We start from the raw sequence: 144,179 nt of genomic DNA, 5'->3' as shown, positions 1-144,179 counted from the left end.
TTTCTACCTGAAGAAGAGCACCAGAAAAGGCCATCCGTTTCACTTTACCTGAACATTTCCATTATATATTACGAAGAACATGCTCGAGTAATTATATTGAAAGGCAGGCATACCGTCGTCTAGGATAATACAATTTGGATTACTTATGCCGGACGGTTACTAACAGTACTTTAAGTACGCCACAAATTCCCCTTCATTTTTGATGCGTGACTTAATCAATTAACCGTTCATGGGTCGCTTCTTTTGGCCTTGCGGAGTCGAATAGTTTGTGTATATTTTTAAATGTGTTATACTAATTGTGATGTAGGTCTCCATGGATCGATTGGAACACTATTTGTATTGTTTCAATCTGGGAGTCATATTAGAATTTATGTTAATCAGAGAAAACATCCTGGTATTTTTTTAGCTGAAACTATGATAAGTTTTTCTGGAGTTAGTATAATCTTCCAAACACTGATAGCATAAGTGTCAAAAATTCGTACTCTCACTCTTCGTCTTCAGTTTCAAAAAAAGTCAAAGTTATATGGTAAACACCACTAATTTAAATTTAGTAGAATCGAAATTCGGTATACAGTTCTGCTTCTATGGCAAATTCGAAGTTTTTACGATGTCGCAATAATTAGAAAAATTGCAGCAAAAAACACCTGCCAGTCATACCAACATTGTTTCCCTAGAGAGATAACGAAGCCTTACTGTGTTCCACTATCAGTTTGGTAACTAGAAATTTGGAAAAATCACACTCGCGAGGCAGAAACTTATCTCGCACCTTTTAGATTGAAAATGTCGGCAGGCAGTAATAATAAAAGCAAGTCGATGAGACAGCATAAAAATGCCGGTACGGCCGTTGTTTGTCTTTAGTGAACGTTGTTTGGGAGGCGCTCTGTGTATTGGTATGGGCACGGTTCTGCTGCAGTACCACTCGGGGCGGGGTGCTTCTTGGTAGAAGTGCTAGTAGTCCGTTCCCAATGTCTGTCTGTCTGTACGCTAGGCTAAATTGCTCATCACCCATTAGACCGCAATCAGGCATGATGAAATCCTATCAGCGGAGTCGTCTCGTGTCAAGATTGGTCAAAATCCGAGACTGCAATTTATGATTTAATATTTAATTTCTACGTTACGATTCATTAGTGAAACTTTGTTAGTTTCCGAAACTAGCGTAGTATAAACACCCCACATACTCGCGCTTCTCAACTCCCCCTTTTATGGCTACCGATCTGCTTAATCTCATCCAGCGCCGGTGTTTATATTTACGTACAGTACAAATCGAAAACAACGACCTCAATTGAGTTTTACAACTTGAAACCAATCGGAAATGTCTCACTGCTGCACCTTGTTGCATGAGGAAACGCTGTGGAGTCTCTATTCGGTGCTGGAATTGGGGAGGGAATAAGGTCACGCCGATTCAAGCATGGTTGATTTTCATTCCCTGCTATGAAGCAATCTACGGGTTAGTTTGCACCGTAACCAGCAGCGAAATCTTAATACTCCCTCTGGTGAAAAAGACTACGACTGTGAGTTAAATTTCAAAACAAAATGTCAATGACAATGATTCATTCAGCAATCGCAATCTGATTTCCTACACATTTTCGAGTAGGTACTCAACCAAGAAACTAGTTTTGCGCCACACATTTCGCTAGGACTACTTGTCTCAATCCTACACAAAATATTTCTGAAACAACTTGCATAAATCTATGAGCTTAGACAATGTTTCCGTTTATTACTTCAGAGTTGTGCCCACTAGAGAATATTATCTACTCCTCTTATATAATCGTTGCATTGGTACTTTTATTTACCTAAAAATCATGCTTGTGATCGTAAGAGGAAGGCTTACCTCTTCCCTGCAATACCGCACTCAGGCTCAAACCATCATCAAAGAAACGCAAACCAGCAACACTTAATGTAAGAATTGGCAGCGAATACAAAAAAACAATTTTTATCACTTTTTTATACTTTCGTTATCGTATTCGTGGCAAAGCAAAAAAAAAACAGTTTTTATTGTGTGATGAACGGTATCAAAAAAACTCGAATAGTCCGACTGAAATGACTCTTTGTTTGTGTGCCAGAAGTACGGCGAAAAAGTGACACGGATGCATTTTTGCTTTCGATACGACTCACCTTTGAAGCGAATGCTTTAATTTATTTACTTAGCAATAATGCAAATGACTATATATCCTTCAAATATAAAGACTCTTTTCTAGTGGGTGTTTTTTTTTCACTATCCCGCAACATTTTATACGTTTGCGTCTCACAATTTTAGATTTTTTCGACGGGTAGTGTTCATGGATTTAAAAATTCTAAATATTTTTGTCGTTTATTGCCTCGAAAAACATGAGTTAATTCTTTTGTGTTGTTCAGAGATTTCCTGCTCAAGAAAACCTCAATTCATAATGGTACAATCGTAGAATTAAGGCGAAAAAAATGGGGGCAAAAAACATTTAAAAGTCGCTTTTTGGGGTGGACTAAATTCTTTCTTTGTTTTCCTGAAAAATTCGGTACAAAACTTAAACAAAAACGGTGATAAACGGTCGGTTTTCTGGGTATTACTCAAAACAAATTCAATGTGAGTATTTTATTCATTTATTTAATTGGCATTCCGTCATGATGACATAGACTGATTAAAAAAGTTTCTCCGAGTCACTCGGTGCTTGGCTGCCGCTCTCCAATCCCTGAGACACCGTATACTACCCATCTTGCCCGCTGTGCCCCTGGTCGTCTTCTTTCTACCAAATTCGAGGCAAACACGATCTTCGCAAAGTAGTTGTTCGGCATTCTTGCAACACCCTGCCCAGTGTATCCGTCCAGCTTTAGCCACCTTTTGAATGCTGGGTTCACTATAGAGTTGCACGAATCGGGCATTGTCCACGTTTCATGCCCGAAATCCGCACACAGCACTGCGTCCCATCCTCCACAGCCTTTATCAGTCTAATCAGCTTGCCCGGAAAGCCTTTTTCGTCCATGACCTTCTATAGCTTTTTTCGGTCGATAATGTCAAATACGGCTTCGAAGTTAATGATTAGCTGGTGCGTGGGGGTTCTGTATTCACAGCATTTCTAGAGGATCTGCCGTATGGTAACGATTTCGTCCGTCGTAGACCGTCCTTCCACGTAGCCGGCCTGATAACTTCCCAGAAATTGGTTGGGTAGACTCTCACGTCAGGGGAAAATGATTTGAGAAAGCACTTTGTAGGCGGCATTCAGGACGGTGATCGCACGATAGTTTCCACACTCCAATTGGTCGTCTTTTTTATAGATAGGGCACATAACCCCGTCTTTCCACTCCTCCGGTAGTTTTTCAGTATCCCAAATGCTTGCAATTAGCCGGTGCAAACAGGTGGCTACCTTTTAGGGATCGCTTTTTTCGCCGACATTGTCTTCTGCCTGGGCGCCATTCATATATTCGTCGAGTTACTGCCTCCGCCTTTCGGTTACCATATGATCGTCCGTCAATTGCAATTGAGGATTGCAACGATTTTTGTCAAAAATTGTTAATAATTTTATTTGACATAGCTTCTAATGGTTCAACACCAGTAAGTCTATGTAATTCGAGTGTACCAAACCAAGGAGGACGCTTAAAAATCATTTTCAGAATTTTATTCTGAATCCTTTGGAGCGTTTTCTTCTTTGTTGAACAGCAACTTGACCAGATCGGTACAGCATAATGCATTGCTGGTCTAAAAATTTGTTTGTAAATCAAAAGTTTGTTCTTTAAACAAAGTTTAGAATTCCTGTTAATGAGAGGATATAAACATCTCGTATATTTGATGCACTTGGCTTGTAAACTCTCAATGTGCTCTTTGAAAATAAGTTTTTTATCATAAATTAGTCCCAAGTACTTAACCTTGTCAGACCAACTTAAAATAACCCCATTCATCTTGACAACGTGATTATTGTTTGGCTTGATGAAAGAAGCCTTAGGCTTATGCGGAAAAATTATCATTTGAGTTTTAGAAGCAATGGGAGAGATTTTCCACTTTTGCAAGTAGGAAGAAAAAATATCTAAACTTTTCTGCAATCGACTGCATATGACACGAAGACTTTCTTTTAGCGGAAATGCTTGTGTCATCGCAGAACAATGACTTTGTGCATCCTGGAGGCAAATCAGGAAGATAGCAGATGTCTTTTAGTTTGATCTGATTATTGATCTAATGTTAGTCTGATGTATGAAGAACTGTTGTGTTTTGTTAGATCTTATATGGAAGCTTTTTGCCTTCTTAAAAACCGTTAGAGTTGGTCTTATGAATTGAGGTACAAATGTTTGCACGTAGTTTGGGTTCATAAGATTTATATGAATCATTAGAGTTTTAAGTATAACTTTTATTGTTTCCAACGGTTTCCAATGATCTGCTTTTTCACCATGCTTAAGATAAACCGACACGCCTCTCCGACTGCGAGTGCAGCAATCGTTGTAAAAAATGAAAAAAAGTACTAGTTTTACTTGTATTCGAGACTAGAGAGACGTTTGTTCCGCACATTTTTTTGAATAATAATCTCCGTTTTGACCGACTTATTTTCGTGGCTGACGAAATTAAAATCAATCAAACCAGATTTTGATCTGACGTAGCAGGTCAGTTTCGAAACCGCGTCGTTGAAGTGAAAACGATAAATCAGGTAGCAGTGGCGGGGGGAGGCAGTAAGCAGAAGAAGCAGAACGTTATCGAAACACAAGCAATCAGTTTCGGGTGCTAATTATAGAAAAAAAACATTAAATGTACACACGATTCCAGATTTACGGTTTGAAGGAACCTCACTGGTGAGCTGGAAAGAATCGAGCTTTTTATTCCCCCGACTTAATAGGAAATAACAACATGCAACGCAATCGTGGTCAACGCAACTGTAAATCCATGTGTGTTTATGCATCTGACATCATTCTCCGAAACACCATCATCGAATCATCAGTTTAGTTTGTTTGGCAGAAAAAATGAATTTTCGATCGTTGCGTTTCGGTGGCACTAAAGAATGGGTGGATGTGCGTGAGCGTGAGCGTGGTGAGTCAGCAGACAGCCGCCGTCCAAGTTGTTCAACTAGCATTACAAGATAAGCGATATGGGGTAATAACAGTGAATAGGAAAGAAAAACTCGGATAAATGACGTAACAGTGTTTACAGCGCTGTGCTAAGGTCTGCTGCTGCACCGCACTCAAATGTAACAAGCTGGAAGAATTTAGACGCTTGAAAGACCGACTGTAGGTGGTAGTAAATTATATAGTATACGCAAATAAGTAAAACTTCTGTCATATACTAGCACTAACAAGTTATACGCTTCATGTGCTAATTGTTTAACAGCTCTGTCTGAGGTTACAGAGCTTGTGTATTTCAGTTGAAATCCAAGTAAAACATATTTATTTGTCCGGCTTATTTATCACGGTGAGAGCAGCACTGCATCATGTCGATACAGAAGTGATGAATGTTATTTATAATTTACATCCACCAAATGAATCACAATTGTTGATAGTTTGTTACAGCCGTAAGTTGTTAAATTGCAAACACGCGCGGACACAGGTGTGGTGAGTGCTTCCCAGCCGAAAAGAGATCATTAAATAACTATAGATTGAACGATGGATTGAAGCACCTTTTCTTGATAGTTTAATGTTGCGCTACTAGTAAGTCAAGGCATATGCTCCAAAGTATGTAAACATGAAAAAAAAAACTCGGTTCGAACATATTCACCTCCAAAAGCAATAAAATAATTTCAACTTGAATCGATGCCGTTAGATTATACTGTCGGGCTGAGCAGGGACGATAAGTTACCTCGTATTAGATAAGCATGATACTTCCTACTAATTACTGTCTCGCATTCATTAGTAGGTAGTAGCAGCAAATGGTGGCACGAGGCGACTCGAAACAACCTGGGCAATATGCGCTTATATAAATATACATAGCTAATACGGTCCAGGGAAATGTTCGAGCACCACATGCAACAACAATTGGAGGTGTGTTTTTTCCAGTGAAAAGCAAATATTAAAGACGAAAAACTACAAGTAAACTATGACGAGTTTCGTCTAAACTGTCTCTCTCTCTTTAGTAAATTATTGGGGCCTGGTTAGGCAACGGGTTGCTCATTTGACTGCCAGTCCGTTGTGCCACAACGTTGTCATAAATTTGCAATTTAAACAGGCGCGTCCGTTTGGCGCAAACTGCTCCCGACCTTGAAGAAATTTTGAACCAGTCGATTTCGATTCTAAACATTTGATATTTCGTTAGTTTTTTTTTGCTGCACACTTCGATGCTAATTTGGGAAGATTTTTTTTCTTCATCTAAAATTTGGGAAGATTATAAATATAAAAATATGAATCTCCTTTTCAGAGTTGGGTGCACATGCGAATAATTTGTTTGGTTTTTCTATCTAGTCACTACGGGTTAGTAACGAAAGGCTGGAACTCAAAAGGCTGAAACCCGGAAGGCTGAAACTCGAAAGGCTGAAAAGTATGTTTCATAACGAAAGGCTGAATGCACAAAAGGCTGAAACCACAAAAGGCCGAATGAACGAAAGGCTGAAACTTTTGAAACAACTTTTAATTGGTTTGTGCAACGGAAAATTAATTTTCGGCAACATTTGAATCTATACACACTTGACTCTTGTACACGTTTCCTAGATGATTCAGGGCGAGACGGCCAAAGCCCCCCCGCAGAAATCACCTCTGTATAGGTTCGTTCGTTTTTCTAGGTCTACTGACTCGTAGGGGTGATCCCCTAGTTTAGTCCGAACGAGCGATAGCGAGTAAGGACAGCATACATCTCGGACAATCGAGTCGGCCGTAGGCCGCGAGTGTTCTTTTAGAAATTAACTTTGTGAATTTCAGCCTTATGATTTTTCAGTTTTTCGTGATTCAGCCTTTCGTGTTTTCAGCCTTATGTAGTTTTCAGCCTTTCGTGATTTCAGCCTTTCGTGTTTCAGCCTCTTGAGTTTCAGCCTTTCGTAGTAGACCCAGTCACTATACCCTTCGTATTCCAAAATATATATGTTAGGGTGCCAATGACTTACCGATGTTTTTAAACGTCGTGGCCAAGCTTTTTACTATATACGAAATATATAAATATCATGATACGCACCCGAATTAAATTTTCCCTTTTACTTTCATAGGTGGCCCGTATGCAGCATTTGGCGGTCGCGATGCATCCCGCGGTCTGGCAACATTCAGCGTAACCAGCAACGAAAAGGAGGAATATGACGACTTGAGCGATTTGAGCGCCATGGAAATGGAATCAGTACGCGAATGGGAAATGCAGTTTAAAGGTACTTCAGCTCACTTGTGTTTATAAATTATATTTTCTTACTCGTTTTTTTTTGTAGAAAAATACATCCTCGTCGGTCGCCTGCTGAAACCCGGTGAACAGCCAACAAACTATTCCGATGAGGATGAGGACACTCCGAACGAGGGGACACCAACCGCGGAACCAGCAAAGGCAGCAGCCGACGATAGCAAAACTTCAAAACCTGTTGAGGTTCCTGCAGCAGCACCGGCAGCACCGAAACCGGAAGGTAGATCTAACGCTAGTGACGATGCTCCATCTAAAGTGGAGGACGTCAAATCCAGTGGTGACGCGAAAGCGAAAGACGAGTGACGCTCCAATAGTGGTACCAAGTGTAGTAATAGCATTATAAGCAGCAGCAGCAACAACAAGAACAATAACTATTACAATAGCAGTCCAAAAGCATCCAAAGCGAAGGATGTTCGAACTGGTATTGACGGAATAGGCAGTAGTAGTAGCGGTAGCAATGGCAGCAGCTGCACTAGTGCACTAGGGAATCCACATAACCAGATACTGGTCAACAAGCCTATGACCACGGCCTACGCTAACGACGACAATGGAGGTTACGATGCCGACGAGAATAATTTTGATGATGATGATGAAGAAGGTGGTGAGACAAGTGTCACAAGTAGGGTACTATTTGATCAGCACAGTATTTGTGATATGTTTAGCTTTTAACGGCTGCTTGATGCAAGGAATAGGGTAGCAGAAAAGAGCAACAATCCTTTTAGGATGGGTTGAATTGCCGTAATCTAAACAACAAGTTAATGCATGTCGGGAATTCTTGCGCAAAATGTCGTATAATTGGTTGTAGAAAGAATGTTTCGGTTTTAACTTTGATATACGTGTTGTACCAAAGAAAAAATGTCTGAAATTTAATATATATCAATGATAAGTGGATTATGAGATGGACAGCTCTAAACTGTCCAAAATTGTTAGCATGCAATAATATGGCTTGTTCTTCATTATTCTTTTGTATTTATCGAGTGGGGAAGCATAAAATTAATTTTGTAATCACGTATATAACGTCTCACTCGATTGTTTTCGATACAGCTTTAAATTTGTCTGAAACGCGGTGGAAGCCAGGTTCAATGTACGCAGTTTTGATATTCTTGTTGGGTAGACACCCTCAACAACCATTCGAACATCCGTGGCAGATGCTCACCAAGTTATTCCGATCTAAGTTCCATTTTGAAAACATGCTTCATTCTGTAATATACATACACATGTGTCAATTTGCAGTGGACCGTAATAACAATATAACCGCCAGCTCTTTCCCGAGAGCCACTCGTGCATTAGATTTTAATGACTGCTCTTTTCCTTTTACTAAAGCAAGATTGCTTGAGTTATTATTTTTAACCAATATTTATATCGTTGTTTTAAGAATATCAGAACTTATTAGGTTCTGGTCATACACAGTCCGAAGCATAGTTGAAGAAGCCAAAGGTTTGACATTTGCTTCAAAGTTAAAATTTCCATCTGCCCAGGTCCCAGTTAACAAGTACTTACTATTTTGCACTTGCACTCACTATCGCATGATGACAAAATGTCATTATCAACCAGTCGCAACCAGCCGTAAAATTTATAAACATAAATGGTGTCTTGCAAATAATATGAAGAAATTGATACTGTTAAAATTATAAGCTAAATATTCAGATATAAGGCAAACAGTCGGTAATTAGTTAAAAAAAACTAACTAACCCTGAGCGTTGGAGAACAAGAATATAAAAATCCTAATCCTACTGTATTGATAAAAGAGATGACTACTATTTACAAAAGCAACTACGAAACTATACATAAATTTGAAAATTCAAACCAAAATACTACTACTACTACCATTACTGTGTACCAACAATCGTACATCTAACCCTTTTCGAAAGTGGAAAACACACCGATATGCAAATTTTTTTTGTGTTCGTGAAATTATATGGCGTGAGATTTTGTCTAGCTTTTGTAAAAAGTAAAATCGGACAATGTACGTGAGTTTCGCTTAAAAAAATAATTATAACTTTAATTCCAAATTTTTATCGATAACAGTTCAGATTTAACATTAAACAAAAAAAAATCAGTCATATAAAAGGGAGAAGACTATTTTGTGGTTTAGAGTTAGTTCTCGTTTTAAGGATGTAGTTTACCGTTTCTGAAATGGTTGTAGTGGATAACATATGGCAGCGCTCGTTACATTTTTTTGTATCATTGTGAGGATAACACACATGCTGAACTCTTCACATTACACATAATAACACACACACAAACAAAAACATTATTCATACACCAGCCTGATGAGCTCAGCTTGGTGACATTTTTCTATACGGAGCGGAGCGGGAGTAAACCGAGATTTATTCCACAAAAAAAAAAACAACAAAATAAATCTAAGCAGTGTCGCAATTGCCGTTACTTTACAACAACAGGACAAGGGCATTAAGTGTAAGCAGCATGGTTTGCATTGTGTGAGCCTAGAACAGTTCCGAAAGCCTTCGGTTAGCGTGCGCGAAGTAGATTCGTTTGTCCTTAGGGTTAGATACAAAATTGATACGGAAATGACACAAAAAAGGTTCCCGTCGCGTTGCGAACCTCATGTAGTTTCTGAACACTCTTGTGCTATTCCACTTTCTCTGAAACTGCTCTTAACAGTGAAGGAAACATGGTCCAAGTCAAGCAATTTGGCTTGCAATATGTTTTCAATTCTTGTTCACAATATGATGAAGTGAACATGGGACGATTGTGACTATCTTTATCCCAAAGAGGGATAGAAGGTATGAAAAGTTTAAACTCATCTACAACAAGTGACAATACTTTTTTATAATGTAAATTTAACAAAGGTTGCGAAGTAAAGTTTGATTGCTTGAAGGTGACGAAAAATACTCGAACAATTCACATGTTTTCAAGCATGAAGAGAAAATAACACACGATTGCCTAACAAGAGGCGCACTTCGCGTGGACTGTCTCGAGCAACGAGTGAAGGTAGTGAAGAGATTTATGCTCAGTTCACAAAAAAAAAGATAAGTTTGCAAGGAGAAAAGTTACCTACATTATTTTTTTCTCCTTGTTTATAGCTAAGACCTATCGGTCCATAAAGCAAGTTACATTATTGTCTAAGATGAAAAATTGCCTTAGTTTATTGGCGATATTTGCAATTCGAGTGTGTATGCACCTAGCATTTCGCAGTCACGAAAAAAAGGTTCACCCTTTCTGGCATCGCAGTTGCTGCGAATGATTCATGATCGTAGCAACCGTTGACATTGTGATATTTTTTTCACAACTTTCAAGATGTGAGAAAAATTGTCTAGGAAAACTTATCGTTCTGGTGCAGATTCGGACAGAGAGAATTACCTTTCGGATGTAAGTTGCTGTGAAGCTGGCCGCAAGACGCTTTCCTTTCTAAGTATCTACGAGCATCTTGTCGAGTGTGACGCGATGGCTGACTGCTTGTGATTTCTGCAATCCATCGGAGTACAATGGATACAAAAACCACAGAACTTTTAAGGTTCATATCGAGGCCTTTCAACCAAGCAAATACCGCCGCAAAACGACATATAGCAGAAGTGCTTTTTCAGCAAATTGGGCGCTTCCGGAAACAAAAATGAAACGTGAATCCTAACTGCAGATGATTTTCAGTAGGGTGAAAAATCTATCGCTCTGCGTGATTTGGCAATTTCGGACACTCCATCACTACGTGGTAGGTAGGCGTTCCCTTGTTGGGGTGCAAAACGAGAAGTACAACCTTTCTTCCTTTCAAATAAAAGTAGACGATCTCGTGAACATCGACGTAAAAGTTCCCGGCGCAACTTTGGCTCGCGAGCTCAACTAATTCCAACATGAGTAACCAAGCGAACGCAAACTGAAAGATACAACCTACTTGCTGGATTTTATTCATCCCGATTTCCTACTGCTTCAAATAGTTGCGAGGAATTTTATCTTGTGGGACAATCCCAACTACAGGCATGTAATTTCAACAAGGATAATTAGAGTATCTAAGCGTAAGTAGCACCTTTTTTTCCTCATCTAATGGCGGGAGAGTTCTAGAGATTCCGAAGAAACCAGCAAGTCGGTTTCTGAGATAGCTTTGTTACGTGCAATGCAACTCGGAGTTATTTTCTGTAAGCTAGATAGTCACAGATTGATAGCTGTGACTACCTCGCTTACAGAAAATAACTCCAAGTTGCATTGCACGTAACAAAGCTATCTCAGAAGCCGATTTGCTGGTTTCTTCGAAATTACTAGAATCATATCCGGCCGCTGACGGGACAATTAGATCAAACTTGCCATTTCATTTATTTCCATGTAGAAGCTGCGCCACAGGATCTAGTCTTGGATGATCTGTTGTACCCGCTCTATCTATTCGTGTTTCATTGGGTGAGTTTTTGATCAGATTTTTTTATGGCTTATTTTTTCAGATCTACCGTAATATATGACGAAGAGAAGTGTTTTTTTAACATTGGCTATATTCATAGGAATCTTGAAAGGAAGGTAGCTATGATGTCGCATACGATCAATTCGTTCAGCCAGGCCGCTATTTGGAACCCAAACCTACAGTGATTACAAGAGCGTCAATAAGGGTGTCGGCTGTTAGCTATCGAAGATCAGGTTAGTAGTCGTGAAATTGCCAGGCTGAATTCCATGTGTGTCTTTACACTGCTGTTTTTGCAGTTAGCGGATCTGTTCAATGCACTAGAAATTGTTGATCGATTTTGCGCCATACGCTAAGAAATAGATCGAGGAGAAAATCTACATCGTGGTAAAGCAAGCGGCTTTACGAATTAGAAGATGGCTGAAGTTGGAGCTGGGTCGCGCGAGTTAGGTAAGGTATTGTTTATGCCAAACCTTTGAGAGCTTCAGTATTTGTTCCGGAATCTCAGAAACTGTATTCAGTGGTTTTCGTAGAAAAAGCAGCTTGCACACAGATTCGACAGTTTTTTTTTCTTATTTCTGATGTTTTCAATTGTTTTTGTTATTTTCAACATATTTGTCATTTGTTGACAAACAAAACACTTTCATTCATTGACATTTGTATCATTTATTCACATTTGTAGGACAGGTAACCTTTTTGGACTTTTTTCAATTTGTTTTTATCCTTTTGGCTCAGTTGGCTAGTTTGGGATTTAGATTTTTTTCGACTTTTTTATAATACATTTTTTTCGACTTTTTTATAATACATATTTACAATACATTTTTTTAATATGTGTGTATTTCGTGCACAAATTATTCTATCTTTGAAATAGCTGCTTCTGGTTTCTGAAATATAGTATAAAGTTTTTCAAACCGGGGTGATGCACAGAGACCTGCCATTAACTCTATACGTCACTTTGACATTTTGAGATGGTGGCTTGCAATTACGTATGAAATATTGAAAATATTTTTTTTACATTTTTAGGTAACAGATAACCAAAAAGAATAAAAAATACAAGTGTACAATGTGACCACAGTGCAAAAAAGATGGATAGAACGACAGAAAACAGAGAGATTTTATTCTCCATCCAACCAAAAATCGCCAAAGGTAAGTAACAATTTCAAAATTTTGTAGGTAACTAATCAGAGCTTCCGATGATTATTCAAAGTGAGAATTACTTAACCATTTAAAAGTACATACACATACTTTTAAATTAATATTAAATTAAAAAAACTCAGTTTAAAATTTCGCTACGTTTCTTATGTGATTAACAATAGAAAAATTTAATAAAAATTAAAGTATTGAAATTCGGGAACTGAAGGAGGTTGGAACAAAACAATTGTTCAGACTGCTGACTCTAGCCAAAATTGCTATCGACATAAATGATTAGATATGAGGAAAATATGAAGCATGTGATACCTTCCTTCGTCGGTTTCACGGAAAAATAAATAACAATGCATGCTTTATCTTGCAATGCAATAATGTCACCAAAATTGAAGGCATAATTTAAGCCTTCCTAAATAAGATATATCTTATTTGAAAATTTGAGAAAAATGACGCGTAGAATCTATATTTGCGCAAATTTTGAATTGAAAAATATCGTGCTCGCAAAGAAATGTTGGGAGGAAATGTTATCGTGGTTCTATTTTTCTATTATTTTTTTTTTGTTCTAGTTTAACTTTGTATTATCCAAAGTTTTATAACCCTGATTATTTTTATTATTTTTTATTTTTTTTTGCTTCATATAAATTCAAAACTATGCATTATATGTATAATAACATTTATTTAATTCCACGTACACACATTCTTCAACAAAAACATACACATTCTTTTACAAAACCACACAAATTCTTTCGCAAACACAAGTACACTTCCTTTCACACAACACACATACACACATTATACAATTTCTAACTTTCAAATTTTCAATTTTCATTATTAATGTTCTTGTTTTATTCATATTCAAAATCATTTATAACATAATATCGTTCATTTAATTTCATATACACACACTACATACAAATTCTATCATAAAACCACAGAAATTCACAAACATATGCACACTTCCTTTTGTACAACACAGTATTATTTCTTTTTTTCGATTTTCATTATTCTCAAATGTTTAATAACTAATCCTAATTAGAATAACCTATATTTTTTATTTAATTTCGAATTATATTATTGTTTTGCTCTAATTTTCAATTTGATTATTCATTTTAAATTTGAAAGTAATCCTAATAGAAAATTATATTTTTTTTGTTATTTTTAAATAACTTTTGAAATAGTAACTGTTATATAATTTCATAAACACACGCTTCCCTCTACACAATACACGTACTAGAAATGGTCGAGTACGGGAAATTCTGTATCTGATTCCGACTTATTGAGAATTTTTTAAATACGTACCCGAGTCGAACCCGAAATATGACTTTCTAATTTACTCATACCCGAGCAAATATTTTTTCAAATATCTGATATTAATTTATTTTATTCCACCCTAATTCAACCCAAAGCCAACCCGAATTTGGGTACGGATTTCGGGTGAAAATACCATCATTATCATCATTGTTTTAGAGTTACACTAAAAACGGGTTTTCGCATGAGATACATTGCGCGTAAATAAATTGCGTAAAAAGAAACCGCGAAAGTTAATATGTTATTCGCGTTACGTGGCCTCCCCGGGCGAAGGTACGGGTATACGAGGCTTGTCCACCGAACGACAGTTAAATACGCGAGCGGTACTGATAATGAAGGCGGACCAAGGCTCCTGTTAGCAACGACTACCTAGCCTTTCCCGTTTACTGCTAGTTGCCATACTACAGTGAAGGCCTATGCGTCTGGAAGGGGGAAATAGGTTACGTTCTAAAGGATTTTCTGTATACCATTAAGGATCACTACTGGTCTTATTAAGTTTACTAGCTAGTGTCCTCGCTAATGTGGAGGTCTATGCTTCTTGAAGAGAAATCAAAGAGTAATCACTTAGTAATAAAGGAAGGTTCGGTCCGTCCAATGAAACGACTAAATTCAGACTAATCATAAACTTCGATTTTATTCAATCAAAATTTCCTTATACACTAATTTTACGCTTACAATTTAATATTTACAAGTCAATGTATAATACAGTCTTTAAAGTACGGCAGCGCGAGCCTCCAGCCTCAAAACGCTGACCCTACGTAATTACTATTTTGTTGCCAATCGTTCTCCCTGTGAATGCATGGCTACTACATGCTACCTGCGGGAGCATTCGATTGAAATTTGATCTTCTGTTTATTTACATTTTAAGTTTATTGGCGTTGCTCGTAAGGGTTGTGAAATTTAATTTTATCGCGACAGTAACATTCCGGCCCCCGTAACTAAGAAGTAGTAGTTTATGCAGCATGGCAGCTACAATGCAATCTGGTTCCATAAGGAAAGTATTTTGATGAGTCATATAATAACTTTCATTAAGTTTAGTTACATCTTTAGAAATTTAAAAGTATTGTTCTTGGTGATTGATCGCTATAAATGAGTTTTTTATCGTTATGATGGATCTATTGTAAACTCTAGGGATTGGAATAATTCTGAATAGTTCGAATTTCTCTCTATTTATAATAATTGTTTTCATTATTATGTGAAGCGCATATTTTTTTAAGGTGCTTTCATAATGGCTTGCAAATTCTTCTTTTGGAACCATACAATCATGTGGGATTTTCTCTTCTATTTTGACAAGTATTTGTTGCCTCTCTGTTTCCGAAATAGGATTTCGTTGAACTAATTCATACTTATTCAAAGTGCTTTCGGTAATTTGTCGAACGAGCACTAAAGTTTCCAATAACTTTTTTACTGCAATATCAGCTCTTTTTGAATTATATTGGTTTGTTAAATGATCCCTCCCTGAATACTAAGAATTTTTTTGCTGAGTTGTGTTTTTAAAGTGTTTGTTTTTTAGTCTAATGTATTGATGAGATTAGATACAACTGATGTAACTTTAGGTTATCTTCATGACGTATTATTTGTAGTTAGTCTTCTAAATCGTCACCTCCGAATACTAAATCTTTCAAAAATCCAAAAACATCTTTGCTGCGTTTCATTCTTTTCATTTTTTCTTGACACACTGTTTGTATTTCTTCGATGGCAACTACACATTGTTGCTCTACTGTTATTGCTGATTCGATAATGGTGTCGTCTCTGATTATTCTTGATATTTTACTTAATGCATTTATTTGCATGTCTCAAATGTGTTTAATATCTTCTAGAGGTTTAATGTTTGTTTCTATTTCTGAGGTCCATAGTTCCCTTTGTACAATACACGTTCCTTCATGGTGAAATATAAGACCGTCCTTGTTAATCGGCTGAATTCTTAGGGATGTTGCTGGAGATATGATTGATAACAACGTGGTGCTTCGTTTTGGCATAGTTCGGGGTGTATGTTTCTTTAGATGTTGGTCTCTTAGCTCTTTAATTTTGTCAATATCCAGTTTATTTTGTTTTTCCCCAGTTGGAGAATTTTCCGTCCGCTAGTTTACGTTTCGTATTGATTACCTTGTCGTTGTTTTGATTGGAGTTGTCTTTTTACAATGCCCTTTTCCGTTTGTATGTCAGCCTTTCTGATTTGTCCATCTTTATCGGGGTATGTTTTTATTATACGCTCCTTCAACCTGGTACGTTGTCGTCTGTGATGATGACGATATCGTCGTTTTTTTAAGTGGAATGATCTCCTCGGTCCATTTGTTTCTTTTTAGTAATGTTGGGAGGTATTCTGTTTTTCAACGATCCCAAAAGAGTTGTCCGTAGTGTTGCACTAGCATCCATTGTTCTTTATTAAATCGTATGACGTATGACGCCATTCTCGTCCAGGACTGTTCGTAGACTTGATAAAGGACCTTGCTTGGTTAATTGTTTATTTTTAGTTATGTCCATCATTTCGACAGGAAATGCTTCCAATTGGGCCTTTTTGTAAAGCGTATTTTCGACGATGTCTCGATCATTTCTGTTTAAAGCTTTTATGAAATGATTTTTTTCTGCGATCCAATCGACAAATTTCTTCAGTATACATAACTGTTGAACTAGTTTCCAGTAATTTGAGTAGCGGTTTTCCTGAATGAAATCATTGCTGTATTTCTGTTGTTATATGTAGCGCCAATATATACTTAGATTCTTCTGAGGTTTCTTCAGTTGGTTTTTGCGTAGGCCAGTTGTTTTCCTGAAGATGCAGACATCCAGGTCCATTCATCCAAATAGATTTTCTTTTCTTTTCCTTTGTTGCTTCGTCTGGCAGCGATGGGACCCAACGCCACTGTTGTACGATTGTTGTATCTAGAATTTCTCCTATGCAGTGAGCCACGAAAGGTTTATATTTACGATGATCAGATCGAATCCATGCTAAGACTGTTTGCGAGTCAGACCAACATATTCTTTTTGATATTGTCGAACGTATTTCATTTACTATTGTTTCTGCTAGCCGGGAGCACAGCTACTTGCAACTCTAATCGCGGTATTGAAAGTGTTTTAATAGGTGCTACTCTTGATTGAGCTACCACAAGGCTAACGGTATTTCCACATTTTATGTGAATTACTGCGGCAAACGCATTTTTACTTGAATCTACAAACGTGTGGAGTTCTAGAGGTGCTCCAATTTTTTTGTGAAGACTTCTTGGGATTTTTAGATTTCCCATCAGTTTTAACGTACTGATCCAATTTCGCCATCGGGGCAGAATGCGTGACGTGATTGTGTCGTCCCATTCCGTTGATTCCTTATGTAATCATAGATACTAATCACGAATAAAAATACTTCTCTTTTTGTCGGCGTGTTTAACGTTTTTAATGCTTCTGCATTCAGTTTATCCAGCCTTACTTGGTAACTAAAATAATCGTGTTGTGTATTCCAGTGTAGCGGGATGTAGTCAGCTATATCTTTCTTGTTTGAATACATTAACCGGTTTTCGGGGAGTGAGTGAAGTAACTCGCGTTTGTTTGATATGAAGTTTCTTAAGAAGAAATGGATTGTTATTACATCGTTGACTGTTTGAACTGCTTCATCTTGAGTGTGGAAGCTGTCTAGGTAATCGTCGACGTAGTGTTGTTTTACAATAGCGGTTGCTGCGGCGGGATGAGTTTTTTCGATTTTTTTCGCTTTAATTTTTTTACTACTTGAGCGCAGGCCGGTGTACAGGTGGCGCCAAATATCATAACCATCATCACGTATACATCAAAGTCGCTTTTTACGCGGGGGATACGTGCCGCGTAAGAAAAAAAACGCGTAAAAAAACCGCGTAGGTTCCGGAATCCGCGTAAAACAAAACCGCGTAAATTCCGGAATCCGCGTGAAAAAAACCGCGTAAATTCCGGAATCCGCGTGAAAAAAAAAACGCGTAAACTCCGGAATCCGCGTAAAAAAAACCATCGTTAATTTTGCATTCCGAGTGAAGGGGAACCGAAATCCGGGCAAAAAATACCGCGTAAATTCCGAAATCCGCGTGAAAAAAAACCGCGTGAGTTCCGGAATTCGCGTAAATTCCGGAATCCGCGTAAAAAAACCGCGTAAATTTCGGAATCCGCGTAAAAAACCCGCGTAAAAAAACCGCGTAAAAAGCGACCTTAGTGTACTTCCGGTGGTTTTGATGTATTACAATTTCTCCATAAGAAGCGTAGTACGTGCTGATCCTGCGGACGAATTCTTACTTGATGAAACATTTCCTGGATTCAATGAGACACCCTTAATGTCTGCTTTGCCGTCAAACATTAATCGTAGTTTGTTCTTGTTCTGATTTATGACGATAAAGTGTGGTAAAAAGTAAATTTTGTTTGTAGGTGTAAGTAATTCTGCTGATGTTAATTTTCTGGCATATCCTTTCGCAACGTATTCTTTAAAGTTAAGGATGGCCCATTGCTTAAGCTCCTCATTTTTCGCAAGCATTTTCTCTGACAGAGTTAATCGTCTTAAGCCGTTTTGGTAACTGTCAGGGTATTTGACATCGTCCTGTCTGAACAACATTCCAATTTCGTATCTATTCCCTAGATATTTCAGTATGTCGTTGATTATTTCTTCAACTCTTTTGTCCTCCTTACCCTTTGGCAGACTTTCGGCTGTTTTGACTTCAAAATCTTCTGTGCTGAGATACCGCTTCATCATGTTTCGCATCTCGTTATTTTCCTGTATTACCATGACATAGTCTTGTGCGATATTTAACTTGAGGTTACCAAAGAGAATCCATCCTAGTTTGGTTCTCATAGCCATCGGAGAATCCTCGTCTAACATTCTTCTGTCCATAGGCATTGGTAGATGCGCGTTATCGAGACCAATTAGTATTGATGGTCGTGCTACCGTTTAGCTTGCTATGGGTAAATCTTTTAGATTATCGTTTTGTTTTTTCATAGCATCCATGTTAAGAGATTGAATTGGTAGCAGGAGGTTGTCAATTGTTCTTACGCCTTTTAGGTTAAATGGTTTCTTTGAAGGTCCGACGAGTGTAACTTGTACTTGCCTGCTGTTCGATTGCTTGGTGATGTTTTGCGTCCAGGTGAGCTTGAGAGGATTCGAGGGTCCCTCTAGGCCGAGATCATCAGCAGTTTCTTCCTCGTTTAAAGTTAGTGATACTAGTATTTACTTCCTTTCCCTTGTTTCTAAGTGTTATGGAAATAGTTTGGAAATAACGATTTTTTCTGAATGTTTGGTGGTGATTCGTAGTTCTAGAGTAAGAAGATGAAGCGTTTTCTGTGGTTTCAAGCTTTTTCCATGATTTCTTCTTTCGGCGTCCACATCATTTCGTTGGCCTTGTCTACGCTTTTCTCATTTCTCGGGTGTAGCCATCTACTATGTTTTTCCTGGCATTTATCGATGTCACATGTTCTAGCACGTTCGCAATCTTTCATAAGATGGTTTGCTCCTAGATACCTAAAGCAAAGTCGTTGTTGTGCAACAATTTTCCCCTTGCTTCAGTATTCATTTTTTTGAATGTCTCACATTCATAGACTTTGTGGTCCTTCTCGCAAAATGGACATTTGTTGTAGAACTTTTTCTGGTTATCTTGGTAAATGTTCACTCTTGACTTCCTTTCAGAACTCTCGATCGAAGGGTTAACCATTCTCTGAACTTGGTGGGTGGTTTTATCCATTCTTCTAGTCGTTCAATTATTTTTGCACATTCTCCGGGTCGATCAGTAGTTGACTTACAGTTTCCGCGGTATTTTCACGCAGTTTAAATTTTCAAGATTAGTAAAAGCTCCTGCATTTGTTGTTTCTTCGAATGTTTTATTAAATTTTGGCCAGTCTTTTGGCGCGCTATCAAAACTTGCCTTTTCAGGTAGATTGTCCAATCTTCATTTTGATTGGGTTGTACCTGACTGATATCTAGAGTTGGTTCGGGTTTTACTTGGAGCTGCTTAACGAGAGCTTCCATAGTTTTCTGATGAATACGAAATATTTCTTCTGTTCTTGTACTTTCCGACGAGGGTGTTCTTTTACTTTTGGCTTGGGCTTCCAATTTCTTAAGTTGTTCTTCCATCCTTTGCTGGTTTTCTGCTATCTCATGGCATTTTTGGCATGTCCATTAGTCTTCGTTTTTCGGCGGGTCCTTCAGTCCCACAAATGCCAAGTGGAACCAACGATCACATTCGCAGCATTCCACAAGTACACCTTTCTCGTCGGATTCGGTGCACATCCGACAGTGTCCATTCGGGTTCTCCACAAACTTAACCATTTTGTTAATGTTAGGTTTTATCTCAAGTGTCCGTCACACTACCGATACCGCGCACGATTGAGTTAATAGAGTTCGAGTTCACTTGCTCCTCTCTGGAGCCAGCATATGTTATTCGCGTTACGCAGCCTCCCGGGCGAAGATACAAGTTAACGAGGCTTTGTACCCGAACGACGGTTAAATATGCGAGCGGAACCGATAATCAAGGCGGACCAAGACTCCTGTTAGCAACGACTACCTGGCCTTTCCCGTTTCCTGTTAGTTGCCTTACTACAGTGAAGGCCTATGCGCCTGGAAGGGGGAAATAGCTTACGTTCTATAGGAGTTTATGTATACCATTAAGGATCACTCCTGGCCTGATTAGGTCTTCTAGCTAGTGTCCACGCTAATGTGGAGGTCTATGCTTCTTGGAGAGAAATCAAAGAGTAATCACTTAGTAATATAGGAAGGTTCGGTCCGTCCAATGAAACGACTAAATTCAGACTAATCATTAACTTCGATTTTATTCAATCAAAATTTACTTATATACTAATTTTACGCTTATAATTCAATATTTACAAGTCAATGTATAATACACTAAAGTCGCTTTTTACGCGGGGGATACGTGCCGCGTAAAAAAAACCGCGTAAATTCCGGAATCCGCGTAAAAAAACCGCGTAAATTCCGGAATCCGCGTAAAAAAAAACCGGTAAAGTCCGGAATCCGCGTAAAAAAACCCGCGTAAAAGCGACCTCAGTGTACAGCTTTTGAAGTACGGCAGCGCGAGCCACCTGCCTCAAAACGCTGACCCTACGTAATTACTATTTTGTTGAAAAACGTTGCCAACCCCTGTGAGTACATGGCTACTACATGCTACCTGCGGGAGAATTCCATTGAAATTTGATCGTCTGTTTATTTACATTTTAAGTTTATTGGTGCTGCTCGTACGGGTTGTGAAATTTAATTTTATCGCGGCAGTAACAACGCTTAAGATTCAAAACTTGCGTGAATCTGTGTATAAATTGCTAAACTCTAAAATACGCATAAAGCGAAACTAACAAATTGCGATTTCTTTGCCTGTACAAAATCGATATGATGTCTAAAAACCGGGAATCAACAAAAGAACTCCAAGTTGGTGGTGGACAACAGCCCAAATCGGTGAAATACCATCCATTATGATAACTTAATAAGCCATGATGGTTTCCGAAAAACGGAAATCAATTCCAGATGCCATATTTTGAATTCCGAGATGGCGGCTGCTGGTTTCTAGAAAATAGCTAAACATCGTCCAATATAAACATTGATTAAACCGGGATGATGTCCAGAAAACGAGAACCAAACGTCATTTTTAATTCGAACTTGGGTACTTCCAGGTCCTGAAAAAAATCTAAAACTACCTAATACAACTAATATGAGTATTTTTGGAACCGGGATGATGCCCAAAAACCCGTGTACACAGAAGTCGCAAACATTCCGAGATCTGCTTGAAAAACGCGTAAATTCTAAAATCCACGTAAATAAAATGCGTGAATTAATGTGATCTAAAAACCCACAATTCATTCTTAAAGTACTCTAGCATATACTTTATCTAAAGTATCGTAGCTTAGAAAATTTTACATGTTAAGAAAAGCTGTTTAAAAACGAGTCATACGAAACTATTACTATTTAAAATAAAAATGAACACTAACTTATAAAATAAATAAAACAGCTGAACTTATAATTTTTTGTTGGAAATTTCTACTTATTAAAGAATTTCTTGTAAAACCCTAGGGTGGAGAAATACGAGAAAATTTTATTCAAAAGGGTTAAGCTTTAAAGCATTGTGTCTAAATCCAACTTTTTCAAAAATAATCATTTCAATGATTGTAGTAACAATTTCAAATCAAAAAGCTCTTGGTAATCAATATTCTAAATGCACCCTTTTTCGAAATTTTTCAAAAGTAAGTTTAGAATATCAAAAAAAAAAATTTAACCGTACCCGACCCAAAATAAAATATATTTTTTCTCTACCGGAACACGACCCGAACATGTTAGGTACTAGTTTCGGGTAAAACACTCGTACTCGACCATCTCCAACACATATACACACTATATTATTTTAACCTCCCAGTTTTAGTTTTAAACACTTATTTAAAATTTCTAATCCTAATAAAAAATAATTACAATAAAATAACAACAATCATTTAATTTCACAAGCTTACACTACGAACACACACTACAAACTGAAACATTGCAAACACTCACAAAAATCACATCACAATTATACACCAACACTCGTCAATTTCTTATCTTCAATTTCCTATATCCAATGTGGACTTTATATTTAATTTCTAATCTATAGTTACGAATAATTTAATTATTCATTTCAATCTAAGTTCAAATTTTGAAGTAAAATTTCTTACTCATATTTCTTATCGTCTACCTCTTATCTTCAAATTACTGAATCTGATTTCAAATAGATACTATTTTCTACATACTTATCTACACTAACCAATTTGATCTGATTTTGAATCTCTAATTTTCAACCTTCAATAACTTACTTGTAATTTTTAACTTTTAATTTCTTATTTCTTCTATTACCTATTACTTATATTCAATTCTCTATATATAATTTCCAATGCCTTATTTATAATTTCGAATCTTTAATTTCAAATAAATATTTTTTATTTCGAATAAACAAAATTTTAAATTTGAGTCCATTTAGCGTTACCCAGGTTGCACCACAAGGAGGCGGACTCATTTGCAACCCATAACCCCCCCATTTCTAATTTTAAATTTCTACTAATTTTCCAATTTCTAATTTTGAACTTCCCATTTCCAATTTTTGTTTTCTAATTTTCCATTTCCTATACATGATTTCAAATATTCAATTTATTTGATCTGATTTCAAATATTCAATTTATTAGATCTGATTTCAAATATTCAATTTATTATATCTAATTTATCATATCCGTTCAATAATTTCTAATTTCCAAGTTCATATCAATTATTTTTTATATCTAATTTTTCATTGCTAACAACTGTTCTATTATTTCCAATCTCTAATTTCGTAACTTTTAATTTCTAAATCCAATTTTCAATTTCAATACCCTACTCCTGTATCTTATTTCAAATTTTAAATTTCAAATTCAAATTTCAAATTTTTAATTTTCTATTTCTAAATTCAACCCAATTTATAGTTTCTTATTTATAATCTGAAGTAATTTTCAATATCCAATTACTAATCTCTGATATATAATTTCCAAATTTCAATTTATAATCTCTAATTTCAATTTTCAATATCTTATTTCATTTTTTTTTTTTGAATGTTATAATTTCATCTCATCAATTTAAATATTTTCACATTCTAATTTAAAATAACTTATTTTTAACTACTATTACTAATATTATTTTATTAATACAAAGTAAAAAACGCATGCATACACACAAATACACACACACAAACACTTTCTTCCATTCTATTTTTTATACACATACTGCACAAAAAGAGTATGTGTATAAAAAAATATTTTCTACAAACGTACCACATAAACACACAACCTCTTACTCCAAATACACATCTTTTCTTCCATTCATTTTTTCATAAACACACTGTTCAAAGGGGGTGTGTATATGAAAAAAATCTAACAAACACACATTTTCTTCCACTCTATTTTTTCTTACACATGCTACACAAAAAAGTATGCGTATGAAAAAACATTCTCCTCAAACGTACAACATAAAAACACACAAGCTTTTACTACAATTACATATATTTTCTTTCATTCCTATTTTTCCATAAACACATTCTACAAAAATAATGTGTATATGAAAAAATCTCACAAGCACACTTTCTTTCATTCCATCTTTTTCATACACATACTACATAAAAAAGTATGCCTATAAAGAAACATTCTCCACAAACATACAACATAAACATACTCACAAACACACAGAGGATAAGGATAGGTTTTTTTCAGTCCCTCTTTCATCATCAATTATTCCTTCATCCATCCATCCATCCATCCATCATCCTTCCAATAAGCATCATCCATTATCCGTTATCCACCATTCACACATTGCCTAAATTCTACATCTTACAAATATACACATATACACTATAAACACACCGAAACATACGCATTAAAAAAATGTACAACACAACACAAAAATAAATTCAAATAAAATAAACAAACACAAATAAAATTGAGAAAAGTCACTAAAATACAAAAAACATACATTTCTAATTTTCCATTTCCTATACATGATTTCAAATATTCAATTTATTTGATCTGATTTCAAATATTCAATTTATTAGATCTGATTTCAAATATTCAATTTATTATATCTAATTTATCATATCCGTTCAATAATTTCTAATTTCCAAGTTCATATCAATTATTTTTTATATCTAATTTTTCATTGCTAACAACTGTTCTATTATTTCCAATCTCTAATTTCGTAACTTTTAATTTCTAAATCCAATTTTCAATTCCAATACTCTACTCAAATTTCAAATTTTAAATTTCAAATTCAAATTTCAAATTTTAAATTTCAAATTCAAATTTCAAATTTTTAATTTTCTATTTCTAAATTCAACCCAATTTATAGTTTCTTATTTATAATCTAAAGTAATTTTCAATATCCAATTACTAATCTCTGATATATAATTTCCAAATTTCAGTTTATAATCTCTAATTTCAATTTTCAATATCTTATTTCAATTTTTTTTTTGAATTTTATAATTTCATCTCATCAATTTAAATATTTTCACATTCTAATTTAAAATAACTTATTTTTAACTACTATTACTGATATTATTTTATTAATACAAAGTAAAAAACGCATGCATACACACAAATACACACACACAAACACTTTCTTCCATTCTATTTTTTATACACATACTGCACAAAAAGAGTATGTGTATAAAAAAATATTTTCTACAAACGTACCACATAAACACACAACCTCTTACTCCAAATACACATCTTTTCTTCCATTCATTTTTTCATAAACACACTGTTCAAAGGGGGTGTGTATATGAAAAAAATCTAACAAACACACATTTTCTTCCACTCTATTTTTTCTTACACATGCTACACAAAAAAGTATGCGTATGGAAAAACATTCTCCTCAAACGTACAACATAAAAACACACAAGCTTTTACTACAATTACATATATTTTCTTTCATTCCTATTTTTCCATAAACACATTCTACAAAAATAATGTGTATATGAAAAAATCTCACAAGCACACTTTCTTTCATTCCATCTTTTTCATACACATACTACATAAAAAAGTATGCCTATAAAGAAACATTCTCCACAAACATACAACATAAACATACTCACAAACACACAGAGGATAAGGATAGGTTTTTTTCAGTCCCTCTTTCATCATCAATTATTCCTTCATCCATCCATCCATCCATCCATCATCCTTCCAATAAGCATCATCCATTATCCGTTATCCACCATTCACACATTGCTTAAATTCTACATCTTACAAATATACACATATACACTATAAACACACCGAAACATACGCATTAAAAAAATGTACAACACAGCACAAAAATTAATTCAAATAAAATAAACAAACACAAATAAAATTGAGAAAAGTCACTAAAATACAAAAAACATACATTTCATTCTCGTCGCTGAGATGTTTCATTCGACGAGTACGTCGTAGCAACCCTGGCTTTTCGAAGTCCGCCGGTTTCACTTTTGACATTTCAGTGAAACTGGGCCAGGTGTTGCTACGACGAATATCGGTCATTGCCATCACGGTAATAACCGATTCTTCATTTAAGGACAGGTTGTCATGGGATCTATCGAAATTTGTTGGCATCGGCATACCGTTCAGCGATTCGAATGATCCAGCAAGCGCGACTGTAGACCATTCGAGTTGAAGCATAGCTCCACGAAGTGCATTTTGCATTACTGCCGGGAACTTCGCGAATTGGTCCGGATCATCAAAAAATCCATATACCTCCGAACTGTGGACCTGGCAGCAACAGCAACATGCCGCGAATGTCCGCTTCAGCCTCTTCCAACAGGTTCTAAAGATTCCCATGGCGGAGTGAAAATTTCAGCCGTCCGTTCTCAACCTATCCTTATCCTCTTATGATGATTTTATGGTTGTGCATGTTATAAGGTAGACTTTTCGCTTTGTTTGTTGGTCGCTAGGGATATTTTCCATAGTGATGGTTTTGATTGTTGTATCTTTGCAATGTACCTACGATTGAAAATTGTGTTTGACATGTTGTAATTATGTTCTTTTTTTTCAGCGCTACATTCGGAATGTGACTGCTGCCAAAAGTCGGTCTGAAATCTGGCCGGGTTGGAAGTTTCCGGAAGAGATAGAGATAGACTCGGACAGCGGAGGAGGGAGAGGGAACGGTTGGAAGAACTCGGAGCGGTCGCAGAACCAGGTGGAATTCCTGCCGGATGACTAGCAGAACCGTTTCCGGAAGAGATTGCTGGAGGAAGAGGAGAGAGAACGGTTGGCGGAACTCGGCCCGGTCGCAGAACTGGTTTGAGGGCTGCTGGATGACATCGGTAAAAATCGTCGAAAATGCGGAATCGGATAAAATTATAATAATTCTATTGACAAAATAAATTAAAATTTTATTCGCATTTATTTTATTTCATTAGTTTGATGGTCGTGTGCAGCCGGTTCTGCTAGTCATCCGGCAGGAATTCCACCTGGTTCTGCGACCGCTCCGAGTTCTTCCAACCGTTCCCTCTCCCTCCTCCGCTGTCCGAGTCTATCTCTATCTCTTCCGGAAACTTCCAACCCGGCCAGATTTCAGACCGACTTTTGGCAGCAGTCACATTCCGAATGTAGCGCTGAAAAAAAAGAACATAATTACAACATGTCAAACACAATTTTCAATCGTAGGTACATTGCAAAGATACAACAATCAAAACCATCACTATGGAAAATATCCCTAGCGACCAACAAACAAAGCGAAAAGTCTACCTTATAACATGCACAACCATAAAATCATCATAAGAGGATAAGGATAGGTTGAGAACGGACGGCTGAAATTTTCACTCCGCCATGGGAATCTTTAGAACCTGTTGGAAGAGGCTGAAGCGGACATTCGCGGCATGTTGCTGTTGCTGCCAGGTCCACAGTTCGGAGGTATATGGATTTTTTGATGATCCGGACCAATTCGCGAAGTTCCCGGCAGTAATGCAAAATGCACTTCGTGGAGCTATGCTTCAACTCGAATGGTCTACAGTCGCGCTTGCTGGATCATTCGAATCGCTGAACGGTATGCCGATGCCAACAAATTTCGATAGATCCCATGACAACCTGTCCTTAAATGAAGAATCGGTTATTACCGTGATGGCAATGACCGATATTCGTCGTAGCAACACCTGGCCCAGTTTCACTGAAATGTCAAAAGTGAAACCGGCGGACTTCGAAAAGCCAGGGTTGCTACGACGTACTCGTCGAATGAAACATCTCAGCGACGAGAATGAAATGTATGTTTTTTGTATTTTAGTGACTTTTCTCAATTTTATTTGTGTTTGTTTATTTTATTTGAATTAATTTTTGTGTTGTGTTGTACATTTTTTTAATGCGTATGTTTCGGTGTGTTTATAGTGTATATGTGTATATTTGTAAGATGTAGAATGTAAGCAATGTGTGAATGGTGGATAACGGATAATGGATGATGCTTATTGGAAGGATGATGGATGGATGAAGGAATAATTGATGATGAAAGAGGGACTGAAAAAAAACCTATCCTTATCCTCTGTGTGTTTGTGAGTATGTTTATGTTGTATGTTTGTGGAGAATGTTTCTTTATAGGCATACTTTTTTATGTAGTATGTGTATGAAAAAGATGGAATGAAAGAAAGTGTGCTTGTGAGATTTTTTCATATACACATTCTTTTTGTAGAATGTGTTTATGGAAAAATAGGAATGAAAGAAAATATATGTAATTGTAGTAAAAGCTTGTGTGTTTTTATGTTGTACGTTTGAGGAGAATGTTTTTCCATACGCATACTTTTTTGTGTAGCATGTGTAAGAAAAAATAGAGTGGAAGAAATTGTGTGTTTGTTAGATTTTTTTCATATACACACCCCCTTTGAACAGTGTGTTTATGAAAAAATGAATGGAAGAAAAGATGTGTATTTGGAGTAAGAGGTTGTGTGTTTATGTGGTACGTTTGTAGAAAATATTTTTTTATACACATACTCTTTTTGTGCAGTATGTGTATAAAAAATAGAATGGAAGAAAGTGTTTGTGTGTGTGTATTTGTGTGTATGCATGCGTTTTTTACTTTGTATTAATAAAATAATATTAGTAATAGTAGTTAAAAATAAGTTATTTTAAATTAGAATGTGAAAATATTTAAATTGATGAGATGAAATTATAAAATTCAAAAAAAAATTGAAATAAGATATTGAAAATTGAAATTAGAGATTATAAATTGAAATTTGGAAATTATATATCAGAGATTAGTAATTGGATATTGAAAATTACTTTAGATTATAAATAAGAAACTATAAATTGGGTTGAATTTAGAAATAGAAAATTAAAAATTTGAAATTTGAATTTGAAATTTAAAATTTGAAATTTGAATTTGAAATTTAAAATTTGAAATTTGAGTAGGGTATTGGAATTGAAAATTGGATTTAGAAATTAAAAGTTACGAAATTAGAGATTGGAAATAATAGAACAGTTGTTAGCAATGAAAAATTAGATATAAAAAATAATTGATATGAACTTGGAAATTAGAAATTATTGAACGGATATGATAAATTAGATATAATAAATTGAATATTTGAAATCAGATCTAATAAATTGAATATTTGAAATCAGATCAAATAAATTGAATATTTGAAATCATGTATAGGAAATGGAAAATTAGAAATGTATGTTTTTTGTATTTTAGTGACTTTTCTCAATTTTATTTGTGTTTGTTTATTTTATTTGAATTTATTTTTGTGTTGTGTTGTACATTTTTTTAATGCGTATGTTTCGGTGTGTTTATAGTGTATATGTGTATATTTGTAAGATGTAGAATTTAAGCAATGTGTGAATGGTGGATAACGGATAATGGATGATGCTTATTGGAAGGATGATGGATGGATGGATGGATGGATGAAGGAATAATTGATGATGAAAGAGGGACTGAAAAAAACCTATCCTTATCCTCTGTGTGTTTGTGAGTATGTTTATGTTGTATGTTTGTGGAGAATGTTTCTTTATAGGCATACTTTTTTATGTAGTATGTGTATGAAAAAGATGGAATGAAAGAAAGTGTGCTTGTGAGATTTTTTCATATACACATTATTTTTGTAGAATGTGTTTATGGAAAAATAGGAATGAAAGAAAATATATGTAATTGTAGTAAAAGCTTGTGTGTTTTTATGTTGTACGTTTGAGGAGAATGTTTTTTCATACGCATACTTTTTTGTGTAGCATGTGTAAGAAAAAATAGAGTGGAAGAAAATGTGTGTTTGTTAGATTTTTTTCATATACACACCCCCTTTGAACAGTGTGTTTATGAAAAAATGAATGGAAGAAAAGATGTGTATTTGGAGTAAGAGGTTGTGTGTTTATGTGGTACGTTTGTAGAAAATATTTTTTTATACACATACTCTTTTTGTGCAGTATGTGTATAAAAAATAGAATGGAAGAAAGTGTTTGTGTGTGTGTATTTGTGTGTATGCATGCGTTTTTTACTTTGTATTAATAAAATAATATTAGTAATAGTAGTTAAAAATAAGTTATTTTAAATTAGAATGTGAAAATATTTAAATTGATGAGATGAAATTATAACAATTAAAAAAAAAAAAAATGAAATAAGATATTGAAAATTGAAATTAGAGATTATAAATTGAAATTTGGAAATTATATATCAGAGATTAGTAATTGGATATTGAAAATTACTTCAGATTATAAATAAGAAACTATAAATTGGGTTGAATTTAGAAATAGAAAATTAAAAATTTGAAATTTGAATTTGAAATTTAAAATTTGAAATAAGATACAGGAGTAGGGTATTGAAATTGAAAATTGGAATTAGAAATTAAAAGTTAAAAATTAGAGATTGGAAATAATAGAACAGTTGTTAGCAATGAAAAATTAGATATAAAAAATAATTGATATGAACTTGGAAATTAGAAATTATTGAACGGATATGATAAATTAGATATAATAAATTGAATATTTGAAATCAGATCTAATAAATTGAATTTTTGAAATCAGATCAAATAAATTGAATATTTGAAATCATGTATAGGAAATGGAAAATTAGAAAACAAAAATTGGAAATGGGAAGTTCAAAATTAGAAATTGGAAAATTAGTAGAAATTTAAAATTAGAAATGGGGGGGTTATGGGTTGCAAATGAGTCCGCCTCCTTGTGGTGCAACCTGGGTAACGCTAAATGGACTCAAACTTAAAATTTTGTTTATTCGAAATAAAAAATATTTATTAGAAATTAAAGATTCGAAATTATAAATAAGGCAATGGAAATCAAATATAGAGAATTGAATATAAGTAATAAGTGATAAGAGAAATTAAAAATTAGGAGTTAAAAATTACAAGTAAGTTATTGAAGGTTGAAAATTAGAGATTCAAAATCAGATCAAATTGGTTAGTGTAGATAAGTATGCAGAAAATAGTATTTATTCGAAATCAGATTCAGTAAGTTGAAGATAAGAGGTAGACGATAAGAAATATGAGTAAGAAATTTAACATCAAAATTTGAACTTAGATTTAAATGAATAATTAAATTATTCGAAACTATAGATTAGGAATTAAATATAAAGTCCATATTGGATACAGGAAATTAAAGATAAGAAATTGGCGACTGTTGGTGTATAGTTATGATGTGATTTTTGTGAGTGTTTGCAATGTTTCAGTTTGTAGTGTGTGTTCATAGTGTGAGCTTGTGAAATTAAATTATTGTTGTTATTTCATTGTAATTATTTTTTATTAGGATTATAAGTTTTAAATAAGTGTTTAAAACTGAAACTGGGAGATTAAAATAATATAGTGTGTATACGTGTTGGAGATGGTCGAGTACGAGTGTTTTACCCGAAACTAGTACCAAACATGTTCGGGTCGTGTTCCGGTAAAGAAAAAATATATTCTATTTTGGGTAGGGTACGGTTAAATTTTTTTTTTTTAATATTCTAAACTTGCTTTTGAAAAATTCCGAAAAAGGGTGCATTTAGAATATTGATAACCAAGAGCTTTTTGATTTGAAATTGTTACTACAATCATTTATAATCATTTATTCTTGAAAAAGTTGAATGTAGGCAAAATGCTCTAAAGCTTAACCTTTTCGAATAAAATTTTCTCGTATTTCTCCACCCTAGGGTATTACTAGAAATTTTGTAATAAATAGAAATATTCAACAAAAAATCATAAGTTCAGCTTTTTCATTTATTTTATAAGTTAGTGTTCATTTTTATTTTGAATAATAATAGTGTCTCGTTTCAAACTCGTTTTTAAACGGCTTTTCTTTACATGTAAAATTTTCTGAGCTGCGATACTTTAGATAAAGTATATGCTAGAATACTTTAAGAATGAATTGTGGATTTTTGATTACATTGATTCACGCATTTTATTTACGTGGATTTTAGAATTTACGCGTTTTTCACGCAGATCTCGGAATGTTTGCGATTTTTGTGTACACGGGTTTTTGGGTATCATCCCGGTTCCAAAAATACTCATATTGGTTTGTATTAGGTAATTTAAATTTTTCCAGGAGCCTGGTGTACCCAAGTTAGAATGAAAAATGACGCTTGATTCTCGTTTTCTGGACATCATACCGGTTTAATCAATGTTTATATTGGACGATGTTTAGCAATTTTCTAGAAACCAGCAGTCGCCATCTCGGAATTCAAAATATGGCATCTGGAGTTGATTTCGTCGGCTTGTTAAGTTATCATAATGGATGGTATTTCACCAAGTTGTCCAGAAACCGGTAGTCACCAACTTGGAGTTCTTTTGTTGATATCCGGTTTTTTCGACATCATATCGATTTTGTGCAAACAAATGAATCGCAATTTGTTAGTTTCGCTTTATGCGCATTCTAGAGTTTAGCGATTTAAACACAGATTCACGCAAGTTTTGAAACTTAAGCGTTTTTCGCGGATTTCGGAATTTCTTTTGCGGTTTCTTTTTACGCAATTTATTTACGCGCCATGTATCTCACGCGAAAAACCGTTTTAGTGTAACACAAAAACAAATGCATTATTAATTCACTACAACTCGTTCGTAGATAGTTTTTCTACACAACCAAAAAATGTTTGAGGTACATTTAAAGTTTGTTCCGAAATACACAAGCTTTTATTAAAAATTATTCATGCGCTTTGAAATTTTTGCTTGCAACATAGGGTAAAACGGCTTAAACAGTAGCGCCTATTTTAATCAGTCGAAGAAAACAGACCTCAAACTCCTGAATTTTGATCAATATCGACAATTCCAACGATGGAAACAAAAACTTTGATTGTCTAGCTGTCTTACGGATATAAGGAATACCGTTGATCACAAAGAAATCTGTAAACAAACAACGTTCGAAACAAATCGACCTATATTGCAGCTATTCAGAAGCCATTTTTCGTACTCGACCAGTACGTGTAGTACGTGTATTGTGCAGAAGGAAGCGTGTGTATATGAAATCATATGACAGTTACTATTTTATGAGTTATTTAAAAATAACGAAAATGATATTTTTTTATTAGGATTACTTTCAAATTTGGAATGAATAATTAAAGTTGAAAATTGGAGCTCGAAATAATATAGTGTGTGTATGAATGTTGTGTAAAAGGAAGTGTGCGTGTGTTTTTGTGAAAGAATATATGTGTGTGTAGTGTGTGTATATGAATAGATTTTTCTTACTTAGGATTCTTAGGATTAGTTAATAGACATTTGAGAAGAATAATGAAAATTGAAAAATAGAAATAATACTATGTTGTATAAAAGGAAGTGTGCATACGTTTGTGAATTTCTGTGGTTTTTTGAAAGAATGTGTATGTAGTGTGTGTATATGGAATTAAATGAACGGTATTATCTTATTATTGATTTTGAATATGAACAAAAAAAAAGAAAATAATAATAAATATTGAAAATTAGAAATTGAAATTGTAGTGTGTGTATGTGTGTTGTGTGAAAGGAAGTGTACAAGTGTTTGCGAAAGAATTTGTGTGGTTTTGTAGAAGAATGTGAATAGTTTTGTTGAAAAATGTGTGTGTGTGTGAAATTTAATAAATGCTATTATACATATAATGCATAGTTTTGAATTTATATGAGGCAAAAAATAATAAAAATAATCAGGGTTATAAAACTTTGGAATAATACAAAATTAAACTAGAACAAATAAAATAATAGAAAAATAGAACCACGATAACATTTCCTAAAAAACCTATTAAAAATTATTGATTCATTGCATGATTTCTACAAGTATCGTAGCGCTTTCAGACCTCAGAAGAGTTTTTCCTGCAAATATTATGTATCGATATATTTATAAGAGCAAACTGGACATTTCTAAAGAATAAGTTTAGAAAAGTGGATTTTTCCATAAAACCTTAAATTAATCCACCTAGCGGTGAGACCCAGTCTTTATCATTCGAACTAATGATTTGTTAAAATAGGTTTACACCAACACTTAAAAAATACACCTTGAAAATTTCTGCTGGATTTGTTATTCATTCTAAACAACAAATTTTTGGTAGCCAACAGCACTATACCGAACATTTAAAATATAACATTCACACACATATGGACATACATTAACACACATACATGCAAATAACATCGAATTCTTTCAAATATATGATGCGATTTTGGTGCTTATTACGGGAGTCACTTCACGGTGAAATCAGAGTGAAGTGAACAAAATCCTATTACGGGACTCACGTAAGTGAGAAAAACGTCGCAAAGTGACATCTGCCGCGGAATCTGGGTTATTATGAGTGTCATATCATAGAAGTGAGGAAACGCGACGTTTCGCGTGGAATTATGCCATAAGTCTTAAAGTTGATTGATTTGTGATCTAATGGTAAATATTGGATTCATTCTTCAGTAACGAAACGAATCAGAATTTGATCCGTGCCTTAAAGCGGTCAAATTTTCATTTTTTTGCCCGATGAAAAAAATGCAAACTAGTTCAGGAAATTTTCGATACCGAAAAAAACATTTTTTTTGATGCCGAATGTCTTAGAAATGCAGAGCACGTCAAGATCTGATGTTATCTAAAAAAAACGAAAAAAAAACGACTTTCTGGGACTTAGAGATTTTTGAGCTGGGAAACAATTTCTTTTCACTTGTCCTACTCTCAATTTCACTTCACTGTCAATCTCACTCCACGGAGGTGATTTTTGTCACCTCACTTGAGGTGGAATTGGGAATAGGTCTCAAAAAGTGAAGTGAGCGTGAGAGTGAAATATTTTTCACCGTGAAGTGACTCCCGTAATATGCATCTTTTGTTTTTGATCGTGGTATAATCGATTTGTACTCATATACTGCGTAGTGCGTATAAATATTTAGATTGTTTATGTCAACTTTAGTCAGTAGATTTCAAATAATTTATAATTGAATGTTGTTCCTATACATTGATTTGAATGATCTTATCAGTGAAAATAAAATTCTTTAACGCAGTTGATATTACTGATCGTCTCTGATGGGATGGACCCAATGAATAGACAAATACCAATCAATATGGGTTCTTGAAACCTGGATTGTACCCAGTAGCCAGAATCCGACCTCAAACCCCATTTTTATTCCAGATTCCGGTTGTCTGATAATCATAAAATCATAAAATCCATCATAAAATTGCCGAACTGCCTAATCTGGGCATTTCGATGGCGAAGATGGCGACAGTTTCCGATCAACAGCCTAAAGTGACAGAAATCATCCAATCCGATTTGGGTTGACGGTATGATACCTGGAGGCAAGAAATCATCTTCAGACGCCATTTTAAATTACTAGACAGTAGCTTCCGGTCTCTGGAAACCAGTCTTAAAGGGACTAACATTTCGCAATGTGAGTTTTTCAGTACCCGGGATGATGCTCAGAGCCTAGAAATTAACTCCGTACTTCATTTTGGATTCCGAATTTGCGACTTCCGGTTTCTGGAAAACATCCTTCAATTGCCAAATATAATCCAATAAAGGTATATCCACTCTTTGGAATTTAGAATATTGATGTTGTATTTGAAGGAATAATTGGAGCATAGTGTTCGAAATTTGACGTAATATTTGTACTAGATAAATAGTTTTTCTATCATAATGACCCCCAAATTCGAACTTTGATCAAAGCAGCTAGTTTGAAACAGCCTTTGAGTTTTGATTCTTTGTAAGTGAGGAACAACCTGTTCGTTTGACACCTGTTTTCTTAAAATAAGTCGTGCAATCTTCGAGAGAATAGACTTTCATAATGGTTAAATTAAAGTCCAATTACACTAGTCAACACAAGTGTGGCCCCGAAGGTCTAACTAAGAAATAATGAAAAATTATAGCTTTTCCTGTGAATTTTTTCCTTTTTGGACAACTATTGTGAGCTTCCCGATCAGAATAACAAAATTTGTTATTCAATTTACAAAATATTGTACATTCTAGCTAATTCTGATCTTTTTCTGCTGAAAACCTTACAAAACTTGCTATGATTTGTAATAATCAGTAAGTAATTTTGATAGGAATTTTGATATTTTAACTATTAACGAGACCAAGTTCAGAACACAAGTTGATACAAACAGTTCGTAACAAAATATCAAGATTTGTTTTAATCCTGATATTTTTGACTGATCGGGTTTGGAGCAGCATTTTTTTTGATTTTGTTAACCAGTGTTATAATCAAATGAAATGGGTATCAATAAAACTAAGCTTGTTGAAATCAGTCATGCCAGCTTTGGTAAAGCGAGTGAATTTAGAAAAGTTTTCTGAACACGTTTCTTTTCATAACCTTCGAACTACTTGTTCAGTCATCATAAAATTCGTTATTTAGGGGTTTTGAAGACAGTCCTTCATTCTATACCTATTTTATAATGAAGTTTTTCGATTTTCACATTTTGATACATAACCTCGAAACTAAAAATCCGATTACAATAAAATTCAATAGGGTCTTATGGGTCAACTATACCTTTCATTTGCAATTAATTCCATTGAAATCGGTCCAGCCATCTCTGAGAAAATCGAGTGAGATTGGGAGAGCGTTACATACATACACACATACACATACAGAAAATGCTCAGCTCGTCGAACTAAGTCGATTGATATATGAGATTCGATCCTTCGGAGCACTTTTATACCTATGGTTTTTTCAGTGATTGCTATACCCTTCTAGGAGAAAGGCAAAAAATCGTATGGAAACTGGACTTTGGAGCTGACTTCAATTTTTTTGTCCAACGCTAATGTATAGCTTATATGTGTTGAGTGTAAAACGCTTCCGAACTTTCCGTATCCGAACTTTTGAACATGAATTTAGGAACTACAATCCTGGTTGGATCCTAAAGGCGATCGGATAATCAACCAAACTCTTTTGCTTAGAGCCGTACGTACCAATCAACAGAACGAATCGAACTGTACACCTCCCTCCTCCACCCTTCCTGACACCAAACTCCCTGCCAATCCTTTTATTATACAGAAGTCAGTCGAAAGTGCAATAGATGAGACAGCGAGAAATGTCGTATTTGCCACCAAGGAGGCCCGTGGTGCCAGATACGTTTTACGAACATCAAAAATTGCATACGATAAGCTGTTGTGTACGATGCGGATACTATTGAATTCACTTTTGATATACTTTTGGAAAACCTCACCGGTCAAAGAGTTGTGAACGTACGAAGAATAACAAAACGTGAAGGTGAATCAATTCGAAACACCCCGCTGCTAATCTTAACTTTCAGTACATCAGTTCCGCCATCGCATATTTACTTTGGGTTAGTTAGAGTTGCAGTCAGAAGGTACTACCCCACTCAATTGCTTTTTTATAATTGCGCCGAATACGGTCATACACGAAAAAATTGCAATAAAGATACGGTATGCCTTAATTGTTCGACCACGCATAATTCATCAAGAGAACAGCCTTGTACACAAAGACAATACTGTTTAAACTGGAAGGGAGCGCACGGTCCTACAGACAAAAACTGCCCAATATATGAAGATGAAAAGTACATCATAAAAATAAAAGTTGACATGAACTTATCTTACGAAGAAGCAAGAGCAGAATTCAGAAAAACGGAAAACTCGAACACATACACTAGCCAAACGTGCAAAGAAATATCTCAAACGGAAAATGCTAAAGACAACCAAATCAAGGAATTGCTTGATGAACTGAAGAAAAATCACAAGAAGGTTGTATGCAAAGCCACGACCGCAAGGTTGAAGTAGAATACTTTTACAAGAAAGATAACCCGGCTGCTTGCGTGTCAGTCATTTTTCTAGTAAATAAACGTTGACCGTTCATTGGCAGTATTGTAATTTCTTTTTGTCTGATATTTTGAATGAAGTTCATTGAATATTTTTAAATTTTGTGCAAATGAGAAGTTGAAGTGCTGCCGAATTGTAATATGCACATTTAATACGACATCATTAAACGGGAACGGAACAAAGGCTACGGTTATGCAGAACGCGAATGCCGGCGCGATGCGATTCGCCTACCGTGGTGAAATGTACAGCTCTTTTTAAGGCGAAGTAGAGCTATACATTTCAACAGATTTCGTCTTGCCGAATCGCATCGCGCCGTTATTTGCGTTCTGCATGACCGTAGTCAAACACTAAGCGACGCAAACACGTAATAAAAATCAGAGTAAGCATGTAGATGAAGATAATTAACTTTGTATTATAGCGCAAAACGAGAAAATATTAACTCTTCAAATAATCATTTGTGTTCTTCAAATTTCAGTTGTTCAATTTAATATCCGATGAAATGTTTGTTTATTATCTGATGAAGCTCTTATATATGCCAAATGATGCATTCCCAAATTACTAGGTCCATAACTCTGCCGTCCGTGCTTGGGAAAGCGCGGTATAACGACCAATCAGAGGTCGAATTTTGTGTTTTGACAAGGCTTAAGAGTTTTCAATAGTACAATAGTTCGAATGATAAAATTGCAATTTCATGCATTTGGTAGGAATCTTAGAAGATTTTCTAATCGATTGCTGCAAAAACGAAGGAAATCCATCGAAAACTAACCGATTTATTAGCATTTGAAATTTTTCTCACTTTTTTCAGTTTTAGATTTTCATTTCACATCCCTATGTAGCCGAACTTCCTGAGAGAAGTATTCTAATTCAAAATTAAATCTTCATTAATTCATTTGTTGTCCTTATAAGGACAATTGTTCAATTTATCATAGGATGTAGTGTTTATCTTACATCTCTGTGTTACCTTGATAGTGAGGACTAAGGCGCACGGTCAACACAATGAGAAAGGTGTTTTCACATTGAAAACTAGACACGGCTTTACTAGAGGAAGTGTTGGCAAATGCATCTACCGCTAATACCACCGCTATCATACGAAAGCGCGTCGTTTCATGTGGGGAATATCAACAACGAAAAATGACGCGCGTCTAAGCATAACCCGAACTGTTTCGCCGTGCTGCTCCCATTTACCTTTACATCGGCCTCAGGGAAGTACCGGCTGCATCTGCATCTACCGCTGAGGCTGTCACTATACTGCTATTGGTACCAAAAGCTATAAGTGTTTTATTTGTTCTCAAAAGAACAATTGCTCAATTCAAAATCGGATTTACGCAATCGCATCTCTGTAATATTACCGACAGTAATATTCTTCTGAACAAAATGATACAACTTTCCCATTAGGCCTCTGCCATAATACACGCGAAAAGCGACGCGAACCGATTCGCTCGGCTGTAGGTTAATGTACAGCCATCAGTTGAGGTGTACATTAACATACGGCCGAGCGAATCGGTTTGCGCCGCTTTTCGCGTCTACTATGGCATAGACCTTGGAGAAAGTTGCTGGCTGATGTATTCACTTCATGCAAGCCTGCTGCTGATGCTTCCCGCTACCACACTGAAACAGCATTTTAGTGAAGGGAGTGTCGTTGCATCAGCTGACCCTGCTACTATCGATGCTGATATACCCGCTGCAACAGCTACGCTATGCATAGCCATGCCACAGTTGTGGCCGCTATACGCTGGCCCAACTGCTGAGCACCTGCAACGCTATCCGTAGCCATGCCACAGTTGTGGCCGCCATTGGTATCCGCTGTACCTGCATCTGCTGGCCCTGCTGCTATCGATGGTGAGATCCGCTGAAACTGCTACGCTTATCCGCAGCCATGCCACAGTTGTGGCCGCTATCCGTTATCGATGGTACCCACTGCTCGCTCCCGCTGCTGCTAAGGGAGGACTGCTGTCGTCGCTGTTCAGAACTATTATGAGCGGCTTCGACTAAAACAGGCTCTTATATAGGGATAAAAATAGGAATGAATTATTTTTCGTACGTGGTGGAATGATATAACTTGAAAAATATGTGTGACTTCATTCCGGCTCAGAGCGATCATTTGATAAGCTCCACCTCTTTTTCCAGTTTCTAAAGTTTTTCCTCAGTTTCGTAGCACGGATGCACAAAAATGATTTCTTGTCGAGCCGGACCGATTCCCGTCCCCGTGTCGCATGTAAGCAGATTATTGCGTTCAGTAGACAGTAGATAGTGTATCCAGCGAATAAACACCGATGGTGCTCTCACACACGCAACGGTTTTAACCCGTATCTTATTGCGGTTTGTAACATCAAGCGATTTCGTTTGCTCGCTGTTGCGTGTTGCATCATGTTGCAACTTGGCAGCTGGGAGACGACGAAATTCTGTTTATGCTGATTGATTGAATCGACTTCATATTAGCTCTGCATAGTCGAACTAACTGCGTACTAACAGGGCAGTTAATTATTCAATGTCGGTTATGCTGATCGCGCCTTTGCGCTGCCCCTACAGTGGGAGGTTTACTAAATAAAGTGAAAATTAGACAACTACAACAGAATTTGATTGCATCCCGCACAGAATGTCTGCTTGTGTTGATGCCAGAAAATTATTAACCTTCAATTATTTTTTTATTTGCCTTGAAAAAAGCATGTTGCGGTTCAAAATCGGTTGGTAATTACAACCTTTGAGCTGCCCTAACATTGGGGGAGTTAAGATACACGGACAACATGCACTGTGGAAGCTATTTCACATTCAGTAAATTAGACGGGTGCGACAAATTTGAATTGCTAGGATGCAACACAGAATGCTTGCTTGCGTTGTCAAAAATTATTAACTTTCAATGACTTGTTTATTTGCCTTAAAAAAGGCATTTTGATTTCCGAAATTGGATTTCCTGATGGCAATCATCATGCTGCCCCAACACGGGGGAAATAATGGCTGTCTGGCGACACACGCTGGAAAAAAATCGCGCTGCTACTGAGACGTGGTGACCAACCACAGGGCTAGTGCTGCTGCTAAGGAAGGACGACAGCTGTTGTCGCTGTCTGGAACTATTATGAGCGGCTCCGGCTGAAACAGGCTCTTATATAGGCCAAATAGCATGTTTTCAATTGCAAGGTAAATGATCCTGTCGACCGTGCTTGGGAAGCAAGCATATAACGACCAATCAGAGGTCGAATTTTTCGTTTTGACAAGGCTTGACTATTTTCAATAGTACAATAGTGTGAATAATAAAATTACAATTATCTTATTTTGGGAAGAATCTTAGAAAATTTTCCAATCTATTGCTGCAAGAACGAAGGAAATCCATCGAATACTAACCGATTTATTAGCATTTGAAATTGGACATATTTTTCACTTTTTCCGGTTTTAGATTTTCATTTCACATCCCTATGTAGCCGAACTTCCTGAGAGAAGTATTCTACTTCAAAAAAACAGGATTCTGAGACAAATGCTTTTACAGAGGAGGTTAAAAAGTTAAAAGAAATATCAAACATGAGAAACTCAACCAGGCAGGAAAAACAAACCGAATTGCTAAAGGAAGAGTTAAAAAAAAACGCGAGGCCTTTAAGGCTAACGCGAAAGAACTAGCCGCGCTAAAATCCAGCATAATTTTGAACAAAAGCCCATTATCTGTAACCAAGCTCACACAGCCAAAAGAATCACAACCGCAATCCAAAATAGCCAAATTCATTAACACCAAAGGAAATGACAGCAACGGAAAGGAATGCAGACCTACCAATTCACGAGACAACCAACCTTCAATACTGACCAGAAGCCGGAATAAGGACACGGAACCCCACTTTGCACGATGTACACAACCAAGAAAAACTGATATTAATGTCGGACAATCTCGCACAAATAGCTTCAATGAAATGGACGTCGAAGACGTCGAGATTTCAGATTAGAAATATTCAAACCAAATCACACCGAAACAGATCAGGTGAACTCACCAAGGCCGACTAGAAATCTTAACTCAAACCAAAATAATTCACAAAACACCCAACCAACTCTAACCCTTCGAGCACTAGAAGTACCACCTAGTGATGATCCTAACGCTGTTAGGACACCACCTCACCAACCAATTACCTTTCTATATTATCCTTCACTCACCAGCAATATTCAGATCGATCACTCAACCAATCAACCTCAAGCGACATCTGATATCGAGGATGCATCCCAATCTTAGAGCCACAGCGACTTACCTATTTTAATGGAAAAAAGAGGGTTACCAATTGCCTCCAATGGAATGCCAATGGTATTAGACAGCAGTGGGATGACTTACAGCTTCTGATGTGTCTTGCTCTGCAGGAAACCCACCTAAGAAGAACCCAGAACCCCACAAATTGGGCTGGCAGCAAGTACATTTGAACTCAAAACTACGGGAACAATTTATACCAGACAATCGCCTTAGCAGTTAGAAAGGATATAAGATACACGCAAATCAACATCGATTGTCCGCTTCTGCATGTTGCCATCCGATTACACGGTGTGATGCCGGTAACGGTAGTAAATATTTATCTACCTTCAGGAAAAATATTCGGTCTTCAGAGCCACTTATCTAAACTTATCGAAAGTCTGGAACGACTATTTATAGTTATGGGAGACTTTAATGCACACCCCACTACATGGGGCGGAGTGAGAAGCGACAATAGAGGCAACATTATAGCAGATGTAATCTAAAACACTGACACTCTGATTATAAATGACGGAACTGCAACCTTTAAGGGCTATTCCCACTGATTCCGTTCCGGGGCCGGGCCGGATCCGGGCCGTGTCCGTGTCCCGTCCGGGACTTTAGTGCATTCACACTGTGCCGTGTACGAACCGTGCCTGCACTGCGCTCTGGCTGAGAAATGTTGATGTGTGTATGTGAAAGAACGTCTTCCTCATTTTTTCATACCGCAGTTCACTCCGCGCGAAATATGTCACTACAACATACACGCATCCACCCGAGTGCCTCCCGTGCACTCTCCGGCCAACACAAAGTATCGTCGGCAACGATAGTTTTGCTCTCGTACGGCGGCAGCACGACGGCAACTCAACGCTGCCCCGGTCTGGGCACGGCGCGTCGGTGTGAATGCGTTCATAAGAACGCATGCAATCAATCTCAAACGAGCCCGGACGACACACGGAACAGCCACGGCCCGGTCCCGGCCCGGTCCCGGAACGGAAGCAGTGGGAATAGCCCTTTATTAGGGGAGCGCGTAAATCGGCTCTCGATTTGACAATAGTATCGGCAGATATAGCAAGGCAACTCAGCTGGAGAATAGAAAAGGACTCGTTTGGAAGTGATCACTTTCCAATTCACATCAACCACAATGATCAACCCCCCACCACAACAAGGAGACGCAGATGGAAATTAGAGGAAGCTATTTGGTAGGTATACAATAGGGTGAGGAAAATTGATCGATTTTCCAGAACCAAGTTTTTTTGGTTCCTTTTAGGGTCCCAAACAACCCTGAACTTACCTGAAGTCGATTGGTTTTGTCTCCGCTTGGCGCATTGCATTTCAAATTTGTATGAAAATTTATATGGGAAAACCTACTTTTTTGCATTTACCTTCCTAGAGAGCTCAATAATGCTCTAATAATGCACTACATTATGTTGAAGCAGACTTCCCGTGCACGCGCTTTTTTTTTCAAGCGACGAGAGAAATCTTACTCTCGCTCGTAGAATTTCCATGCATGTGCGACGAGACGAGACACGTCACATGCAATTTGCAGGTTGCTCTTTCGCTTCTCTTTCGGTTCGGATTGCGTCGCGCAAGGCGATGTTTCATCGCACTACGAACTGAGCGAGACGCCCGTACTGTACATACTTGATACAGCTCGTGCGCTACAGCTCGTGAGACTTTCTCGTGTACACAGACTTCCTGTACACGCGCTGAAACGACGAGAGGTTTCTTTTCTTTTTTTCTTCGGTAAGAGACTGCGGCGCACCACACGTTGTCTTATCGCTTTACGAACTGAGCGAAACGCCCGTACTGTACCTTAGTGAAACTGTATATTAGAGAAATGACAAAGCACTCACCGTTGAGGAAACTGTCAACATCAAAACGGGCGAGCTGTATAATTTTGCATTGCCGTTATCCGTTTTGATGTTGACAGTTGCCTTAACGGTGAGTGTCTCTGCGTCTCTCTGGTGTATAGGCTGCCTACCGTACCTACATACGATATATGCCGTCAGACCCTTCTGAAGGTGTATTAATCGGAAGAATTCACAAAACTATATTACTACGATCAGATTATCACGAACCTTCAGAACCTGATTTGCAATATCTATACACTAAGGTCGCTTTTACGCGGTTTTTTTACGTGGATTCCGGAATTTACGCGGTATTTTCTTTTCTTGCGGATTTCGGTTCCTCTTCACTCGGATTGCAGAATTTATGCGGGTTTTTTTTACGCGGATTCCGGAATTTACGCGGCCTGTATCCCCCGCATAAAAAGCGACTTTAGTGTACTCAATTCGAAAATTCTATCCAACATCAACATGTACTAGAAAATATAAACAATTTCAATGGTTTCCCGGAAAACTTATGTTGTAATTTCAAACCACATTTTTTATCCTTAGAACTACAAAGCAGAGTTTTATCATAAGATAGTCAATGACATATAAACCGACGAGAGGAACACTTCTGTTAACCAACGTAACACTCTGCATCCGGTGCATTTACGTACCGTTAGCATAATAAGTATAGTAACAAAACGTTCTTAATTCATGTTAACAAAAGTCGGATGAATTAATCATAGAATTTTGAATTGATAAATAAATGAACTAGGTTATATCATTGATAATTCTAACGGTGTTTTGATGCATGCTGCTATAACACCGTAAATGAAAAAAACATAAAATCCCCTGCCTGTTTCCTTCTGCGCAAAATCAATTTCCTTCTCGCACCATTAGCGCAAAGCAACATGCGAGGCAAGCTCGCGAGACGAGCTCACGAGAATTTGCACGCAAGCTGTCTCAAGTACGCGACGCCCATGCACCGCACTCGTTAAGTTGAGAGACGAGATATCTTCGTGTACGTCGCAATAAAAATTCCCATGCGACGAGACATTGCTCGTACGAATGGTAAGTTTTCTCGCTCGCACGCTGCACACAGCACGAAGCGACTGAATGAGAAACGAGACTTGTAGCGCAAAGCACACTAGGGGTCTTTACATCGAGCTCGTATACGAATACCGAGCCGTAAACTGCGTATCTTCCATTACTCGTCAATGGAGGTGAGTATTTTTACGGCTGGGTATTTGTTTACGAGCTCGACATGAATCCCCCTACTGTCTCTTATTTGTGCGAGCGAGATTTCAGGAAGTCTGTGTTAAAGTATAGTATTTTAGATGCTTAACAACTTTGTAGAAGACACTGAAGAGCTAGAATGTCCCTAAGAAGAGCTATAGTTCAAAGTTGAGTATGTCGATTTAAATGCAGAAAATCTTATTTTCTGCCAACATTACCAATGTACCGGCATCAGTTGGATTCCCATCAGAAGTAACCTGTCGTAACGAGTTTATACACTCAGCTGGATCAAGCAAACAAATTTAGGTCAATGTTCTACGCGCAAATAGAATCTACAACGTGTTTTAGAGGTTACTTCTGATGGAAATCTGACTGACGCCTGTACACTGGCAGTGTTGGCAGCAAAAATGATTTGCAACATAAATTTCGACATACTCAACTTTGAACAGCTCTAGTATTTTTTTGGCACACCCTAGCTCTTTAGTTTCTTTGGCCAAGTTGTTGGGCATCAAAAAACCTACCATTTGAGGTTATGAAACCTATGGTTTGAGCCATTTTGAGCTCTTTAGAATGCAAAATGCAAAAAAAATGGTTTTTCCATACAAATCTCCATATAGATTTAAAATGCAATGCGCCAAGCGGAGACAAAACCAATCGACTTCCACAAAATTCAGGATTGTTTGGGGCCCCAAATGGAACAAAAAAAACTTGGTTCTGGCTTTCTGCTATCAAGTTTCGTTTTTTCCATATAACGATTCCCCACCCCAACAACTTAATCTATGAGTCACTTGATACGGAACAAACGTTAAGTATAGACGAAATAGGGTAACGGGGGTATTTTGGCCCACATGCATATTTTGGCCCACCCGTTAACATTTTACGCATTTTATCTGAAAAATTCAATGAATATAAGAAAATTATGCATGCATCATTTAAATAACACACCTAAGAATCATACTACACTATAATTTTCGGTAAAAAACTGACTCTAGGTTGCATTATTTTGGAATTAGTTCATATATATTCTAAGTTATGGCTGAGTCAACCTAGAGTCAAAAGGGAGTGGTAATATACAAGTCAACGTCCGGAAGCTATTGTAACAAATATGTATGTTTTTGAAACAATTCGTTGTTGTAGTAACATCAATAAAGTATCATAGAAACAGTTTGTATACTCTAATAAGTTGGAAAGAGTTAAAATAGTAGTTTGAGGTATGGCCGAAATATGTTTGTCTTTTCCTGAAGCGAACATATCTGGGCCATGCCAAGTTTTAACAATCATTCGGCTGTTGCGTGCTAAACAAGAAGCAGCTTGTGACAATTTACAGGTGATTACTTCTTAATTTATCACATTCAACGATATGCAGTTTGCTGAGAATGCCTGTCAAACCGCATTCAAACCCAAGTTCGTTATTAGATGCCTAAATTTTACAAAAATTCACAGTAGAAGGATGTCCTACTCAAACCTACTATTTCTACTCTGAAAATACCTATGATGATCTTGAATATAATTAGTCCGAAATATATTCATACACGACTCTAAATATAGAGGTGGCCCAAAATAAAAATGTTAAAAATATGTTTTTAATACTTCGTAGAAATTTTGATATTTCTAGGAAATTTTTAATATATTGCATTGTTGAACGATGTACGTTAAAATAGACACTTAGCTCTTAAAAATGATATAATAGAGTAAGTATTTATGTTGAAAAATTGTGTTTGTTTTTCATACATTGTGCGATCACTTTCCAAAGCTGGTCAAAATACCCTTGTTACCCTAACTAGCGTGATAATAACAGCAGCAGAAAACAGTATCCCAAAAACTTCCGGAAAACCCACAAGAAAGCAGTTCATTAGTGGAACCCCACAGTAGAAACAGCTATTATAAAAAGACGCACAGCTCTGCGTAAAATAAAAAAAAACCCACCGGACCACCAACTGGCGGGTGAGCGTCTACAAGCTTTTCGAGAATCAGACAGCCCAAAATTGAAAGTTGGCAAAAATTTCTCGATGGATTTGACGCACCAACGCACCAGTACCTGAAATGTGGAGACGAGTAATGGCTTAAACTGGCAAACGACGACAAACAGGGAGAACAATTCAAAGAAACGATGGCACATATATGTACCGACGACTCACTGGAAATTGCTAATTTGTTGGGGGACTACTTTGCGGAGCTCTCCGGCAGCCAATTCTATTCAGAGGAGTTTCTAAAAATAAAGACAAACAAAGAATCCAACCAAATCGTGTTCGAAAAGGAACAGGAAGGACAGACGTCATACTACAGCCAAAATCAAGCACCAAAGGAAAATCTACCGGACATGATAATGCCGCGTATCCGATGCTTTGCAACTTACCAATACCTGGTAAAGTTGCATTATTGCGATCAATCAATGACACATGGCAACGTGGTATCTATCTTGACAAATGGCGCAAAAGCATTATTATCTTGATACCGAAACAAGGTAAAAATTCAGGCGGTCCCGCTGATTTTCGAGCGATTAGTTTAACAAGCTGCTTTGGCAAAGTTGTTGAGAGACTGGTCAATCGAAGACTAGTTTGCCTACTCGCAGAAAAAGAACTACTAGACCACAGGCAGTTTGAATTCCGGAAAGGACGTGGTACGGGCACGTACCTAATGATCCTCGGTGACATCATCGACCGTGCACTTACCGAAAATTTGCATATTGATATAGCTACCCTGGATTTATCGAAAGCATACAACTGTACCTGGCGGCATTCAACTTTTAATCAATTAAAAGACTGGGGTATCAAAGGTAACATGGAAACACTTTATTCAGGATTACTAAGCGAAAGACGCTTCCAAGTTGCCATTGGAGACTCACTGTCATCATTGAAACAAGAAGTTAACGGAGTCCCACAAGGATCAGTCCTAGCTGTCACACTATTTCTAATCTAGATGAATGGAGTTTTCGAAAACCTACCAAGTGGCATTTACATATTCCCGATCAACCACTCTTTATGCACCTTTATGAAATGACAACAACTGAAATCAATCGATATAGGTTCAAAACTAATTAATAGCGATCGGTCTCGTTTCATGAAGAAACTTGAAGAGTGGTTGGTCGGGTTAGTGTACGCTAACGACATTATCTTAATCGCAACAGGCCCTAACGAAACTAGAGTACGTATCAAAATACAGAGAGCAATCAAAAGAGTAGCTTACTGGGCCAAAAAGGTTATGTTCAGTATGGCAATCGAGAAATGCGCCGTTACCTAATTTTGTCACTATCATCACAACCCTTGGGGAAGACAAGTAGTTGTAAATAACGTAGTAGTTCCGTTGAAAAAAAAAATTAAAATCATCGGCGTCACGCTTGATCGTCACTTCGACTTCAAGACACATTTCGCGACTGTAAAAAAAGAAGCAATCACTCAGCAGACTTGTACGCACCATTAGCCGGCGACATCAACAGGGAAATAGAAACTCACTGCTATTGGTTGGAAACAGTATACTCACCAGTAAACTGCTACGTGGAATCGAAATAACAGCTAAATCGTACATCGACATGATAAAAATTCTAAGTCCAGAATTTACAAAATGGTAAGGAACTGCTCTAGATTCCTACCAAGTACACCAGCAATCAGCAGCTGCATTGAAGCAGGGATCTACCCGTTTGAATCAGTAGTAGCACAATGCATCCTTAATAGAGTAATCGAATATTTAGAACGGACAACTGGCGACTATGACCCTACAGCAGCCGCTCTAAGACCTGTTCTTGATCGATACCCCGAGATAAAAGTTCCTCCTATTCATACAGGCATGGATATTAAAAATGATTTCCGGAACAAAATCAAATCCGTAACAGCTGAGAATTAACGAACGGAACAAAATCAATTCCTTGGAAAAATCAAAGGTAATATAGAAAAATGGACTGACCGACCCTCACAGGACATACATTGCTTACACACGGAGGGCTCTATGAAAGGGGTCGCAGAAACGAATGCGACACTTGCAAATACCCACTAACAGTCGAACGTATCTTAGTGAATTGTCCAGTTTATCAGGAACTACGAGCAACACATCAGATCGAACATTCAATAAGAGATGCCCTTTTCAATGATCCAGTTAAAAAACAACAAACATTAAGTTTCCTACGAGATGCCGAAATCTACGATCTCATATAAATTTGCTATATTAGTAAGAAGTATCCCCATCAAATGTACATATTAATTATACTATCACAGAGTGTCGAATGACCACAGGGTTAAAAAACACTCTTTGATAAAAGCAATATCTATCTAGGTATCTATCGTTTTCTCAAAGATGGCTGTACTAATTTCAACAATCTTATTGTTAAATGAAAGGATTGGTTGCTCTATAGGTTCCCATTTGATTTGATTATAATCGGACTTTCATTCCAACTGTTGTGTATTTAATTGTAAAAACAACGGAAGTCTATTATTTCAAAGATTACCCTACTTATTTTAACTACGGGCTGTCTCTCAGACGTACAAGTAACAAATTTCATAACAAATTCAAACATTGTACTAATTGAACGTTCCCGGTATTGCTTGTGATTGAAGTGTTCGAAATTAGGAGTCGTTTCTATCATTTCGCTATTTTTCGCACTAATAGTTCGGCAAATTTCATATTTTATGCTCCAATTATTACTTTAAAAACAGCATAAAAATTTTGGAACCCAAAGAGTAAATATACCTTTGTTGGATTGTATTTGGAAATTTAAGGATGTATTCCAGAAACCGGAAGTCGCAAAATTGGATTTCAAAATGAAGTTTGGAATTGACTCCTGGCCTCGTAGCATTATCTCGGTTCCTGAAAAACTTACATTGGATAATGTTTGTCCTTTTTATGCTGTTTTTCAGAAACCGGAAGCTACTATCTAAAAATTCAAAATGGAGTCTGAAGTTGATTTTGGCCTCTGGGTATCATATTGCCTGCGCAATTACTCATATTGGATTAAATTTGGTCACTTCAGACTGTTTTTCAGAAACAAATCGCCGTCTTCGCCATCGAAATATTCTAGTTCATCCCTTCCTTCTCCTCAAGCATGATGTATTTTATGAACGTTTCCTTAGCTTTAGACCGATCTCAAATGATTAGAAAAAAAAAATCTTGCTATAAATGATCGAATCTAAAATGATATATAATCGTTCGACTCATAAATTAGTACAGTGACGTTTCGATTATACCATGATCAAATAAAATTCGCGTCATAAATTTGAAACAAATGTGTTGATACATGTTCAAATGTGTGTGAATGTTAGGTTTCAATTGTTCGGTATAATTGGGTCCTAAAGCTATACCGGTTTTTATATATCATTCGAAAAAGCCGCGTTTCCTGAGTAGAACGTGATTTTCAAAAAACGTTTATCGTTTTCCTTCGATTTTTCGTTTGCTCAGAAAATTGCACTCTTCCAGCTGATATATAAAAATCAGAAAACCGTTTAAAACTTTAGGACCCCATACCAAAATTTGTTATTTGCTTTCCGGAAAATTGAAGTGTTCGTGTGAATCTATTTTAACAAATAACAAGTTCAAAAGAGAAAGGCTGGGTCTCGCCGCTGGGTGGATTAATTCGGGTTTTTAAGTAAAATTGTATCTTGATTCATCTTTAATTCTTTAAGGGGGAGTAAAGGATTTCCCTCATTTTCTTCTTTTTATCCTCTGTTCGCACGAACTCAGCCAAATTGATAGCAACATATGACATAGAACTTAAAACAAGAACATTAAGAACAATATAGAAGCAAGAGGATCAGTAATGGATAAAGCAACTATTTAAAATTTTGTTAAATCGGTATTCGAATAGGGCTGGTGTGAGATTATTAAATATTTTTGATTGTGACCTGGAGCGATAATACTACATATTAAGTGATTGGCGCCTTGTCATATCTGTGGTATATAATTTCCATTTGCAAAATTGACACCCGATTTAATAAAATTGAAAAAAAAACCGTAAAGTAAAAAGTAAAACTTTGGGCTAATAAATAAACCTTGCCTTATCGAATTTCCACTTGTTAGTTTTGTTCCTCTCATATTAAGGGTCCAGTTTTTTCCATTTTTTTCCAACATTATCCCAATTTATTCCAAAATGCTATCGACAACCCTGTCAGTGACACCATCACTGCGCTTGCGCTATTCGGCGTAACTGAAGCTCATTTGAAGTGACTGTTTTTTCGATCCACGAAAAGAAATTTAGTAGAACTTCTGTGTACCTTGTTCAGTAGAAAAATAGGAAAAATTTTAATCCTTTTCAAATGCTAGTCCAGATAATATTAAAAAAATGAACGAAGTATGCAAAATTGCTGAATTGCTTTGCACCCACAAAGTTTCATTGAATTCTGAAAGGGTGACAACCACTCAGTCGCATTGGTGCGAAATCCTTCAATATCAAATTCTAGGTTGCTTAAAGCAAGGTTGCAAGGCTTTCCGCAAAATCCGCGCCAAGTAGTAAAAACGCGCCAAATCCGCGAGAAACGCAAAAAACGCAAAATCCACGCCAACTGTAACAACCCTGCAATTTTTGCTAGCGCACATCAGCAGTTTGAACAGTTGTTTTGTTTCATCCTCCTTTAGTTAGTTCCCGAATTTCAATACTTCAGTTTTTATCAAATTATTCTATCGTTAATCACGTTAGAAACGCAGCGAAAAGCTGAAATGAGTTTTTGATTTAAATTTAATTTCAAAGTATGTGTACTTTTGAATGGTTAAGTAATTCTCACTTATAATAACCATCGGAAGCTCTGGTTAGTTAACTACAAAATTTTGAAACTGTCACTTACCTTTGGCGATTTTTAGTTGGATGGAGAATAAAATCTCTCTGTTTTCTGTCGTTTTATCCATCTTTTTTCCACTTGTACACTTGTCACATTGTACACTTTTTATTCTCTCTGGTTATCTGTTACCTAAAAATGTAAAAAATATTTTCAATATTTCATACGTAATTGCAAGCCACCATCTCAAAATCTAAGTGACGTCTAGAGTTGATTGCAGGGCTCTGCATCACCCCGGTATCAAAATTTTTATACTATATTCCAGAAACCAGAAACAGCTATTTTAAAGATAGAATAATTAGTGCACGGAATACACACATGTCAAAAACAAAAACAATTATGTATTGTAAAAAACAAAAAAAAATGTCGAAAAAGATCTAAATCTCAAACTAGGCAACTAAGCCAGAAGGATAAGAACCAAAAAAAGGCCAAAAAGGTTACCTCTCCTACAAATGTGAATAAATGATACAAATGTGAATGAATGAAAGTGTTTTGTATGTCAACAAATGACAAATATATTGAAAATAGTGAAAAAATGAAACCTTCAGAAATAGGAGAAACAATACCGTTAAGCATGTTTGAAACAGGCCAAATATGCCACAAATGGGCGATAGATGCTTCCTATATCAATGTCGGAAGAGGCTAAAAGAGAAAAGAAAAATACAACGAGATCAAAAATAGGGTTAACATTTCAAAATCCGAAAAGTAAAACGGTTAACAATGTCAAAAAATGTCCTGAATGGTCAAACTGACGAATTTTTTTAAAGAAATCTAAAAGATCAAGAAAATTTCACAAAAAACCTCAAATCGTTGACGTCATTAATATAAAAACAAGTGAATTAGTTCACAAATCAAATTATGGCAAACCTGTGTGCAAACTGCTTTTCCTTCGAACATCACTGAATGCAGTTTGTGAGATTCCGAAACAAATACTGAAGTTCTCGAAGGTAACTGTTTGGCATAAACAATACCTTACCCAACTCGCGCGATCTAGCCCAAACTTCAGCCATCTTCTATTTCGTAAAGCCGCTTACTTTAGCACGTTGTAGATTTTCTCCTTGCTCTATTTCGCTATGGCGCAAACTTTAGGTGCATTGAACAGATCCGCTAACTGCAAAAATAGCAGTGTAAAGACACACATGAAATTCAGCCTGGCAATTTCACGACTACTGACCTGATCCTCGAAAGCTAACAGCTGACACCCTTATTGACGCTCTTGTAGTCACTGTAGGTGTGAGTTCCGAATTGCGGCCTGGCTGAACGAATTAGATCGTATGCGACATCATAGCTACCTTCCTTCCAAGATTCCTATGAATAAAGCCAATGTTTAAAGAAAACACTTCTCTTCGTCGGAAAAAATAAGCCAAGAAAAAAAATTATCAAAAACTCACCTAACGAAACACTAACAGGTAGACCGGGTACAACAGATCATCCAAGATTAGATCCTAGAAGATAAAATTCCTCGCAACTATTTGAAGCAGTAGAAAATCGGGATGAATAAAATCCAACAAGTAGGTCGTATCATTTAGTTTGCGTTCGCTTCGTTACTCATGTTGGAATTACTTGAGCTCGAGAGCAAAAGTTGCACCGGGAACTTTTACGTCGATGTTCACGAGATCGTCTACTTTTATTTGAAAGGAAAAAAGGTTGTACTTCTCGTTTTGCACCCCAATAAGGGAACGCTTACCTACCACGTAGTAATGGAGTGTCCGAAATTGCCAAATCGCGCAGAGCGGTAGATTTTTCACCCTACTGAAAAGTCATCTGCAGTTAGGATTCACGTATCATTTTTGTTTCCGGAAGCGCCCAATTTGCTGAAAAAGCACTTCTGCTGTATGCCGTTTTGCGGCGGTATTTCCCGGTGGAAAGGCCTCGATATGAACCTTAAAAGTTCTGTGGTTTTCGTATCCATTATACTCCGATGGATTGCAGGAATCACAAGCAGTTTAACTAAACACGCCATCGCGTCACACTCGACAAGATCCTCGTAGATAATTATAAAGAAAAGCGTCTTGCGGCCAGCTTCACAGCAACTTGCTTCCGAAAAGTAGTTTTCTCTGCACCAGAACGATAGGTTTTTCTAGACATTTTTTCTCACATCTTGAAAGTTGTGAAAAAAATATCACAATGTCAACGGTTGCTACGATAATGAATCATTCGCAGCAACTGCGATACCAGAAAGGCTAAAGCATTTTTTTCGTGACTGCGAAATGCGAGGTGCATACACACTCAAATTGCAAATATCGCCAATAAACTAAGGCAATTTTTCATCTAAGACGATAATGTAACTTTCCTTCTTGCAAACTTATCTTTTTTTTGTGAACTAAGCATGAATCTCTTCACTACCTTCACTCGTTGCATGAGACAGGCCACTCGAAGTGCGCCTCTTGTTAGGCAATCGTGTGTTATTTTCTCTTCATGCTTGAAAACATGTAAATTGTTCGAGTATTTTTCGTCACCTGCAAGCAATCAAACTTTACTTCGCAACCTTTGTTAAATTTACATTATAAAAAAGTATTGTCACTTGTTGTAGATGAGTTTAAACTTTTCAGACCTTCTATCCCTCTTTAAGATAAAGATAGTCACAATCGTCCCATGTTCACTTCATCATATTGTGAACAAGAATTGAAAACATATTACAAGTCAAATTGCTCGACTTGGACCATGTTTCCACCAATGTAAAGAGCAGTTTTAGAGAAAGTGGAATAGCACAAGAGTGTTCAGAAACTACATGAGGTTTGCAACGCGACGGGAACCTTTTTTGTGTCATTTTCGTATCAATTTTGTATCTAACCCTGAAGACAAACGAATCTACTTCGCGCATGCTAACTGAAGGCTTTCGGAACTGTTCTAGGCTCACACAATGCAAACCATGTTGTTGTAAAGTAACAGCAATTGCGACACTACATAGATTTATTTTGTTGTTTTTTTTATGTGAAATAAATCTCGGTTTACTCCCGTTCCGCTCCGTATAGAAAATTGTCACCAAGCTAAAGACAATCTCACGCCTTATAGTTTCACGAACACAAAATAATATACATATCGGTGTGTTTTCCACTTTCGAAAAGGGTTAGATTACGATTGTTGGTACACAGAAATGGTAGTAGTAGTAGTACTTTGGTTTTAATTCTCAAATTTATGTATAGTTCCGTAGTTGCTTTTGTAGATAGTAGTCGTATCTTTTATCAATACAGTAGGATTAGGATTTTTATGTTCTTGTTCTCCAACGCGCAGGGTTAGTTAGTCATGTAAGTACTTGTTAACTGGGACCTGGGCAGATGACAATTTGAACTTTGAAGCAAATGACAAACCTTTGGCTTCTTCAACTATGCTACGGACTGCGTATGACCAGAACAGCAGTCATTAAAATCTAATACACGAGTGGCTCTCGGGAAAATGCTGGCGATTAAATTGTTATTACGGCCCACCGCAAATTGACATATGTGTATGTATATAACAAAATAGAACAAGCCATATTATTGCATGCTAACAATTTTGGACAGCTTAGAGCTGTCCATATCATAATCCACTTAGGTATTTATTAAATTCCAGACATTTTTTCTTTGGTACAACACGTATATCACAGTTAAAACTAAAACATACTTTCTACAACCAGTTTGACGACATTTTGCGCAAGGATTCCGGACATGCATTTACTTGTTGTTGAGATTACGGCAATTTATCCCATCCTGGAAGGATTGTTGCTCTTTTCTGCATCCCAAAAAAAAAATAAGAAATCTAAAAGATTAAAAAAATGTCACAAAAATCTCAAACCGTTGAAGTCATCAATATAAAAACAAATGAATCAGTTAACAAATCAAATTATGTCAAATCTGTGTGCAAACTGCTTTTTCTTCGAAGGTCACTGAATACAGTTTGGAGATTCCGAAAAAAATATGTACTGAAGCTCTCAAAGGCGACTGTTTCAAATAAACAATACCTTATGCAACTCGCGCAATCCAGCAGTAACTTCAGCCATCTTCTATTTCGTAGGGCCTCTTGTTTTGGCACGAAGTAGATTTTCTCCTCGATCTATTTCTTAGTGTATGACGCAAAATCGTCAACAATTGCTTGTGCATTGAACAGATCCGCTAGCTGCAAGAACAGCGGGGTAAAGGAACACATCAAATTCAGCCTGGCAATTTTACTACTGACCTGATCCTCGAGCTGCTGACACCCTTGCAGTTACTAAAGGTGTGGGTCTCCGAAATGCTGAGCGAATTATATCCTGTGCGACATCATAGCTACCTTCCTTCACAGATTCCTATGAAAAAGGTCAATGTTTAAAAAATACTTCTCTTGGTCACATATAACGGTAGATCGAAAAAAAAACTCAGCCATCCGAAAAAAATTTGATCAAAAACTCACCCAATAAAACACGAATTGGTAGTGCCGGTTTTTTCCAGCACCAAAAGGACTAGATCTCGTTCGCTCCGCGTAAAAACTTTTTACATCCAAAGATTTCGAGGCGCTGTAATTACACCGCTTTTACTGAGATTTGCAAACTTTTTGAACACAAGCCAAATTTTTACATATTAAAACTTGAATCGCTGCTTGTTTTTTCTAAAATATTCGGTTTCAATTATTTTTCTTTTCAGTATTCTTTCTTTCAGCTGAAACCAAATACGTAACGGAAATTATGAAAAAAAAAATCACAATGTCAACGGTTGCTATGTTGTGTTGGGACTACGAAATGCGATGGGAGTGACTGTGTGGGAAATAGAAATGTTCAGAGGGAGAGGTGAGCTGTGAGAATGTTGTGTTGTGAGCCAAACGATTGGTACAATAATTGTAATCATTATAAGAAACGTTTTTAATTTATTATGATTTTATTTTTTTGCTTCTTGACGAATAAAAATGCTTTCAAATTTCAGTATTCCAATGATCCATTTAAGATCAAAAACAAAATAGGGCTTTAGTATTCCATTATTGGTATTGACTTTACAGACTAAGAAGCAAAATTGCCTAATTCGGTTGAATTGAAAATACTATTCAAAATTGTTTCTAGTTTGTATACAAAATATCGACTTATTCAACAATTTTGGACAAAAGAAAAACACTAATTTCATGTTTCTGAACCATTATTTATTTCTTTTCCATTTTGCAAATCATAGATATTTTGGAATGTATAGGTACTCCCTTATTCATCAAGAAAGTGTGTATCGTTCGCTTTCCTAACATATATCCTGATTCTTATTAAATCCGTAAAAGTTACTCAAATGTACAAAGCTTATTAGGTTTTTCTCTTTTCTCATACATGTGAAATATTTCTCTATATGATTTCGTCTACCTTTAAGGGTGTCCCAGAAGACAACTGCATGACGATCCCACGGTTGCTGAATTTGTCGGGCGCCAACAAGAAGATAATTGTACATTTAGTAGTACACAATAGTACATTTCGTATTAATATTCGAAGAATTCTATTTGAGGTTAAAATAATAAATATACAGACTAAGAACTGTCCTTTTAAAAGATTGAATAGCTTGATAATTTAAGTACACTTGCTAATACAACAACGATCGGGCGCCAATTGACTTTGTTCTAGCAACAAACGGCGATCCCGATCGTTCGATGGCATCCGTTTTTTACAATCCTAAAATGTTTTGTGATTGTGAGTTTAAAAGTACATATAGATAAGAATTATAAGTATATCAAGACTTGGGTTTCCTTCTGGCATTCGGTAGTATATACTTAACAGCGAAACAAGCTTAGGGGTAGAATCTGTACAGAATAATAACAAACCTGACAGGCTAGAATATTTTTCCTAAACTCTGCGTTCGGCGGAACGGGTTCCAGCTGCCGGAGGTGAAACTACTGAGCCGATTTTTGCCCAGCTTCGAGCGGGGTTTACTATTCTTGGTTGTCGTCCCGGTCGGACTTGGCGCACCGGAGGACACTCCCGACGAGCTGCCAGACAGCGTTGAAATCGATCCTTTGGAGTGAGTGGAGGCCATGGGCTGAGAAAAAAATAGGTGTATGCATTGGTGATTGGTAACATTAACTTGCAGGCGGGTTACGTACCTTCAAGTAATTGCGATCCATCGGAGTGATCACTTTGAGGTCCAAACTGTTGGTGCAATTCTTAATCAACTTCAGCACCTGCTGGTGGGTGTACCATTTGACGTCGATTCCGCACAATTCTACGATGAAATCTCCCTCCTTAATACCACCGAGCTGAAATTAACAATCGATTAGTTGATTAGCTCGAGGACGATTGAAGCTGTTGTTACTCACGTCAGCCAACGAATTGATTTCAACGTTCGAAACCATAACTGGAGCATCACTTCGCACATGAAAACCAAAGCTCTCGAAGCTATCGATGGTGCCACTGTAGTCACTTCCGTCGATCGATTGAGCCACGTTTAATCCGATGGCTGATCGATGATGACTCTGCTGACGATGATAGTCGGACTCAGAGGCGTTACATACATTCTTAAAGCAAACGTCACACGAGCGCAAGTCGTTGTAGTAATTGGTTTTGTTACACTGACATTTCTCCCGGCCACTTCCGTCACTTCTTCCGATGCTGCTTCCTCCGCTGCTAGTGCTTCCGGCACTACCCCCGTTCAAGGTAGTACTATTATAGCGACGTCGATCCAGCGTTCCTCCGCCAGTAATCGCAAGAGAACTGCCCTTCTGAAGCCGTATGCACCGTGGCGCCGTCCAGTGTCGTCTGGCGGAAAAAATTGCTATCGGACCGAGCTTCCGAAATGGATCCTCAATTTTATATGCGGTAAAATCTGGTCCGGTCAACGAAATCGTGAACTTCGAGGTTGTATTTAGGGTGACATCAATCAGATCAATGTCCTCATCCAGGAAACCGGACCCGTCCAGTTCCATATCGAGCATCTCCAGCTCTTCGGAGGTTTTCTCCAGCGCGTAGTTCAGTACCTTAGTTAGGGCGACTTTGTTCTTCAACTCGCGGCACATCCGCTGCAGCCGCTGGGCCTCTTCATGACTAGACAGCGACTCCCGAAGATGGGCTTTCTTGAGCATGGCCGGATTCAGGTCGCCCTCAAGTGAGGTCTCATCGAAGATGAACGTATCCCGAGACTGGGTGAGCGTCGTCTGGCTACCGAAAGCCGCCAACTTCTGCCGGTTGCCGGCTGGGCTTTTGGATGGTGTGCTCGTTTTGCCGGGTGTCACGAGCGCCGGGTCGATCGATTTGGCTGTGTGATAGTGGGCCAGGGCTAAAAAGGGGTATCAAAAAGAAGGAGGGTGTACGTTAATATAGAGAAACATGGATAAACGGCTGTAGAAACTATAACAATCTGCAAATCATTTTTAGGCCTACCTTTGTAATGTTCTGATTTGAGCGGGACCAGCCCGGCCCAGCACTCGGGCAGATAAGTATGCGCCTCGTTATTCTGTATTATCCGGTGTATTTCGCGATACTCGACCATCAACTGGGTAGCTTCGCCGGAAAGATTGCGGTGGAACTAAAACAGCGAAAGCATATTATAAACACTGAAATTACTAAATTAATCTTAAGCTCGCTTATACTTACCGCACTGCAATCGGAATTGGTCGTTTCTTCTAGCTGTAGTAAAAGTTTTTCATACAGACACTCGCGTGCCTGGGCCAAAATGAGTGCAACCAGCACTTCCAGAACCTGCGACAAGCGTGAAGTTATATTTTGTTTCTTTTAGTTGCATTACTATTGTGAAAATCCTCCCACACCAACTCACCTGCGGTTTAAGGTCCATCGAGGGCGCATTCGTGAACGTGTCGTAGATGTGCTTGAACACCCCGGCCGCCCGCAGGAAGTTGTCGACCGCCGCGTCCAGGCCCTTCTCGGACGAGCGGTCCTGCTTGGCCCCGATCTGCGTGTAGATAGCGGCCAGATTGAACAGGATGCAGGCTTTCTCGAATGCGACCGTACGCTGACACGAGGGTACCCCTGCGGAAAATTCGTTTTGTCATGAACAATTAGTTCCAGTTGAGCCCGATTTTGCAGGAGAACTTACCGGTGAGCGAGTCGTACCACTCAAAATAAACCCCTAGGCTTCGATCGGGCGGGAAAAACCGTCTCTCAACATAGTACAACAAGTTGTAGTAGCGGAACAGAAGCGCCACGCCTTGCGCATCCCTGGTTGGGGTTTTGGCAGCCTAATAAAAAAATAATTTTCGTTTATTACAATTAGTCTTCAAGTAGAAACAGCTTCTAGCCTCACCTGTCTCGTATCGGTGATATCGGCAATGGCATCCTCGTACACGCTCGAATCTTCACTGTAGTGCTCTAGGATAAAATCCGAAAACGGTTCCATGAAGTTGACTTCTTTGGTTTCCTTCAGGCCCAGTGGGATCATCGGTATGACGTAATCCAAACTGTGAAGAAAAAAACATGAATTAGGTAACTATCAGTGATTAAAGTGGCTGTAATCCTATTAGATTGAATAAAGTGGTTTCTCCATGCTTGAAAAAAATTGAGAGTTCAAAGTTGGAGTGAAAATTTCGGTTAATGTCGTATCCAGGGCGGAACATTAACAGAGTCGGGCATATTTACCTAGCAACCGGAGCGAAACATCAACCGATACGATAAACTCGGCAAAGTCTACTTTGGTCGGCATTTGCCACTACGGTTGCGCGTATCTATCGTAAATTGTATGCGCAGGGTAAATATTTCATTTTTGCTTAACGCACACTTGGTTTGCGGAAAAACATCAATGGCCGAGCTTGGTTAACAGTTGCGTACCCGACCACTCCGGAGCCGAAAAAATGAAAATTATTTTACCTGCCATTCCGCAAGATATGAACCGATTTTGATCGAGCCTTTTTCAAAAGATCACAAATTTATCCTAGTTTTTGGGACAGTAGGGGACATTTCGAAATTTTCTGTTGTTCCGAATTTATCGAGGGGAACCGTGGGGCAAGTATCCTTCAAGAGACACAGGCTAGATTAAAAACTGTAGCGAAACCTTGCTTGCGGCATATTAAACTTTCAGTTTTTGCAAAACAACACTATTGGCGATCGGTATTTGGCCATTGGGGCGTGTTTTGGCCACTACTGGCCGAGTTTTGGGAATCGGTTCTGGAAATGGTTCCGAGACCTAGCTTGCGGCATATAAAAAAAAACTCGGACAGGAACGGTCATTACTCGTCCAAGTGGCCAAATAATAATCGTTAATAGTGTTCTTTTGCAAAAACTTAAAGTTTGATATTCCGCAAGCAAGGTTTCGCTACCGTTTCTAATCTAGCCTGTGTCTCTGGAAGGGTACTTACCCCACAGTTCCCCTCGATAAATCCGGAACAACGGAAAATTTCGAAAAGTCCCCTACTGTCTCAAAAACTATGATAAATTTGTCATCTTTTGAAAAAGGTTCGATCAAAATCGGTTCGGATCTTGCGGAATAGCAGGTAGTCTGTGGTATCAACTTTTGTAAGTTTCAGTTTTGTAAACAATTTGTTAGGTTAGGATAGGTACGACAATTTTTACTTCAGATTGGTGAATAAGGAACAAATGTCTGAATTTTGCTAGGTTTATGATTGCGCACCAGAAACCCGTTTTGCTAGATTTTATTCGAAACAATGGTAATGCTGTCCACGAGGCAATTTCAGTTGGCAAATAATAGGCTCCTGTTAAAGTTGTAATCTGTAATTTTATGCGTGCGTCGTTTTGAAGACTCCTATACAAATCAATTTTCATTTACAAATTACCTTCCTTCATTTAGAAGGTTCCCTATCGTCGTGTCGATTGCTCGAAATATGGCAATTTGTAATAATCTTCCATAAACAAATCAACCGCGGTGCTGCTGTATTGTTCGTGTTGCTAGCTTCCAACAAGTCGTGCGAAAGTCCCCGGGGGTAAACGGATGCACAGATTGATGATGATTAGCAAACTGAGCAAGAAAATCACTTGGTTCCACGTTTTCGATTGCACCGCGTCACGTGGAACTGGAGATAAATGATAATCGCTTCTACTACATGTGTGTTTGTCCGTTTGAAAAATGAGAAAAATATTACATTCATGGCATAGAAATGAAGTGTGGTTCATTGAGGGTGGTAACCTATTCTCAGGCAGTAATCTTATGGAGGATTTGTGCATCTTTATCATTTTTAATCACGAAAAAGCAACGGTAAATCATTCGATCGGAAAAGCTTAACTTCAAATTTTCAAGCCAGTCTTCATTCATTAGTGTTTTTAATATTGTGTATGATTTTGACTCAACAGTTTTATACTAACCGGTTTTAGCAGCAGTTGTACTTTATTTTAACCGAATCTTCATGGCGGTTTCTCAGTGAGAATCGTCCATTTGATAATAACCGTCAATTAGGAACTACAATGAGCTATAATTTTTTGATGATGTCATGCAAATTCCAGCTGCTCATCCTATGTTCGCAGCGAAAAACTTGTTATTTCAGGTGATGGGCAATCGTTACCTTCCAAGAATAGAAGGAACACACAACAGTACAGGATGAGGATGAGATCACTTCTCCGCAGGAGATCGAGTTCCTTGTTCGAAAAGTAAGAAAAAAAAAAACAAACACTCGAAAATCTACGCGCACTGAGATGTGCCCCTCTCGATCAGACGATCGACAGGTGGTGATTATTCATCATAATAATTACCCGAAATTCTTCTACTTTTGAAGGTAAATCACGACTCGCAAATCGTAGCTTGTAAAAATTCTCCGGTTGTTCGTTACCACATAAATCCGCTTGCCATTGCATCGCAAATTGCTACGCCGCAAAAATAAACAACCTCCAAACAAAAAAAAAAGAGTATCGAATATTTTAACCGTCACGCTGTCTGTTTGTACGCCTTTAAATTACCCTTCCTTCACCGCCCAACAACCTTCAGAGATAGCCACAGCGTCTTTGGCTTACACATTTATTTTTTTGACGTAATCAATCAATCAATCAACCAATCGCAACGATGCCTGAGAGCGTTTAACAAACAAGACGCTTAAATTGAAATGTCCCATTAACTGTTTTTTTTTTTTGTGAAAGCCTTTAGGCAATAATGTAATCGAGCACCTCTGTAGTAGCAAGTCTTGTGAAATTCACAAATAGAAAACCGGAGCAAATCAATGTGCCAAAGCGGGTGTTGATTCATGAACTAAAACACGTCTGATTATCGTTTTATCTAGTAAAACGACAAGTCAATTTCCGCTTCGGCTAAACTCCCCGGGGGTTGCACGCAGATTGGAATGCTAACTGCACAATTTTGCAACCGGTTCAAAGTACCAACAACAATCGGTGCAAAGCTTTTCGGAGTTCCCTTCTAATGGACCACGAGTAGCTACGACGGTGCAACCGTTCTAAGCGGTTCCGAGGCTAGAGCAATATTTTGTGTGCTTTCAAGTTCAGCTTGCAGCTTAAAGGCACGGTCATGAAATATTACCAAAGGCACGTAACGGGTATTCAGCATCGTCAAGCGGAAGTGGCAAATTATAGCTTTAGGCCTTGTTTACTCTGCGCCGGTTACGGACTGCATAAATGTTTTTTTTTTATGATAGCTAGGCGACAAGCTTGCCATAAACGGGATCGTTTCTGCTTCTACTGTTTTTATGTTTAATGATTCTGATTTTCGAATATTCCTAACATAGCCTAGCATAATATTATAAGGTATAAATTCGTAGCTGGTGGCAGAAACAATGCTCTGTTTATGCGAACAAATTTCCTCTTGTTCGTGCGCAGCTAAACTTTTTTGTACAGCAAAAGTTTGGGTCCTGGTAACCTTATGAAATACAGACTTATTTCAAAATTTAGCACAATTGAAGTGCGTTTGAACGGAATAGCTAAACGAAACAACTAATTTAAAATCAAGAAGCTCTTGATAACCAACTCACTTAAAACATTAATTCTCGAGATATTTTAAAACCAAGTTGAGACTGGATGAATATTTCAGAAGTTACTTCAGTGAATGTGAACTTCTGGAGAAAATTGTAAGTGTAGTGTGTAATATTGACTGCAAAAACCGCTTGTTTTCCGGAAAAAATAACTCGAGGCTCGAAAAAAGTTAACTCGTAAAGGTAAGTTTGCAAACATTTGCACACACTTTGAAATAATCTGAAGACCCGATGGAACTGCAATTATCTTCTAATCAATAAAAGCTTGCACAAGGATTCCAAAAGATTGGTATCCCTGATCACAAGTAAGAAATCAAGTTATTAGGAGTTAACGGAGTTAACGAAAAATTGACATTATTCTTTTTTTAATTCATGACGACATGCGGTCGAAGCTCAAACTCTTAACAAATAGAAGAATAAAATATCACAGAAGGAGAGGAACAAATTGAAAAAAAAAGTGAATGGATTAATAAAGTTCTATAACTATAGTTCTATGGGTTCCAATCTTACCCTTCGCCCTGGTAAATCTCCATCGACGAGTTCAGCTCCGAGAGCTGCTCCTTCAGCAGCTGCAGGTTGGAATTGACAAAACTCAGCTCCAGTGCGACCGTGTCCTTCAGCTTCTTGTTTGTCGTTGCTTTGTATAGATTTTCAGCTCCAGCGCGCAGCCGCAGCTCCTTGTTGATTTCCTGGTTGAGCTTACAGCGCCGACTCTGCAGTTTGCCTCTACAGGTGGCCGCCCGCGGGTCCGAACCCTGGAAGGAACAATAAGAGGAAGAGATTGTTATCGCGGTTTATGCTAATTAGTTCTAGAATAGATTTGAATTAAATTTTTCGTTCAGACAAAACACCTGAAGCCAAATTTGCAAACAAATGTCTCTTTAACCATGTTTCAAATATCAAAATGTCAACAGACACAATTGCCTCACCGCCATCGATTAACGCCATCTATTGATCGGTAATATAGAAAAATGGAAAATGCGATCTATAAACGGTCTCTGTATACAGTCAGGTTTTTTTTTACGCGGGGGATACGTACCTCGTAAAAAAACCGCGTAAAAAGAACCGCGTTAATTCGAAAATCCGCGTAAAAAAAACCGCGCTAATTCAAAAATCCGAGTAAAAAAAACCGCGTTAATTCAAAAATCCGCGTAAAAAAAACCAAGTTTTTTCAAAAATCCGCGTAAAGTAGTCCAGCAAAAAGGGCTTTAGAAAAAAACCGAGACACTCTAGAACCAGTATTTAATACAGTATTTAATTGTCCTCTTTGACGGTCATTCCGGATCTTCCGATGGGCGGAGAGTATTTTTTGGACTATGTCTTTTACTAGATAAACACCTAAACGTTTCTGGTTCCAAACCCACGTTAATTCGGAAATTCGTGAAAATTTTTTTGAATTAGCGCGGTATCGCGTAAAAAACCGCGTTAATTCAAAAATCCGCGTAAAAAAAACCGCGTTAATTCAAAAATCCGCGTAAGAAAAACCTCGTAAAAATAACCGCGTATAAAAAAACCGCGTAAAAAAAACCTGACTGTAATTGTAAGGCTGCAGAAACCAGATTTGGCACGATCTGATTCCAGCAGTGACGCTTATACAAACGACAACCTCGCATAACTTGAAAGTGTAACCAACAACGTAGTAAAATTTGCTCAGCATAATGATCAGATGGCGCGTTATGGCCCGTCCTGCTCGGGACCGGTTACTAGTTGCTGCTCCATATGTTTTGTAGTCCACTGCGTATTGCGCGCAGTGGTCTATTTTTCGTTTTGGCAAAAACCACGGCAAACATAACCAAATCCACTAAACAGAACACAGAAGCTGTTTCTAATGGAAACCAACCAGATATGCTTTTGCTACCGGCTCTCCTTGGTATCGTGCTGATGGTGGCGGACTATTCCTTCAATAGCCACTTATTTTTTTAGTATTCATTAGCCGCCGTACGTGGACTGATGGCTTTTTGATGAATGCATGACTGCAGCAGGCATGTTCGGACATTCTTCTATACATAGCCGGGGTACAGATTGAAGCCCGGTGTGCTGAACCGCCACAGAATGGGACGGTTTTGCAACTGTCAAACAAAGTTACACAGTTATTTACTCTGAGTCGCTCGGTCATCTGAGCGATAATAAATACTGTTTGTTGGCACATGCACGGTACAACATTTTATGGCCATGGATCACCGACGGATCACAGCCTGGTTGGCTACACATTCCTACACGTATTATGACGGTTCGGCATGAAAACAGAAACAACATCTGCATGACCGATGGTTGAGTTTCAATTGAAACTAGGTATTTACTAGGTAGGTTTACTCTCGGATGCGAGGAGGTTTACAACTGCTTAGCGGAATTTGAACTCGTCATGCCGGCGCACGTTTATGGTTCTTTCGCATATGCTGGGTTGGGGCAACAATCAGAAGCCGCTAGTCCTTAATCCCTAGTATTTATTGTTTGCTGACATACATGTAGTATTTTTTCCGCAATTAGATATTGAAGTATTCATAATTATAAGAAATGAGGCAATAATAGTTATGAATAAATTAAACGAATCAATGAGATAAGTAATTTTAACGGAGTCAAACAGCTTGCAAGAATATGTCAAAACAAAAAAAAAACAGAAACCATTTTTTTGTTGGGCAAAGAACAGATACAACTAAGCAATTTGGAAAATGAAATACAATAAAATTTGAAATCAAGAAATTCCAGTACGTCGATGATAATCTCTGCGTGTGACAGACATTCTTACTCTCTCTCTCTCTCTCTCTCTCTCTCTCTCTCTCTCTCAGTTACAAACATCACTCGAACAAGGCAATGTGCGTAGTTGATCGAGGTGTGTTAAGAATGGGACGCAATATAAACACCGTGCCGGGGATATCAGAGATTGTGCGGGTTCGTAACTCACAACCTTAGTTTATACACGAAAACAAAATTAGTTCATAAAGGACAGATTTGAAGTTGTTTCAGCAAAACTCATTTGTTCAATGTTATTCAAATAACTTTTTTATCAATCTGTGCTATGTTCAGAACGTCTTAATCTTATTATCATTTCTCTCATTTTTAAAGCAGCTTTATTGTCATTCTCAAAGTTGTCAAAAAAAAAACCTTAACACGGGTGGGCTCGTGAAGTAGTTTTATTGCGATTTTTAATAGATTCTGATGAAGCTCTTAGTTTCACCAGCATTGTTGATGAAAATAACGATAGTTTTTCGGTCATTTGGAAATCAAAACCCGATGATAGTCGTAGGCAAACCAGTAAAGTTTTAACATCCCAATGGCTCGAAATTTCTTTTTTTTTATTATATGCATATCGTTTCCAAGCTATCTGTTTTTTACTTCGCATTTTCCAGTTGAATTAAAATTCCAACTGTCATTACACCATTCCGCTTCGACCTCCATTCGGTTGAACGCGGAAATACGTCTAACCAGAATTCCGTCCAAAATATTTAGCATGCTTTCATAACATCCAGACTAATTCATGCAATGCCCCTACCGATCGACTACTGACCCGATGCTCGCACCCATATTTAGGCTTGCTCTTGATAAATTTCAACTAATTATTATTCATAGTCCATCGTTGCCGGCAGCTCAGCGGCCACCAAACAAATCAGTTGCACGTTCCGGGAAAACTGCTGAACAAAACAGGTAGAAAAGAGAGGGAGAAAAACGTGTTAAAGCTATAATTCCATTCAAATGTTTGTGTCCAATGAGAACGAAACAAAAAAAAACGTCATGATCGAAGATCGATTGGGATCTTATTGTGAATCGCACCGCCGCTGCTGATGAGCAACGTTTAAAAATCCACCACGCAGTTGGTGGTGGATTTTTTCGTTGCTCTCAGAAATGACGCAGCCAAACCGTTATCATCCATCGTTGGCCCTAATTGGTGAGTTTGACTCACTAATCATTTGCTGATTATGGCTAAATTAGATATTTAAATGAATCGAAAGGAAATGAGCTTTGTAGAAGGTTAGACATTTAGAAATAGCAAAAGAGCGTCGTTTTGCCTCTGTTTCAGAGATGCGAGTAAAACTATGCCGAAGAAATATCTTACTGATGATATATTGTCTTCTTTGCAGAGCAAAGCAATTACCGGAGGTTCATGTAGTTACATCTTTTTTTTCATGCTAGTTTTTTATTTCCTCAGTCAATCAAGTCGCTCAGAAATAGTTTTCGAGAAAACAAGATTGAATGTCTCGTTATCCATAAAAATCGTTTATTTTAGCCTGTAAGTTTGTTATTGGGCTCTAGTTTTAACAGGTTATGTGTTAAAAGATATAGCACTTTTAAGCCTCATGAGTCTTACATATAAGTGGATGTAGTCTTAACGCCTATTTTTTTTTTATAGGGGGGGAGTTCGTAATGATTTATTTATGTACTAAAATATCTATTCAGAACTAGTATTGTGTGTTCTGCCACAAATGGTGACATTTCAACACTATTATATATATTTGTACGCTTTTTAGTATTATTGAATGTTATTAGCTTTCGCAGTTAAGATAATGTAATTGTAGGAAAATTATTAAACCTACTTGTCAAGAAAAAAAAGGAATAAAAGGAATAAAACGAAACTTAAAATAAACTTAAAACTATCTTACTGACTATAAAGTGAGCTAAACGTTGCAATTGAAGATTGCAACGATTTTTGTCGGAATTTGTTGATAATTTGGCTTGACATATTTTCTAATGTTTCTACAGTAGTGAGCCTATGTAGCTCGTTCGTGCTAAACCAGGGAGGACGCTTCAAAATCATTTTCAAAAGTTTATTCTGAATCCTTCGAAGTGTCTTCTTCCTGGTTGCACAACAACTTGTCCAGATGGGAACTGCATATAACATTGCTGGCATGGGCGCAACTAAGGAAAATTTCTAGGGGGGGCTAGTTTTCAGGTATGCCATTTTAAAAAAGAGAAAAAAGAGTTTGAATATGCTTATTTAATAACGCTTAAAATAGTATCCTAGAAGCAGAAAAAATCACTTCGAGATAGAATCTCCGATGATTTACTGAATATCTTGAACACATCGTCAACGCCAAACTCTTTCAGCAACAATGATTCGATATTTGGGAGAGCTAGATTTGGTAAACGGCTGGGCAGTGCTTTTTAACAGTTCACCCGTACTAGTTAGAATAAAATAGACCCCAGTGTGGTTCAAGGCTTAATGCCCTATTCCTACCTCCACGTGGTACCGACTGGGATACGAGCAACCAAGGAAAAACCGGTGAACCGGTGGAGTAGTTGTTCTCGCAGCCCTAGTAAGGCAGCATACTAAAATAAACATACTACGGAGAATCAAGAATTCAAAACGAACCGGAACAATCGGCAATGACCCAGCCGACGAATAGGGACGACGATTAGAAGCTCAATACATGTAACAGTAGATCGCTTAACGACCCGGTTGGCGACCGGATTCTGCTGGATCAGCTAGAACCCCGCCACTTCGACATCGTTGCGCTCCAGGAGCTTTGCCTGAAAGGAGAGAAGGTACGGTGGATTTGTGGCCGCAAGGCACTGTACCACCAAAGCGGCAGGCAATCAGCGACAGGTTGTGTTTATTGAGAATTGAAGGACGGTTCCACAACTACACTATTCCCAATGTGCACTGCCATCACGAAAGAAGACCTGATGCAGGGAAAAAAGCGTTCTACGCACAGCTGGAGAAACTGTACGATAGCTGCTCGCGTAGAGATATCAAGATCGTCGTTGGGGACATGAACGGAAGGATAGACTTATATAAACCGGTTATCGGCCCGCACAGCCTGCTATCCACCAACTTCGCAGCTCCCCGCGGATTAGCAGTCCAAAGTCCCTTCTTTCCTCGACCAACGTACAGCGAAACAAATTGACCACGTTCTCAACGACGGCCCGTTCTTCTCAGACATTACAAACGTACGCACCAATCACGGTGATGATCGGACAAGACCACTTCGATGAAAAAAACTACAAAACCCTGATAACCGATAGTCCTCTACGGAAGTCCTTTTGATATTTCCGAACAGAAGGTGCCTATCAGCGAACAGAAGGTGACTATCTACGGTGGAGCACAAGCGGACGACGGATAATAGCTACAGCGCATGAACCATGAGCTACAAGCGCTGCTTGGAGAGAACCCCATTGCACACCTGGCGAAAGACAATGGGTTGCGGTAGGCCGGTCACATCGTAAGAATGCCGGACGACAACCATGTGAAATCACTTCTCTTCAGCAACCCTACCGGCACAAGAAATTAAGGGGCGCAGCGTGCATGATGGCTCGACCACATCGAAAGAGACTTGCGAGTGATGAGACGTCTGGGAAACTGGTGAAACACAGCCCAAAACCGAGTAAACTGGCGACTTCTTGATACAGCACGAGTTACTACAGCTCTCCTCTGACTGGTAAGGTGAGTAAGAGAGCAAGGGTTGAGAATCGATCCTGGGTGCAGAACTAGTTTTTAGCCAATGAATGACGACATCTCAATTTGTGTTGATTTTGATGCTCTGATAAGTAGCATGGAATGTATATATATATTGAATACAATCATTCTCTGGGAAATTCTAGGGGGGGGGGGCTAAACACGTTCTAGGGGGGGCTTCAGCCCCCCCTAGCCCCTCCGTAGTTGCGCCCATGATTGCTGGTCTAAATATTTGTTTGTAAATTAACAGTTTATTCTTGAGACAAAGTCTAGAATTCCTGTTGATAAGAGGATATAAACATTTGATATACTTATTGCACTTTGACTGGATATTTTCAATGTGCTCCTTGAAAGTAAGATTCTTATCATAAAGTAGCCCTAAGTATTCAACTTGATCAGACCAATTTAAGACCACACCGTTCATCTGAATAACGTGGTTATGGGTGGGTTCGTGAAATGTAACTCTTGGCTTATGAGGAAAAATAGTTAACTGTACGTAAAATAGTACTTAACGAAATGCTTGTATCGTCACAAAACAGAGATTTCTCACAACCTGGTGGTAAATCAGGAAGATCAGAAGTAAAAATGTTATATAAGATTGGGCCCAAGATACTCCCCTGAGGCACATCAGCTCTAACAGGCAATCTATTAGATTTACCATTTAGATAGTTAACCCGGAGAGTGCGGTCAGTTAAATAACTTTGTATCATTTTTGTGAGGTAAAGCGGAAAACTGAAATTTGACATTTTAGCTATTAAACCTTTATGCCAAACACTGTCGAATGCCTTTTCTATATCTAGAAGAGCAGCTCCAGTCGAATAGCCTTCAGATTATTAGTTCGAATCATATTTGTTACTCTAAGTAACTGATGAGTAGTGGAATGCCCATGGCGAAAACCAAACTGCTCATTTGCAAAAATTGAGTTCTCATTAATATGTGTTATCATTCTATTAAGAATTATTCTTTCAAAGAGTTTGCTAATAGAGGAAAGTAAGTTAATTGGTCGATAACTTGATGCCTCAGCTGGATTCTTTTCGGGTTTTAAAATTGGAGTGATTTTGGCATTTTTCCATTTCGTAGGAAAATGTGCTAGTGCAAAGCATCTGTTAAAATTTTTTACCAAGAAATTTAAAGAGTTTTCGGGAAGTCTTTTGATGAGGATATAGAAAATCCCATCATCTCCTGGTGCTTTCATGATTTTGATTTTTTTTTTGAGAATGGTTCGCACCTCATTCAAGTTTGTCTCCAATACCTCTTCAGAAAGAAATTCTTGGGTGGTGATCTGAACATACTTTTGGTTTACTTCATTTTCAATAGGACTTACTACGTTCAAATTGGAGTTATGAACACTCTCAAACTGCTGAGCAAGTTTTTGAGATTTTTGTTCATTCATTAGAAAAATGCAATCACCATCTTTAAGAACTGGAATGGGCTTCGAGGGTTTCTTAAGAACCTTCGAAAGCTTCCAGAAAGGTTTTGAATAAGGTTTTAGTTGTTCAACTTCTCTCATGAAATTCTCATTTCAAGAGAGAGTGAATCTATGTTTAATTTCCTTTTGTAATTCTTGAAAAATAATTTTCAAAGCAGGATCACGAGATCTTTGGTATTGACGTCTCCGTATGTTCTTCAAACGTATAAGAAGTTGAAGTTCACTGTCAATAATTGGTGCATTGAATTTCACTCTTGCCTTAGGAACTGATAAATTCCGGGCATTGAGTATTAAGCTGCTAAAATTTTCTAATGCTCTGTCAATGTCAGCACTATTTTGTAAAATAATATCATCATTCAAATTTTCCTCGTTCGTAGAACGATATCTATCCCAATTAGTCTTGTGATAATTTAACACAGATCTAGTGGGATTTAAAATAGTTTCATGAGAAATAGAAAATGTTATGCGAAGATGATCAGAATCAAAGTCAGCATGAGTTAATAAATCACTGCATGAATGGCTTTGATTTGTTAGTACCAAATCAATTGTAGATGGATTCCTAATAGAAGAATAACATGTAGGACCATTTGGAAATAAAACTGAATAAAATCCAGCCGAGCAATCATTAAACAATATTTTTCCATTGGAATTGCTTTGAGCATTATTCCAAGATCGATGTTTCGCATTGAAATCACCGATGATTAAAAAATTTAGATTTATTTCTTGTGAGTTTTTGCAAATCTCCCTTGAAATAATTTTTTCGCTCACCAGTGCATTGAAAAGGCAAATAAACTGCGGCTATAAATAAAATGCCAATACTTGTTTCAATTTCAATTCCCAAACTCTCGATAACTTTGGTTTCAAGATGGGGTAAAACACGATGTTTTATTCGACGGTGGATAACTATTGCAACTCCACCACCGGCAACATCAATTCTATCAAACCTATGAACTATAAAATTTGGGTTCTTTTTTAGTTTAATATTTGGCTTTAAAAGCGTTTCAGTCACAACTGCAATATGCACATCGTGGACTGTTAAAAAATTCATCCTCTTTCGCTTTTAAAGAGCGGGCATTCCAATTTAGAAAATTTACAGCATTATTTAAAATCATTGCTGAATTTCAATTTCATAACAATATTAGTTGTAAATTTTATACCTTCTTGAACAGCCTCGTACATCGAGTTACAGTTCAACAAAACGGACATTAGCTGTAGCATGGATTGTTGTATGTATTCAATCTTTTCGGGAGTTGGATTACCTAAATCAATACTGGCTGACTTTTCAGCACCAAACACGAATGGTTTTTTACTGTTTGAATTTGAAATATTACCTGAAAGGACACTGGCATACGAACAGCCTGGTGTTGCCTGAACAGGATTATTTTTCTGAAATTTGTTATCTGAATTTAAATTATTACCTACAGAAACACCTGCTAATGAAAGTGCTGGTGATGCCTGAACAGTACTGAAAGTCTTTTGATTACCCACATTGACAACAGGTTGCTTAGAATTCCTACGTTGTCTAGAAGCAATAATTTTTGACCTTACAGGACAATTAAAGAAATTAGATTTGTGATTTCCCCCACAATTTACACATTTGAAACTATTAGTGATCTCTTTCACGGGGCAGATATCTTTCGTGTGACTAGTGTCACCACAAATCATACATTTTGCAGCCATATGGCAATTTCGAGTTCCATGACCATAGGCTTGACAATTCCGACGTTGCGTAAGATTATGGATTCCTCCATGTCTCTTGAAATTTTCCCACTTTATTCGCACGTTGAATAAATCACGTGCTTTTTCTAAACATTTTAAATTATGTACTTTGGTACGATCAAAATGTACTAAGTAATTTTTCTGGTGTATTCCAGTTTGAAAAACTTTGGCATTTGCCTTTCGTTTCATCAAAATTACTTGGTTGGGGGCAAAACCAAGTGATTCTGACAAACAATCTTTGATTTCATCAATACTTTGATCATTTGAGAGACCTTTCAACACAGCCTTAAACGGTCTCTCGTTTTTGGCATCAAAAGAGTAAAATTTATACATCTTTTCAGTCAAATACTGTAAAAGATGTTTATGGCCATCAAAAGATTCGGCCAAAATACGAATTTCGCCTTGGCGACCAATTTGAAATTAACTTTCACATTCGATAGAAATGATGAAAGTTCTGATCGAAATGCTTTAAAGTTTGCTACAAATACCACAATAGGTGGAACTTTAACCTTCTTCATAACGGCTTCATGCTCAGTATGAGAAGTTTGGAATTCTAGATCCCCAACAGAAGAAATTTCAGTGTCACTTGGAGGAGATGCCTCACGTTTCCTTGATGCCGCATCAAAGCGAGCTTTTTTATTTTTTCCAGGCATAACTGGACAACTTCACTACACTTTCACTTCACTATAGAATTTGAGTAGAAATATCTCAAACCAAATTAATTCACTAAACACTCGTTAACTTTAAAAACAAATTTATTACTTTGCCTTTCAACAGGTAGTCTTTTAAAAAGATTGCCTGTTGAAAGCGAAAAACAAAATTTTAATATCTCTCGGTAGTCTAAGACTTAGCCTCGAGCTGTTGGTAAAATGCGACCGTACTGTAGGACAGTTCAAGTCGATCTGTGAACGCCTATAATATTGCATTGGCACATTGTTAATATGTTCGAGTACTCTATTCTGAACTCGAGAGTGCGAAACAACTCACGCAAGTTCTTCAACTGGACAGAGTCTCAATAACGCTCTCTCCATGTATATTGTAACATGAAATAAAATTTAAAAAAAATCACAAAGACATTGCTATGCTTTCCTAAAGCTTTCTATAAATGATTTAATGATTTCGACCAAATTGTCATTTAATTGAACGATTTGCAGCAATCCAAGAGGTCACAATGTACTCAACTTTAGCTAGTAATAACCAAGCGCATAAGCATAAGTTTCACCCCAAAAAACATCAGATCCGTAAATCTTCGTGTGTGAAAACCAGCCAAAAAATTGCTCATAATTTTCCGCTTAAGAAAGAGAAAAGGATGATCGAACACATGTGAGCTTTACGAATGTAGCCAAACAAGATCGAACACACACGATACCGTCACCAAGAAGGTAAGAGGCGGCGGGGAGGAAGTTGGGAGTTGGGACCCATTAGCACACTTTTTCCTCTCCAGCAACAAAGCATTTTATGCGCCTCACTCTCACCGTTGCCGTCGCCGTCATCGTCGGTCACCGGTGATTTCAACTCGTTTGTTCCCCTTCTAGCCAGCCGGGTTCGGTTTATGATTTGACCAACATCCAGAAGACAACATCTGACAGGGGAAGTTTACGATGGTGATGATGATTAGCAACGCTTTTTTCGTGGCTCATCGGGATGGCTCTGTGGCTCTGTCTGTGAGTATTTTTTCTTTTCAACAAACTCAACGCATGGCACCTTTACTGACCCCTTACGCAGGTTCCGATGAATCAAGGGCGCGAACAGCGAAGATTTAAGCCTGTCTGCAACAACAAGAAATATAAAAAAAAACCTCACGGCTGGTGAAATTTAAATTAACCAAATTGTGTGAAGTGAAAAATGAAACAGCTTCTGCTTTCAATTGCAACTCTCGAATGGGGTCTTAAACGGTATGCAGATGTGATACCATTTTTTCGTTGGAGATTGTTTGGGAAAGTAAGCTGTTCACAAAATTACTTATGTATATTGCTGGTTGAATGGGTGATGTTGTTTATTTTGCTGACAGCTTTGCCAAACCCGTATGTATTTACTGTGTGGGTGTTTATTGTCTGTGAACCTCCATATTTATGAGGACTTCAGGCAACAAAATGCATACTTAATGTAGATAGTGAAATTTACTCTTTCTTCTCTTTTACTTTCAGTAGAGGATAAAACAAAAATAAATACAACAGCTTTTCAAACTACTACGAAATCGACAAGGTCACGAGGAGTAGATACATATTACGAAATATTCCAACTAATGTACTAATAGTGGAATGGAGACACGGCCAGAACAATGAACATTCGTTTTAACACATTCCGGATTTGAAGACTGAAAAAGTGAAAAAAAAAATATTTAAACAAAATTATAGAATAGTAAACAGGAACATTATATTAAACTATCTAAGGATTATCAGAATTTTTCAGGAGTTAGAAATCGAAAAACGTCTGTGAATTAAAATTAAATGAAAAACACAAACATGAATATAAAAATTTGATACAATCAGTCTTCTGTTTCATCCCTTGAGTTTTGTTTTTAGGGTTTCCTGTTGTCGTGTAAAATGTATTGTGCTTAGTTCTCTGCTATTTTATTTTATGCTCATGACTTTCAGTTGCTTTTCATTTTTATATTACATAATTATTTCTATAATTCCAATAATCTCTTATTTATATTTCATCGTTATTTGTTTCATTTATTTTTGTATATTTTATTTATTTTTTTTTGTTTTGCTTTAAGTCTCGGTTTATGAGGGGCAGGCTGGACATGTGGCCAGAATGCCTGACGAGAGAACCGTCAAAACTATATTTAACAGAGAACCAGGAAGAGGCCTCGCACTCGGTGGATGTGCGCTGTGGAAGAAAATGAACGATCTGCTGGTGTACGAGGTGACTGGAGAATGGCTGCCCAAGACAGAAGAAGCTGGACATCTCTAATCTAGGCGGCCTTAGACCGGCAAATGGCCCGTCAGCCAACAATGTAAGTAAGCAAGTATTGCGATTTTCAACGCAAGTAAGAAAGAGATGCCACATAGTTGTTTACGAACTAGGCTAAAACTGATAAATTTTACTTTGTACTATGGAAGTGCTAAAAATCAAACGGTTAAAGAGGGGTTTTGACAGCAGTTAAGTTAGCTCCAGGTCAACACTAGATGGGCACTGGGAATAAAGAAATTCGCTATTAGTAGTCACGTATAAAAGCGTGCATGCAGAAATTTAGTCTTACTGCAGCAAGAGGACGGTTGACTCTTACTACGGCAGTTGATTTTAGAGCAGCAAGGCTGAGTAAGCGACTCAATCGATTACAGCGTTCCACATCAGACGGATTAACCGGCGTACTGCAGCACTGCACAGTATCGCTAGAAATGTTAGTAATTTTGTCCGGATTAGTCGCGTCGCGTTCCATTTCAGCCATTTGGCTACTGCTGTGAGTGTGCCGGTAGCGTGTGTATTGTTGCTTGCTTGCTTGAATCTAAAATCAACGCTTTTTTACAAGGTTACCATCAACGCTTCTCTCCAAAGTTACTAATAAACCAATAAAGTAAACCAAAAAAAAAAAAGACCAGAATTAAAACTGAAATTTACTGCTTCACACCATCAAATTGATTAACCCCAATCGAGTGTATTGCTAAACCTATTGCAAAAATATTTTGTCATAAAACAGGCTGTCGTAATTCTACGTTAACCTTGCGGTCGTGGCTTATAAACAACCTTTTCAACTATTTCTTTTCATTTTTTGGCTGTTTTGATGCTCGTTAATTTCTGCTTAATGATTCCTATATATATTTATTTTCATTTATTTATCTCTTTCCTAATTTCCGTTCTGCTTTTATTCGTGTTTTTCTACCTATTTTTCTGCATTTTCCTTTTTGTATTACTTCCGGTTTTTTGGCACCACAAATCAGACTTTTGCTTTTTTTCTATTAGACACTTCCTGTATTCTCAAAAATTCCAGTTTCCATTTCGGTATTTTTTTCTTTTACCATTTTTAATTTTTTCGTTGTTGTTGTCTGTTTCAAGTAAGTAATCTGGTTTGCTACTACTGCTGGAGCAGTTTTTCAATTCTTCAAAAAAATTGTATAGTTTGATTTGATTTATTCTGTTCCACAAGTTTACAGTTATTCGATTATCCTGTATACTTTTTTAATTGTCTTTAGATATTTCGGTTTTATTGGTCATTAAGTGTTAACAATTTCCATGTTACAAGCGCCTTTTATTGTTTTCCTAATTTTGCACAACAAATAGTAAAAACATTATTTTGATTTCTTGTTTTGTTGGTGTTGTCGATGGTGTTTTTTTTTCAATTGTCACTAGAAAGAAGAAGAATCATAGTTAAGGAAAAAAGTTAATCTAACTCTAAGAGAACTCATCAGAGTTAGCAAAAATGTTTTATATTCAAATAGTTCATTTTTATTTATTTTCCATTCCTTCATTTTCATTTTTTCATTCTTTACTTTCTTCTAAGTTTTATTTTTTTTTAAATTTAGGTTACTTATTTTATTACCTTATCTTTACATTTTGTGAGTTTTTCTGTCATCCTATCAGTTTTCTTATTCTTGCGATCTTTTTGTTTTAATGATTAATTTTGTCACTATTTTTTTCTCCTCTCTGAAAATTTATTTCTTAAACTGTTTCGTACTTTTTTAACTTTTACATTTTTATATTGGTATGGACTTCCTCACAGTGACCAGAACCGTTGATCTATTGCTGGCAATACTGCTATCGAGAAGTGGTATGCTTATCACTTTTCCGTGCTTGTGTGTGATATGGTTTAAGCTTTCCTTTTACACGCTCACTGCCTGACTATACTGAGTCTCGTTCTTCCTGCCAAAAACCGCCACTCATAAGTTCCTGGAGAAATTTTGTTGCTAAGATTCGAACCCACGACCATCTGCTTGACAAACCAGTACTTACCTTGTTTCCTGTGTGTTTTCTTCTAAATGTTTGTCATGTTTTTGCATTAAAAAAATCCGTTTTTAAACAATTTTCGGTATGTTGTTTTCCTATTTCGGGGTTAGGGGCCGTTTAATAATTACGTAAGCATATTTTTTTCATTTAGTAGAAATGTGATGGTTTAAAAGGGATGAAAGTTGAAAGAGAATAACAATTATTTTAAATATCATTTTCAAATAAAAATGATCTAGAAATTTTGAGCACACGTTACTTTAAAAATTTCCTAGTAGATAAAAAAACGAATATTTAAAAAATATTTATTTATTTTTTACCTTTAACTCAAAACATATCCTAGAAACTGCAGATGCGACCAGTCAACCCTCGCCTGATGCTTATGGCCACGTCGGTAACCACTTCAGTGTACTTTCCTTTCGAACTTGCGCTTTTGTGCGCGGCATTTTGGCTGATGTAAATCGGACGGTGATTTTTTATGAGATATTCCGCTGGGCGAAAGTTGCCTTCGTTTGTACACATAGCCATACAGTTAGACTGTGCCCAGAGTATAAGCTCTTAACCGTCAGCAGTGCAGTGAACGCAGCAGTAGCTTAATAACGCGATAGTCACGCGTATTCAATTTTAGTTAAAGATCGCCGCCGGATAAAGCGGCTAACATGATTAATCGTTTGCTGGGCAGGTTGAAAATTAAATTCAATTGTCTGGCTATCTGGTGCTTTGAATTTATTACCTCTCGTCTAGAGGATATACAATCATATTAGAATGTATACGAGGTCAATAACAATTTAAATTTTAGATATCTTCGAAGACTTACAAACATGCTGAAATGTTTGGATAGAGAAGCCTGTAAATTGGGAAACAACAATCCTACACGTAATGTTGTGAAATCAGAGGGGAAAAATAGCGGCAGTGAGTCGCTAACAGGTTGCTTTCCGGTTAGGCGCTTATCACTAACCAAAACAACACGTTTGTTTGGTTGTTATTCACACAAAACATCGAAACAAAAACCCCTTCACGCTCAGTGGTCGTTCGAATGTACCCTTTGGTACATGCCTCCCCGGCACAGAACTGAATACTCAGTTGTTATATTCAGTAACAGTGCCAACTGCGCGGCCTTTTTGTATTAGTCATATCTTTTACGATGTTTACTTAATACCAGCTGAATCGTGCACCGAATCACACTTGTCCTGCTCCTAATTACCGTTGTAAAGGTATGACGAATTTTCGTTGAGGTTCTCGGGATAACGGCAAGTAAATGCTGATTTTTTGCAATCAGATGATTTTAGGTTACCTCTGGGTGAAAAAAAACTTACAGGCTTTGATTCAAAAGTATAAATAAAAGCAAGTAAGCAGAGCTCTATTTTCCTCTCCTCTTCTCTGTCTTATGCTAAGCAATTTTAAAACGTTTCACTTCGAACCTCGAGCATTTTATTTGAGGTCTCTACACAACTAATAATTTTCAGCAAGTATTCAACAATTGAAAGCAGTGCTTTTTTTCCTTTCCTAATCAATCTCGCGCTCGCACTTGACCGTGGTCCAGATTTATCGCCATTGATACAACCATCGCCCGATTTGCACCGGAGTTGGCCTCTAATGTAAAAGATAAACGTTGAAGAAAGTAATGTTTTTGATTGCACCGCATAATTATGCCATGCCGGTGCAGCTTTTCTCGAAACCGGTAAAAGAAAAACCAGTTGTGCTTTCCGTGCGCGCGCAAGCTTTTTCGACCGGCGGCGCTGCGCTGCGCTACGATAAATATAAAAGCATATGAACTAAAATTTCCATATTTCCAAACCCGCCTTCGATAACCCTGCCAACCGATTAACATCCGCGGACGAAACATCACAGTGACATAACCTCGTGCGAAGCCCACCACCCGTGAACGGATTTGGGTCATCCGCCACTATCGTGCTATCGCGTGGAATAATGGTAATTTGTGCTCGCGAGAGAGCGCGCGCGCCGTATTCGACAGGTCGCGATTACAATCTGTGCCAAAAGGAGAAACAGTTAGAAGAAATAATTCCCATCCGCGGTTGGTTTCTTCCGCAGCGCGCTGATAGCCAGGTCAGCCACATATATTTTCGGATTTATGTTTTTTTGATCGGTTTTAAGTAGCAGATTGTATGCCAACATTCTGCCCGTTTGATGGCTTCGGGATGCTGTTGATTTTGAGGTCGAGTGCCTTCCCGTTGAGTTTGGCGGTCGGTTTTCATTATTATTATTTTTTTTGTGTTGCCTGATATTTTGGTGGCAATTAAAAGATGCAGGAACGATCGTAAAATTTCAAAATGACATCACATATTTTTGACGTTGACTAACGTCTATATCGAAGTTAGGCCCCTGAATTTGAAAATCTAGTAATTCAACCAGGGAGAACCAGAGAAAAGTGGTCAGGTTTTGAGCGCTTATTTTGCAGTCATCTATAATCAGGTTTTCGAGGTTTTGGCATCTATCGATCAGAAATTCTTCTACGGTTAAATTTATGTAACAAAAACAAACTATTGTTTGAGATACACTATTGAAAAATTGGTAATTAATATCGATTGTCTAAATCATACCGCGCAGCCAATCACTACCTCTCTTCCCAAGCACAGTCGACACTAACGGATACAATCGATCTGACTTTGTTGTTATTGTTGTTGTCACTTTCTGTTTCCGATGTTTATGCTGCTGCTAGCGGAAAAAACCTTGCAAATATGCATCTTTTTGTTGGTGTTAATTTTACGACAGCGGCCGGCGCCCCATCATTCTGATTCCAAAACCGCACCAGTGACATGCGGACGCTAGGTGATAGCAGCTGAAAGGAGGAAATACAAAATAGTACCGGTCATCTCGTGCCGGTTTCACCCGTTATGCTGGTGGCTTTAGTAGTAAATGGCTACTGAAAAACACTTAAATGGCTGGAATTCTGGACGGACTAACCAGGAAACTATAATCGGCAACTGGCACCTTTTGGTGCATCGAAGTTTTGGTACAGAAGCGGTTAGTTGAATTTTCTGTTTTACAAAATGCTGCTGCTAGCGGAAAAAGCCTAGCAAAAATGCATGTTTGTGTTGATGTTAATTTCACGACAGCGCTAGGTGTTAGCAGCTGAAAGGAGGAAAGACAAAAAGTACCGGTCATCTCGTGCCGGTTTCACCCGTTATGCTGGTGGCTCTTAGTAATAAATGGCTACTGCAAAATACTAAAATGGCTGGAATTCTGGACGGACGAACCAGTAAACGAGAATAATCGGCAACTGGCACCTTTTGGTGCCTCGAAAATTTGTTACAGAAGTTTTGTAAAAGAAGCGTTGCAATTCCCTCTACTATTTGCTTCAATGGAATATTTTTTTTTAGAATACGGTAGTCAACGTCATGCGGTCGTGTCTCGAATACCACCCCCCTACTTTTTTTTATTATAATAATAAAAAAATGCTGCTTATATGTCAGGTCGGAGTGGTCAGAACACATTCCTCTTCCTACGCTAGCAAAACTAGTGTTAAACTTTCTAGCGTTAAAACTCGCAATTAACCAGAAATGAACCACACTCCAAGAACGTTAAATTAAATTTCTACAGCAATCGGAGTGAAACTAGCAGACGTGGAATTTTCGTCATCTCAAATTTTAAGTGACTACCCGAATTTCCAAAACATTAAAACGATTTTTCCACACTTCGTTTTCTTTAATTGTAAAAAAACAGTAAAAACAAACCTGTAACGTAACCTTAGGGATCTAACTATCATAAGAGCAGTTTCAGTTACTAATTTCAGATCTAGATCAGGATTAAACAGAAATTGGATTTGTATTAAATTGGAATTAGATTTTATATAGCTTGAATTTGGATAAAATAAATTTAGAATTCAAAGCCCTTTTTTTTTGGATAAAATTTGTAAATTCAGATAAAAATTGGATATAGATTAGGGTGGGGAATCGTTATATGGAAAAAACGAAACTTGATAGCAGAAAGCCAGAACCAAGTTTTTTTTTTGTTCTATTTGGAGACTCAAACAATCCTAAATTTATCGGAAGTCGATTGGTTTAGTCTCCGCTTGGCGCATTGCATTTCAATTTTATATGGAGATTTGTATGGTAAAACCAACGTTTTGCATTTTCCATTATAAAGAGCTCAAAGTGGTTCAAACCATAGGTTTCATGACTTCAAATGGTAGGTTTTTTGATGCCCAACAACTTGGCCGAAGACATCAAAGAGCTAGGGTGTTCCAAAAAAATACTGGAGCTGTTCGAAGTTGAGTATGTCGAAATTTATGTTGCAAATCATTTTTTCTGCCAACACTGCCAGTGTACCGGCGTTAGACAGATTTCCATCAGAAGTTACCTCTGAAACACGTTGTAGATTCTACCTACGCCTCGAATATTGACCTGAATTTGTTTGTTTGACCCAGCTGAGTGTATAAACTTGTTACGACAGGTTATTTCTGATGGGAATGCTACTGGCGCCGGTACATTGGTAATGTTGGCAGAAAACAAGATTTTCTGCATTTAAATCGACTAACCCAACTTTGAGCAGTTATAGCTCTTCTTGGGGACATCCTAGCTCTTCAGTGCCTTCTCCAAAGTTGTTGGGCATCTAAAATACTACACTTCTACATAATGTAGTGCATTATTAGATCATTATTGAGCTCTCTAGAAAGGTAAATGCAAAAAAGTAGGTTTTCCCATATAATTTTTTATACAAATTTGAAATGCAATGCGCCAAGCGGAGGCAAAACCAATTGACTTCCGATAAGTTCAGGGTTGTTTGGGGCCCCAAAAGGAACCAAAAAAACTTGGTTCTGGAAAATCGATCACTTTTCCCCACCCTAATATAGATTCGACTGACATTCGATTAGACCTAAATTAGATTTAGATTGGTTTCAGGGTTGGAAAAGATTTCGATTGGGTTTGGATTAGATATAAATTGGATTTGGATTTGATTCGAGTTGGATTTGAAGAAAATTTGCATTGGATATGGATTGCATTTGGAATGTACTCGAATAAGATTGAGTTTGGATCGGATTAGGATTGGATTTGGATTGGATTTGGATTGGGTTTGGATTGGATTTGGATTGGATTTGGAATGGATTTGGATTGGATTTGGATTGGATTGGGATTGGATTGGTATTTAATTTGGATTGAATCTGGATTGAATTTTGATTGGATTTGAATTGGATTTAGATTGAATTTGAGTTGGATTTGGATTGGATTTGGATTTGGATTGGATTTGGATTGGATTTGGATTGGATTTGGATTGGTTTTGGATTGGATTTGGATTGGATTTGGATTGGATTTGGATTGGATTTGGATTGGATTTAGATTGTATTGAATTGGATTTGGATTAGATTTGAATTGAATAATTTTGAATTGGATTCTAATGGATTCGTAGTGGATTTGAATTGAATTTAGATTTAATAAGAATAAATTTAGATTGGATTCGTAATGGATTCAGATTGGATTTGAATTGTAATTGGAATGGATTAGGATTGGGTTTGGGTTTGATTAGGATTGGATTTGGATTGGTTTTGGATTGGATTGGATCGATTTTGGATTGGATTTAGTTTAGACTCGGATACGATTTGGATGTAGATTCGATTGGCATCGGAGTTGTATTGGATTTTGAATAAATTTAGATTGTATTGGATTTGTATGAGTTGAATTGGAATTGGCTTAAATTTTGAATGAATTTCAAATTTGGATTGGATTTCGACGTAGATTTAACTTTAATCTAGATTTGATTTCGACACTTTAGAATGAATATCGATTGTCTTCAACTGTGTCCAGCTGGAACTTCTCAAACTCCTAAGCCTTATCTAATATGATAATAATAATGGATTATTTAACAGTATGATCTGATACAAAGTAGAAGGATAAACGAAAGTAATTTCAAATAAAAAAAAAAGGATAGACATCACCTTGTCTAGCCGTGTTTGTAATTTTAAGTATTTTTGCGTGTTTTCGAACGATATTTCCCCACATCTGTTAGCGAGTAAATGACGAGCATGATAATAAGAAGAGAGTACAAACCAGGCATGCGCGGCATTTCTATACGCATGCATTATTCGATAACAGCGCGATAATCACCTATTTGACGTTCAATATGCTTGGCTGCGTTCGGACAGTTCGAACCAGGGGCACACAGACGACGGCGAAGGTGCTTGTAACTTAGCCATGTTGATAGTTTATATTCACCCGAGTGCTAGTCGGTAACAGGAGAATGAAACGTGATTTGGGTTTATTTTATTATGACTACTCGCTAATGATGACGGCGAAAGGTTTGCCATTCCGCTTTAATGGCAATTGTTGAATTGTTATGTGATCCTTATTGTGACTATAATAATCGACTGGTGACGACTCGATCGATCATCAAGTGAAATCAATCGCAAGTAAAACCTAATGATTTCAGTTGTAAAATGTGTTATCAGGAAACTCCGACGATATATTAACAACATATTTTTAGGCAAACATGTGCCTTAGAAAACCTCAACTATTCAACTCGCAGCTGAAGCATTTCGCACTCTGTGCGATTTTTCTTTGTTCCGGTTGCAAGCAGACCAGTGCGCAACGGTCGGGCTTTCGCTCTCGGTGCATTCCTGTTGTTCGCAGACAAATGCTGCCCCTGCAGTCTTGAGCTGGGGGTCTGGAAATCTAATGGCCTCCCGAGGTCGACGGCGGCGCCACAGTGTCGATTAGAATGCGGTGTGGCAGCGACAGCCTGTTGGCATCCGCATTAAAGAGTGATCACAGCGATCAGCGGGTTGTAAATGTGGCTTTTTATCCATTTCTCGCTTTCACGGTTGCACCACAGCGCGAATGGGATTGGTTTATTCGAGAAGCGGCGTGCGCTCCGGGTGACAGGAACTGCACTGCTTTCTAGCTCGAAACCACTGAGCTGAGCATGGATGGGATAAATGGGATCTGGAATGAATAGGACTGCCTGCTAGTCTATACAAACAAGAAGTGAGAGTCATTAGTGGAAATCCGAATATAGGCCATATAATCAGTTTTTCGTAGGGAAAAACGAGGAGGTAGCGGAACCTGTTGCGAAACGGGTTTTAATGTTTTCCTTCTCATTTGAAGATCATGACTTTGCAGGGCCGTCGCTTTTCTTCCAGTCGTTATGCCTTAGGTACTTCCGTGAGCAGATGGCAGGAAAGTGAGATGCTCAGGTGGATGGCTCCGGCGGATGTGTGTCTCTCGGACGTGACCCAATTCTGTCCGCACCGAGGAGTGCGGTAAAACATCGCATACAGCTCTTTCTTTCTGGAGCAGCTAACTGGTTTTCCTCCCGGAGCCAGAAAGCTATTGAAGCGGTTGGATTGTTGGTCGGACGGTCGCTTGTTTGGTCTTTCCCGTGTGCGCGATCATCATCTTTTGTTTTGGCCCGTGCGCTCTGGCAGTGGAAGCTGCTGGCTCGGCAAGTCGGGCAAAAATAGGCCGCCAACGAGCGAACATATAACAGAAGCGTTCGGTAAGAAATAGTGCCAGAGAAACCCGGATGGAATGTCACTGAACGGCCGCGTCTCATACCGGATCCGAGCGCGCCAAGCTTCCGTCAATAAGGGGCTACGGATCAGTAACAGCTGAGTGCCACTTTTGTTGTCGGTCGATGTTGAGGGCCTTTTCTAAATTGGGTGTTTGCGTACAGAGGCTCTTTTTTCTAGATGTGTGAATAAAACACTGGAAGTAAGGCTGCTTGAGAGGGATCGTAAAATAATGATACCTGACTGACATGAATACCTGGGTGTACGTTCTACCGGTGATTTTCACGGCTCAGGTTGGCACATTTCTGTAGTGGATAGTTCACTTACCTGAAGAAAAAAAGAAAACAGTAACATATTGAATGGCAGATCATTTGCATATGGCGAAATATTATTTAAGTGTATTTTTTTGTATAACAAAGCTTGCAAATTCTCACTCAATCTCTATGATGACAGATTCAATCGTTTCACTCAGGCTATGGCAAGCCACCATTTTCTCGTCATCTTAAATATGTTTTCGCCATTATATAGCTGAATTCCACCAAACGCTCATAATGACGTGACTCATGAACTTTTGTAATTTCATTGTGAACATGGTGAGCCCCAAATTTGTGTCACTCAGTGCAATGGACGGTTTCGCTTGAATATATCTGTGGCAGCGCCAGAAGCCTTATCTGTACCGTAGGACCATTTTAAAACATTTTCCACGAAGCAAACACTAGAAACGTAATGCCCTCTTTGTTACTACGTAAGCCCAAGTTATTTTAATGACAATAAAGCATAACTTAATAAATATGATACCTACTCTCCAATCAACAACTAATCCTTCACCGAAAAGCGAATGCGAATTCCGCCGCCACCATAGGTAAGTACTTTCTAGCATTCTCCTGCATCACAACACAACGGCGATGCCGGTCACCATTTGCTCTCAATTCACGACTAGCCGCGACGCAATTTACGGTGGAATTGGCCGTAAAAGCAGAGCAGCCTACTTGATGCACCGTTTTTTTTTTTGCTAGGCTCATATGGAAAGACATCAACCTTCTTTCTCTTTTTGTCTAATTACTAATAATCAGCTCCATTTTTCGAGTCAATCACTGTAATTTGATCGTTGTGTCCGGTTGTGTTTCCAAACGACCAAAGCAATTATAAAACAGGGGTAAATGATTGTTCCGATTCTATATAAGACGTTTTTTTTTTGTTTATTGCTTTAGCAGATTTGAAAAAAAAATCAAAATATTTTTATTTCTCACTGCACTGCAGTGGACTCAGCATCCGAATGTAGGGAGGTTGTACCGGTACAAACATGAAAGACTTCCAAGCCGATCAAGCAAAGCGTGCCGCGCTGTCCGTGCAAGAAAAGTACAAAATTGCCACTCAACCTTCATATCGCCGCAATAATAATGATGAGTGTCTTAATTGAATCAGCATTTTTTTCTGACAATTGCATATCTGGTATAATTTCCATAATTTTCCTAGTTCATTTGATTGAGTGAGAAAACTTGGCCGAAATTTTGAGAATTGACATTGGAAGCGACGGATGTTGAAAACAAAGTTCGCGAGTCCAGAGTGTACAGTTCCAGCCACATGTACCATCTGTTCTACTGCTACTGATTTGTATTAACCGAGAATAGTCTAATTTGGCAACTTAACAAGCACCCGAGTCCAGGGGTCTAACAAGCGCAATTATTGTTCAGTTCCAATATTACCAAGCGTGCAAGATAATCGTCCCCCCATCTGGAAAGCAACACGCGTAATTGGAGGAGAATTCTCCACACAGAGAAGCATAGCCCAGAGGCTTTGCGAGTGGCCAGCGTAGCTCTCTAGGGAAGTTACGGATTGATTTGCTTCGCTGCATACTTTGTCGTCGTACATGGAAAAATTCTTTGTGATCGACAGACAGCGCGATATGCTTGATTGATCACCGGTTGAAGTGCCCACGGTGATTACCGAATAGCAAACACCTTTGTACCATCTTCCTGGCAGGCGTGTTGAGTGTGCTTTACTTCGTGGCAAAAAAACCCCAACATGGTCAGCGGTTATGGCGAACCGCTCATGCCACATGCCTTGGAAGAAAACGCAACTGCTTCGTACGATGATGATGGGTGTCGATTATTTCAGTGTGGTTGAACTCATTTCCTTGACAGTCACCCACCGATGGAGCCCCCTGCTGGAAAGAAAAGTTCAGCTGTGGAACGAACAGATGAGACAGGCGAGAAATTTGTGTCCGAAAGTGGTTCAAAACGTGGGTGATCACACGGGTTGAAACAGGTCGGTAATTATGTTGTTATGTTGTTATGTGCCGTAGCAGTTTAGCGATACTTGTTTTTTCCTATTTTTTTATTAATACAAGGGTTGTGAGCTTAGAGGTTATAAATTACAAACAACAACTTTTGGTGTTTTCTAGGATTATTTCTCTTTACATACATGTAATTTAATCATTTTAAGCTTACTTGCGTAATTGTATTGTTTAATGTTTTTTTCCATTATCAAGAATGATTACTATATCTTTTCAAATCTCCATCTCTACTAAAATTAATGCTTTTTAATTTTCTTCTACTTTGATCTCTCACTGGATGATTTTTAGGGGAAAGTTTTCTAAACCTATCAAATTTTTAATACGGATCTATTTTTTTGCTCAATGCTAGCACATTCATCAACAATCCTAAATTTTGATCAACTTTGTGGATATTTCACACACATTTTTAATGTAAGATTGAGTTTCTTCTTATAATTGTTTTTGACATTTCTAATTTAATTTTTAGCCACACATTTTATTCTTTTTGTTTTTTTCTGGCCTTAGGAATCGTTTTTACGTCGATTCTGAGCCTTAATATTATTTCAATTTTTTTTTTTTTACAGTTTTTGGCGATTTTAGGCTTTTCTATTCTGCTATTATTACTGGAAGAATCATGTTTGTGCTGCTGAGCATAACTTGAGACTTTGTTACTATTCTACTTTTTTACAAGGATTTTTTGGCGGTTTCTAATTTTAAGAACATACTCTGCTAAAATTTGTTCAGGTCTTTAGAAGCATTTGTCGATTAAGAAATTTTCTTTCTAATGAATGAGATGAGATTTTAACTTCCATCGAAAATAATTTTGTCTATACTTTTACGCATTTTCGGTCATACTAAGCTTAGAGGATATTTCCTTTTCAACATGTTCTGGACTTTATAAAGGTTTTCTGATGGATTGCCTAATATGGAACAATATATAATTTTAACTTTGCTTTAAGTTCAAAATCATTTTTCTTATTAAACCCTAAAAGCGATTCTTAGTAATCCTGAACTTCATGTTATACGATATCATTTTGTGGGACCATTCTAAGTTGACAATGTGGTACATTAATTTTTATACACTTTTTTACCAATTGCTTGGATTTAATGTTTACAAACGTTTTAATCTTTTCGTTCTACGTTCTTATGTTTGTACTATTTACTAACGTTGTGGCCCCAGCAGTAGCAGGTGAGCTGGTTTAAATCGGATCCACTTGCAGTATAATGTTTTGCATTTCACTGAGATATGCCACACAGACAATCACACCTATACGTGGCCTCAATAGCATTCTTCTTTTTTCCTTGTAGAAGCTTTTGACCCCCGTCACCATTAGTTGGATAAGTTGTGATAGTCGCCCAATATCATTTTCATTAGGGGCAGTCCACATTCCACGTGAGCAACTTAGATGGGGGAGAGGGAGGGGCAAGGGAATAACGTAAATGTTCACGATTGTCCACGGGGAGGGGAGGGGTTAGGGGGTAATGATATTATTCACGTAGATATTTTCTAAAATCAGATACTCTGATTTTAGAGCCATTGTCAGCTATATTTTAAATGAATTTGGAATCATTTTATTCGTGACCTCTCCGTTTTTTTGGAAAGGTTTATGAAAATAGCTTGAGGTGAACTTCTAGATGACTTTGGAATAAATGTATGCTTTTTTGTTGTAGGTTGAATTTGAATTATTTCTTTTTGGCCTCTTCTTTTACGTTATAACAATTCATTTAATTTGAACCAAATTTAAGAACATTTTCTTTATTTTTTTTTTTTGGATTCCAGATGCGTCCTCAAGCATTTTTGATCAATTTGGAAACCCTTGTTTGCTTCAACCGTTTTTTCAGAGAATTTTTTTATATATTTTAGGTCGATTTTTATTTTGCTTGTTTTTTTTTGTATTTAAGAAGCATTTGTCGGTTCTTTTTGTCTAAGTTTTGATCATATTTGTTTTGACCTATTTCTGTCGTATTAAAGTATTTTAAACAATTAACTTTAGTTTTTTGTGGATAATTTGGAATAAATTTTTGCTAGAGGCTCTCGGCCTTTTCCTCATGCCTAATTAACAAAAATTTCCTGCAACGTTCGAAATTAATTTTGTTTTGTCGATGTTCACGGTTGTCCACGGAGGGGGACGGATGGTCTAAAATGACGAAGTCCACGTGGAATGTGGGCGGCCTTTTATATGTTGGTTTAAATCAGTCTCAAATCACGAAGTTAAACAATTCGTGCTTTATCGGAACAAACCACAAACACTTGTGCGTGGCCTCAACAGCATTCTTTCATCTGGTGGTCTAAAGCGGTACCAAATATGAATAAGCTAATTGTGCATCTCTAATCAACCGACTGACGGAGAATGAACAGGAAATAGCTTGATAGAGACGGATATAAATTATATAAATGATCGCATCACTTATGGAAGTGAATCCTGATTCATCGGGATTACTAAAAAATATCATTTCTGTGACCATTGTGGAGACAGCAAAGGTTACATTAACATCCCTTCCCTCTTCCGTCTGATTGCAAGGACGTGGCCGGCGCCGTTATTGATCATTTCAAAAATATTGAGCCACTAAAACTTGTACAATGAGAATACTTTTCATTATAAAGACTCCTTTTTTGTTTCATTTTTTCCTTCACCACAGTCAGTTTTAATCATCTTTTTATTTATTTTCGTGAATAATGCTACTCTCGAGACAATTTTTGGGATTGAGATTCGCATTTAAACAAAAACGTACCGCGTGAAACGGACTGTTTTGAAAAATCTGCGTACATTAGAAAATGCGCTTAAGAACTCGCATAAGTGCCAAAATCAGCGTAAAAAAAACATTGTAAAAACTGCATAAAAATATATTTGAGTAGTTTGAGAGGTAAACTCTATTGCAGGGTATAAAAAAAAACAAATTGTACAATATTTGAAATTAACAATAGAATGTACTTACAAAAGATATAAAAGAAATTTTAAGCTCACTATTTTTTAAGTGCGTCTTACCAAAACCGAACATCAAATAAAAGCGTAGAAATCCAACACTCGCGGATTTCTATACTCATTTATGTTGAACGACAGCCACAGCCCAAATTCTCCGTTTCTTCTCTATCAGCCACCTGCGTAAATCAATTCCAGGAACTTGATCAATCAACCCACAGGAAAGGAATTCATCACTCAAAAAAGAAGCGAAAGACATAAAAAACAATGCAGGTTAAATCTAATCTGGCCAAACGACGCAGTCTGCGGCGGTAGCCTGAACCGTTAATCATTGAACAGACACTGATATGGCCTAGTGCCAGAGCCGCAGATAGTTCGTAGCAAGTGGTAGGGTATTGTGACTTGCGGATATTAAGGTTAGGGGCTACCATTCGGTTCGCACCGTTCGATCACGATTCTATGAAAAGAGCTGAGAACAATGAGAAGAAAGGTAGCCCACGATGAAGGCGACAACCGCGATAAATCGCCGCCGTTCGTCATCCTAGAGCGGTGCGTTTTTATGCTCGTGGCAGTGAGCAAAAAATAAACCCAAGCAATTTCCCATTCGGGGTGGAATGTTTGTTTTGGCCTAATCTTGCTCAACGTCATTCAACCGTCATTCATTCATTCTTCACGCTAGCGCTGCCATGTTTGAGCAAAGGGAAAAAGAAACTGATCTGAATTGAGCAAAATCGGGTTCGTCGCTTTCTTCTCCGCAGGAGACCGGGATTCTTTTGTTTGTGACGATTTGCTTATCTGCGTTTTTCTCTTCGATGCTTTCATTCGTTGAGAAAAATCTCAGATCGAGTTTGGTTGGATAAAAAGAGATGATGACGATGTTTATATCTATTATAGTCCGCTTGATGTGATCGATATTCATGCAAACAATGAAATTACGAGTACTATAAACTATATAGTCTCAGGCATAAAAGGTTTGCTCACCATAATTGATCTATGACAAGCAGTTTCGAATCTACTTTTAACATAAAACAAGCTATTTTTGCTAGCGAAGAATTTTCTGCCTTGACTGCCACTGATCAGTACCAATAAGACAGTAATATGTTGGTGAAATAACACAAGGTAAACAGTAAGACTGATCGTCCGGATAATAGCGATACCGTCATATGCTAACGCAAAAGAAAGCAATAAAAAGTACTGTAATTGAGTTCGCTCATAACCCTTCTATGTTTCACATCTTCTTTCACTTAACAATCATCTACCGTCGAGGCTGCACGTGTCCGAGAAAAAGATACTTTGGAAAAGTATTACCCCAAGGCAAGAAATAGAAAACTGTCTGAGCTGAGCCAGTTGCATGCCTTTTAGGTTTACTTAGCCCCCAGCCGGCTATTTATCGTCCGATAACAAATTAAGCGTAAAATAGATAGCAATCCTCAGCTGGCAGCTGGCTTCGATAATCGAAGAAGGGGAGGAGGGGGATAGTGAGAGAGCAGATTTGCTGCTGGAAGTCCCCGCCCAGCTCATTAGCTATTAAGTACGTTTTGTATATCTAGTTTAGTATTAACACGGTTTATGAACATGCACAAGTAGCAAACAGTCGATTTTATCGCGCGATTCGATCTGCTATTCTTTGCCGAGTTAGGGAATGAAAATCAAACCCATTCACAGTGAGAGTTCGTCGATTTGTATAATTTTTTTTTTAGTTTAGCGGTTGGAGTTAGTTTAATTGAGTTGGGTAACACCTAATAACTGATAAAATATTCCAAAAAAAGTATATTTCTTCATTATCGCGTATGAATCGCCACTTGATGTTCTCTGACTGTCGTCTTTAGTAACCACGTTCGAACTACGACGCCTTGGCAAGCAGCAAAGATTCATCGCACATGTTATTATAGATCATTATTTTATTACTGAACACTTTGCGGTTCCTTGCCCGATTTATGACTCTTCTGCTCCGTTTTTTTCCTTACAGACGAGTAATTTCTCTACCATCCCAGCTGCTGCTAGCGAGTGTTCTCTAGCGTTACTGATAACGGTTTCGATTGGTTTTCTTCGTTCAGACACGAGAAATTCTGCTGACCGTTTGCAGCAGCATGCATACCAATTGCGAACCAGAACCAGCTGTTCTTGCGGAACGGTTGGATTTGAAAGATTTACGCATCACATATGTACAAATGTTACCGGGGTTCTATTTGTTCGAATTTTGAATAACTCGCAACAGAACGTTCAGAACGGCAATTCACCAGAATTTTGTATTTTTTTAATCAATTAGCTTTTTTATTAGAGCTCTAATTTTCGATCCTCTTTTCGAGTTTGTTGGCTCATGAAAATTAATTTCTACGGTGCGGATTTTACTACTGTCATTTGGCTCGATCTTTGATCCAAGGGGTATGCATCGATTATTTGACGTAGGACTACGTCTTTCTTTAGTGCTGTGAAAGGAACAACAGAGTAACAAAAGGTTTGTGTGCAAAGCCACGACCGCAAGGTAACACATTACTTACATTTTTTGAATTCGATTGTGATCTCAAGTGATAAGTTCGAAGCAAACTTTTGCTTTTTAATAAATCTTTAAATAATAAACGCTAAGATTACAATAAACAACCTTGTATCAATATGATTATGTCAATAACTTTTATCCAACACTCACGAAATAAATGTGGTGGATTCAAAATGATAATTGGGTCGATTTCCGGCTCAGAGAATACTCATATTAGGTTGTATTTGGCCATTTTTGGTTGCTTCACGAAAACTAGAAGTCACTATCTTGGATTTCAAAACAGCGTCTAGAGTCGATTCCCGGTCTCTGTGCATCATACCAATTACGAAAATACCTATATTGGATGCTATTTTTTAAGTTATGTTCGTCCTAGTTTCGTCAGATGCAAGAGATTCTATTCCGTTAGTAATACGAATATACGAAAAATGAATCTCATTTAATGTTGGCAATCATCAGAACCGGACCGATAGAGCTCTCACACACTCAACAACATAAACCATATCGGGTTGTGGCTCGAAGAAACAAACGATTTCTTCTTCTCGTATGGGATGGATGCAAGTTGCAAGAGATATTGCACTCTCAGCCACGCAACAGTTTATTACGCTGTTGCGTGTTGCATATTGCATCTGTCCGACTGGGTGATGAAATGCTGTTTGTTCCGGATGAAGGCAGAGAGGAGGATGTGCCACAGCTTAGCCACGCAACACTTTTGCTTGTTTTGAATTCAAGATTGTTAGAAATATTTAAAAAAAACATGTTTGAAAGTTAACGTCAAAAACTTTTTTCTTCATATCCACTAAAATCTCAAATTTAACCTCTCATTCTCATTGCGCTTTTTTGGGACTATTCTGTGCATAATATGAGCAACTTGTACGAGTTGATACCCCATTTTGTCATCCCTTTCAGGATTTCTCGGAATTTATCTATAAGGGCTACAATTCTGGATTTTTGATGAATTTTTGAATGGGTCATTGTGGGATGAAAATAGTATTAGTCATTGTTTGGTATCAAAAATTCAAAACTAAAAAAATTGATTTGTGCCTGTCTTGCATTAAACGAACGATATAATATTTGTTGGAGCCGAATGCAGACTCTGAAATAGCTCAAAGAGTGCATTTCTAGTTTATTAAGCATAATTTACTGTCGACCGTGTTGGGGAAACCACTGCCGTGGAACGCATGTCAGTGAATTGTTAAATTCAATAAAATACGTTCTGCTTTCAATATTGATATTTTTTCTTCTCAGATTGTCATTTTAATGTTTTTGAACTTTTGTTTCATGAAAAGACAATTCATGAGAATTACAATGGAATAAATTATAGTGGGACCAATATGCGATTATTTTGCAATACAGCGTGTAAAATAATCCACTATTAGTCCCAGTTTTCATGACCATAGACACTGAATCAGTTTGTCATTGGTCACAGTTATCAAAGTTGTTTGTTTTCCTGAAAGTGAATCATTTTAAACGTGTGAAAACGTTGTTTAATTTGCTGTAAAATGTCCTCGTATGCCGATGGCTCGGTTAAAGATTATCTCGGTTTTGATCTGGCTATTTTTGATTACTTTTAATTTGTTTTTCGTTTAGTTTTACTTAACATTAGCAAAGCAGAATAAAGTGTTGTGGAAAAAAACAATCAAGCTTTGAATACAAATGTTAGTTTTTATAATATCCATTATGGGACTGATATGCGATTAACCAAACTAACTTGATATTTTTTGCAAATTTTACAGAACAAGCTACGATGATTTTCTCATTTATTTTGGGAAGCATCGTCTATTCTAACCGCCGATGGTCATAACTCAAAACCAACGAAAGTGCAGATGGAACTGATATGCGTTTCTTGGCAGCTTTAATTTCCAATTGTACAATAATTAAAATTTTCTACATTTCGGCAGATGCGTAGCTAACAGAGGGATGAAAATTTAAATTTGGATATAATTTTATACCCTGTCTACCTATGAAGAAATAACCACAACTCTTTCAATGCATTATTGGATTGTCCTGATAAGGACAGTTTGTTGTTTTATCTAAAATCGTATCCGCTAGTAAAATGAGATTTAAGCTGAAAGCACTTTCATATAGCTAGTGCTCGCCAACACTGACAGAAGCGGGAAGTCTGTTGTAGCTGCTGCTAAAATGTGACTATCCGTCACACCATCTGCTAGTAAAATGATTTATTTGAGCCAAAAGCAGGCTCTTTTACAGAAAGTGTGGTCCCGGTTAATTAGGTATAATATTCTGTCGTCCAAGCAAGGAAGGAAGCACTTTTGATTGGTGGAAATCTGTATTTTAGCGGATGCGCAGAAACAACACAAAGGAAATCTGTTGAATTTCGTCCCCTGTTCTGTTTTCTCAACAAAATACGCAAATCTTGAATAAAATCGGATTAAACTCTCAGATATGATGAGTCAAACTGAAACGGCACATGTACAGTAGATTTAAAGCACAGCTTTAATCATTAGAAAAATATTCACTGAAATTTTTTGAATATACCTAATGGCCTTGAAAGAGACCGATTTATGCAACCATTAACATTGGCAAAACTCATTAATTCCCCATATCCCGTGTTGTAAAGTTTTCCGCCCTTTTTTCAATTTATCACATTCCATCACTTGTGACTGGTTTGAAGTGATTTATGGGTTCGTTTATCTTGGTGCGCTTGTGACATGTGACAAGGGCCTTCTACGGATTACGTACCCAGCTAAGGTCGCGTAGTTTACAAACTAGCGCTGTATAGGATGCTGACCCTCCCGGTTGCCCTTTACGGACATGAAGCATCGACACTGAAGGAAGCTTATCGATAAGTGCTCGGAGTATATAGACTACGTTCAACTGCGATCGATACTTGGCGGTAAATTGGAAGATGAAGTGCTACCAGGTATACAAACAAGTGGATATAGTGAAGGAAATACAGCGAGGCAGGCTTCTGTGGGCTAGACATTTAACCAGAATGCCTGACGAGAGCGCCGCCAAAAGAATACTCAGTAGAGAACCAGGAGGAGGCCGTCGACTCCGTGTGCGCAGTGGAAGAAGATGCACGATTTGCTGGTGTACGAGGTGATTGGAGAACGGCTTCTCAAGACAGAAGATGCTGTACATCTCTGATTTGTTCGGCCCTAAACCGGTAAACGGTCCGTTGGGAAACAAAGTAAGTAAGTAACTAAGCTGCATAATTAGATCTTCCATAATAATTTATTATGGTCGAACTTGATTGTCCGGAACATGAAAAAAATCATTCTGGATAATCGAGTTTTCCGGATAATTGAATCACAGAAAAATATTCAAATTTGCTATTAACGAACAAAAAATAAATATTTCCTTTTTTAATTTTACTTGTATGATGCAGTGGCGTAACCAGAAATTATTTCTGAAGCGAAAAGAGGTAAAATCTTGAGAAGCAAAACAAATAAATTGGACATTGATTATTTTCACTTAATTCGAACATGTCCAAAACATGCTGGAAGTGACATAAATGGTAACAAATATGCCAGAAGGAATGACGAAGGTCAAATTTCGTAATGAAAATTAAAAACGAAAACCAGAAAAATAAAATTCTATATAATCGAGCCCAAAATTCCGGATAATCGAATTCCGGATAATCGAGTCCGACCTGTAAATGTTTTCCTTCCAAAAAATTCCTAAATCTCGCGATAACCCATGAACCCAGAAAAGATCGATCGAGGAATTTTGAGCTAATGGTGATAACACATTCCATATATTTGTAAGAAATATTCTGTTTATCGATTCGCAATCGTTCACAAAAAGAACTAGACGTCAAACTTTTGTACATGTGAGGGGCGGCTTAAACAGTGTCTGTCTCGAAGTGAACGATTTAATTTGGAATGCATCTTTCCCTTAGCTAACAGCATCATCGCGACACTTTAAGGTAACAACAATTAGGGTAAGAAATCAAAAAACAAATTTGAATCATAGGTAAAACTATATTGATTAAGAAAGACACCGCAATTGGACGAGCAAAATTAACCGGGAAAAAATTCCAATAAGTGCATGTTATCTTTGTCTTACCTTAAGCTGCAAATCCTGCAGGTAACCCATATCGATATACTGCTCCACGATGTTCGAACGTTGCCGGTTTGGAGGCGGCTATAGCCAATTTCCCCCGGACCACAAACCCTTTGCAATAACTAGCTGTCTGTCGGTTTGGAACACTGCAACAGATGATCAGCACTTTTCTCCTTGTTTGCAGCACTCTATTTGCACCTGTAGCTTCATTCCGGTGTTATGTACGCACTTGTGTATGTGTGTCTCTAATTTTTGGCCCACAACTAATCAGTCTTCTTTTGTTTTGCTTTTCTTGCAAACACACCTCCGCGGCGAGAGAAAGTAGGAGGAAGGATGCAAACGATAAACCATCCACTTAACAACACACTGAGAAAACACTTGGCTGCAACAGCCAATCGATATATTTGTACCGTTTCTGCAATTGTTTATTTTGTTTCACTTTTTACTAGCTTTCTTCAAGTACAAGGAAAAATAATACATGATTAGAAACATATGTTTATACCTGGTAATTAAACGGTGAAAAAATAAATCTGTTGCAAACCAAACCACGCTAATTGAATTCCCCTTTTTCTAGTTAACTTAGGATTCAACAATTCGCAAAAGAACTTTTGGAGGAAGAAAACGCCATTTCTTAGTCATTTTAAAACTAGCTTGGTTCATGCATATTCAAAAACCTCGAAGTCCGGTGAATGGAAACACAGACAAACAATACTAGTTAAAAACCTTGCTTCACCAATCGGTCTCTTGGTTTCATGGGCTCTAGTCCACTACACAAACTACCGTTTTATCTTAAACATTATTCACTTTCGAGCAGCAGCCATTTAAGCGCCACCAAGTGTGGGAGGGGGCGCGGCAAAAAAAGTCCAAGAAACGGCTAATCGCTGGCAAATTCAACAGCATCCGAAAGGTGAGTTATGAAACAAGTAGCAAATCTTCGCGGACGGTCTCTGCTACGAAGTTCGTTCTGCCCGGTAATCGGGTAAATATTTGCCCAATTTCAATCCTCGACGGCTTTTTTTGTTGCTTGCCTCTGTCTGTCAGTCAGTTTGAGAGCTTCCAAATATTTTTCTTTTTTTTTTGTTGCTATACTACAAAGGGGCTCATCAGAATGCAGTTGGAATTGGACGGTACCGCGGTAGAGTGGAGCAAAAAACGTTACTCTGCAACGGTTCGCTGATTTTTCCCCCTCATTGCGGTGTTTCAGGTATAGAGCGTAAATTTTGGAAGGAGACGCAATTGAGTTTTAAAGAAAAAAAGTTTACTTTTTAACAGAAAAAGTTAGAAGGCGATTTTTGAGTTACGATCATCTGTTTCACGTACAACTACGGTTGGTTTAACTTGCTTAAGATTGGTTAAAAACATTGTTTCATTCAATATTCTGTTTGAACAAGATCACCATTAACATATATGAATTTATGTGATTACGGTTGAATAAAGCAAATTCATACGATTCTGAATAGTTCATCGACAGAGAACTTCCGGTAACAATCAATCTGAAACTTTTAGCTTTTTGAATATTTATTGAATTCTAGCCGTCGTCGTCAAACAGAATGGTATTTCTTGTACTAAAATTATTTCATAAAAAATTTTTTGAATTCAAAACCTTGCGAAATACTTTGTCTAGCGAACTCAACTTGTTTATTTCGTAGCAGGAGCGTCGCTTTTAAGTTGTGTACTGCTTTCAATTTACCCACCCAGTTGTGCATACGCGAAGGGGAATAGCTTCGGAGAGGGTGCTAAATTAACAGGTGCGTTGAATGTACGCTGGATGGCGTTTCGCTTGAAGACGCTTCAGCTATGTGTTACCGTCTCGTAGTTACGTTCGGATTTGCCGAACCAGTCCAAAATGGTTTCTTCGGTAATAGGTGTGCATACCTTCGGCGAATCCGTTGAACAGTAGTTAAAAGGTGTGATTAAAATAACATCTAATATCCAACTGCAAAAATACTTCACCATCGAAGCGTTCCTTCTTATTTTAATAATTAAAATCTTCCTCCCGTAACAGTCTGTTGAATATTACGGAGAACGTAATATTTTTTTCTACTTCATTACTACACTGACCATATTGCCGATAAGATAAACCAGCGTGAAATCTCGAGCAAAACGTTAGACACTCTGGAACTCTTTTCCAGTTCTCCCAATTAATTCTAACCGAAAGCGGCACAAATGTTCCGCTAATCCGCGTTAATTTCAACACTTCCTAGAAACGTTCGACGAGCGCCAACTGCATCGGTAACCAATTTTATTATCCTGTCGAACATGTACAACAAGTTGATATTTACACAGCTTGAACGTAGACAGTTTTTCCTGCTGCATTAAAACGAAACGGTAGCAAGCAGCTGTATTGCCAAGGTAAAATATTCTGATCCTTGGAACAAGCGATTGTTGATTATTCATAACCTCATTTTTCACTTCACTTTTTTCCCTACAATGACTGACAGTTGCACAGATCACTCCAAACACTATTATTGTTCCACAATGTCTCTCGACAGTCCTTCAAGTCCATCATAGCCGACTAGATTGATTTGAAGCGATACCTATGTTGGCCCGCTCGACCTTCACGTTAAATGGTTGGTCACACCACGCGTAAATTCGCGAGCTTCCGTGACGTAATTTGGCATCCTCACCGACCGCTTAGTCCAACATAGTATTTATTTGCTTAAAATCCTACCTGCGGCACGCAGACGCAAACGATAAGCGACGAACCGCAAAACACGAAAAATCCGACTGTCCTGACTGGGGGGACTTCGAGCAATGAGGTTGGCTCCGGATAGCGCCCAAACCGATGCACGACGAGATGATGTGCTACGAGTGAATGAGTGTGTGCACGGCGGCGGCGATCGGACAGCAGCCGTACGTACGGTAACGGGCACGGTCCGCTGGACACGGAGGCTACAACCGGGACGGAGCAGACCGCAATACCGCGCTCGCTCGTCGTTGGAAGGAAAGAAAGGTATCAAAAGTAGGCTATGGGCTACAAAATTAACTCTCCACCGATGCACTAGACCCACACTAGCGAAAGGCAGAAGAAAAGCAAAAAAGAAATGAAACGAATGAGAGAAATTAGTGCTAGCCTGGGAGAGAGCAAGCACCGGTGGGCACCTGGGCAGCGAAAAGAGGAAATGCAGACCTCACCAACAACCGTGGTTCTCCGTGGAGTGGAGTTTAAAGAGTTGGGAAAATAGCAAAAACCTAGTCTGTTATTATTCACTCTCGGAGCGGTGTTTTGATGGATTCCCTCGAGCCGTCAGCCATGGTCATGATAAGTCTTCATAACATACTTGATACTTTCGATGTTTACACTCCAGGGCTGCAACGATTGCGCGAAAGAGTTTTATCAACGAAATCGTACCACCTAATCCGAAAATTGACTCGATCCGGCAAATTTCATGGAATCAGGAGATTAGTACTTATCAATAGACGGGGACTCCAGGCTTGACCTAGTAGAAGTAACACACAATGCTATTTTTACGAAGATTCACCTTCTGTCAAAGTAAATTTGGCTTTTTTTTTCAAGTACTTTATATGCAAAGATTGATAGCGCTGAAAACCATTTTTTTCTACGAGTATTAAGTTTAATTTAGTTTTTGAAAATTTACAAGAATGTTGAGTTTTTAAACTTACGTTCTAGCAGCCCTGCAAAATATTACTCATCAAAGTATTTCGTCAACAATTTCCTTTTTGACTCGGTCACGGTTTGTCAGAAGGACAGTGGTAACAACAAACTCTATGAGAAATATAACAGGGCAGAGCAATTCAAAAAAAAAGATACATTCCCAAAACTTGATGTATATACACTTCAAAGAAATCCGAAAAAACTGTTTTTTAGAAAGTTATAATTTTCCCAATAGAGATGGTCGGATTTGATGTCTTGAATCTGACCCGTTCGATACCCCCTCCCCCTCCCCCAAGTTCCGCATCAAGTTCTATCAAGCATCAATTTTTGTAATAAACATCGAATCTTTTCTCAAAAATTTTACAATATTTTTAATTCAATTTTTATTTTAATCCAGCTAATAAGTATCAAACCCAAGCTCAACATTTTGTGCATTGATTCTTTTTTTTAATTTCTGATATTTGTTTTTAATGCAAGGACTCCTATTTTGAGGTAAATTTTTTTCCTTCTCTAAATCACAATCACAGCTCCTGAAAATAAATCTATCTGTCTTCTTCTAACCTTACACTATAAAAAATCGACACGTTACTGCCAAGTGTATTCCACTTACTTCTGTGCTAATAGATGAAACATTTCATATCTAAGTGGAATACACTTGCGTTTCACTTCGCAGCACAAAATCAAGTGTCTTACACTTCGGTTTGCCATGTCATGCATACCGAAATCAATCTTTATACACTCAGATTTCAATGATAGAACGCGTCAAATGCCAAAACACGTCGAAATACCGCGAATTCAATTAAAATTCGATATGGGTCGACCTGTTAAAACGATTGGGTTGGTTTATTGGTGTTCATGTGTAAAGAGCATTTAATATGAGCGTGTGATTTTTTTTCAGTGTATAATGGTCTAGTTTTCAATAAGTGTGAGCACGCATTTTTTAAGCTGCTAATCGGTATATGTTTATCTTAAAAACGTAACATCAAAAGCAGCCTTAAACAAATATAAAGCATAGCAAAATCACTAAATTCCGATGTTTTCGAGCTAAATAGGTATAAATTTTCGTTTCTGAAAGAATCCCGGACGGAACAAAAAGTAGAAAGAAATCTTATCCATAGAAACCTCGTAACGACAAACCGTGGCCTGCTTCGACCCACTCTCATTCAGAACCGCTGAATGGGCGCGAAATGTCGGCAAAGGCAAAATTCGTATTTGCGGGAAACATCCACAAACAGCGTAGAGACAAAGAGGCCACTGAGCGTTTTCTCTCTTTCTTTCTCTCTCCTCTATTTCAATGCGCCTACCGTGGCCGTTGATTAGCTGTTTCATGTACCGCCGGGTGTTAGATGTAATAAAAGTCCCAGGCTAGCAGATTCCACATAAGTTACAAGTTACGATCGGTATAGTTGCTTACGGTGGGCTAATGCTAGGTTATCCGGGCTCTATAGCCTCCCTAATTCATGACCTCCACCGTTAATTGAAAACTCAAACAATTCGGAATCCGATCCAACGTACGGCGAAGAACGCAACGGGATTCGAACACCCTTCGCTATATCCCCCGTCCCGCTTCGGATTAGATTGAATCGATCCAAATCAGGTGGGCGTGCGGCGGTGAACCAGCACGACATCAAATGCGAAAATTATCACGTGTGTGGCATAAATTGACCATCGATGCCCAATTAATCATGTTCAGACCGGGAAAACAACGGTTCTCAGCCGTCTGCAGTGTGCCGTTCGCTTCGCGTGCATAGAATGGCTCGCGGTTCAGCAGCGGCCAGCAGACAGAAGATCGCGTACGCTTGATCGTTTTCGTTCGTCAGTCAATGAACGGGTTGTGAGAGCTTCAGAAGAAAGGAATGGTGGGCTTCGGAAGAAATTGATTCAGATGAGATTCAAATTATCCGATACCGAAGCCGACAAGCCAAGCGGTCCGCGTTGATGATAGCTGTTTGCAGAAAATGGTATGTTTTGATCGGTTGCGGCCACCGTTCGTTTCAAGGCAGCTCTCGTTCGCTGGAAGAATGATTCAGCTGAAAGTCTAGCAACCGTCGGAGGGAGGAGTCTGCTTAAGTAATCCACAAGACGGGCACGGATCACATTGAGTGGAAACAACGGAAATATTTAATTGATTACACCCAAGGTGCGGCGATTCGTGTTCTAGAGAACGGTTTCTAGATTCTTGACCACGGTTGCTAACTGGGGCAAACTGTGCGTGCTACAGCTGCAGTATCCCGTTATGTTGAGAGAACACCACTCTCGTCTTAGCCATATATTATTGATAATAACATTCCAAGCTAATTCTAAAACACAAACTTATCTAAACCCACCAAGACACCCACGTAGTTTCATCTCCGCTATGGCAGCGTCCTATAATTATCTTCCTTTTAAACCACGAAATACACTGTATAACAACATTGTGCGGACAGCTATTTTCATGGCAGAAGCAAGTTTTTATGTACCCCATTTGACGTTAGTCTTTTATTCAAAATCAAAGTTATAAAGTGAATGAAAAACAATTGCTATTTCAAATTTCCCTGGTGTTATAATTATCGAGCCAGAGATGAACGGACAATTTTTTGATACAGTGTATACGAAAATCTGATTCATTTTTTCGGAATACCAAAAATCCGTTAGGTCGCACCCCGGCACTGGCAATGATCATCATCAGTCACCTCCATCTGCGACGGAATAGTAGGTACAGTTCTTGTAGCATTGTCAAGATACGAAATTGTATACCCGGTACCTATCCTCAGCGGAAACGAGACTTACATAACTGGAGGTCGCATGAACCTAGCAGACGTAGCGCAACCACCAGGCCGGGTCTAACCGATTTTGCAGACACCAGCACAGAATTGTTATTAATTATTAATTTTTCCCACAAGCTGCCGCCTCCTGAGGGAAGCTGTTGGAGAACAACTGCCGCTATTATTATCATTAAGATGGGCGATCCATAAAAGGGAACATCAACGAGTCGAGGTGAGATTCGAACGAATGAACGAACGACCGACGACGGGAGTCAGAAACGGCCAGAGACACATTTTACCTTGGGAACTTAATGGAAATAGAAATTCTCAACAGGCAGCAGGCTAACGAAATGAAAGAGAAAAAAAACCAACAGAACAAACGCGAAATCGTTGGCTGAATTACCAGTAATTGTTTCGTTGAATAGTAATCTAGTTTCGTTGCTATGGTGGAGCTGCTTGAGTAGGGCCGTATGCAGTAACTCACGGTTTGGTTGATATTTTTGGAAGTTTTGACTCAGCGTTCTGTCCATATTTAATTGAAGAGCGTAAATAAACACTTATTTCAATGACGAAAAAGTTAATTGGGTTGTTTACCTATTCATCGATTCCTGATTTTTCTATATCAGCTAAAAGAGTTTAATTTTTTGAGCATAACGTGATTTTCTAATTTTTTTATCATTGTTCTTCGATTTTTAAATGAAGAATAAAAAATCGTTCTAAATCGCTACAATAACAGTTGTTATATGGGCTCAATTCGTGATTTAAAAATCAAAGAACAACGATAGAAAAGGTTTAAAAATCGCTTTTGCTTAGAAAATGCAGCTCTTTCAGATAATATAAAAAACTGATATGTATAGCTAAACAACCCAATTCAGCTAAATCTGAAGATTTGGAGATGATTGATTTCGACAATATTCCTAAATCACGTAATGCTCATGCTAAACCTATGATCAAAGTTATAATTCATACTTTTTTGAAATGGTTCCCCAAAGTTCATAAAAAATATGACATAGGAATCTATCACGTCTGTCATAGGGAACTATGCCATATTTTTGTGCACCGTGTGGCAGCACCTTCATGATTATTCGAGTAAAAAAAAAATAAAAATAGCACTGATATTTACCGTATACCGATATTTCATATTGTAATGGTAAACGTAGTGACATCGTTATACTTTTAACTCGTAAACTAACCGTTGTTTGTAAACTCATAAATTCTGGAATCTGGAGTCATGAATGCTTTTCATCTGTGTAAAAAATGTGTTTACCAACAGCAAATATGAACACTGAAGAAATGTTAACACTAAAGTCTCTTTTTACGCGGCTTCTTTTACGCAGATTTTGAAATTACAACGTTTTTACGCAGATTTCAGAATTCATGCGTTTTTCTACGCAGATTTCAAAATTTATCTGTATTTTTCAAGCGAACTACCCAGTAAAGTAGTTTTTCACGCAGCATATTTTCAATGTTTTTTTTTATTTTCAAATCGTTTATTTAGAGTGTCCGATGAGTTTATTTAACCCAATTACAATAAGGTTTTTTCCTCGTATCTCGTCAAACCACGTAAAAAACCGCCGTAATCCGGAAATCCGCGTAAAAAAAAACATGTAAGTTGAAAAATTCGCTTAAAATAAACCACCGAGGAAGGATTTAGATAAAACCCGAGACAATCTACAACCAGTGTTTTAAATTGTCCTTTTTTGAATGTCTTTTACTCAATAAACACATAGACCTTTTTGGTTCCCAACCCGCGTCAATTAAACAACCCGCGTGAAATTTCTTGATATAATGTAGTAACGCCTTAATTTTGAAAATCCGCGTGAGATAAAAACCGCGGTAATTCAAAAATAAGCGTAGAAAAACCGTGTAATTTGAGAGTCCGCGTAAAAAAAGCTCGTTAGAATCCGAGGAATAAACCGCGTAAAAGACTGACTGTACTGAAGATTCACTGATTCAGCGCAGCCTACATATAATTTTTTTCTCCTAATTCTAAGCTCGATTCACCGGTGGAAACAACGCTACTATTGATTCTTTTTCGAAAATATTTAGCAGAAATGATTGAAAACCTCTAGTAAATGAAGTGTTATTTCAGAATTTACGCAGTTTTTTTTTGGAATTTACACGGATTTTGAAATTTACGCAGGTGAATAGTAAAAAGTTTACTTACACAATACCAATATCAATACCTAGCAATCTCTAGCGAACGATTGCCAATGAAAAAAAAGTTATTTAAATTATACTGCGTATAATTTATAAAGGACCACCACCAGCCATTTAGCACATGTTTAGTCAAATCCTGGGAGGTCAAGACAATCTAATACATATGGGTTAAAAATGCTCAACTATTTTTATTTTTAGCTCGTGTTTCTTACCGGGAAGGTAAAATAACTTTATATAAAGAATCAAACACTCTAGATTTAAATTCGCTATAAATTTTCAACTCGTCAATTGTTTTGTCAACAACACGTTTTTAGGTAACCTAAGATTGTTATTCGTAATCATATTTTGGTTCCTTATTTATTCAACTCTCAAAATGTCTCATGTTTTGAGAGGAATGGTGGTGTTCTAATAACTTATAAATTTATACTTCAAACTGCACACTGTACGCTAAAGTTATCCCTTCGGAATAATTTCGCTTTTTTGTTACTTTCGATACTACGCTGTATACCACCCTGAACAGCACTCCCAAGCTCAGCGACTGGGTTCTCTTTATCAACCTCGTCAGACGTCAACAAACTAATTGAGTGAGAAGAAAAACAACTGAAGCCATAGTCTTGCAAAACACCGGTACAAATTTCCGATTCATGCATGCATTGTACATTCAATTCTGTTCTGTGATGGGTTGTTCGTGGTTCGTGGTACTTGCTTACGTTTATGCTTCTCAAGCTTACGCTTCTAGGTACCGTTCGTTTGCAGGTTTGTAGACCTGCAGGCAGCCACTGCCAAACACACAGACGGTTAAAGAGAACAGACAGCAACTTTTACTTAATGCGCATTCCAAAGCGTAAACATAACCCGATGAGTGCTCGAATCTAAATTGATTTTGCTCGATAAGATTGATCTTTACACATCTGTGTTAATCGGTCATATCAATCCCAGTAGGCAGCGACAAGTTGCCAACGATCGCCGTTTTTCCACATATCCGATTGCGCAGGCTTCGGACAGGTGAACGATGACTTGTTTTGCCTTTCTCGGATGGCCACCAACAAATACCTAGCAGCATGTGTGAGAAGCATAGTAAAATCTAGCACCACTATTGCTAGTTGATACAAATGTCACCGATTATGTGATTGGGTCGGTTATATCACACGCCACCAATGGCAACTGGCCGTAATCATCGTGAGCGATTGTGGTGATGTCACTCGAAATTGGTCAGATATCATTACCCTAGGGAAATGGGATTCATTCCATCATCGGATTACCGACCTAGCGCGCATCTCTACGTTTCGATGTCACTGTCGGACACTTACCTGAAAAGAAACGAAAAGAAAAAACGAATCAGTAAAAAAGCCTTCCACCTTCAAGAATTCCAACAATGGTTACACCTAAACCGTTATATAAACCACATAAATTGATTTTCGAGCGGTACCAGCGGATTGTTTTTGTTTCGATAAAATACTTCGCCGGGATGTACACTTGGACTAATGGGGAACGAACGATTTCAAGAGGCTGAAGGCGTTCCCGCGAAGAGTGGCCAAAACGGCAAACATCGCAAACGTCAATCGCTGAAGGTGCATAATTAAAAACATTTCTGTATTACTCATACTTTGCAATGACTGGCAGCGGTTTTTTTTTATAAGCAAGAGCAGGAAAAAAAGCATCTTCCAGTGCCGAGAGGCGCCATTTGCTTGGTGTATGAATGCGTAGTATTTTTTCTCTACGAATTTCTTCGCACGTTGTTCAAAGTTCATTACCTTGCGGGGCTCGATATTTGATGTACAGCTGATGAATTGGAACCATTTTAAAACTGTGCTGTAGCTTTCATGTCCGTCAAAGCTTGTGAGACCCTGGGGGAAGCCGAAGGGAAGGAAAACAAAGAGCTGAACAAAACAAAAGTAAAAAAAAAAACAACCCAGTTATCCGAGAGCACTCACGAACCTTGGTGAGATAGGTTAGGTTAACGGAGTGATTTAGGTTGTTGTGTATATCGCCGGCTACATTGTGTCTTACCTAGTTCCTATGTATGTGCCTCTCGAACGAGATGATTGTTACCTTGTTTGGTGTTAATTGCTACAATTACTGCCCAAGGAAAATATCGGGTCGATCGCAGTGTTAAATCATAAATAGTACGATGATGTTACGAGGGGAAGCCCAAGCCGGCAGTCGAAACAGCTACAACGTGTACTTTAGTACATCCGTAAAAAATACACCTTTAAAGCAGCATTTATCGGTGAATTTCAAATTAGGACAAACTTGTAAAAATAATGCAGCAAAAAATCCATCGGTTCAAACGAGTACTCGGACTGCTGGTGTATAGTAATCAAACAGTAAAAATTTAATCTCACCACACCAGTAGACCACTGCACACCCTGCTAATCAATAAAAATAACCTTCGGTTAGTCACGTCCTGGGTGATACGCTCGAAAACGTGTACAGCGAAGTAAACATTGCAGAAAGATATCTTATTTTACATGCAGTTTTACTTCCGTGCAAGGTCCAACTCTAACCTGACATCGCCGCTTGCTTCGTAAGTTTTGACTACCGCAAAACAAAGAAACGCAACAGCATTGAATACAACATGTCTATGCGGGAAACTGAAACAAAGCACGATAGTTAGAGTTAGAATGTTGAAGTTTTAAATTATATGCAATGAAAGTGTAATCCAGTTTATTAATATATATACTTGTGAATTTTGTTCTCAGGTGATTTGAATCTTGAGTTATGCTGCTATGGATATTTTTCTGATACTAAACACACACCAACCACTTTACAAAAAGCAAGACCACATCCGATAAATTAAATACAGAAATTCATCATCGAAACTAGATTTAAATATGCAAATATGAGAGTGGCAAACGAAAACTCGAAAACTAATAACCTTGAAAACTAGCCAAGCTGGACAAACTCGAAAAATAGTTAAGGAAAGAAGAATGCCAAAGGAGCAAAAAAAAAACAATGCGACGAAACGAATTATAAAATTAAGAGGTAAAAGTACGATAAGAAAATTGTAAAAGACGGAAAAATATCTTCAGAAATGCGTTAGATAAAACGGGTGAAAATTAACTGAGGTTAGAAGTAGTATCGTTGAACACCGATAATTTCCAAAAATAAAAACCAATCCAAAAAATAATTCACTACTGGAAACATTCGAATCTAAATATGACATCATTACTAATACAAAAGAATGAAATATGTACAGATAAGATACTGTCTTTCCTACCAAACCATTTTCTTCACAGGAAGTAGCATAGGCGTAGCCAGAGGGGGGCAGGGGGGCCGTTGCCCCCCCCCTTAAATGTTGACATTGATGCAGAATTTTGTTTTCAATAACTCTAATAGCACAAAACGACATCTTTAGCCCATAGAAACACCTGTGTTAAGTACCAGCCATATCAAAAATAATTGATTGAAATGCTTGCAGTGTTGTGTGGAATTGCACAGGTTTTTCAGTTGATCCACCAAGGATATTGCAGCGGCCTGCATCAACTAGCTTGGAGTATTGGAGCCGAGCTGTGACAATTCCTTACCTTGATTCTTTTGTAACCTCACTGGAAACACGGTTCGATGAAGATAGTGCACCTGCCTACGCATTGTCCTTGTTGTATCCCGCTAACGTAATACGCATGTCGTTGGAAGAGTTCACGCGCAAAACCAAAAATTTCGTAATTTTTTATGAAGGTACATGCACTATAGCCTCGAAACGCTCGCTGAAGCTTCTGGGGGTTATGATTGACGACAAGCTCACGTTCGGGAGCCACGTCGATTATACCTGCAAGAAAGCTTCCATGGCTGTGGCAGCGCTATCTCGTATGATGGCAAACAGCTCGGCGGTCCGTAGCAGCAGGCGCAAAGTCCTTGCTAGCGTGACCACGTCCATACTCAGGTATGGAGGACCAGTGTGGTCCAAGGTATTGAGTACCTCGTGCCATCGCGGCAAACTCGAGAGTACGTACAGGCTAATGTGCCTAAGGGTCGCGTGCGCATACCGAACAGTGTCGTACGAGGCGGTTTGCGTCCTGGCTGGCATGATGCCCATCAGCATCATCGTCAAAGAGGATGTAGAGTGCTTCGACCAACGCGACACGAGGGGTATTCGCAACACCATACGGTCATCTTCAATGGCCAGGTGGCAGCGGGAGTGGTCCAACACTACAAAAGGTAGATGGACACACCGACTCATTCCAGAGTTAGCATGCTGGATTAATAGGCGCCATGGGGAAGTAACCTTCCATCTGACACAGATCCTGTCAGGCCATGGCTGCTTTAGGCAGTTCCTGCATAGGTTCGGGTACGCCGAGTCTCTCATGTGCCCCGCTAGTACGGGTGCGGAAGAAAGCGCGGAGCATGTGTTCTTCACATGTCCGCGCTTCGAGCGGGTACGGTACGAAATGCTGGCAATAAGTGGGATGGACACCACGCCAGAGAATATCGTGCGTAGGATGTGCGAAAATAGGGAAATCTGGGATGCGGTCATCACGGCCGCATCACAGATCGTTAGTATTTTGCAGGGCACCAATCGACGGGAAACCATCGATGTGCCCCAGTTAGTTAACGGTTAACTAACTGGCCTGTATAGGCTGCTCTGCTACCCATAGAGGTAAGTGCGAAAAGCACGACGGGCCCTCTCCCTGAAGTAATGCCTAACGACGGTCCCGGGGTGACCAAGGGCTTTAGCTGTTCAGCTTAGGTTGCTCAGCATGGGTAAAAGCTACCATGGAAACATGCACGATTGAACGCTCGTTCAGCACATTATGTCGGGTGAAAACCTGGCTGAGGTCAACAATATTTGAACAGCGATTGAGTGCTCTCTGCTTGCTGAGTGTTCATCGGCAGATGGTCAACAACAATCGTGAAAAGACACATGAACCGCTTACGGAATGTTTGACGTTTGATGCTCGAAGATTTTATTGAGAATCTTGACTGTGTCTTCAATCTTCACGTCCTTAGGAAGCTTTGACAGGATGTAGTTGAGCTAGCGGCTGTGCGAATGGGTGTCCAGCTTTCAAAGAAATAAACGTATTTTCGCCGCATCATTCAGCTGGCCTGCATCGTTCTCGAAGAGGTCCTGGTAGCGGTTAAACAACAACGTCCGAACGTAACTCCGTTTTCTTCGTCGAAGACAAACTCGATGATGTTCCACTCTAATGTTAAGGACAACTTTTCACTGGTTGCCTTGATGTAACAATCACTAAAGACTAGTATTTATTTCTATTTTTCAAAACACATTAAAGTCGCTTTTCACGTGAGGGATACGTGCCGCTTAAAAAACGCGTAAATCCCGGAATCCGCGTAAAAAAACGCGTAAATTTCGAAATCCGCGTTAAAAAACCGCGTAAATTCCGGAATCCACGTAAAAAAAGCCGTGTAAAAAAACCCGCGTAAAAACAACCGCGTTAAAAGCGACCTTAGTGTACCATTTTTTTACTTCTAAAATTTTAAAAAGCTTGCCACCCCCTATTTGAAATTCTGGCTACACTCATGGGAAGTAGGTCATCTTGTTACACTATTTTCTTCCTTTTTTGATCAAAATAAGAAGTCGAAGAAATAAACAACAACAAAAAATGAAGTTTAGATGGCGCGACGATTCAAAATGTCTAGAACACTAGAGAAAGAGGTAATACCTCGATATGAGGCGACCTCGATATAACGTAACTTTTACCTCGATATAATGATAATGTATTGAAATCGAAAATAAATGATACAGCAACTGTTTTTGGGCTATAAATTGCTTCAAAAAAATGAAACCAATGCGAAAATTGTCCAAAATGGGCATAAGGAAGGTTTAAAAATACTAATAGGTGATGGGAAATAGGTTTTCAAGCATCCTTCAGCAACAATTCACAGTCTTGCATCAATGAAAAAAATTTTTTTTGCTTGTTGAAATTTTCTCTAAATGGGCAAAAGAAAGGTTTAAAAATACTGATAGGTGATGGAAAATAGGTTTTTGCGCATCTGTGAGTAACCACCAACAGTTTTAGCTTGTTAAAAATTGTTCTAAATGGGCATAAGAATGGTTTAAAAATACTGATAGGTGATGTTCCCATCACGCATCTTTGAGTAACCATTAACATTCTTGCAAAAATAAAAAAAAAATTTTGCTTCGATATAACGTAACTCGATATAACGTAACGAAAATGAAAATAAAGTTGCCTTATATCGAGGTTTTACTGTATTGATTGAATACCAAAAATCAAAATCAATGGATAGAAAATCGGGATAAGTTAAAGGTCTACAATCGAAAAACCGAAAAGTTGAAGAAATGAATGTAGAAAACACAAAAAAAAAACAAAAAGGTAAAGGGTAGGAAATTTGACAGTTAAAAGTACAGCCACAGACAAACAGACGTACCACTCCATACAGTGTTCTAAAAAAATTGTGGTTCCGACTAATTTGTGCGACACCTACTGGACATTCCAAAAGATAAACTTTTAGCACACACTAACAGACGTGCTCCTCGATGACGATTTCATCGACCAGAAAAATAACGATTATTTTAAAATTTTGCTTAGTAGGCAATAATGTCGCTAGCGTCGCCGTCAGTAATGCTGCTGGTGTTGATTTAAGCAAACGCGCACACCCATTACCAAAGACAAAAACCTTTCTACGAAAATGAGATAGTAGGCAATAAGCTGGTGGCGCGTGAGTGTAACATTTCGAATAAGGACGAAGATTTTTCAGGATTTTTTTTTCGAAGAGGCACGTCTGTTTGTCTGTGCTTTTAGCCTATCTTTTGTTTTTATATACAGGGGAACTTCGATATAAGGGACCCTCGATATAAAGTACCTTCGATATAGCGTCACTCGATATAAGGTACATTTTACCTCGATAGAAGGTACATATTTTTATTATGTTGCAAATAACTCCGAAATTGGTATGGAAACTTCTATAAATAATATATTGGTTACTTTGTCAACGTCTCTGGTTATTAATGATCATTTGGGAGTGTCCATAAAATACTCCACACTCAGCGGAAGTTTGAAAACCCGTCAGAAAAATTTATTGTTGCTGAAAAAACACGATATAGCGTGGTTTAACATGGATGGGAACGGAGAAGCTGATAAAAAAATTAACTTAAAGTTTGATCCCTGAAGATTTGTTTGAAATTTTAAAAGACAAAAGTTTATTAAAACTCGAATTGCTAGAAATGTTTAAAAAAAGTGCATTTTTTCATCAAAAACATTATAAAACCTATGAAAAGTTGGAAATATGCTTAGGCGTCGTACACAAATTACGTAACGTATGAAGGGAGGTAGGGGGGTTGAATTTGCGTTACTTATTGTTACGTAGGGGGGAGGGGGGAGGGGGTAGTAGAGACAGTTACGTAACTGTGATGTTTGCTCGAAATTGAAAATTTCGGAGAGGGCTCAAGCTGATAAGCGTTACGTAATTTTAGGGGGGAAGTCATGCCGAACGTTACCTATCGTTACATACGGGAGAGGGAGGGTGTCTAAAATCTAGATTTTTAGCGTTACGTAGTTTGTGTACGACGCCTCAAGGTATGTTCGGCAGAATGGTGTACTTCTCAAACATGAAAAAATGTTCACAATATAGTAGGCCTCTGAAATCACACCCAAAAAAGTTGATTGGTATTTTTTTAATTTTTTTCTGCATAAGATTACCTACAACTTTGCTAAAAACTTCACTTTGATTTGAAAAAAATCATTTCACTTTTAGGCGGATTAATCAAAAATCTATTTGCATTAAAAGTTTCCCCTTAAGACTATAGCATTTCAAAAGCATTTTCACGGTCAAAGGGTTGACGATCACGTTTTTCACGTTTTAAACCAGTGTGCAAAGTGCAACTTTAGGCCACCCTTATGTGCAAAAAAAAGTTAGTTCAAACGGTCATATTTAAATGCAATGAAGAAAATGCAGATTCCGAAATCCTGAAGGACGAGGAAATTATTGAAAAAGTTGTCAACCTGTAAGCAGATATTCTTGGTTTTTATACATCGGACCAAAAAATATATAACAACGAGAAGGAAAAAAAGCAGTTTAAATAAAAAGTCTGTATGAATGTAAATTACTGCTCAAAAATCACATGAGGGTTGCGTGCAAAGCCACGACCGCAAGGTTGAAGTAGAATGCTTTTACAAGAAAGATAACCCGGCTGCTTGCGTGTCAGTCATTTTTCTAGTAAATGAACGTTGACTTATCAGATCAATCGAACTCTGCGCTTCAACAAGGATTGACCATTTTAATAGTATAGTAAGTTGCTTGTCATGATTGGGGCTTGACAGTTTCAAAATTTTGGTTAAGCGAAAAATTAATTTTTGTGCAGATAATGCATGATTTTCGTATGTCGTGCTCATGACTGAAGAAAAAGATAATTCAGTACGTTCTGAGACACAGAGATAAAGTAAAATTTATAACTTTTACAAATTTAAAAATGTAAATAACTCATGAGAAAATATTAGCTCTTTAATCATCAGGTTTTTATTTCATCCTGAAAAGGACAATTTTTTGTTCAATTCAATATCGGATAAGATACCGATCACATCTTGGCGTTATCACTGACAGTGCGAATAAAGTACCGTCTACCGGGTGAGATTAAGCCACGGGGGTGAGATTGAGCCAAATCGGGAAATGTTTGTATGTTAAATTACTTGAGATTTCCAGAACCTAATGCCTCAAACTCAATACTATATGAAACATGACATATTTATTCACAACTTGAAATAGAATATAGATAATATTAGTGAACTGTTTTACTTAAATAATGTTCCAAAGTACAGACTGGAAAACACGCGCAAATAACGTTACCAAAAATGTCCCATGCAAACCAACCCGATGAAGAAATTACATCAGCTTACTGCTCAGATGGTACGTTAGGATGTCGTCTCCAATGAGTTGAGGAATTATCATGCATTGAACCTGTGATGGCTCAAAATGTTTTTCCAAACTGTACATTTTTCGAGCCCTTTTGGGGTGAGATTGTACCAAGCTATAATGAACGGTACAGTGTGTGGAGTTCACATTCACGACAAAATTATATCAGTATACACCAAAACGCTTGCATTGTTTACATAGGGTATGTTGTATAGCTATGGTATTATTTGAAATAATGACTAAATGCTTGAGAACAGTAAGCTAACAACTGTTAGATGGAAATTTACAATGACTGAAATTACTTATGGAGTGTAACAAAATTTCGTACACCTGTTCTATATAAACTGATGACTTTTAAAGCAAGGAAGGAGGGTTGTGGGTACGTTTCCAGCAGTTTTGAGATCTCCAATGGAATATACACATAATAATTGAAACGGAAAGTCTTCTCAGGCTTTATGTCCTAACGTTTTCCCTTTCTGAGCTACCTGGAGACGCCACTATGTGTTTAGAGACTGTCCATGAGCCACGTTCTCATAACTGGTTACTCAAGAAATTGATTTGATCCAGTCTACATTTTTCTATAATTCATATGTAACGTAATTTCTGGTCTGCCCCCTACAGCCCCTTAATAGTCCATGTTGTTTTTGGTCGTCCCTATACTTACTGTTTTATTATGTTATTCATGTGAATTATTCGTAGATACACTACTGTTCATTAAACAGGTATTAAATTCAATTTTTTGTTTTTGGCACAATCTCACCCCATAGAAGGGGTGAGATTAGGCCAAAGTTCATTCAATTTTAGCAAAATTATATTTTATTGTAACTTGATCATATTTGCGACAGTCGTTAACTTAACATTTAAGTGTGCATTGACGTGATTTGGATCAAACTCATTGCCTAAATGTGTGCATTACAAGCTAAGGAACAAAAACGTGTCCTTTTTTGGCACAATCTCACCCCGGCTGACGGTATTCCTTGTGATAGAATAAACAGTGAAAAGCTGATTCAACACTCAAAACTAGGCAGCTCATGTGTTGTCAAAATGAGTTAACTTTTCATTGAATGCATTTACTAGTGCCCGCTATCGCACAGAGACTGCATTTCACTAAAGTGCCTCACTGCGTCAGCTGCTATCTATGCTGATACCCGCTGCAACTGATACGCTATCCGTAGCCATGCCACAGTTATGGCCGCTATACGCTGCCAATGGTATCCGCTGTCCCTGCTTCAGCTGGCCCAGCTTCTATCGATGCTGAGATCCACTGCAAATAGTGCGCTATCCATTGCTATGCCACAGCTGTGGCCGCTATCCGCTATCGCTGGTATCCACGGCGCTGCTACTGCTGCTGTTGTTGTCGCTGTCTAGAACTATTATGAGCGGCTTTGGCTGAAACAGGCCCTTGTATAGGCCGAATAGCAAATTTTAAATTGCAAGGTATATGATTCTGTCGACCGTGCTTGGGAAGCAATCATATAACAACCAATCAGAGATCGAATTTTTCGTTTTGACAAGGCTTGACTGTTTTCAATAGTACAATAGTTTGAATAATAAAATTACAATTAACTTTATTAGGAAAGAGTCTTAGAAGATTTTTCAATTTATTGCTGCAAGAACGAAGGAAATGCATCGAATACGAACCGATTTATGAGCATTTTAAATTGGACATATTTTTCACTTTTTTCGCTTTTAGATTTTCATGTCACATCCTTATGTAGCCGAACTTCCTGAGAGAAGTATCCTACTTCAAAAAAAAAAAAAAAAATAGTGATAATAACATAACGGCTCGATTTTTTTCTTTTTTTCTGGATGACATACGTTTTGGAAATAAACTATCACATGCGGCTAAAGGTCTCCTAGAAAGCCAAAAAAACTATGTGTATCAAATTGTACTTGAAACAAGTTGGTTCACACTTGTAGTTGGATTTTATTTCCAAAATGAACTATACGTAGACAAATGACAACAAAATGAAGTATTTGAAGCCCTATTGTTGAAAATGTTTCGTGATTCGATATAAGGTACAATTCGATATAAAGTACAACTTGAAAATCGAAATGTACCTTATATCGAAGTTTGCCTGTATAGCTAACTTACATCGAGATACCGAACAGTTGCAACGCCGAAAAGAAATTGTCCATACTTTTGAATATCGCAGATAAAAATTGGGGAAGTAAGCTTCAAACTAAACTGAAGCTCAGAAGTAAAAAAATCGTATAACTGATTGATTATCTTATTATTGACATTACCCGCCTTTTTCCTCTCATAAACGAAAACTCGAGAGTAGCAAGGTAGAAAAATCGAATATTCTACATAGGCAGTCATAAAGTAATCAAATCGGCCAAAAGAACAAAGAGTCTTTTAAATTTTTTAACTTCTGAATTTTCCATTTCACTATTAAAGATTTTTGTACTTCTTATTATAAAACTTTCTGCAAAGCTGCCCAGTTAAAAATCGAAAAAATGGCAAATCAAAGGTGGAATAAGAGTACAAACTGTCAGTCAGTTGAAGCTATGAGCTGCGATTAGTTTCACTTGTAGTACATGCGTTTTAACTCACAATGTTTTTTTATTTATTGAGCTTAATTAGTTATGTTAAAATATAATCCCGATTCTCTGCGCACGACTGGTAATCAGAATTTAAGTGCACTTAAAGTAGGAGAGAGTAGAAAAGAAGCTATGATTACAGTAATATTTTCACACACTCGGCTGTTGCTCTTTGACTAAACAGCGAGAGATGAGCTCTCAAATGTGACTGGCGCATATTCCAGTACTGAAAACTACAAAAGACAGCAATGCTATGAGTAACGAACTTGACTTGAATTGCAAATTTGGGTAATTTTTCCCATTTTATTTTTACTGATTTGAAATCTTTTAACCAATTATTAAAATCGTCCTCAAAATACAAAACATTTGAATTTGGCTTGTAACACGACTACCAATATGCTGCTACTGTACAGAAAGCAACGAAAGCACAAACTTCGTGGAATCCCAACAATTAAAACTTCAAACAAATATGCAGAAATACGTAGAATCAACCGCAATAGTAAAACCCACACCAAAGCTAAACGGATTAGCGAAACAAACAACGTGAGAACGAAATGTCGCAGAAGGTGATTGTTTATTTTACGCCACCATTAAACGAACGAACGAGTTAGAGCTTAGCTAATTTTTCTGCGGCTGCAAAACCGTTTAATGGCTGCTCCGCAACCACCCACCACCGGTGCCAGTTGCGCTCGGATTGCGTAATCTCGCGGAGGTCCGCAAAAAAAAACAATATTTCGTCACTAGATTCTTAGACGTTGTTTCCAGACTTGCGGTTCGCGGCGTCGGTGGTCACGGTTGCGGTTGGAAGATAGTCTAACTTGAACTCTAACTTTTTATGACTCATTCTCCGGTTAATTGAAACGAATGACCCCTCAGAGAGCGGCGGCGGTGACTTCCATTAGAAGTAAAAATGCCAGCTTGGAATCTTACGACCGGATTTTTTCCAACTTCTGACTGACGAAAGCTAGCTAGATTGATGAGTTCACAAGAAACTGAAGAGAACTTGCCTTTTGGCGGATTAGCCTCTGACGCCATTGCGTGAGAACTTGGCCAATGCAAAACTGTGGCCATGGTTTCGTCAGGAGATATCTTAGCCAATTGTTTGTTTGATTATTCGCATCTAACGATTGGATATTGTAAAACAAGAGAACAAAAAAGGAAATGCAAACAAAATCACTCAGACAAAATCATTGAATCAGAACGAAACTAGCGTCTAGGTGTACAACTATCCAACGGTGAAAGTGTTTCGGTTTGATTAATTTGCGTTAACATAGCATAGGCTACTTCTGCTTTTCGCGTAATTAAAGGAAAAAGAAACACCGTTCCAACGCAGTACAGTACAGTCGAACCGTGGAAAACATGGCGATTTCCATAAAACTGTTATCAAAAAAGTTTGCGCATACTGCAACAAAAAAAAAAAAACAAACAGTTAAACACATTCACGAACAAGATTCCTTAGTCAAACCAAACAAGTCGCTAAGCAAAAAAGTTTTACAACGAGTGGAAAGTCTTAGAGAAATTAGAAATCATATGTTTGTTTGTGTGTTCGAAGAATGAACAAAACTTGCTGCTAATGGTTCAATGCTTGGCAACCAGATGACACCCACCTCACACTCTCCGTAATTCGTCACATTGCGTGACTTACAAGATCCCATCAAGCGCAGTTTCAATTCATTATTCTCATTCTACCCACAAAAGGCTATGAAATTGCCCGCAACCAATCTCCGTCTATTGTATGGTTATCCAGATCCACTTAAGCTCACGCCAAAGTGTTCGTAATTCGCCGGTTTCGAACTACACCCAGCACAGGAACGAGTTGCACCGCACGAAACCGCCGTGGTTAAGCCGCGCAGCGCGGCTGCCGCCAGGTAAGACAGCAGAAAAACCACAAAACCGGCGCATAAAACGGTATCAATTATTGGCCTTTCTTCTTTCACTAACCTTTCCTCTTGTAGCAAACGTTGACCGTGAGGCGGTTTCGAGGTTGGCTGGTCTTCGCCGACGTTGCTGCCATCTGAACGAAACATGTAGAAGCAGTCGTCTTCCTATTTGTTTTTGTTTCCTTTGTACACCACCGGACCCGGTGCGAGTCTCGGCTACCTCGTATCCGAACTGGAGTTTCACGTTGCTGAGGCCGTTTCGATCGTTAAGGTCGCCATCCGACTCGGTTGTAACCGATGCTATCACATTGATCATTGACTTTTGTAAACAGTACAGAAAAAAATAAAAGGAAATGTGCACGATTCTGGCAGGCAGCTTACGCGACGACGTTCTGTCTGAACAGCAACAGAGCTGTTCCCCGTTCGTCAACTGTCAACTTTAATGGGTTCGCAAAAAGACATTAATCAACAACAAAACCAAAAACGGGTTACTGCGTTTGCTGTTTTATAATTAACTGTACGGTAGAAAAGGTCACGGTCGTTTGGGAAGGGATATCGCTTAGTTCAGTTCAGTTGAGTCCATCTGATAAATAGCTATGCAGAACGTATAATTGAATAAACCTTTTATTAAAAAGCAGTTTAAATCCAACATACTAGTTGTAAGTAAAAAACAGTAGAGAAGTTGAAAGAATACGTACGATGCAAATCGAAAGATCTTAAATACCAGTGTTTTAAAGATGAAAATATAATATTATCATTGTTATGCCAAAACATCACTGATTTAGATGTAGTCTCATAGAATCAGAAAGGTTTTTAAACGATAGCATCGTCTTTCAAAACAAGTTTATTGCTTGTAGGACGTTACATAAGCGACTACAACATCAAAAAACTATCCACAAAATCGACGCTAATAAGTGGTAAGATTAATTTTCCAGTGCAAACAATAGCCGCTCGCGCTGTTCAACTGTTTAGATCGGAGTTTTTTTTTGCCTCAGCGGTTCGTGCTGGTGGCCGGCGGTGGCCTATGCAAAAGATAAATTCGCGATAAGCTCTTGCAACAATTAATCGTGAGAATGAACCCAGCCTTCTTCCGACATTCTGCGTACAGTACAGTAGTTGCTAGTATTATAGTAAAATGCCCGCTTTGCGCTGCGTAACTTTACAGTATGCATGTTGCTCTATATCAGATTTGCAGTTTACTGCTGAGTTGAAGAGTGTTGACAATAGTAAATCTGGAAATGCTATTGTGTTTTTTCCTCTCCGCAGCGCCTTTCCGTAACTGTCATTTTACGACTTTCGCATTGCTAAACAAAACTAGTTACACTTGGGCTGGAGACGTCGAATTTGCATAATCCCACCTGCAACTGACAACCGACTGCTGCCGACTGCATGGTTGAATAACATCCGAGATTGGGTGGGTTCAACCGTATCCAAACGAGTGACGTTTTAAAATATAAAATGTTTCGCACGAAAAACAGAAATCCTTCCGTTAGGTGCGTGACAAACGCAATCCAAAGCTCAACTTAGTCACAACTTGTATGACTATAGTATTCAGGCGCGCGGACGGTTACTACGCGGGTCACGCTCCACGTTCGTTCGCTGCTGTGAACCGGTAGCTCAGGTGGTTCTAAAATTATACAGGTACACCTTCATAGGATGGGACACATTCATTGGCAATCGTAAATTCTCCGCGCATACCAACGTACATTATCGCTAGGTTATTCTGGTCTATACCACCCGGTGCTAACGCATTTCAAAATGATTTGTTTGTTTTCTCTTCGTCTGTAAGATCGTTGGATGGGACGCAACGGAACGGAATGTGAGGTGAGGTGACGTGACCACTCCCTCTGATCAACCGTGGTGTATGCGTTTGCCGCCGGTTGTAAAATGGGCACACGTGACGCATCACCGAACAGCATCATTGTTCCGCTGCCATCCGACAGAGGGCTTCCGGCTCACGGGAGAGTCTATCCACCTGTGGGTTGGGGATTATTTGTGTGAATATTCAAACTATTAAGTTTCACTCAGATTGGAGCTACTATTCCTAGCCTAGAGATAAATATATAGCCGTGCGCACGGGAGGAGATTGAGGGGTTTAAATTCCTCATAGAGATATAAAGCAAAATTTTGTTTACTTGTTCGAGAGTTAGAATGTATCTTTGCAGTTTGAATTATAATACATAAAATAGGAACTACTTGAAGTTTGCAACATAGTTAATTCCAAATAATGCTACACAACTTTGATGAATACCATAGAGCATTCAAACAAGAATTCGGAAAATAATAAAAGCACCAAAGTTAAAAGAAGTTTATCAGGAAGCTACCAATCGGAAATATACAAATTACAAAAACCCTTAAGTAATAAAATAAAGCAGCAAAGCACTAACAGTCAGAAACTAATGCAAAATTGATGACGAAAACCCATTTCCATCTGCTGACTGTACAATTCGATTCTATCTTAATAATTGCAGAAATTATTCAAACAATGATTATAAACTTTAAGCGAATAAATGAGACACGGGGTATATAGACGAAGGCATACAAATGTTAGGCATTTACACAACACAAAAATGCGACTCTGAAAATACTAGAAAACTGCTCTGAAAATACGAAAAAGTTGCTATAACCAAATTCGGAATAACATATCGAAAATGAAACAAATATTCATCTATGTTTTGGTTGATTCGAACTGCACAAAGCGCCCGTTTACGTAAAAAAAATTCTCACAGACTGCGGAAGTTCGCTCAGTGGTGATTCTTGCTAACTTCTAATCACGCTTGTGTCCAATTAGCGCAATTGATTATATATTGTGCCCCACGGCTACAAACGGCCTACGTCTCATGATAATCCATTTATGCCAATCCGACAAACCTAACAACTGTTACAATGGGTTTAGTGTCACACAAAGTGTAGTCAAAGCATTGGCTGGGTGAGCAGCAACAGAAGCTTTGCAATCGACACAAACGGATAGATTACTTATTTACATTTTAAATCGCTACCAAATGCGGGATTTCGTTTAATGCTAGTTGATGTGCACACGAATGCCTGCCTGGGTGGCAACGTCTGAACTGCCCTCGCACAATCCAATTTAGCTACAGTTAGCGTGTAGTTTTGCGATACGCCGATACAAATCCCTTTTTATTTCAAACATTTAGACTGACAAACTGCAGTACCTTGGAGTGGCAGCAACAACAGTCGACCAATTTGCGTTCATTAATCCTTTAAAGTGCACACACGTAGACATTGATTGCAACCTAAACGACGACAACGGTGGGAATGTTTAAATAGTTTCATTACATTCTGCTGTTTACTCTTAAGCCTCTTTTTCCTGCCGCTCTCGTCCGGAGCTGATTTAGCAAGACTTTCGTTTTCATCTGTGCCTTTACCGCCACAACACGAACTGTCGAAGTTCACGCAATCACGTCGGAGCACAATACAATGCGCGAAGGTTTCCCGCTGTTTTTTGCGATTCCGATACCACCACCTCTTATTTGCACAAACCCGGCTGGTCAACAACACTGTAGGCAGTAGCATCATGATGGGAAGAAGCTTCTCGCGATTGCCTAGATACAACAAAAGCAATCTAACTGCAAAACAGAGAATTAAAAAACAAATGGATTCAGCTACCTCCGCCGGGCGCGCGTGCCGTGTTCATTACGAGTACAGGGGAGTGGATGTGCAACACTGATAGAGATTGCTCTATTCTAGCAGAAAACTGCAGCTGGAAGCTGTGTAGGGCATACTGCAGTAGCCTTGATTCTGACATTTCTGGTTGAATGCAAATTGGGCTTCATACAGTGAAGATGCTAAGCATTTGATATTTCACAACGCTCAGTTGAATAAAAGTTTATTGTTTCGACTTACTATGAGAGCTTGCTTTGCTTCACGAAGCTCAACAAATGGGTTACTTATCGCTGGCCTTTATTAATCTATTGAAATCCGGAACAACCAATCGGGAACTTCCGGGGGAAGTTTCTACTCAACGGTTGCCGCAAATAATCCCATTAAGGTTTCGCTGTTTTGTTCATCCAGCCTAGCGCTTGCTCAACAGCAGACTCCGTTAAATGATCTAGTAATTATTGTTGGCCGATTGCTTACTTTCAAACATGTACGTATGCAATGTTTTACACACGTTCAATGGGGGTCTATTCGCAGATCGTTAGTCTGCACGCACCGGGGGAACCTGGTTCGACTTACAGCGCTCTACCGCGGCCATTGGCCTACTTCCTCCTACATGCTCTCTCACTCTGGTTACATGCACTGTGCCTGCGCACTCACTAATTTCTAGTTTGGCTTTTAGCCGCCACCTGATCGGCAATTGAAATCAGGAAAAAAGCAATCAGTTGATGATATTTGTAATATCTACACACATTAGACACATTAACATTACCCGGATGTTGCGAATATTATACCGAAAACACATTGTAAATAAAAAAGTTGACACTTCAAATGCCGCTGCCTGCTGTGATTATTTGTTCCTCAAGCTTCAGTTCTTAAAGCCTGTAGTACACTCTTTGACCGAGCGTCAATTATTTGTCTCTTTTTGACAGATAAAAATTTGGTCATAGATAATCATTTGTCACTCTCCGATTTTAACATGGGGCAAACACGGGCAAACAAACAACCATGATGTCAAATAAATTTGACCATTATGTCAGAAGGTCAAATATTTGACCAATTAGACAAAGAGTGTACTACAGGCGTAACTGTTCTTGACAAAACATTACATATGAATCAAAGCCGAACAGGTGTCTACCACTCATAGAACCTAACCTTCAACAAATAAGTCCGGAAAACGGCACCTTAACGGGTGTACCACAGCAGGTGTCACCATACCATAATAAATCGAATACATCGAATGTCAATCAATTACAATTAGAGGCGTACGTGTTCGCCTTTTAGCGTGGAGTGTACCGCAATTCAATATTAGTTATTCGAAGGATATTATAATAAATTATGATAAAATAGAAGGCCCAAAAAATATTAATCTAATGACTTGGTGTAATGTTTCTTTTTTCATTATTGACAGGTTCGTTTCGATTTCAAACTAATTCAAATTAAGCTCTGTCCATTTCATCAATCGATGATTTGCTACAAATTCAATTAACATAATCATAACCTTATAACGTATAATATATTTTCCATGTTTTTGTTTATTTTTATCAACTCTAACTTTTCGTTTTACTGGCCATTTTCAAAACTTTTGATCCTTTTCTATTTTATTATTTACACTTATTCATAAAATTTCTAAAGATATTTAATTTTTTTTCCACATTAGTCCCAATCCTGACAGACGTGAGGTCGTTTAGAGGACCTAACGTTGACTCGGATCATTATCTCGTGGTATCCACGATTCGCGCCCGGTTATTCAACGTCTTGAAATCCAGGACCACATGGAGGATACAGTTGAACATCCAGCAGCTATCAACTGGAGAAGTGGCTACAGAGTACCTGCAGAAGGTTGATGAGCGGATCGAGGATCAAGTTAGAGGTAACCTGAATAAACAGTGGAGGCATATTTACAGTATAATCAGCGCCACAGCGGAAGAATGGTTGGGTACATCCTCGACAGCCATTGAGTGATTTGACGCTGACTGCCAGCGAGCGACGGTTGAAAAGAATCGCGCCAGAGTTCACATGTTAGTCACGGCAGTGACCCGTCAGAGCTTAGGAAGATACCGGGAAGCTTGAGCTGCTGAAAAAAGACTCCATCGCCGGAAGAAACGACAGGTTTTGGAGCGTATTCTTACGGAGGCGGAAGGTTGCTTTTTCAGGCACGAAGCGAAAGCTTCTACAAGAAGATTAATGAAATCAGGAACCGAAACGTGTTATCCCCTGTCATGTGCAACAATAGGGAGGGGAACCTGATTACCGATAGATCGGAGGTGGCCAGGCGTTGGAAGGAACACTTCAGTGTGCTGTTGAATGGTGAAGAAAACAGCGTGGTCGAAAGGAGCAGGATGGCGATTGAGGATGATGGCAAAACTGTGGACCCACCATCCATGGACGAGGTGAAGGAAGCAGTGAAAAAGCTGAAGAACTGCAAGGCAGCTGGTAAGGACGGCATTCCAGCTGAACTCTTCAAAGTCGGGAGCGAACAGCTGCATCGTGCTTTACACCGAATCATGCTGAAAGCGTGATCCGATGAAGAATCATCCTCGGACTGGTTGGAGGGTCTCATATGTCCGATCTGCAAGTAAGGCCACTTCCTGAACTGTAGTAATTATCGCGGCATAACCCTTCTCAACACCGTTTAGAAAATTCTCTCTCGTATTTATTTCCACAGACTGAAGCCCTTGTCGGAGACCTTTGTTGGCGATTACCAATGCGGTTTTCGAGTGGGACGCCTTACTGCGGACCAAACGTTCACCCTGCGATTGATCCTCGATAAATTTCGAGAATTCAACTTGCAGACTCACCATCTGTTCATAGACTTCAGGGCAGCGTACGGAACAGGCGAATTATGTTCGAACATGGTTTCCCAACAAAACTAATTAGGTTTATACGTGCCACCCTTGGAGGTTCTACATCATGCATCAGGATAGCCGGTGAGATATTAAACTCCTTCGTGAATGGATATAGGCAGGGAGACGGGCTGTCAAACTTATTGTTCAACATCGCATTGGAGGGTGCTATGCGGAAAGCTGGCGTGCAAAGGAGCGGCACCATCATTACGAAGTCTCACATGCTTCTAGATTTTGCGGACGATATCAATATCATTGGTATAAACCGTAGAGCAGTGGAAGAGGCCTTCGGACCTCTCAGGAGGGAAGCTCCGAGAATAGAGCTCATCATCAGCTCTGCCAAAACAATATACATGGTGGCTGGTAGAGAACGTGGTAGTCCGACGGATGTCGGTGCTGAGGTGTTGTTAGATGGGGCAACTTTCGAAGTAGTAGACGAGTTTATTTACCTGGGTACATTAGTGACATGTGACAACGAGGTCAACCGTAAGATAAAAAGGCAGATAGCAGCTGCAAACAGGGCCTTTTACGGATTACGTAACCAGCTGAGGTCCCGCAGCCCGCAAACCCGTGCTAATCTTGCACACTACAAAAGACTAATCCTTCCCGTGGCCCTTTGCGGCCATGAAGCATGAACGTTCAGCATGACAAATCGGCGGATATAGTTAAGCGGATAAAACACGGCAGGTTGCAGTGGGCTGGGCATGTAGCAAGAATGCTGGAAGAACGACCAGCGAAGACTATATTTAGGATGCCCGCGTAATATGGAGGTTGGAGAATAGCAGCCCAAACGTCTGAAAATTGATCTCTGATAACCTAAAAAGCAAAATGTCACTTGAAACATCTGAAAACCCTTCAAAAGGCTTCAAAGAATGACAAAGAATAAATTCCGAATTCAGCTCAGAGCGAATGAAAAATGTCTCTGAAGGTCAGAGAAAGCAAACAATGGAAATATTGGTTAAAAACGGTTTAAAAAGACGGAGAAGGTCAAAATAAAATATGATCGAAATTTAACTAAAAATGGCTGGAAATGCTTCTAAGGTACAGAAGAAACATTCGTCCAAAAAATTCTTTAGAAAAAAACGGAAAAACCAAACTAGGCATTCCGTATTAACTAACTATGCTTGAGAACGCTCCCGGAAACTAAAAAAAAAATACCGAACGACCGGGTGGTAGAAAAATTATTCAAAATCAGACTAATGGTTTAAGAACGCTTCTAAATGAAAAAAGAAATTGACTCAAAATTCAGCTGAAAGTGGTTCCATAGATGGATGGAGCTAAAGACGAAACTGTTTCAAAATCTATCTAACAATTCAGTGTGACCGTCTTAAAGAGTTAAAACACAATTTATGAAAAAATGGTTTCAAATTGACCTAAAGAAGTTTAAAAGTAGCTCTGCTAACGAGAGAATAAAAAAAGAAACATATTTCATTTTACCTAAAATTCTTGAGAGATTCTCAACGTGTGCTCAAGCTCAATGTCTGAATAACCGAAGAGACCACATAAGTTATGATTTCCAATTTTTCTCAAATATAGCCGACAACCACTCAAAACACAGAATATTTGAAGAATCAAATTTTGCTGGGGCCAATTTTGCAATTTCATAGTGTTAGAAAACCAGCAAAAATTATTGAACTTTTAAAAAATTTTCTATGCTTTAAAACTAGGTGGCTCCTTTGAGAAATAATGCGTAGAATAAGAACATTCATGTTGGTGCAATTTCTCTTAATAATTGTTTTTTTTTTCATATCTAAAAGCAGATATTTCTTTTTGAACATTCATGTGCGGTTTCCCTTCAAATTTACGACAAGTTTTAAACATCTGGATATAAATTTAAAACAAAATCAAGAAGGGAAAAGATTTATTTACATTTTTTCTATCAAAAAAAATGTTTTCAACGACAATTGGATAACTTTACTTCTTTGTCTCAAGACGCAAATATTATCAGCCCACTTCACGCGGGTTCTGAACCTCAACAGAAACAACGGACGAACTGTGTATAACACCGAGGTCAAAGTATTCTACCGATAGCTATAGAAAAGCAAGGTTGACTCAGATCGGAAACCGACCGGCACCGACCGGTGAGGTGCACAGAACTCTACCGGGAGTAGCAAACCTCAGCAAGTAGGTACCTGACAATAGGAAATTATGGAAATTTACTCCCTCCGTTTTGTTTGCCGTGTAAAAGCATTCCGATTATCATCGCACCCGTATGGTAAATATAGGTGCACACTTTCATGGCCATCTTTGTATTGTTGGCCCCGCACCACGATCGCACCTTCGTAGGTGTCTTCGATTGAAATTCAAAGCACTTCACGACTCCCCGTCGCCATTGTTGACGTTGTTGGCTTTGCTGTCGCGTCGCGTTTGGAGAGCGGTTAACTTCCGGCTGAACGGTAAATGACCGTACTTTTAAAACAATCAAATTCTATCCCTATCCGCTTATGACTACGTTTTGAGGGACGCATTTTATAACACCGAACAGAGCTGATTGTGAAATACTATCATTATCGGAGATTACGACCACGTGATAGTACCAACTCTTCCCTCGCACTCGATGATGCCATTTCCATGGATAATTACACCTGTTTTATTAATCATCGGAATTCCGATAGATGCCGACTGTTTCCAGTATGTCAGCTTCAATTGCGCTTCGCTCGTGTTGGCTATAGTTACCTTATTGACAAACTACGTTCTACAGCCCTGAGCGTCGGAAACAAACAGCAAGTCTAGGTTAAACTACAACAGGGTCATAAATCGTAGGAAGACATGTACCTGATACAAGGTGCGTCAGTCTTGTGTTGTAACACATCTCACCGATTCTGTGTGAAGAACGAATCTTCATCTTGTTGATGCTGGCTGATGCGGGAATGTGGCAGCATTATTTATAGCGAACCAGTGATGCTCGATGCGGCTTAGCTGGGTGCTTATCATGCTCTGCTGTGTTGTCTAGTGCACCAATGATACTTTTTTTAACGAACACAGAATTTCATTTGCTCGACAAACATTGACTTACACGGTTGGATGAACTTTGAAACGGTGAATCCATGTACCTTTGAGATACACATTTACTCCATAATGAGAAATCTCACGACGGACGTCGGTAATTCAAGCAACTTCGCATACTCGAAATCTCAAAAGACTCTAGTAGTTTTGATGCAATCTCGAAAAATGTATAGACGAGTTAGCGTGAGATCCCCCTATTGCCTTGAGTGTCCTGACATTTGTTGAGGCGAGATTAAAAATTCTATTCAGCTATGGTAATTGGTTTTACTATCTCGAAGGTTTCTCATACCTTTGGGGGGATAACTGTTACATGGGAGTAAGTGATGCAAGGTAGTGTGTGTGTGAAGACACTGATGACAAGGTGACTCAAAAACCAGTATCGTATCATTGGGTTTAAAATGTTCCCAGACCCACTTTTCATTATCCCTAATGACGACCCTGTCGGTAACACCAAACACGAACTACATCGTGATCGAGTCATCAAAGGTGAAGATGCATCTTCTCCATCCATATCGTTCGGTTTGCTTGGGTACTATCTTGTTTTGGCCATCGGATACCGGTCCATCGATACTTCGGAGGTGTGCCCGCCTGTTCTCATCTCATGCACGCGCTGCGGCTCTTTTCATGCGGCTTTTTGGTGACGACGCTTACGGTTCCGCCGCCGTCTGCATGGATGATAATTTGAACATCGAACGTAAGAGTTATGTAATATTGCCGCAAGTTTTGTGTGTTGGGACTGGTTAATTTAAATACTTACACACCCATATGTAATTTATGCGCGGCAAAATCGTTACCATCATCATCTCTCGAAACCGTTCGCTCCGCGCTCGGAATTGACATGTCAACGCAAAATAGCAAGAAAATTATAGACCGGTGTGAGTTGGTACTGATATACACAAATAATCTGCCTGCAGAGCGGGCTGCTGTGATCCTAAATATAAACCGTAGCTTTGCAGATCTTTTTGCGATTCGTGCATATTCATTTCAACCAAGGCCTGCTTTGGAAACTTTCTCCATGACAGTTCAGCCTGTTACGGTGTCGCAACGCGGCAGGTAACTTTTGTGATCTTTACAAAGTTCGCCTTCTCTCAACACAAATCGCGATATTTTGCGTTTTCTTTATCACAACAATGCCCACAATGAATCCCCACGCAGCATCTATGACGTGTTCCACTGTCAGAAAGGTGCAACATAACCTAACTTCAGGATGGCTTTTTTGGCAATGATAGCGAGGCATTGTGACCGGATTGCTTGCACGCGAATATAAATATTAATGCTTGCCGCAGGCATTTATGATTCGTAAAAGGGCCAGCCAGCCGGTTTATCTCCGTCATGGTCGCCGGGCGAAACCGTTTCATAATTGCCGTTACATCTACTCTTGTTATCGCAGCTCCCTTTCGCACCTAAGCTACGATCTTGGATAAAGTGACCAGACAGTTAGGGCTTAAGCGCGGGACACCAATTCAATTCTTAGACGAGGGGGAGAGGGTTATGTGGTTTGGTTTGAATACGTTTCTTCGAGATGATCATTGGTGGATTTTAATGTCACTCGATCCTAGCGAAATTTTGGGGGAGGAACGGTTATGGCATGGGGAGGTGATGACATTCAAAATCCAAATAGTTTTAGAAGAAAATTCTATGAAAAACATGGTGCGTCTGAACGAACGCATGTCACTGTAGTAGGGTGGCAATGACTTGACTTGTATGGGAAAAATTTGATGTTTGAATTTCGTTGTGCAGTAAGATTCAGAAGATTCGTATGAACAATTTTCTTGAACAATTTTCTCAAACAACACAATTGGACTTCGAAAAGTTATGCCTCAAAGCGGCCCAAGTTTCCCTATTTTAACTGATAAAGTTAATAAAATGTTCATTTCGATATCAAATTGTAACTGGGACGGATGTCGGTATCGAATTTTTTAATGTCAAATGTTTTAAAAATGCAAAAACAGCAGGAACTGATGTTATCTAAAAAACCGGAATTGACTTTCTGGGCTTTTTTCGAGGAAATTTTTTGGCTGGAAAACTCTCCGTTGGCCCAACTCGGGAATTTCTAAGTCCCACGAAGTCGTTTTATCAGGATAACACCAGATCCCGACGTTTCATGTATTTTTAAGACATTTGGCATTTAAACGTTCGATACCGACAACCGTGCCACAGTGGAGCACTTTGAACATCAAACCTGGTCAGAATTATTTTGAAGGTTTTCGGACTAAAAATGTATCATAAGTCGAAAATATTGTATAATTATTAGTTGTGACTGAAAATTTTCATGGAATAATTCATCTTTGATTAATTTGTTACTATTCAGATGATGTAGAGGGTAGGAAACGGCTTAAGCAGTAGCGCCTATTTTAATCAGTCGAAGAAAACAAGCCTCAAACTCTTGCATTTTGATCAATATCGACAATTTCAATTATGGAAACGAAAACTTTGATTGTCTAGCTGTCTTACGTATATAAGAAATACCGTTAATCACAAAGAAATCAGTGAACTATTGCAATTGAAACAAATCGACCTATATTGCAGCCATTCAGGAGCCACTTCGGGTGCTGAAAAAAAACGCCTGCAAAACAGATGAAAACTGCTTAAAATAGGTTCGGGGTGATTGGAATAGTGTCCCTCGAATGGTAACTTTGATTGATGATTGTTAAAGTTTGCTAACTTAGTTTTACAATCTGAAAACAAGTTCTGACAGAGAAAACGATAGAAAACAGATTGATATACTACTGTTTGAGTTTCACCCAACTGCCCATAATTCAAAAATTAACTAATATGCCATTTTTACCAAAATCGAGAAAACAGTTTCTCGTGATGGTACACACCCTAAACAAGGTCCCTACGAAAGCCGATTGTCAAAAAATGCATTTGGGAAGGCAGCAAACGTTGAACAATTTTGGCTAATATCCAAAATAATTGAGAATTTGGCTAATATCCAATACGAACCTGTGGCATGTTCACGAACCAGTGTATTATTACTGAACTGTGTTTCTTCTAACTTTCAAAAATTTGTTGTAGCTTGGTGGTTACTGGCGACAGGTGAGCGATCGTAAGGCCCTTGCATCAAATTGGCCTTTTTCACGAAGAATATTTGATGCTACAAGAATTTATTTGTTGTACTGCAAAACCCAACGATCAAACGTGTGTTTCTTCTGTCATAAATCTTTACATTTAAAAAAAAGATATTTAGCTCTTTGATTAGGAGTAATATTAATAAAGAGAATATTCAGATTTCATTTTGGATTTGATGAGAAGAAATAGGAAAGTGGATTGTGAGATTACCATGAATAATAATATTTTCGTTATATTATTATATTGCTTCACGTAACAATTGTCTCGTCGTCCTTTTTATCCTCACTTGTGCTTCCGTGTTGTTTTATTAAATTTAAAACCATTCCCATCACCAACGAGTACGATATAATTCACATCGTATGGATATTAGCCAAATTGCACACCGTTTTGTCAACTGACCTTTCGTTTATAATTGAAAAAACGGCTACTGTGTTAAAAATACGTGGCGGATAGAATTTTTCTACAGATTTCTCTGTTTCAACTCAACGGCAAGGTTCTAGCATATATGAAGGGTGATATACTCAATAAAAAAGTTGTCATGAACAGTCAAAATATGTTGTACCGACAAAAAACGGGCAAAAACAATCATAAACTTTTGACATTGTACACGCCTACTAAGATCAGTTAATTTTACGCTAAATGAGACACGTTTTTCAGCAAAGATTTGAGAGTCCATAAAAAGTACGCCGACGCTGTGTTTCATACTCTAGTTCACGTTAATCGTTTGTTTCTACGGTCATTAGCTACGTTTCGTCCAACATCTAAGTTGCAAAAATTTTACACCGATGTGGCCCTGGTATAGAGTCCGATCTCGACTGTCACATGAATGTGCGTGCCAGCTGAACAATAACTGCATGACCATGTATCTTTAAATTCAAAGCAAATAATTCACCTTCAGAACCTAGTTGAAATGTATACCGATAAGAGTACCCACTTACAGGTTATTTTTCACCGTTCAAGAACTCGAACCTTGAAAGGTATTTACAAAGTAGTATTCATTATCTGACCTTGTATTTTAAAAAAAAATACAAATAGTCATAAACAGGTCAATGCGACCTGTTTTAGGGCGCCGCGCAGTTTCCAGAATAAACAGTTTTAAACTCGGAACGTATACACGCTCAATACAAAACCGATCAGTTTGTGTACGTGGATACCATATTTACTTATACAAAACAAATTTGTTTCAAGTGTACCAACGAGAATGGCGCCAATATCGAAAGTAAACTATTCCAAAGAATGGCATTGCCTACCGGCCGTATGTACGATAAGCTGTCGCAGTTGGAACTTGTTTTTTAGGCCGATGGCAGCATTTTCTGAATCTACTGATAAGGCGCCAGCTACTGGTAGTTTGTGACAAATTTGTACTGTTTGACGAACAAGTTTGGATTGCTTGTAAATTCTGCACATTTTTAACCAAAATAAAAATACGTTTAAAATTTAATAATGACAAAATGATCATAATAATTGAACTATTACCTAAACTAAATGGAATAAAGCCTCTCATTTTGTACCGCTCGCGCAACGCTGCAGTTTAACTGTTTCCACTGATAAAATATAAAAATTTACAGCAGTACCATAAAACGTAAAAAGCACAACCGGGATCGTTCCATTGCGCGGAATATTCTAGACTTGAAAAAAAAACAACCTGCGTTAATCAACTCCCTTATCACACTTACCGCATCGCATTGTATCGATTTTCTTATCGTGCAGCGTGACTTTTTTTATCACATCGACCTCACACAAAAGGCCAGCTTGTCAACTGAATTTTGACTAAGTATTTATTTTTGTGCTCACAAACCCTTGTTACGGTAAAAATCAAGTATGTTGCCTGATTAACTGATAAAAGATTTTGAAACATGCGTAATAGCTCAAAAAATATATCTCGTCGCTTACGAGCGCCTTCCCTTGTCTGAAACTTTATCTAAAAATTTAAAATGATTTAAGGAATCGATTTTACAAAGCTTAAACAAAACTACGGATAGGCTTTATCGTTCAATTCGCCTATGTTTACCATGATTTATTCTCATGCATTGTTTGTGATCTTATACAGCTTGAAATGCAAAAAAAAAAACAACTCAGTTCACAACATTTGCTACCTTGCACAATCTGAGAAACACAAGTTCTGTCTAAGTAGGCTATCATTACTGTACCAATTTGCCGCACTGGCGCGCAGGTAACTGCGATTGCTACTGGTCTGTCATCGTCATCGGCCAATGTGGGTGTAACAATAATACACACAACATACCAACGTGTGGACTGGTGGGCAATTGACAAGTGGAGCCATCACTCACCGAACCAACTCTTCTTCGAACCCAGCAGTATACTGGTAATTTGAGAACTCATCATTTTTCGATTATGGGCTCTGTTTTTAGATGCGAACACTTTTGCTGAGGGCGGTTATGGCCTGCCCGGCGATGATAGTCAGCACCGCCGTCGAGTCGTCAGTGTAAATAGGAACGATAGATAAGTTTTTAATTACACAAGTGAGGTGTACTGTGATAGATTTTTCAATCGGAATGATTTTCTTCCAATCTAACAGGCTAGTCTCATCACATTTTCAAACATTTGTTATGACAGACGAGGTTACATTTTGAAGCATCCTCCCATACGATCGAGCTGAGTGCTGTCAGTCTATTGTTCGGCTTTGTCACGTCACATCACTTGTCAAAATTTCAACTGTCATTCATAAATAATCACAACTTGCTGTAGCTGGTGCTGCTACTGCTGCACTTACACCCAACATCAGTTTCGCTTAGTCGGTCGTCAAAAACGTAACGATGAATGGCAAAAGTTTGCCAAATTGAATCCGGCTTTGGATCCGACGTTAGCTGGTTTTGCCTTATCACCGCCACTCCGTCATCGGGTTGCCGACTTTAAGGTGTATTGCGCTGCAAAGTGCTTTAGTCTTATTCAATTCTGTTATATACAAACAAGGAAATAGGAACGAGGAACGTTCACCTGAATTGTTGCTTGTTGTGATTAGGGTTCTAGATGTGATCAGGGAACTTCCACGGTAAAGTTACGCCAGATTTCTCGGGCAATTGGTTAACTGTAGATTGGAAATGAACTCTGGAATTACTGACATTCGATCAAACATAATCTGAAGTGTTCTATTCGACAGAAATTTTTGTTCTATTCTCCAGAGAAAACTCTTTTAGATTCTTTTTGGTATAGATGATAAAATTGATGTAATTTGATAGTTTTGCACCATTTGTTGGTCAAACAGTTGAAACGGGAAACAAACATATCGATGCTGCAAATTCGATGATGTTAAGCACTGGTGAAAGTTTCCATGAAAAATACATATTGATATGACCTTACGACAAATTTTGTATGAAACTTTAGTTCAACAAACCATTCGAACCGATTTGTTTTTAGCTAGGGGGATGTTTTGTGCCGTGTCAAATAAATGTGTGAAAAAAAAGGGAGGATGTTTGTGATGGTTTAATTTTTTATTATTATTTATTCAGATTGTATATTGTATCATCTGGCACATATGGTGACATATCTACGCCATTAGGTGCATATATTTTAAATTTTAATGTATTCATAAAAAATAATTGCTTTCGCATTTAAATGAAAATAATTGTAGGGAAATCTTAAACCTACTTTTTTTACATATTACATAACATAAAAAAAAATTAAAACTTAAACTTAAACCAAGGTGGCGAAAAAGTTTTCAAAATCAACTTTCCATATTTTCCCTGATATTCCCTAAATATAACATTTGTTTCCGTGATATTTTTCAGCATTCGGTACAAAAAAGTGCAACGTAAATGAACACAACGCTGACATCCCAGTGAAAAAAAGTCAGTCAAATATAAAACTGACCAGTAGAACTGCCGTTCTAATCATAGTAGTCCCGTGTTCTACACAAACCTTATGGACGCTGGAACAACTGTGCTTGGAACGGCAGTATATTGAGCTAATCAATGTAAAGGGTGTCCCACATCAAATTGCCTCACGGGAAAAACGCTGAAAAAAATACCCATTGAGTATTTCTTTTTGAAAATATGGGTGTAATTTTCCCTGAAAATTTGGAGTGTAATATTCACACTGTATTTTCACCGCTGTCAGTTTCCAAAAAAAAAAATAAAAAAAGACCTTTACCTGAAAAGCAACGTCGTGAATTGGATTTGCGCAATCACCTGGAAAATCTTCAACGCTCTCATCGGGACTGCGGAACACAACTCGGAGTCGTCGCATGATTAAACGTCACCACAAAAATCTAAGTATCGAACGAGAGGATGTGGCAAAAGTAGTGCGCTGTTCGTGACTACCGAGACCGTAAACGGGAAGATCTACATCAAGGAGTGTCTACATAAGCGTTTGCTTCCTCTGTTGAATCAACATGAGGGACCTACGATCTTCTGGTCGGATCTAGCTTCTAACCACTATTCAAATTATGTCCTGGAGTGATAGGAAGTCAACGGGGTCACTTTCGTACCCAAGAACATGAATCACCCCACAACGCACCGGAACTAAGGCATATCGAAAAATACTGGGCTATTATGAATCAGGCACTACGAACCCCACCAAGGTCAAATCTGAGGAACACATGAAGAAAAAGTGGGTTTCTTTACAGAAAAAGCTTCAGTCAAACACTGTCGAATCCCTTTTCTTTGTCTAGAAGAGCAGCTATAGCGGAATATGCTTGAGATTTATTAGTTCAAATCACTTTAAGATGTTCAACTTCTCTCATGAAAATTTCATTCATTTTCTGAGGCGAAAAATCTCTGGCCTCCCACCGCATGAGGAAGTAAAGCCGTTGGCGCCGGTCCGTTAATAAACGGGTCGTGAGTTAAGGTCCTGGGTGTGGAGTCGTCTCCCTGGGCGTCGGTGATTGGCCACAACAGTGGCGGAACTAGACCGACGGTAAATAAGCGAGAGTAAAAAAAAAGTCAGACCGGACCAAGTGACATTTTGATCATTTCGAGAAAAACGAGTTTGAAGTTTGTTGAATTTTGAAGTTTTCAATATTTTTGCGAAGTTTTGATGTTATAAGTTGGAGTAACTCTCTAACTGTATCATGCAATGTGACAATTGAAAAAAAGGAGTGCCGTGAGCTCACAAAGGACAGGTTTGTAACAGAGAAGAATCATTGATGACTTGGTCCATTATGACTGAACAATTGAACAAATTATTTTAGTCCATTGATCATCGAACCGTCAAAAAGTTTTTAATCTACATGGTTAGCTTCTGCGACATCAACAATTATTCAAAATAGTTTGAATAAACTTTAAACTGTGTTTGTTTCAACTAATCAATGGTAGGAGCGGAATGTTTTGATGGAACAAAAATATGGTTAATTCACTCAATTAAGTTATTCGTAATCATCTACTTTTTCTGCAACTTTGGCCAAAATTGCCGTAGAATTGATAATAGACTGGATGGTTTCCTCGTGTTTTGGTTCTGGAATTTCTGTCACGTTTGGATGTAGTGCTTCAAGGACAGCTTGATGAAAAGTTGGCACAGGTTCTCCATTATTGATTAGAAAATAATATTGAATAGATACTGACAACATGCTTTACACACTTAAATGTCAATCGAGTCAGCTTCTTCTTGTATTAATATGAAAGGTCTTCTCCAAACAATCGCTTGTGTTGCCTTTAGCTTCGTAATTTCATTACGGGCATAAATCTAATTAGCTTGCATAAAACAGTAACAAACATATACTTACCACTTATTTCAACCTCCTGAGGATATAATTCATTGGTAAAATCAAGTTTTAAGTCAGTATTGCTACTGTAACTTGAACTTCTTTCTGAAATTGTGGAATGTTGTGTCACCCACACAAATGCTCAACGTTTCTCATTTACGTGTTCAATCAGAGTGGACCATGTACATTTTCCTCATTTACTGGTAAAGTATACTTTTTTGACTAACGGGCAAAGAAACATTCCGATAAGTTGCTTGATAGTGTTGAAATTCATTTATATTGACTTCAAACCGATGCTGTAAATTCCGATAATTTCAACTTTTTTCAGCTTAACACATGGTTCACTTTGTCCGCACACTATAAGGCTGATATCAGGTCATGTTAGTGACAGCAATAAACGTTCCAAAAACACATTCAAAACCACGGCAGTGCGTGAAACTTTATAGATTCCGATGGGGGGTGAGTGGAAGAGTTCTCTGATACGAGGAAATCCGGAAAAACGCTTGAAAATTCTTCCGTTCGTTCGCTTTTATTAATAACTGACCGAAGGCAGTCTCCTTGAAAATAAACACTTGGTCCATTATGACTGAACACTGTAATCGCTTTCCATTGGTCATGCAGACAAAAATCATGCTGTTATTTCTGCTGTTTTAGAGATAAATAAAATTTGATTGTTGTGTGATGTAGCTTAAGAAAATCTTTATCCAATACTATCTTTAACTCGTTTTTTTCCAATTTTACGACTTGGTCCGGTCTGACTTAACACCGACCATATGTTCTTCAAACGTATAAGAAGTTGAAGTTACTTACGAACTGATAAGTTCCGGGCATTGAAAAGCAAACTGCTGAAATCATGTCTTGTTATAACAGAGCTTGTGCATTGGAAAATAAAAAAATTAAAAAGTTATAGGAAGATGATCAGAATAAAAATCAATAACTTTGTTTATTAGTATCAATAACTTTCGGTTCATGAAAGGGCAATACACGATGTTTCGAACGACGGATGATAACTATTGCAACTCCTCCTCCGGCAACATCAATTCCGTCTAATCTATGAACCATATAATTTGGGTTCTATTTGAGTTTAAGAAACAGCCTCGTACATCAAGTTACATTTCAACAAAGCGGACATTATCTGCAACATGGATTGTCGTAGGTAATCCATCTTCTAAGGAGTGGAACAACCCAAATCACAACTGGCTAACTTACCTGCACCAAACACGAAACGTGTGTTGCTGTTTGAATTTCAATTACTATGAACAGATTTCTATGGTAGTTACGAGATCCATGACCATTGGCTTGGTAATTCCGGCAAATATTTCATATTATTTACTTTGGTACGATCAAAATGTACCAAGTAATTCTCCCAGTGTATTCCCAGTTCCATTATCTTCGCCATCTATTTCATCAGAATCACTTGGTTGTGGTCTTCAGTTGTATCAATTTATAGACCTTTCAAAACCGCTACTTTGTTTTTGGCATCATAAAAGATAATGCCTCGAGCAGTTGGTAAAATGTGACCGTACTGCAGGCCTGTGTGTTTTTTTTCAATTTTCTTCTTTTTTACATCCGCAACATATAAATAGATTCTAGTTCTCGATCAACAAACTACATATTTTGAACTCCGAAGTAGCTCCTTCGATGAAAATACGTCACTTTCGTTGTTAGCGCTTTCGATTTCCTCTTGTCACAGCCGACAGTAGCAGTGCGTTGACAGTGCCGGTTGATGATTATGTTTCAGTTTGCAAAACAAGCGTTGAACATTTTCTTCTAGCTGCAACCATCGGTTGCTGCATCATTCATGAAATGCAATCTCGTGAACCACATCCGCTCGCGGTATTCCGTTCGGCAGTTGTCATAAATATATGTATGTTACCATCGGTGTACGTACGTACAGTCGTATCATTGCACGCTGCATCATATTGCAGCGCAATAAGTGAGTGATAATTTATGACTTTTCTTTTGCGGTTGCACTTTTCCAAACGAGCAAGCAGCAGCAACAGCAGCGTGTGTGCTTAATGCATGAAGCAATGCTGCAGTGCAAGAAGTTCCACAGCATCCCGCGCAACAGGCAGAGCCCTACCCATATGTACTGCTAAACGGAGTATTAAATGAAAGCGAAGGAGGGGGGGAGGGAGCCCACAGTCACCTCAGTGAAATGTAATCTCACTTTCTTCACGCCGCCGTACCACCCTATCCGCTGCGGTTGACTGACTGATGGCGCTCTAGGCGGGAGGGGTTCCCTTCTTACCGCCCGTTCAACCGAAGTCGTTGACCAGGACGCAATCAGTATTACCGAAGGCCGCCGCCGGTTGGGTTCTAGCAGCATGCAGCGATTTTAGCGTGACTGCATAACCGCCGCGCACAGTCCGACAACCACAGACGCGCGTGTTATTAATGGGAAAAGAAAAGTATTTATCTTAATAAGATGGCATAATCGAAACGATCGGACGGCCAGCCAGAAGGTGTTCTGCACACCCGTACAGCTCTGGAACCCGTACAGCTCAGCGCACATAGTTGAATAATTAAAATCACCAAAGAGGGCTGAAGTTTTTGCATTAGGTTGATTGGGTCATCCGCTGCCCGCAGCCGCAGGCAGTCGACGAGATCTGCTAGACTGGTCACCTGGTTGAATTCGATACGAAACGACGTTTTTTTTTAATGATGAACACATCCGTCCTAGTTCTTGATAGATGGTATTCGTGCACTTAAAGGTTTATTTTCATTACGTGCTTGAGGCCCGACTGATGGGTACGGAGGTTCGTTGAACTAATCGGCTCATATGAACGGTTAATTGGTTTTGCGTAAATCTTGAAAGTCCAGAGAGTATGGATAACTTTCCTTTGCGTTCACTTTTGCGGCCTAGGCAGAACTAGACGGGTTTTTTCGTTGGAAACCTTAGTTTGCATTTCGAAATACATATTAAAATGTGTTTTACTTCTGAATTCCGCCCATCATTTTATTATGCTCACTGAGGAAGCTTGACTGGCATGCGAGTGCTTCTTATTTAAACGAAAGTTCATGATTCCGTTGTGCAAAAACATGGTGTGTAACGAGATGTCATAAAACAGAAAAAGTCATTCAAAAACAATCGACAGGCTGTCATATTGTTAACAGACAGAGAGAAGGGAAAGAGTTAAAGACAACTGCAGAAAAATGAGGTGCTAGCGATCCGCTGTCAGAGCTTATTTATTAGGCACAGATTAAAACGTTGAACGTAGCTAGTTGCAGCAAAAATCTTTCTACTTATCACGAGCTATAAAAATCATTAATAAATCATTGATGCCATGGAAGGCTGCAATGCTAGAATTGTTTGAGCCAGTAGCAAATCATCAAAATTCTTCTGGACGCAGGACAGAATGCTAAGCAAAATTAAGACGTTGAGTTTTGCTTAGTCGTGCACCGGAACCAAAACTCCTCACACAACTACTGAGAATTGAAAAAATGAGATAATAAACTACTAAATTTCCACTTTGAGCAACTTCACTCTATTTATAAGATTTATTTGACTTGTTAGAATCCAGTTACTATTTTGTTTTTACTTGATCCACCATAAAAAGTTTGACATATTAGGTAGCGTTGTACTTCGTATTAACTGTAAAAAATTTCAAATGATATTCAAACGTTAAAAGGAAAAAAAATTGAATTTTAATTTTTTTTCTCATCAAACTCGTGAGCTTCAACATATTTGGTGTTTATTCAAAAAATAACATGGTTAATTTTCGATACTTTTCGTTTCTAGAAGTACCAAGGAAAATATTCAACCTTTGGTCAGGGATAAAAAATATATCAGACCACAATAATTCTTAAGGGGTTATATACCTTTTTAGTTTTCAAAAAACCAGATAAAATTTTATTACATTATCTTCAAATACAACATCTTAAGAACATTTCCACAAATTTTCATAAAGATCTGAGCAATAGGAAGAAAGTTAGAGCGATTTGCAACGCGCCTCGCCACGGCCGCATAAGCTAAACTTGAAATTTTACAAGCGATTATCTCGGAATTTCCGGTTTTTTCCGGAAAATGACTTTGCCGTGATCCTGATTGCGGGAAAACTACTGAACCGATTTCCTTCATCTTTTTTTTTAATTTTCGTAATAAAATTCGCCGGTCCTTGAACGATCGCTTTTTGAAACAAACAGTTACATTTTGCCGCAAAATTTTTTTCAATGCAATTTTTTGCGCTCAAAACGTGCATTTTTTGGGAAAAACGTTCCCGTTTGGACTGAAAACAAAATACTCATAAAAGCGATCGTTCAAGGACCCGGCACACTTCTAAACTAATGAAATAATATGACTTTTTTCATTTCGGTTGATCCGCTGAGTCTCTATCAGGATCACCGCAAGCCTCTGCAAAAATATAGCGTTTCGGGGAAACGGCCATTACTCCAGTAATAATTGGTATATCTTAAAATCAAACGTATTTTCTTGTTGTTGATAAACTGTACTTTCAGAAAAATACCACTTTGATGCGATGAAAATGGTGCTATGCACTTAAAAATAAACTCAAACTTCCCTCATTTTTCTCGACCAAAAAGGTATATAACCCCTTAACAACTCTACTTACCCGTATGAAGCAGAACGAGGACTCCGGCTCCTTTCCTTTCGACTTCTCGTCCATCGTTGACAGCTTGAGCACACCAGTCTCGAAATCGGGCCAGAGGTGACAAAGAAATTCGTGCTGCGATAATGCCACGATAACAAGCTTCACAGGCAACGGTCGTTTATACTTAATTAGCTTTTCTCATAACCACAACACTACGGGAGAACCATTTGGCCAAACCAATTCACCTTTTATCTCCAAAAATTACCTGCCCTAGAATTGCGCACTCTTCAGCGTAGATTCTACTTCTTCACTTGTCACCTGGGTCACTTACTGCATAACAGGCTATTTTCTTCCCTTTTCACCGCTTCCGTTCGGTTTCTTCCCGTTGTACACACTTGTTTCCCACCGAGCTTCTGGTTGAGCAGAATTCCGTACCAATTTCACCCGCACATTTATTGTATGACACCCGAGACTCGTTTTCTTGACTCCCGACCCGACAACAGTAGCAGCCAGAATGAAGCCAACCAGATATGGCACAGAATTCTTTTCCTTTCGTTGGCCTTTCGTGTTCTGGTTTTGTTTTTGGCCCAACACTTACTTATCCTTCCTTTGCTTCTTCGTCTTGTTTCTGCTGTGCACCTATGTGTCCCTCTCAGGTAGACACCACTTCACATGTTCCGGTTTCGCGTGGGCGTGATTGACGGTATTATGCGACCATACTTGCCACACAAGCAGACTGCAGACGTGCGATTTCCCTAGCATCCATCACCCCCGAATTAAACGCACATTCAGCCAACTTGTTGTAACTGTGGCTCGAGATTCCCAGCCCAGCAAACAAACCCACCTATGAATCAGCAAATGTTGCGCAACAAAAGAACACAATTGGCGGTGAGCCACTCCACAACGCTGTCTCGACAGCCGGCCACAGACACGGTAACGTCTTTTCAATTTAAGATCTCACAAGTTCCAAACCGCGATGCTGTGGAGACTGTCCCACCGGAAACTATCCACTTTGGTTAAGGCAACAGCACACGCGTTCCGGCTGTCACGTTCTGTCGAATGGTTTTTTCAGAACAATTCACACGCGCGTGTCTCTCTGCTGACACCTACGATAAGACGGACGCACAACGGCAATACAGCACGAGAATTACAGAGCTAAACAACAAGCTTGTCCGCATAACAAATCGTTACTGATGGCTAGTTGAGCCGAGGGCGATAAAACAACGTTCGGTTCAGTTTGAAACAAGCACAGGTAGCGAGGTTGTGTGAGTGGATTGTTTTGATTTGGCGCACCTTGTTCAGTGACGGTGTGAGTTTGAATGTTGCTAGCCAGCGACGTCATGCGGTCGGAATTGAAAACCAGCAATAGAGGACATCTAGGAGCACACTTTGAAATATTTACGAATGGATTCTTCTACTCACTCAAAAATGTTAAAAATTGATCGTTCAAATCAAACGATAATTGTTTCTTAATCATTTTCGGATGAAAATATTGTGAAACGATACTTCTAATGACGGCTTTGCGACAGACTTCGAACTGGTACACGATTTTGTTTTCTTGAAGAAATTTCACCCTCAAATACATAATAGATAATAAAGAAACAAAGAATGCTATTACCCATGCTATTCGGATCAGTCCTGACCTGGCAGTTGTTTAAACAATGCTGCTGTCACTCGTTCAAAAGAGGCCAGTAGATGTTCTGTTTATCAAAGAAAAGCGTCGTCGTCACTCTACGTTTTTATTTTGCATTCAAACAACCGGCATAAGCTTGAGCACTGAGTGGCACCCCCGCCAAGTAAATCCGGATCACATATCAAAAAGTTCAGCTCCTTCCTAGTGATAAGATCGAAGATAGTCATAGATAGAAACAAGCTGGCGTTATTTGTATTCAATGTTTAACCCTCTTCCGCTCACAAGGTTTTTCATATGTAACGGGTTAATCGAGGCAAAAAAACATTGAGCTTGAGCTTCAACGACCGCACAGAGACGTTTCTATAGGCAAAAGATGCCATTTTGTTCTTTTGTTTTAGTTTTTTGGGACACGACTCATTTTTGAGAAACTATATAAAAATGCTATTTTGGGAAGGTATTGATGATTAAAAATATTTTTAGGGCCCAAACGGTTGGTTTATAGATGCGACGTATTCGGCAAAGTTGTAAATAAGAATATTGTGTTTCGGAAATATATATACACCTTAAAAAATTATTTTGTTTTTTTGAGAGTTAAAAGACAAATTAAAAGTTAATTATCTAAATAAAAAAGCTCAAAATTACAAAAAAATATCTGAACAAAGAAAGAAAGAAAGTTCTATCTGAAGCTGCAAGTCGTCGTTTGACTTCGCGCGGCGTTGTCACATGCAGAGTTGCCAATGTTCCAGTTTAAACTGGATTCCTCCAGTTTTTTTCAAGTGATCCAGTCAAACAGTTTATTCCCAAAATCTTCCAGTTTTTTCAGATATTTGCCAGTTTTATCCAGTTTTTTATTCGCTGAGCTCCGTTTGATTTTCGGAAATTTTTTTAAAACGTAAATTTTGTAGATTGATAAATTATTTTAACAATTCTTAA

General features: G+C 38.2%; 2 protein-coding genes and 3 long non-coding RNA genes across 13 annotated transcripts in view; 2 read left to right on the top strand and 3 right to left on the bottom strand.

The window, feature by feature from the left end:
* The window catches only part of LOC129732795 (membrane-associated progesterone receptor component 1-like), a 10,778-nt gene extending 1,098 nt beyond the window's left edge, over positions 1-9,680 (top strand). Inside the window, exons 2-3 of the mRNA XM_055694047.1 lie at positions 7,080-7,232; positions 7,290-9,680. Of these exons, the coding sequence (XP_055550022.1) occupies positions 7,080-7,232; positions 7,290-7,561 (425 nt within the window). The 3' untranslated portion in view covers positions 7,562-9,680. The remainder of the gene's footprint in view (positions 1-7,079; positions 7,233-7,289) is intronic.
* A 370-nt stretch (positions 9,681-10,050) lies between these two features.
* Positions 10,051-26,877, top strand: LOC129717578 (uncharacterized). 5 transcript variants are annotated; one of them, XR_008726706.1, is made up of 7 exons: positions 10,053-10,928; positions 10,999-11,229; positions 11,538-11,605; positions 11,704-11,836; positions 11,900-12,050; positions 12,624-12,746; positions 26,566-26,877. It is a non-coding gene; the product is annotated as an uncharacterized LOC129717578 (long non-coding RNA). The 5 variants fall into 5 exon arrangements; XR_008726705.1 differs by having other exon boundaries at positions 10,996-11,229; XR_008726703.1 differs by having other exon boundaries at positions 10,054-10,932.
* An 8-nt stretch (positions 26,878-26,885) lies between these two features.
* Positions 26,886-54,218, bottom strand: LOC129717579 (uncharacterized). Of its 3 annotated transcripts, none has more exons than XR_008726708.1 (6): positions 53,383-54,218; positions 53,087-53,319; positions 52,870-53,003; positions 52,563-52,806; positions 51,705-51,827; positions 26,886-27,127 (listed from the first exon to the last, which is right to left on the bottom strand). It is a non-coding gene; the product is annotated as an uncharacterized LOC129717579 (long non-coding RNA). The 3 variants fall into 3 exon arrangements; XR_008726710.1 differs by having other exon boundaries at positions 52,672-52,806; XR_008726709.1 differs by having other exon boundaries at positions 53,387-54,218.
* A 2,540-nt stretch (positions 54,219-56,758) lies between these two features.
* Positions 56,759-142,794, bottom strand: LOC129733924 (rhophilin-2). 3 transcript variants are annotated; one of them, XM_055695546.1, is made up of 11 exons: positions 99,761-99,910; positions 97,093-97,542; positions 63,996-64,240; positions 59,870-60,023; positions 59,663-59,804; positions 59,384-59,595; positions 59,203-59,307; positions 58,990-59,134; positions 57,930-58,885; positions 57,717-57,869; positions 56,759-57,652 (listed from the first exon to the last, which is right to left on the bottom strand). In XM_055695546.1, the coding sequence occupies exons 2-11, from the start codon at positions 97,120-97,122 to the stop codon at positions 57,446-57,448; spliced, it is 2,349 nt and encodes a 782-aa protein (XP_055551521.1). In that variant the 5' UTR covers positions 97,123-97,542; positions 99,761-99,910; the 3' UTR covers positions 56,759-57,445. The 3 variants fall into 3 exon arrangements, with proteins under 3 accessions (XP_055551521.1, XP_055551522.1, XP_055551519.1); XM_055695547.1 differs by lacking the exon at positions 99,761-99,910 and adding an exon at positions 99,151-99,306; XM_055695544.1 differs by lacking the exons at positions 97,093-97,542; positions 99,761-99,910 and adding an exon at positions 141,635-142,794.
* Positions 85,454-86,069, bottom strand: LOC129733925 (uncharacterized). The gene is made up of 3 exons (XR_008729742.1): positions 85,805-86,069; positions 85,627-85,697; positions 85,454-85,566 (listed from the first exon to the last, which is right to left on the bottom strand). It is a non-coding gene; the product is annotated as an uncharacterized LOC129733925 (long non-coding RNA).
* Positions 142,795-144,179: the final 1,385 nt, after the last annotated feature.

Source organism: Wyeomyia smithii, chromosome 1 (assembly GCF_029784165.1).
Source record: "Wyeomyia smithii strain HCP4-BCI-WySm-NY-G18 chromosome 1, ASM2978416v1, whole genome shotgun sequence".
Taxonomy (NCBI): Eukaryota; Metazoa; Arthropoda; class Insecta; order Diptera; family Culicidae; genus Wyeomyia; species Wyeomyia smithii.
This window is presented reverse-complemented; position numbering and strand designations above follow the sequence as displayed.

Bases quoted from the DNA above. Each gene is read 5' to 3' on its own strand.
- LOC129733924 (XM_055695544.1), bottom strand. From the start codon at position 141,688: ATGGACGAGAAGTCGAAAGGAAAGGAGCCGGAGTCCTCGTTCTGCTTC. The intron at 59,805-59,869 runs GTGAGGCTAGAA...TTTTTTTATTAG, and splicing joins ATATCACCGATACGAGACAG to GCTGCCAAAACCCCAACCAG. The intron at 59,596-59,662 runs GTAAGTTCTCCT...AATTTTCCGCAG, and splicing joins GTGGTACGACTCGCTCACCG to GGGTACCCTCGTGTCAGCGT.